We start from the raw sequence: 144,179 nt of genomic DNA on the forward strand, positions 1-144,179 counted from the left end.
CAAATCTTCAAAAATTCACATAAAATCCATTTTAAGTCCAAAATTAGTGAGACTTTTTTTGTTGGATTCATAATTTTGTCTAGAATTTTATAGGTATGATAACTCAAGTTGTGCATGGAGATTTTTTGCCTTTGTCTAGGGATCTTTGCCATGTGTGCATTTTTTGTATGTTTCACCATTTTTAACATGAAATACTCATACATTGTCCAAATTGAATGAAATTTCACATGCTAATTCTTGACTTATTGCTGGAGATTTTGGTATATCATTTGTGATTTTTGGACCTCTGGATTGGTAGATATGATTTAATTAATTTGAGTGTGACAATTTGTGTCACACTAGGTTAGGTCAATTTCATGGATTTATTTGACATGCCTAGGCTTTTCCAATTGATCTCAAATTTTGCATGCTGTGTCTTGTATATGTCTAGTTTCACCATGAATTTTTGCATGAATTGTTGATTCATTTTCCATTTAATTGAGATTTTTGATTGCTGTTTAGCATTTTTTGGTCTTTGCTTGACTACTTGACTTCCATGTCTCATGAAATGCTCATACTATATCATATGAATGTGAAATTTGATGGAGTGATTCATAACATGTTTAGGTGTAGTTTGGCTTTGGTCCCACTCATTTCTTAATTGTTTTCACTGTTTGGAATTTGATTGAAGTTGATGCTCATTTTGCTATCATGTGTTGACTTGTTTGCATTTGTTCTGACTTTTTGATTTTCATTGCCCTACTTCCCTTTGTCCAAATGGCATGAAAATTGACATGTAGCTCATTGAATGTGTCCTGTTTAGGCTGGAATTTTTGTGGAATTTGTTGAGCTGTTTAGGTATTTGTTTGAGTGAGATCATTCTGTTTGCTCATATATGATTCACATTTGCCTAGCTTGACTTAAATTGTGCATGAAATTAATTTGGTGTATGGTTTAGACATGAGACCAATGGGATTCTCTTTGTATGTGATTAATGTTGATGTTGATCATGTTGCACTTGCTGTTTTGACTTTTTTCCTTCTTTTTGACCCTAGGCTTGTCCTAGTGGTCTTGTATCTCATATTTGAATGTGATTTTCAGGTTAAGAGGCAAAATACCTTAAGGAGGTGGATTCACTTTTGATTGAGATGTCATTTGACATTGTACACTAACTTGTTTTGTTTTGTAGGATGTTTGGCTTTTGAGCTGCTTGCATTTTGGTGCATTGGATTGTGTTGTCTGTTTATAGTTAATTGTAAACCATTTGCTGTTTAGTTGTGTGATTAGTATACTGATGATATTTGATTGATTTCAGGTACATTAGTTGCTAATATTGCTTTGCTTTGCTTGATAAGCAATTTGCACTGAGGTATAACATTCTTGTCTCCATGTAGTCTGGAAGACCTGGCCTGTTACTTGGCCAGGCACCTGTCTGAAGTCCTCCTTAAGAGGCGATGTTTGTGATTATTTACTTTTGTGCCAAGCAGGTAAAGACCTCAATGAGGCAATTGGTGGATCAAAGAGATATGCAATCTATCTCCCACTATTCTGTTGAGTCGTCCCTCTGCTCACACCACTGTGTTGATGCATTGGGACACAAACCCAAGATCTTGTACAATGTACAGTTGTGTCAGAGTCTCGAGTGTAGAAGGGTTCCCACATTCTGGACCCACGCTCCTTTGTCTGAAGCTCTCCCTGACCAGGGATAAGAGCTGTGAAGTCTCATCTTCACTCACCTTTCATCAGCTTCACCTTGACCCTCAATGTCAAGGTTAAGAGCTAACCTTACCCCGATACAGAGGCTTGTTTGTTGAGGTTGATATGACCCCTCGACTAAAGCCTAGCCTTGATGTTTGAGCCCCTTGTTGGTGTGTTTATTTCATGCTGTATATGTTTGTGTGGTGTGATTGTATCCCCTAGGTTTGCTAGACTCCGCGTAGTCTCGTTTGCATGTCAATTAAGGTAGCACGGTTCCTTCATATAGGACTTCCTTTCTTGCTTGAGCTTTCCTAAAACACAAACAAACATTATCCCCTCTTAAGGATACGTCAACTCCTTCTACTACAGGTGAGTAAGTCTCCAAAGGTCGAGCATCCGGTAGATTGCGTAGTGACGTTGTCCACTTAAAAAACACAAACCAACAGGAATAGTTTAGCCGAACTACGGCAACTCTGATTCTCATGTCCAAATGAGATACGTAGGCACGAGATGCGATGTCTTGTCGAGTTTGACTAACAACTAACACTAATTCTTTTCTCTCGCCCTCGTTGCAATTGAGACCTTCCCTTTCTCTTGCCCTAGTTGCAATCGAGACCCTTCTTCTTCCTGTGTTGGTGTTAGGAGATGGATGTAAGCCCAGCGATTGGCGTTCCGTATCCAGTTGTGTTATTGTGTGCTTGGAAGCTGATGTAAGTCCATCGAGTGGCATTCGGGTTCTAGTGTGGGTTTGTTGGTTCGGATGCTGATGTAAGTCCAGTGATTGGCATTCAGGCTCCACGTTTTCCTTCTTGTGTGTGTTTTGGTTCGGATGCTGATGTAAGCCCAGTGATTGGCATTCAGGCTCCACGTTTGCCTTTGCCTGTGTTTGTTTGTGTGCGTGTTAGCCGAGCTACGGATGCTCTGATTCTCCTTCGTCTAGAGGAGATACGTATGCATAGGATGCGACATCCTAGCGAGCATGTGTCATTTCCCCAGTCCGAACTACTTAGACTCTGATGTCTATGCCTGATAGACGAAGTAGGCCCAGGATGCGATATCCTGCCGAGTCAGTTTCAGTCTGTTTTCTTGTGTCTCTTTCAGCCAGTGTGTGTGTGTGAGCAGTGTTTTAGCAACCATTTTCCTTCCTTTTGTGCGTGGATCCCGTCGAGTACGACGGATGCGTAGGGGTGCTAATACCTTCCCTTCGCATAACCGACTCCCGATCCCATTCTCTTTGGTCGCGAGACCATGTTCTTTCCAGGTTTACTCTGAGCGTTTCCTTTCCCTCTTTTGGGATAAATAACGCACGGTGGCGGCTCTGTTGTTCTTCGTTTCCCGCCGGTTTTTCGCGTAATGCGACACCTGTCAAAATGCCGATCATTCATCCTTCCCCGCACCTGATAACCAGCCCTCTGAGGCCTCTGCTGAAATGGTTGTCTCTGCTGTTGAGGTTGTTGCTGCAGTTGTTGCTGATTCTGATTCTCAGCAGGAATAGTTACTGCAGCAGTGTGCTGGAAGTAACGATCCCTACTGGGTCCTCGCTGTGCATACACCGCACTGGTATCACCCTCTTTCTTCCCCTGACCATTCCCAAAAGGCTTTTTCGACCCTGAAGAAGAAGCGTTACCCTGAATCTTCCCGAGCTTCAACCAGCTCTCAATTCTCTCTCCGACCACGACTATATCAGAAAAGTTGGTCACCGGACAACCAACCATCCTCTCAGCATATGCCCCCTGCAGGGTCCCCATGAAGAGATCAGACATCTCTCTGTCAACAAGTGGAGGTTGCACTCTGGCAGCCAGCTCCCTCCACCTTTGAGCGTATTCTTTAAACCCCTCATTATTCTTTTGAGACATACCCTGCAGCTGGGTACGACTCGGGGCCATATCAGCATTGAACTGATACTGTTTAAAGAATGCGTCCCCAAGATCTTGCCAATTCTTGATATCTGAGGACTTGAGCTTGGTGTACCATTCCAGTGAGCCTCCGGACAGGTTGTCCTGGAAGAAGTACATCCACAGCTTTTGGTCCATGGTGTATGCAGAAATCTTACGGACGAATGCCTGAAGATGAGTCTCAGGGCAGGAACTCCCATTGTACCTGTCAAACGCGGGCGCTTTGAATTTCTGTGGGATCACAATCCCCTCTACTAACCCCATATTTGACATGTTGACCACCCCAGGAGTGGCATAACTCTCCAAGGCCCTGATTTTCTCAGCCAGCAGCTGGATCTCTTTGTTCTGTGGTGGAGCACCATACTGACCAAGCGGTTCGTTGTGCATCGAGAGCTGATCGGCCTCTCTGTCTTCCTCTCTGTCGTCGTCAACCCCGAAGAAAGGCGGGAAAAGACTATCCTTCATATTCTGACCCGGTTGACCACCCGCAACACCGAAACCAGCGGCATTGTTCACTATACCCACTGTTGTCCTCTTACCGCCGTCGCGAGAACCACCCAGCCCCTGGTTGGAGACACCATCCAAGTTCACACCACTGTTTGCCGCTGAAGCCCGCTCGAGCTTCTCAACCTTATCAGCTAGAGCCTTCTGACCAACCGCAAAACCTTGCATGATGTTGATCAGCTCGGTCATCTTGTCTTTTAGCTCGAGGATATCAGTATTCGGGAGATCCATTAGTCTAGGAGTATTGCGTCGCGTAAAGTATCTGTGAGGGCGTGTTGAATGCAAAGGTACAGCTCTGCGAGCACGAGCAATGATTCCTGAAACAATCAAGCACGTTAGCAACAGATACCTGCAAAATAAAACACAAGTTATTATGATTATGCATGAATGCAGTGTTTATCCACATGAGGAACACTTTGTCTCTCGATCCTGGCTTCATCGAGACAGATAATAATAACCCGGCAGCAATATTCTGACACTCGTCATTTGATTTCATCATACAGATCAGAGATATATGATTTAGCAAAATATCCCCAACCATGTGTATGTGCTGTGTGAGTGCATACAGGAAAGCAAATAAAGCTTGAAGATCAATCACTGAATGAAAATAACCATCACATAGCAAAATGCACAATAAGTGCCATAGTCATACATCAAATCAGATACAAATCTCCAGAATCGGGAAAGAAATACAAGCAAATGAATTCCGTCAACAAGCCTGACGGTAATCCACACAAACAAGAAAGCTAGCCTGATGAGGGTCCCACAGAAGGCCCTATCTCATCAACCATCTTCGCGAACTCTGCGGCGAACCTGAGCTCGGTATTCTCCTGCTGTAATCTCCCCACCTCCTTCTGGTGAATCTTCATCTGCCTGAAGTAATGATCTCTCTCGGCAATGTAATGATCTCTCTCGGTGATGATCTTTGCTTTCTCCGCTTCCCACTCTGCAGCAAGGACTCTGGCTCTGGCATCTCTCTGATCTTTCACGAGGATTTGCCTCCTCTTCTCATCTTCGATGACCCTTGAGCTCTGGCTAGCTTCTCCTTCGTGATGTCGTGCTCCTTTGTGGATGACGCTAAGGCTTGACTGATCTTCCCATATTAGACGGTATCCATCTCAAAGCGCTTTGCCTCCAATGCATGTCGCTTGTCTTGATCTTCCATCTTCACTCTAATCTCCTGATTAGCCATCTGAACCCGAGTAACACTCATCTCCAATTCAGCTTTCTCTGCGAGCAACTGATCTCTGGCTCTCTTCATCTCGAGGAATTCTTCCATACTGACAGAAGAACGCGGACCCTCAATCATAGGACACCAAGGATCACCCCCCGAAAATGGTAGATGTGTGATCTCAATCCTCTTCCGAAGCCAATCATCAAACAGAGGAAAATACCGGCTATTGACCTTGCCATAAGGAACCTTACCCTTTCTCTGAATGTCACGCCACTCATCCAATACTTGCCTCAGCTTGGCCTGATTGCCCTCAATCGGGAAGTAAAAGGACTCCTGAATCTCCCGACTGAGAGGAGGACCCTCCACAGCAAACCCCATCTGTCTCCTGAGAAGCACCGGGTTGTAATTGACGCAACCCTGAACTCCCACAAGAGGCACATTGGGAAGACTCCCACAACTGCATATGAAATCCCGTCCAGCCATACCATTATGAGTCCAAGCTATGTCAGCAGCCCGCAAACCCATCAACCTGAAGGACCACTTGACAGCAGGATCAAGATGAGCAAAAGCACCTCGGGAAGGCAAATACCCCATAAACCACCTGAACAGCAACTGAGCACAACACCTGATCAAACCCCCACGTCGCTTCTCGTTCCTGTTATGAACCGAGTAATAGACGTCTCCGATCAGAGTAGGAATAGGGTTTCTCTGTATGAACAATCTGATAGCATTATGGTCAACAAAGCTCTTCTGATTAGGAAACAGAATAATCCCATAAATGCCTACAGCGATCAGGGCACAAACCGTCTTCCAGTTACCCGCAGCAGCATATTCCTTGGCTTTAGCTTCCAAGAAACTCAAATGAAAACCAGGTAACTTGCCCTTTTCCTTCAAACCCTCTTTGACCATCTCTGGACTCAAATAAAGAGCACGGGAAATCCCAAGGATGTCAGGCTCCACCCTAGTAACATGGAAAGGAATCTGATCACGGATCTGCATACCCATGATGCTAGCATAATCCTCCATCAGAGGTCCCAACAAATAATCTGGAAACACAAAACATCTCAGCCCCGGGTCATAGAACTGGAGAAGAGTATGAATGGCGCTCCTGTCACTGTCTGTGAGTCTGAAAACCATCTTCAGAATACCACCGTATGACTCTCTGAACAACCCCACATGGTCGGGTGTAATCAATGCTATCATATCTCTCAACACACCAATCTCTGGGTCGAAGAAACTGTAGGCAACATCATGCTTCAAACCGGTCCTCATATCTGAGCAGAAAGTCTCTCAACCAGGATCTCGATCAAAAATGTCCCTGCATATGGATAAACATGTGTTAGATGCAGGTAAATGCAATGTTAATGATGCTGATGAATGAATGCAATGCATTGCCATCCTCCAAGTCATCTGATCATCTGTTGCACTGAGTCATAACCCTGACTTCTGAACTGATCACAACCATCTGAAGGAATATGTAACCACAAATCCGACTCAAGGGAGTTCCGAAATAAATGGAACTGAAAGATACACCATCATCATCATCATCATCACCAAACAATCTCTGATTAGATAACCACAATCCTCTGAATCGGCCCGGGGAATCCTGAAATAAACGGATCCCCACTGATAAATACTCGGACAACACTCCGGCGTCTCAGCAATGAACCGCCATAAATCCGACTTATAAATAGGACTCTGATCAACGGAACCAATAGTCACCATCAAAGTCGCCATCTGAACATGCATCTGAAAGAAATCACCCTCCCCTCACAGGTAAATTCTAATCAGGTCACCCTAAGGCGGATAATAGTCTCGACAATCTGGCAGAGATACTCAATGGGTTTGCCCTTTCGGGTGTGCCATTGTAGCTCCCTTAAGATCGTCTAAACCAAAGATCCGGGAAATGATCGGTCACCAGAGTCAATAGTTCAAAAAGATAACCCGACCAAAGTGGAATACTCCACTCGGAAGGACTCTCTCAGATGAACCTCGTCTGGCTTGTGGTACATCACATTGCCAAGCACATGTTAACCTAACATGAAAGAGGCAACATGAGACCACACTAGTCCTAGGTGTATACTCGGGCCTGGGTTTTAGCCCCACTTAGAACACCCACCCCAAACAGAGGAACCACCTGCACAGAGGACGGCAACATGATAGTATGATGCATGCAAATATTTATGCAAATATGTACACAGTCAGAATAATAAATGCAATAAATAAAGCGGCAGAAGCAACCTAAACTATTCTAGAACGCTAGGAGAGACTCGCTTAGGGAAGATGGACCAGCGCAGGTCAACATCTATGACTATCCCCAGCAGAGTCGCCAGCTGTCGCATCCGCGAAAAACAACCGGCGGGCTGAAACAAAACAACACAGAGCCGCCACCGTGCGTTATTTATCCCAAAGGAGGGAAAGGAAACGCTCAGAGTAAACCTGGAAAAAGCATGGTCTCGCGACCAAAGAGAAAGGGTACGGGAGTCAGTTACGCAAGGGGAAGGTATTAGCACCCCTCACGTCCGTCGTACTCGACGGGATCCACGCTCTAAAAGAAAGAAAAGGTTGCTAAACAAACATCACACACACACCCTGAATACAACGCAGGTGGGGTAAAAGAGGAGAGGGCTCGCTAGGACATCGCGTCCTATGCCTACGTATCTCGTCTGGAACGAGAATCAGAGCTGCCGTAGTTCGGCTCACGCACGCCAAACAAGACACACACAAACACGGGCAAACTTGGAACTCGAATGCCAACCGCTGGACTTACATCGGCTTCCGAACCAAACAAACACAATCAGGATACGGACAGCCAATCGCTGGGCTTACATCCATATCCTGACACACAAGAGGGTTAACAAGCAAACACACTCAAAAAAGAAAAAAAGTGCCCGGAGAGACCTCGCACGGTCTCCTGCCTACGTACCTCATCTGGTATGAGGATCAGGGCGACGTAGTTCCCCTGAAAGGGAAAGAAATTCTAACCAGATACAAAGGGAGACACACTACCAGGGAGGTGTACTCGAGCCTAGTGTTATCATGCATCATTGCCCTATGTTATGGTTTCTATCCTGACTTGCACAAGCAAGCTAATCCTATCCAGGAAGAAGCAAGCAAGCAAGCATAAACAAAACAAAGCAAACATTCACATTTAGCACACACTATATCCAGTCAAGTGAGGCTCAAACAAAGGGTTAGACTGCCGAAGCAAGTCCTCTGTACAGGGGTAGTTTTAGCTCTTAACCCTGACATTGAGAGTCAGGGTGAAGCTGATGAAAGGTGAGTGAAGATTAGACTTCACAGCTCTTATCCCTGGCCAAGGAGAGCTTTAGACAAAGGAGCGTGGGTTCAGAAAGTGGGAACCCTTCTACGCTCAAGACTCTGACACAACTGTACACTGTACAAGATCTTGGGTTAATGTCCCAATGCATCAACACAGTGGTGTGAGCAGAGGGACGACTCAACAAAATAGTGGGAGATAGATTGCATATCTCTTTGATCCACCAATTGCCTTAATCAAGGTCTTTACCTGCTTGGGGACAAAAATAAACAATCACAATCATCGCCTCTTAAGGAGGACTTCAGACAGGTGCCTGGCCAAGTAACAGGCCAGGTCTTCCAGACTACATGGAGAATAGAGATTCTACCTCAATTGGTTAACCAACCAAGCAGCAGCAAGCAAGTTCAAAAAGAACTAGAGCAACTAAAAGTACCTGAAATCAATCTAGCACAATTAGTATTCAGCTCAAACAGTCAAACAGCAAAGTTAACAGTTAATACAATGTACAAACAATGCCATGTGCAAAGCACAATCAACTCAATTGAGCCAAGCATCCTACAAAACACACAAGTTAGTTTACAACAAGTAACCAAACTCAATTTAATCAACTTGCATTTTCCTCCTTAAACCATTTGCATCTCAAACCTGAAACACAATTCAAAAGTGAGAAACAAGACCACTAGGCCAAGCCTAGGGTCTAAAGGAGATGAAAAAATCAAAAGAGCAAGTGAAAATTATCCAAAATCACAATCAAACAATTTAGAAACCAATGCAATTGGTCCCATGCTCATATCATCCACCATTATCATTTCATGAACAAAATAGCACAACATATGCAATTTGCAACCTCAAAAGACCAAACAGAATGATCATCATCAAAAGCATACCAAAACATTCCAATAAATCCCACAAACATTCAAGTCTAAACAGAACATATCCAATGAATATCATATCAAATTTCAGCTCATTTGGATCAAGGGAAGTAGGGCAATGAAATTCAAAAAGTTCAGACAAGTTCAAACAAGCCAACACATGGTATCAAAACAAGCACCAACCTCCATCAATCATAAAACAGTGACAACACATGATAAATGAATGGGATCAAAATCACAATGACCTATAATGTGTCTAGAATCACTCCACCAAATTTCACATTCATCCAATCAAGCATGAGAATTTCACAAATCAAATGGTAACATGTGTCACAAAACATCCACAAATGACCAAGCAGGGGAGAAAATTCCAATCAATTAGGAAATGCAAGCAATAATTCCAGAAAAAATCACATGCATCCCAACATACCAATGCTCAAACATGCAAAAAATTAGCTCAATTCAATGTCCCTAGGCATGGCAAATAAAATCATGAAGTTCACAATGCTTGGTGTGACACAAATTGTCACACCTCTAATCAAAAATTCATATCTCCTCAACCAGGTATCCAAAAATTACAAACTACTCATCAAAATCACCATCAAAGAGTCCAGAATAAGCACAAAAAATCTCATGAATTTATTTGGAAGCATCATCATTTCATGAGTGATATGGCATGGCATGTACAAAATGAACACATTCAATCAAACCCTAAGCATTTTATTTTTCCACATGTGCACAAAAATCACAAAAATCATCATTAAAATCTACACATCATAAGGAGCATCATGCAAAAAATCTCACAAAATTTGGATTAAAAACGAATTAGTTATGGTTTTTCTAAGTTGTGGATGAAAAATGAAATGGAAATTGAAAAAAGAAAATGAAATAAAGCAAATAATATGCAATAATGGCATAAGCGTAATTTTCCCCAGCGAGAGCAAAACGACGTCGCCTTCATTAATGTGCTGGCACGCTGTGAGTGGCTGGAGGGAGCGGTAAACAGAATTCAAACCAGGCCAATGCAAAATCAAGATCAAACACACTTTGAAGCTTGTTCTTCATCAAGAACACAAGCAGATTTCCAGAAATTCGTGATGAACAATTTCTCACCAAATGCAACAAACTATATATCATTAGAACCGTCTCTCAACCTAGATCAAAGATATGGAAAGCATTTGTCCTAACTCTAAGCATAGCAACGGGATCGAGCGAAAGAAGATTCATATCCAAACATTCAAATCACGATATCTCTCTCTACACTCAACCAAATCAAAAACCACGAGCATCATGATAATCTACATTGGAAGATCTACACAAACCACATAACAATTCATGCAATTAAGAATTTCGAAGAATTACCTCTTGAAGATGGCAGAAATCGATTCTTGTGTTTCCTCGTGCAAAACTCCAAAACAGATGAAGATTGAGGCTATGGAAGTTGATTGAAGTGATTAGGTTAGCTCGAAACAGCACCAGTTGCAAGAATTAGCAAAACACCATGGTAGATCAAGCTTTCCAACAGTCCAATTATTCAATGCCTTGCCACGATTTTGATGAAAACAGTTGTACACAAGCTTTGGTAGGGTGTGAATCAAACACGAATCATCCAAATTGATGAAGAATTCATGGAGAATTGATGAAAAATTTATGAAGAAATTTGGAGAATTTTGAGAGAAATGGAGGGAAAAGCAGTTAGATCCTTGAAGAATGTGATGTCATTAGCATTTTCTGTTATGATTAACATTATATACCAAGCTTAATCCACTTTGCTAATCACAATTACCAAAAATCAAGTGAATTAGTGCTAATGAGTTTTTAAGTGCAATGGCCAAAAAGTCCTTTTGCATTTTAGGCCAATATGACAGCAAATGACAGTCCACACAACTTCTAAATGGTATTTGTGAAGTGTTAGAAAAGGCCTTGTGTGCAAAATCCTTGTATTTCACAAAGTCACTTATTTTCCCACCAATTTTCAAAGTGATCACTTGAAAAATGACTTTTTGCCATGCTTATTTTTGATGAATTTTGACCATGCATCCTGAAAGTACATGTGAAATGGGGTTTGCTCAAAGAAAGATCACCCAAATTGGCCATTCCATGTAAAAGTTATGCCACTTTGATTTTAGGCATTTTTGGAAAATGATTGGATCATAACTTGTCAACCATACATGGGAAATTCAAGTTCTTGGACTTTTTGGAAAGGTGAGAGCAAGATCTACAACTTTCATGTTGAACAAAATTTCATTTGAAGCATTTTTGTACATGTAATTTTGAAGTGAAAAACTTTCCATTTTTGGAAACTTTCATTACAAGTCACTTTCTATTTTTGGAAACTTTCCATCTGATTTTATTTTCTTCATTCTTGATGTTTGAAATGTTAAATGAAACTTGTTTAAACATGAATGAAGTGTATCCAACTCTCTCCCACCTCCAAATCCATCAGTTCAAGCACAGTTGACCACAGTTGACTTTTCTGATTGATAGATGAATTTGGCTATGCATTGATCAAGTTGAGCCTCAAACTCCTGATGAAATGGCTCAATGATGAAACCCTAGCTTCCATAAGCTCAATACAATCATGTGATGATCCCCATATCCATTGTAGACCCCATCTCCTTGCCATGCCCTGATTGGCCCAATACAGATGATTCAATTGATTAGGATTGATTAGGGTTGACCAATGGTCAAAACCCTAATCTCAAAGTATCTGATCAAGCATGATGAATCCCTTGGATGATAACAAGACCATGATGATGATGATGTATCATAGCAACCAAGATCAAGCTCAATCTCCTTGAAGAATATGAAACCCTAATTTGGACTACCACCCTCAGATGATTAATGATCCAGTCCAATGAAAACCCTCAGGCTTGAATCTCAACCTCTTATCTTCTGACCAAGACTTGGAGGATGATTTGCTCAATGTAGCCATATGATATGCAATATGCTAATGACTAATGACCTACAAATGCAATGCAAATATGTTAAGCTAGTCCCAAGAGAGAAGGGCAAATTTTGAGGTGTTACAATAGGCAGTAGTGACAACTTTACAGGGCCTCCTCCAAATGCCTCTGCCTCAACATCCTGAGCAGCCTCACCATTCGGAGGTGGCACTGTCTCAGCAACATCAATAGTAGTAGGTGGCACTGGCGCAAAAGCATTAGCAATATTAGCAGTAGGAGGTGCCTCAGGTACCACCGATGAATCAGGTACCTCTAGTGCCTGAATAGGTGAAACCTGGCGTCTGCGTGGGGATGAAGGAAGTGATGCGTTTGTAGGTGAAACCTGTCTCCTACAGGAAGAATAAGATGGAGAAGCATGAGGATAAGCATGACCGTCATTAGTAGATGCCTCAGCATGGCCAGAGGGAATAGGAGCCCTCGAAACCCGACTTTTCTTCCGTTGTACTAATGCATGCTAAGCAACCCTCACGTGCCTCATTGTGTCGTGTCTATCAGCCATAATGCCTTAAAGATAAAGTAAACTAGACAATTACTGCAAGCAAGCAAGCAAGCAACATTACAAGCAAGAAAGTAAAAAAAACATTGAGAAAATTCCAGAGATTCATCTCCGATTACTGGGAAATTAAACGTTGAAAAATTCCGGAGATGCATCTCCGAAATTTTCTGCAACACAGACTGCATTAATGGCGCCAATGTACACATGCGATCACAAAAAATAAAATAATGTTTTGATCATATTTTTCAATGAACAAGCGTGTTTTACATTATGTCTAAATTATCATACATGCAATTTCTACTCATTTCTAACCTTAATAGTCAATTTCTACTCATTTACACAAAAACTCAAAAACTTTTCAAAACATCAAAAAACTTACAAGAAACTTTGCTTCAATGTTGGATGATGTTTCTGATGTTGATTGAAGTTTCCTTGAGTTTTGTTTTATGATTTTGGACTTGTTGTTGAGAAAACATTTGAGAGAGTTTTGAGTGGTTTTGAGAAATTTTAGAAATGAGAAAGGAGAAGGGTTCTGGCGCGATTTAAGCTTCAAAATATTCTGGTGAGGCATCTCCAAAATATGTTTGAAGATGCATCTCCAAAATATTTTAACGATAACCGAGACTTGGGTGCGTCCGGAGATGTATCTTCGAAATCTGGAGGCATTTAAGTATTTTTGTGTGGTGTCTAAGAAACATACATGGTGCATTAAAAAATTCTCTTACTTAATAATAAAATAAGAGAACATATTATGGCACCCTAGATGTTTCTAATGCACCACATGACTTTCCATAAATGCCCATTGATTATGGAGATGCATTTTTGGACACACTCAACAAAGACCATTCTGAGTTACGCCTTTTTTTGGTTTACTTTATTCCGGAGATGAATCTCTGGAATGATTCCGTAGTTACATCTTCGGAACCGCACCTTATTATCTTGTTTCGGAGATGCATCTCCGAAACTTGTCCTGAATCAGTTTCAAAACATAACACTAGAACATAATCTATTTTTTCATTGACAAAAATACAAATGTTGTCATGGGGGAGATAAAAAATGCATAAAGACAAAATATGAATAAAAAGTGAATGTATAGCACTTCATTTATATTGAGATACAATTACATATAATTATTTGTTCAATTACAAGAAATTAAAATGAATCGAAGCATATCTCGTCGGCTAAATCTACAGGTGGTACTCCCTTAGAATTTTGTGCATTTGATTCATTTATAATGTTATTCAATCTCTTGAACTCTTGCATTCTTTCATAAAATGATCTGACCAAGTCTTGACTTTTGTGACTGAATGAGCCGTTCACTTCGGTGATGTAACTGGTATAGGACATCCTAGTTTCAAGTAAACTTGAACAAAATGAATTGATTTTGAAAGCCACCTAATACACATGATATGATCGTTTAGATTTTAAGGTGGGGCGGTGCGCAATGGGAAAAAGGTTTCCGAAAAACCGTAGCGTGTCAGGTCAACACACACTCTATCATACACCCATGCTATTAGGTGACCCATTTCAGGGAAGCACAACCATTTTGCCTCTGGTGCCGGACCGCTCAAGCAAGGAAATAGAGACTCATAAACCGCATCAAATTTTTCTTTCTTTCTGTACAACTGTGTGCATGATTCTTTATGCGCCTTCAACTCTTGGATAAGTTGATGCCAGACAAGTGTATGACTATCTTCCCCTTTACCGAGTAAAGCTGAAACGGATCGGTAATCATAATTACCTTCCCCTATAATATTGATGATCTGATCGATATATTTGTGCATAAAAAACAGTATCTCGTTGATGAATGAAATCTTCGGTGGAAGCGGCGTCAGAGGTGGTTTGCTAATGTGAGCGCCTTTGACAACACTGTTTTGAGATTTTGGAGTCCGTGAGTCGGGAAAAAAATTGTAAACATGTTCAAAATATGAAGGAGACCGTATAGTCGATTTTTCATCCGGTGTAGGCTACATTTTCTTTGGAGCACATTTTGTTTTTATGGGTTGAGAGGGCAGTTTCATGTCGGTGGTTTTCAGATAGGCAATCTTCCTCAAATGATCTTTGATGTGGAGTTTCATGTTGTCACCGACTTTCAAATATCTCTCTTGTATTACTTCCCTTTCGGTCAAAATAGAGATATTTTATTTACCGTTATCCATGCATCCATCATCATCAAACCTAAGTCTTTTCCAATGAATGCAAACCTCGTCCATTCTTATTAGGTCACCAAGTTTCACCTTTTTAGAAATAACATAAGCACATGGAAGACCATATTTTTTCACGATTATGCATGCACACTTTGCACTATCGGAACCTACATTATCAGCTCGTTTAGCCTCGTGAAAAATATAGTTCAAACCCGCCCGAGAAATGTTACCAACCAATTGAGAATATAGAGTGTTGTCTTTAAATATGTGTTCCAAAACTGTGATGCTCCGACCAAATGTTGGTTGTATCTCATTATGCTGGTTTTGAATCATGTGTTTCACGGAGTCCTGGTCTCTACACAAATCCCTCTTACTATTTCTCAACCAATTTTTCAAAGTAGCATGGGTAAACTTAACTCTGTTAGTTGTTATGTTTCCAAGGTGTCTAACATCATCAGACCAAGCACAAACTATCTTCTCCTTCACCTGGTCAAGAATTGTGCTCTCAACATATTTCAACAAATCTGGATACTTTTCACACACTTTCCTGAAATGAATAATGGAATCGACATATAGTTCTTTTATGGAAGAATTTATTATACGATTCCACAAATCTATTATTTTTTCCACAACTACACCCGCCTTCACCATTTTTCCATCTCCGGGCTCTATCTGTTTCGTCCCTACCATAGGTTTAACCCGACTTCTCACATTCTTTGTTATGTGATACCTACAAAGTAATGCATAAGAAGAAGAAAATACCTTTGCAATCGGATTCATCAATGTGGTATCATGGTCGGTAACAATCGCTTTAGGCATCTCACATTATACATTCAACAGTGTCCAACACACCTCTAGTGCCCAAGTAAAGATGTCCTTTTTTTCACACTCAAGAAATGCAAAACCAACATAATAAGTCTTCTCAGTTGAGGTTACATCAGCCATCAAGTATCAGCACCGTAGGAAACATATTGAACAACTTTATGGAATCAGGATGAGTCCAAAAAATATCTCTAACAGTAACTTCATCATCACACGTTCGGTACCTAGACAAGTAACTGTTATCGTCCAACAGTTTCAAGAGTTGTTGTATCTGAGTTATATCCTTCATAAACGCCTTGTTAGTGAGGTACCGAATATTATACACTTGCTTGATATTTGATATATTTTTGGGTCGTTTTCGTTTCAATGTCGCAAGTATATTTTTCGGTTGAACAAGATTCAAGGTCATGTTAGTAACACATTCCCTCTCTTCCGGCTTGAGCCGACAAACACTAGGATGGCCAACTAATTTTAAATAGCAATCATGGTTATGCAAACCACATATCACATTAAATCTCCAATTTTTGTTTGCCAACATGTAACCACGAACCTTAAACGAACAATCAAATTTTCTTGTACTGGTGTCATCTCTAGTAACACATTCCCTCTCTTCCGGCTTGAGCCGACAGACACTAGGATGGCCACCTAATTTTAAATAGCAATCATGGTTATGCAAACCACATATCACATTAAATCTCCAATTTTTGTTTGCCAACATGTAACCACGAACCTTAAACGAACAATCAAATTTTCTTGTACTGGTGTCATCTCTTTTAAAATTCCGGAGATGAGTTCTATATTTCACGCTTCTTTCGCAAATCATTGTCACAAAGGTGCATCTTCTATCCGAACCATTATCGGACCTTCCGACAACCACACCAAATCCAAGTTTAGAGGCCTCCATACGAATCTATTGAAGCATTTGACCATGAGATTTAAACTCTTGCTTGTTTTTAAATTCGTTGCCAACATCTACCACCTTCACAATAACACCTTGAATATTCAGAGAGACAACCACACCTTGGACATTCGGAGAAATAATTTGTTTTGAGAAAATATCGAGGTACACCATATCTAATGAAATCAATTAAAACCAAAATAGAACATAAGTGTTACTACTGCTGCAAAATGACTTCAAAAATGAACACAGATAAATTCCGTAAATGCATTTCTGGACAAGTTCATATATGTTCTGGAGATACATTTTTGGACACGACGTAACTTTTTTCAGTAAAAATGGAAGATTAATGTAAGCAATGTAAAGGGAAAAGAAGAATTTTTACCTGAAATTCTATCTTCTTTTGCTCCCTATGATGCGATGAACCAAAAGGATGGAGATTTGAAGTGAAAAATGGATTGAGAATGAAGGGTTTTTCAGGTGAAGGGTTTGGTTGAAAACCAACTATGTCAACAATCACTACAACAAACAAGACCTTAGACAGCGCTTTTTTTAGCCTTAGACAGCGCTTTAAAGCGCCGTCTAAACCTCCGCTGCTAAAGGTTTAGACAACGCTTTTTTAAATCTTAAAAGCGCTGTCTAAGCCCCCCCCCCCCTTAGACAGCGCTTTGGCCAAAAGCGCTTTCTAAGACCCTCCTATTTTAATTTTTTTAGGTATACCTTAGACAGCGCTTTTCAAAAAGCGCTGTCTAAGCCCCCCCTTAGACAGCGCTTTTCAAAAAGCGCTGTCTAAGCCCCCCCTTAGATAGCGCTTTTGCCTAAAGCGCTTTCTAATCCCCCCCTTAGACAGCGCTTTTTACAAAAGCGCTGTCTAAGGTATACATATATGCCATTTTATATATGCCATTTTGGCCTTTTTTCTACCAATTTTTGGCCTTTTATCACATTTTATATATGCCATTTTGGCCTTTTTTCTACCAATTTTTGGCTAACAAATATATATATATACCAATTCAAACCAATTTTTTTTATATTAAATTCAAGATCAAGCAATTAAGATCCAAAGTAGAAATAGTTTTAAGTAAACCACATAGAACATTTCAAGTTTCTAGCCACTGCATCTGTCAACAGACATTTTCAGTAGTTGTGATGAAGTTAACTGACCTCATTGTAACACATGTAATTCAATACAGAACAATTAAGATTATATATTAAAAGTTTTAGATCAAACATCAAACACTGCAACTGTTTTATTTTCAAAATACATAGAAACTTTTAGCATAGAACTAGAAAGCTAGACATGACAATGTTGTTAAGCAGAAAGACCAGCTTCTTCGAGCAGCTGTTTCACCTTAGTGATGTAATCACTCATTGCTTCATCCTTGGATTTTCCTGCAAAATAAATAAATATAATTTTGACTGTTGCATTGAAACTATAGATTGACGATGTCTTAGTGTCGTGTTTGTGTCGGTATTTCATAGCACAAAAGCACCATAACAAAATATTCACACTTAAAACCGAAACTTATAACTTTTTCTACCTTCAACAGCCTTCCATGCATCCCATTTAGCTCTGTCTTTCTGGCTGAAAATCCCAGGACGAGCTGTAAATCATACACAAAATCATGAACAATCATAATCCATAAGCCTTATTGCCTAGGGCATTTCTGTATTAGCCTACTTGAGTTTATCTACCGACATAAACATTAGCGAAACTGTTTAGAAGATCTTATAGAAATAGCTTATGACATGTCCATAAGTTGTTTTCAACTTATAACGGTTTGTTCGGCCTTAAGCTTGTGCCGGCCCTAACCCTCCACTCGTTATTGCAGGAAGGTGACAGTGAGGATTCAAAAGTGGAAATATCGATTTGAAAATGACTTCTTAAATAAAAGAAAACTCACCGGTGGTAACAGGTCCAAGAGTGGCTTGCTTGTACAATCCATAAAGGATAAGCAAGTTTTCATTTGATGGACTCTCTTTTAGAGTCTTGACTTTCGCAGCATGCTCCTCAAAATCCTCCTGCATCACATTAACCAAGTGTGTAATGCTTGAAGTAATCATTTACTTATACTTATAAGCATAATATCAAGCACATGCAGAATTTTGATACTATTTCTATGAAAATGAAAAACATCACATGTTATGTTCATGTTCAGTACAGAGATCAGATTTAACATTCCTGCATAAAATTCAGCAAACAGTTTGAATCACATCATTTGAATAACAGGGTTTTTTCATACTGATAGCATTGAACAATTCCCAGTAATCGATTGCTAATAAAGAACTCCCCCAATTATAGTAAAAAGCAAACAAACCAGACCAGCAGGACTAGCATGCTTATCCCAAATCGTCACATTAATAGCCACCGTGAGAAACTTATTCACAACCCCAGTAACCGTAAAAGCAGTAGCCGAAACCGCTTTTCTCGCAGCAAATCCAAAGAAACTGAAAAGCAAACCAAACACACAAGACAAAGAAACCGCAAGAAACGCATTCATCTCAAACAAACTCCCGGTACTCGAATTAATCGCATTCGAAACCTCAAAATTCTCTCCAGTTAGAAACCAAAAGAAAGGAGCAATCATTAAAGACAAGACAATACTTTAATGATTCCTTGAGAAATACTAGGGGGACAAACTCTTTCTACTCAATTGAAGAGTATAGTTCCTATACTCTAAAAGTTTGGAAGTTCATAAAAAAAACTCAAAGCCAACAATACTTCATAACAATGGAGATTTCTTTCTTTAACAATGAATTATATCTCTTTTAAGAAAATATCATAATTATTTAAACTTGTTATATACCATAATCATCTAATGTAACTCAACCAAATGGAAGCAACAAAAGAGAATATCCAAATGAGTGCGACTTATCAAGTGAATATTTTGCATCCTTACACATTAATGATTCACTATCACATGAAAAAATTAGGTGAGTAACATTGAAGCCCTACTCAATCTGCTCATAGTATCTACAACTACTCTGGCTTGGTCCCCCTAGTCCTAGTTAGTTAGTTGTATATAGTTTTAATAAAAAAAATGGTAAATATTGCGCAGTTCAATAAAAAAACATGATAATATACCTTAGACTCTTCTCCAGGCGCTTGAAACCAACATTAACAACTCTGCCCTTAAACTGATAGATGCAAACCACAGCTATGTCATGTAGCATTTGAACAATCCCCAAGGCTGATGTAGAATCCAAACTAATAGAAGAGAAGGATTGATTATGATCTCATTGCCAATACAAACTCTTTCCTCTCTCCACCAGACACTCCTTGACACATGTTCTCATACAATTAAGAATACAAACATATTTGTCAGTATATTAAACTCTATTATGTTGTTTTCGAGCATGACATTGATTATGACTAATTGAGACTCTAGTGGAAGCATGAATGTACCTCTCCAAGCCTAGCTCATAGATACCATATGTGAACAAGCTGCATATGTCAATGTTTCTTTTACAGTTAGGTGAGGAAACATAACATCATTCTTCACTTGTCAGTATATTAACATTCAGAAGCAGTGTTGCATAGAAAATCGTCAAAAGAAACCTACCTGCTTTTTAAGAACTTGGAATATGGTTGATCATTGTAAGTAACAGATCCGCCAATTATTGGTCGAAAGAAACCTACCTGCTTTGCATATGAGAGTTCATTTTTACCGGATACGGTTGAATTTTGCAAACGGTTCACTATATGCCTTTGGCGCAGCTTTTCCTGCTGTTGCTGGGTTTCCAAAGACATTCCAAAACCTGAGAGTCTCATCTGCGGCTGCAGATGCCACAGTACACCCATCCGGGCTCTGTGTCATGTACAGCACTCTCGAGGTGTGACCGTTGAGTTCTGCCATCTTCACCATTGAAGGATACTTCCAAAGGGTGAGCTGGTTTTTAGTGAACCCATGTGAGCTAAGAAGCTCGCGCTCATTCTTGTTCCAGAGCAGAGAACAAACTTGTGATCCTGTATCGAAAGAATTCAGTCTCGCACCTGTGTGTGTTCCACAGTTTAATGCAATGATCACCCCCACCTCCACCAGATGCCAATAGGTTACCCTGAAAAGGACACCAAGCTAGTGCCTTCACAGCAGCTGTGTGTTCCTCAAACCTATGAAGCCAATTAGTAGGTGAATTTGAGGAAACCACAGACCTATCCCATATGTGAACAACATTATCGTTTCCACCACTCGCCAATTGATGTCCTGAGGATGACCACTTGAGCCCACAAACTTCCTGGTTGTGTCCTCTGTACGTTTCAACAATGTGAGATCTCACTCTAACATCATTGTTTACTATTTTACCATCCATTCCTCCTGTTGTCAGAATGTGACTGTTCCAAGCCAGTGAACCCACTCTTGTTCTATGTCCACCCTTTAGTGTCCTTAGCTACAGCAACCAAAATGAAACCATACAAATATGAGACTTGAGAACAATTTTAAGTTTAAAACAATACAAAGAATGGTTTAAATAAAACAGGACAAATTCTGTTCAGAACCAAAAACATATTTTGCCCTAAGAAATTTGCATCTAGTATGATGAATAAACAACAATAAAAGCATCATAAGAACAATGCCTAATGATTTATATGATAACTACCTGTTCAGAACCAAAAACATATTTTGCCTTAAGCAATTTGCATCTATAGTGTGATGAATAAACAACAATAACAGCACCATAAGAACAAGGCCTAATGAGTTATATGATAATTACCTGTTCAGAACCAAAAGCATATTTTGCCCTAAGCAATTTGCATCTATAGTATGATGAATAAACAACACAAAGAGCACCATAAGAACAAGGCCTAATGATTTATAAGATATTTACCTGTTTAGAAGCACTGGTATCCCATATCTGGACATGAGAATTGTTCAAACCAATGGCTAAATGGCGACCATCTTGGGCCCAGTTAACACTTGTGACAGGACCATATTCCTCATCCACAGTGACAAGTTCTGAAGTGGAACTATCTGAAGCATTCCAAAGATAAACTGTATTTTCAAGGGCAATACTAAGGACATTATCGCTACCCCAATCTAGTAAATTCAAGTAAAAATCATCCAAGATATCAGGGGCATCCAAGGTCCTCTCAGAAGTCTGCAAAAACATTTTTACAAACACATTACAGACATGCCAAAATTGAAAAATGGAAAGACTTAAACAAATTTGATTATTGAATATAGAAAACGCAAGACTTTGAAACAACTAACCTGAGGAATACATCGTTTGGGTTTGGATAATTTGGATTGAGGAGGAGGCGAAAGAATTTCCCTAGGTACGAGTTCAACCGGTGTCGGAGGCTTATTCTTGAAAGCCAATATTCGAGTTCCGTCATTGATGTTAACGGCTTCTGCGAGTTTTTTCTGGTATGGTGTAATCACCTCTGGATTTTCTTTTCCCTTTGTACCCTCTGTCAGCATGTAATGAGCATAACCAAAATCCATTGTTGATCTATTTGGAATAAACCTATCCAACTGTTACAAAAAATAAACCCTAAATTGAGAAATTCCGAATCGATAAAATCAAATCAAACTAAAATTAAATTTTAAAAAATCATTATAAATCAATAAAAAGAGTAAAAGTGAGAGAAATCGCTTACATTATCCTGATCCTGCGAAGAATTTTTCTGATGAAGGAAGCGTTCTTGGAAAGGGACACGGGAATCGGTCTTTGAAAAAGGCCTCCACCATCCTGAATCCATTATCAAAGAAACCTGCAAGAAGAAAGAGAGATTCAGAGAAGTGAGAGAAAAGAATGGAAAATAAACGAAGAAATGATGATAATAATGAAAAGAATGGAAAATAAACGAAGAATGTAAAAGTCTTTTAATTTTTTTTTTAATTGAAAGACTTTAAACAGCGCTTTCTCAAAAGCGCTGACTAAGGTCTATATTTAAAAGCGCTTTCATTATTTTTTTAGAACATTTTCCGTGTTTTATTTTTATCTTAACCTTAGACAGCGCTTTCTTTTAAAAGCGTTGTCTAAGATGCGCTGTTAAAAAACCTTTTTGGCGTAGTGAATGGTTGTGTAATCATGCAGCTGGTTCTTTTATCACATATTTCCGGAGATGCATCTCCGGAAATATCTGACATGCAAAGGTGATGTAAATTTCAAAATGTCGTCCATAATTTCGGAGATACATCTCTGGAATATCTACTGAACTGTTAAATAATTAAGATCTTTCTTAAAATGTTCCAGAGATGCATCTTCGGAATAAATATTATCCAACCTATAGGGCACCTCTCATAATGACCTACTTGAGTGTGCAAGAGATGCGTCCGGAGATGCATCTTCGGAAACAGGGGGGCATTTGTGGAAATTTACGTGGTGCAGTAGAAAGATCTAGGGCGTTTTAAAAATTCTCTAAAATAATAAAAACATTTAACTTGACATCCCCCAATTAAACCTGACACCCCCATACTTTCATATTGTCAAAATTGTCCCTGGTGAAAACTTGAATCAAATTTACGTTTAAAATTTCCCGTAGGCAAAATGAAATTTCCAGTACATTTAATTTTTGTACGTACAAAATGAATTTTCACAACCTGAAATTTCAAAAATTTTGATAAAAAACCAAATGTGTATAACTATCGAAAATTCTAAAATTTCCGATAAACCAAAAGGGATTTTATACCGGAAAATTTCCGATAAAATACTAAGCCGTAATACCGAAAATTTTGGAATTTCCAGTACAAAATCCCGGAAATTTTAGAATTTAGGATAAAAAAAACTTGTTGTTTTTGAAATTTCCGATAGTTGATTCAAAATTTCCATTATCTCCCCAAATTTTTTAAAATTTGCTTCAATACCGTAAATTTCGGAAATTGATGAAGTAATTGTGCAAAGATAATGTCTTTCATAAGCCCAATAGATTTCTTAAAACTGAAAACTCAACAGCAGCAACGGTTAACTTTTCAACCAAGCCAACCAGTCCATCCTTGGAAGAGATTATTTTCATGTTCTACACACAAAGTTACTGAGAACGAATTCAAGCAAATCAAACATGCCTAGAAAACACCGTTCATCATCATCTGAATCTGCTTCGTATTATCCCGCCACGGTTTCCAAACCCAAATATCCAAATAGAATTCCAAAACAAAATGCATTGGAAGAAGAAGACGACGATGACAATAGTAATTATAGTGATGCAGACGCTGTTGATTTTGAATACAACAATGAATCTAAGGAAGAAGATGATCACCAACAGTTTGAATATGAAATAGAAAAATATGAAGAAGACAATGATGATGATGATGGCGATGATGCCGTTTCTGAATCTAATCCACTGCTTGGTGATCCATCCTTTTTGAAAGAAGCTCACAGTAGTGATGTTATAGAAAGCCCTTCAAATTCTTCTTCTAATATCCTTATTCCACCACAAACCATGAATGCATCTTCATACATAAAAGTCGCTCCTTTGCCCATTTTTCGTGGCACTCTAAACGAATCCCCAATAACCCATTTGAGTCGTTTCAACAAAGTATGCAGAGCAAACAACACATCCTCCATTGAAAAGCAAAAGAGTATCTTCCCCATCACACTTGAAGAAGAATCCGCATTATGGTACGACCTCAACATCTAGCCTTACTACATTTCTCTTTCATGGGAGGAAATCAAGTTGTCGTTTTTGCAAGCATATTACGAAATTGAACCCGTTGAGGAGTTAACGTCGGAGCTTATGAGAATTCATCAAGGTGAGAAGGAACGTGTTGGATTCTACTTTCTGCGACTTCAATGGATTTTGGAGCGGTGGCCAGAACATGGGTTAGAAGATGATGTTATCAAAGGGGTATTTGTGAATGGATTGAAGGAAGAGTTCCGTGATTGGGTTCTCATGCAAAAACGGAATTCTTTGAATGATGCATTGAGATTTGCCTTTGATTTTAGGCATGTGAGAAGGATCAGGGGAAAGAAGGAAATGGTTTTTACTTGTGGGTTTTGTGAGGGGCCGCATGAAGAGAGTAGTTGTGTGGTTAGGGAAAGGATGAGAGAATTATGGAGACAGAGTGGGAAGAAAGAGGGCAGTGATAAGGCTGCTAAGGATCTTTTGAGGTAGTTTTCTATGGGAGAAAGTAGTGGTATGGGGAAGATTGAAATGAATGAGGGTGAAAAGTCTTTGGTGGTGGGGAGAATGAAAAAAAGTATTTATGGTTAAATGATGGTATTTCAATAGGTTTGTTAATGTACAACAATCTTTACATTATATGGTGTAAATGGATTCTGATTTGGATTGTTGTTCAGTTCATTATCTCCCTTTCTATTGTTTTTGTTTCTTGTTGATTGGCCACAGCTCCTAGCAGGAGAATGAAAATAAACTTCATTTCTACCATATTGTATGGCCTATTACATCCCTAAGTTTTACCTCTTGCCGGTGGAGAATTTTGTTCAGGAGTATTCTTTTATATATTTCTTCTTCTAAGGAACATTGATGCAGCTTCATATGGAGACTGCTATTTTGAAGATCAGTTCTTGGATTACCAATTATGTTGCCTAAATTAGGAAAATACACATTATTACTACTTCAGTCCAACAGGGTGAACCTGTTATTGAATCATTTGTGGCAGTAATGCATTATGTGCAAGCAAAGTCGGCCATAAGAGGCTATCTTTTATTAGCAAGTACAACAAACAGAAAAATCAGAACAATCCTTATATTTATCATCTTAGTGAAAGGATTCACAGTAAAATCACTAGGCATTTAATTCTAATAAGGTAAATCCTGGGGAATAATATCCTGATTCTCTAACTCACCAAACATGTATAGTACTGATATACTATGAAGCATTAGATTCACTCTCTCTTTACATCTTCATAATCCAATTCTAACATTGGTTAAAAGAGACTATAACTATAAGAGAGAAAAACAAAAGAATGATAGTCATTTTTTCAGCATGAAGCGAGGGAAGCAGAATCCACAATTGAAGTGGAAGAGTGAAGAGCATGAATATCGCTCCTCTTTCGCCTTGGCATCATTTTCATAACTTCTGGCCTACGTTTTAAAGTTTCAGGGATAATACCACCGGTTTCATCTCTTATAGTCTGGTGATTGTAGCTTTGCGACCGCGAGTGATTCACAACTCCAAGATTCTGATCAGAGGAAGCAGGACACAGTCTCTGATCATTGCAGCGGCCGAATTTCTGGATAGAGGTGACACAACACTCTTGCCAGTTGAGATCAGCGAGATCTGCAATTGCCTCCTCCACAGTCAAATCAGCAAACGCAGAAACACTCTCTGAGAGCGTCGATCGCGGTAGATCAAGCAGATCTAGCGTGTCCACAGCATCCATCAACACTTTCTGCAAATTAGATCCAAAGCAGATTTTGCAAATTTCTAAAAAGGAAACTATTCATGGAAGATTCACATAGCAACAGCAACATTGTTCAACTATATAGAGATGCAAAACTAAGTAGTACAGATATGCTAAACAGAGAGAATTCATACCTTTGGAGCATGGTGAATTTTCTTGAAGCCGTGAATACGGATGACCTGATGCAGTTGTAAGAAGTAAAAGAGATGAAGAATATGAGTATTGAAAATTAGGTTTGAATTGGTGTGAATAGAAGAACTGGAACCTGATTGAGTTGATTCATGGTGAGATCAATGGCGTGACGAGAGTGAAGGAGATGAATGTAATCGTCAAGGCAGAGCTTATCGTTCTTGAGTGGTCGTTTCTTTGAGGAGATTGTGTGTGCTGCTACCATTTCCGTTCCAGTTGGTAATTCTTCTGCTGCCATTGTTGCAATCTCAATTCAAACTCAAAATGTATGGAGGGAACCGCCTTTTATACTCAGCGCGCTATTTCACAAGTTTGTTACCGGTGCGTTTATTTTGGAATAAGAAACTGTGCTAAATTTTAATTAAGTACACATTTCTTATAAAGAGTAAATATGAAACTTTGATAATATTCTATTTTGATGTCAAGGAGATCTTCCCTCACACTTACTCTTATCATATACTTTTATGCTTAATATTAACATTTATAGTACTAAATTAAATAATATAATTGCTTTCATTAGGTTAGTTAATAGACTATAATAGTTTTAACCTATTATAACATGATTTCCATTTTATTTTATTTTATTTATTAAAAATATTTTATGCATAATCTTTTTTCTCTTCATAATATAGGCATTTTTTAGTAGAAAATAATAATATTTGAAACTGACATAAATGTGAGCATTTCTTAAACTAAAATTTGAATGTTGATATGTGTCTTAAAAATCTAAACATATTATACTATATCAACTCATGTTTCTCTAATAACAACATCTATGATAAATCTAAAGCTAATAAGTATATAAATATTTGAATTTTCTCTTTTTATCAAAATAAATAAATATGTTAAGTTGGATATATTATTTATCAAACTAAAATAAATTTGCCTGCAAATACATTTCACTTAATGTGTATCAATCAAGAGAATTAAATACATGAAAAGTATAATTTATAAAAAGTTATTTTCTAATTATATGGGAAGAAAAATACTTGTGAGAGTCTTTCAACATATTATAAAATTTAAATATATAAAAGAAAACCGTTGGCAATATTGAGAACTTGAGATAAAAACAAGGTTAATAGTATTTTTCCCTTGCTATATAGGCGATTTTCGGTTTTTTTCTCTGAATATTTTTTAACCAACCTTGCTAATTGAAGATTCTGTTTGTTTAAGCCTTTTTGTGAGAAGATCCACCCAAGGTTTTTAGGTGGCGCTTGGTGGCAAATATGTTTTTGTTTTCTAATTTTTTTAGTGACACATGGAACTAAAAATGCCACGTATGTAATCCAATCACATATAGAACATCAAAAAACACAAATGGTTCTCACCCTTTTCGACCTCCATTTTGCCCTAAAAAAGTAACTCCATTGAAGATAAGGCTTGGTGTGTGTTAGAGAAGATGAGTCGTTGCGAAATATGGATAGGAAGCAGTCTACATTGGTTTAAGGTAAGTTCATTCCATCATATTTTATCGTTTTTGCTTCGTTCATTCAACCACGCCAACGAGTATGATGCATGTTTTTCTGTAACATAGGATGTTCAGTGTTTTACAAGGGTGGGATTCAAACCACTGTGTATGAACAAAATATTAAAAAATTGGATGTTTCTGAGATGTTGAAAGTGGTTCATGACTGGGGTTACGAAATAATCAAGTTTAGGGTATGGGTAAAACTTGAAGGTGTAGATTATTCATTTTTCGAAATTAACAAGGATGACTATGCTGATGAAGTTGTTTGCTATGCAGTTGGAAACAATATTGAAAGGCATTTATATGTTGAGCATAATGTGAAGGACATTAGCATCAAGGTTGTTGAGCCTCGTAACATTGATCTGGCCGAAGGGATTGATGTAGAATCTGAAGTAGAAGAAAATGATGATGTTGCAAGGAAGGTTGGGCTTGATGATAGTGATGATGAGAGAACTATTGCATTGGATAATGGATTTGAAGTCATTGAGGTTGATAGGCCAAAAGAAGGTGCTTCCAGAATTGAAAATAATGGCAAGTCATATAGATTTAGGATGTGTGCCTCTAAGTTTCATATTAAGAAATCAACCCCAAAGAAGAAGTTGAAATTTATTGCACCACCATGGTTAGGCAAAGATCACAAAACCAAGGATTCTCAAAGAATGGCTGATGGAGATTTACCAGTATGAGAGTGATGAATTGGTTAGCTCTGACCCAAATGCTTATGAAGATGAAAAATGTCAAGATACGAAAATTTTAGGAAGGAGCAGTTAGGTAAGGATTGTGAGTTTAAGTTGGCATGGAATTTAATTCCCTAATTGATTTCAAGGATGCATGATATAGTGTTCAGTATCAAATGGAAGGGAAATTACATTTGTCAATAATGAAAGTAATAGGGTAAGGGTAGAATGCAAGGGAAAATGTGAATTTTGGCTCTTTTCTCTAAAGTAGGTGACAGTCTAACTTTTCAAATAAAAACTTAGGTGAGCACTCACACTTGTGCTAGGGTTTTGAACAACAGAACTACAAAGTCCAAGTGGGTTGCAAAGGTTGTGGTTAATTAGATGCAAACTTGTGAAAATGTTAGAATTGTTGACATAATTTAAGACATGAGGAATACTTGCTCAATTGGGATTACACCAAGTAGAGCATGGAAGGCCAAGGAAATTGCAAAGGTAATTGTTGAAGGAGATGCATCTAGACGATATGAATTGATTTAGAGGTATGCATCTGAGATGAAAAAAGTGTGTGTTGGGAATACTACGAAGATTAATGTAGATAGACCCAATCCTTCAATTCAACCAAGATTTGGATCCTTCAACTTTTGCTTTGATGGATGAAAATGAGGTTTCAACAATGGATGTAGACCATTTATAGGTGTTGATTGTTGTCACTTGAAGACAACTTATGGTGGACAATTGTTAATAGTTGCGGGAAGGGACCCAAATGACCAATATTTTCCATTGGCATTTGGGGTAGTTGAAATAGAAACCAAAGAAAGTTGGAGATGGTTTTTACAACTGTTAATGAAGGTGAAGGTGGTTCAAGATTGAGTAGAGTTGGTGTGACATACAAGTGCACCAAATGTGATAAGATGGGTCATACCTCAAGAAAGTGCAAGGAAACAGTTCATAATCCAGAAGCTTTGAAAAGAAATGTACCAATTCACTTGGTTATGTTGTTAGTGTATATTATGTACTTAGATCAATTGATTTGTTATGTTACACTGTAGAGAAAGACTCCTAGACACTATGCAAAGAAAGAAAAAAGTGATCCTGCAACCGAGACATAACCTGCAGATGGTGCTCCTGCTCCTACAACTGACACCCAACCTGCAGATGGTGATCCTACAACTGACAACCAACCTGCAGATGATGATCATGCAACTGAGAGACAACCTAATGTTGATGTTGATGACATATTTTACAATGAATTTGGTACTCAACCTGCAACTGAGACACAACCTTCTACAACTTCTAAACCTGTTGGAAATACCTAACCTACTACAACTTTTAAATCTGCTGAAAAGGCTAAACCTAATGCAAAGTCTCTACATGTGAAGAAAAATCGTAAAAAGAAGGTTAACTCTCCTCTATACATGAGAATAAGTGACATGTTGAGAACATTGAAGACCAACGCAATTAAAGGTCTAGGAGCATCCAATAATGAACCATTCATGATCCCTGAGGATTAGGAGGGCACATTGACACAAGAACCAACTGTGGTGGCACCAGACCCTAGGCCAGGGACATGTTTCAAGGCATTGAGATCATGGAATGATATTTCTAGGAGATTTTCACAATGATATGTCCATGTCAATTCCATATTGTGTGTTTTTTCGTAATGTTTGACAGTTCTATTGTATGGTTTAACTTTCATTTTGGCAGTTGCACCATGTGTGATTTTTTGTAATGTTTGACAGTTCCATTACAGGATTTATGTTTCATTTTGACATTTGCATATTGTATGCCTTTTGGTAATGTTTGTAATGACATTTTCACATTAAAGGGATTATTCTAATGACTTGTTTTCCCATTATAACTGTTGCATATTACTTTATGTCTCAAATAACAGTCTCATTCATTCATTAAACCAAACATTACAATTACGAGGAAATTGAAATGCTCTCATACCAAAGTTACACTGCAATTGATACATTATATACCTAATGAACAATTACATCATATTGAAGACAATAACAAACAACATCCATGAAATAATCATGGCAACAATCAACCAATAACTTTTTTCCTTTCATTTTGTAACATCTTCTTTATTTTTTTCAAGTTTTCTTGTGCATTAATCTTTTTCATACTCCTTCCCAAATTCATTTCCAAACTCCTTGCCAAACTCTCTCATATAACTAAACATATATTCATAGTGGTTGCAATCAACCTCTAAAATTTTGTCAACTTCCTTATTTCCAAATTTCCAATCCATTTGATCAAGTTCATCATCCTATATAAACATATCATAACGTATATTAGCTTACAATTACAAACAAATGATAACTTCGGATTTGGGGAATAATGACTTTTGTTTAATAGACTGTAACATACAATTTCAATTTTTTTCCCTTTTTCCAATTCATGCATCTCCAAAACTTGCTCTTAGGATTTTCCGTCGTATTCGATACCCAAACCTTCATGAATACTATACGACAACATCTTGGTATTTGACTTCCATTCGAAGTACAAATTGAGGAATTTCACCTACCTATCGTTTGGAAACCCTAATTCAACTTCTTCATGTTTCATGGGTAGCTTATTGACAAATGAAGGAAATGGATTGTTGTGGTTGAAGAAGAATATGCATTTCATATGGATGGAAGAAAAAGGTGTTATCGTGAAGAACGAATGGAAGAAGAAGAATGAGTGGAAGATGATGATGATTGTGAACCAATTAAATAAATCAAAATTGGATATTTTTTCTGACGAGGCATTATTAAGTCCATGTGTCAATGAAAAAAATTGAAAATAAAAATATATTGGCCACCAAGCTTGTCACATAAGATCCTTTAGTGGATCTTTTCACTAAAAGGTTTAAACAAACAAAATATTCAATTGGTAAGGTTGGTTTCACACAAAAAAAATACACGGGGGAAAATCAGAAGTCACCTATATGGCAGGGGAAATGCTAATAACCCTAAAAAGTAATGGTATAAAAGAAACAATGTGATATTATTCTACTATAAACATTGATATTGCTCCTCAAGTTGGACTATGGGTGGAATATAAATCCAACTTGGACAATATAGTAAAAAAGGCTGGAAAATGCCAGGGCTTGGTAAAAACATTAACTAGTTGAGAGATGCTTGGTACAAGGAGTAAGTGGATGAGCTTAGATTGAAGCTTCTCGCAAATAACGTGACAATCCATCTTATTGTGTTTACTTCTCTCATGGAAAGTGGGATTATGGGCCAAGTAAATGGCAAATCTGCTGTCACAATGAACAGAAGCTGGAACATGAAAATCAATTATAAAATCTTTGAACAAATATTATAACCATTAAATTTCACAAGTCAAAGAAGCCAAGACCATGTATTCATTGGAAGATCTTGAGACATTATTTTACTTCTTTGATTTCCAAGAGATCGGTGAAGAGCCAAGAAGCATACAAAAGCATGTGATAGACTTTCTTGTTTCAAAGCATCATGCCCAGTCTGAATCAGCAAAGCCAGACAATTTCAGTGAACTAGAAGAAGGGAAGAAGATACCTTTTGTAGGGGAAGATTTGAGGTACTTTAGAATGCGTGTGATAGCTTCATAATGATGAATAAGTGGTTTTGATACAAACTAACCCAGGTACTACACTGAGAAGGAAATATCATGCCTAGTATTTGTCAAATAGAGAAGCCTCTAAATGAGTCTTATATAAGAGGAAGGATCTCCCAAACGTAATCCTTCACTGCCAGACAAATTTGGTAGTAGGATTAAAAGGAATGTAGAAGGCTTAGTAGCCAAGAAACTCGTGTCTTCCAACAATTCAAAAGTATTTTTTTTATTAACAAAAATACCACTATCAGATCTAGCAATCTATAGACCTAAAAAGTATCTCAGTTTGCCTAGGTCTTTAATTCTAAATTTCAGGTCCAAATACTTTTTAACATATTGGATTTTATGAGAATAACTTCCAGCTAATACTATTTCGTCAACAGTAAAACGATCATTAGTGGATTTTATGTAGAGAGATTGATCATATTGAGTATGCATGTATCCTAAAGATATTAAGGAAGCATAGAGTTTATGTTACCATTATCGACTAGCTTGTTTCAAGCCATATATTGATGAGATACTCAGGGGGTAGACATGTAAACCTCCTCAGTTAAATCCTCATGAAGAAATGCTTTGTTGACATCCAATTGTTCAAGATGTCAACCCTTAACAAAGACTAAAGCCAATAAAACTCTAATTGTAGGGATTTTAGCAACCGGAAAAAAAGTATCAAAATAATACACTCTTTCCATTTGTCATTTTGGAACTAGTTGAGATTTATACCACTCAATTGAAGAAATGCTTCTTTATTATTGTTTTATTGCTTTTGTGTTATCAACTTGCTACTTCATGTTATTAGATTTAATTATTAGATTTAATTCATATTTAAGTTTGTTAGATATTAGATTTAAATATTAGATTTGATTCATATTTAAGTTTGTTAGATATTAGATTTAAATATTAGATTTGATTCATATTTAAGTTTGTTAGAGGCTTATAAATAGGGTGTCAATCATTGTAACTTTTAATCCTTTTTGTAGCCATCATTCTCTGAATAAGAATATTTCCATTCATCATATATTCTACATTTGCACCAACAATTGGTATCTAGAGCTCCGGTTCAGATTCATTGGGAAACACGGGAAACACGAGTGAACGTGAGGTCTTGTGTGTTTGATTTTGATTCTTAGATTCGTGTTGAATCTTGAACAAAATCTGATCAGAATTTTAATTCTGTGGGTTGGGAAACACTGTGTGAGAAATCTGAGTGTATTGTGCAAGGTAGAAAGATGAACGGAAACGGCAACATGAACACCAAACTTCCAGTATTTGACGGTAAAAACTGGAATCGTTGGATGATCCAAATGCGTGTACTGTTCGGTGCTCAAGATGTTCTAGATCTTGTCACTGATGGTTATGTTCCGGTAGCAGCAGATGCGACGGATGAACAGAAAAACGCACAGAAGGAAGTAAGGAAGAAGGATCAGAAAGCATTGTTCTTCATTCATCAATGTGTTGATGTAAATGTGTTTGAGAAGATTGCAGATTCAACGACAGCAAAGGCTGCGTGGGACACACTGGTTAGATGTTATGGTGGTGACGCATCAGTAAAGAAGGTGAAGCTTCAGTCCTTGAGAAAGCAATATGAGAATCTCAACATGAAGAATAATGAGAAAGTTTCTGAATACATCTCCAGAGTGATTCTGATCACTAATGAGATGAAAGCGTGTGGAGAAACTCTTTCTGAAGAAACAATCATGGAGAAGGTATTGAGATCCCTTACCTCTCAATTTGATTACATTGTGGTAGCAATAGAACATTCCAAAGATCTGAGCACCATGAGAATTGAAGAGCTGCAGAGCAGTCTAGAAGCGCAAGAGTTGCGTTTAACTGAGAGAACTTCTGAAAGGGAAGTAGAGCAGCAGGCTCTGAAAGCAACTTCTGATAGGAGGTATCAGAAGCAGTCAGAAGCCAGGAGAAGATCTGATGGTGGTCAGAAGTCAGAAAGCTCAACCTCTGATAGACAAAAGAATGTTCAGAAGGGAAAAGAGAAGTATGACAAGAAGAAAATCCAATGTTACTGCTGTAAGAAGTTTGGTCACTTTGCTAGAGACTGTTGGTCAAACAAGGAGAGAAAATCAGAAGAAGCAAATATAGCCAGAAGTTCTGATGACGAATCTGTGCTATTGATGGCCTCTGAATCTGATAATATGGATCTGATAGACTGGTGGTATATGGACACTGGCTGCTCAAATCATCTTACTGGAAACAAGAAATGGCTGGTTGACTTTGACTCTGAAAAGAGGACAAAGATCAGATGTGCTGATGACAAATATCTTAATGCAGAAGGTATGGGAAATGTCAGAGTGACTCTGAACAATGGGAAAACAGCATTGATTCAGAACGTGTGGTATGTACCTGGCATCAGAAGCAATCTGATGAGTGTGGGACAATTAATTGAGAAAGGTTTTTCAGTTACCATGAAGGACAATCTTCTGAAGCTGTATGACTGCAATCAGAAGTTGATTATGGAGTCAGAACAGGGAAGGAATAGAACATTCAAGGTGAATGTCAGAACTGCAGACTCAGAATGTCTTAGTGCAACAAGTGCTGAGAAGGAGAGTGAGCTGTGGCACAGAAGATTTGGTCATTTGAATTTCAGAAGCTTAAAACATCTGAATTCAAAGAAGTTGGTACATGGAATTCCTGCAATTAAGAAGCCTGAAAAGTCATGCAAAGTTTGTATGGAAGGAAAACAACCACGATTGCCATTTGCGTCAGAAACTGCTCCAAGAGCAAAACATGCCTTGGGAGTTGTACATTCTGATGTGTGTGGTCCATTTCCAGTAGCATCGATGGGAGGGAATAAATACTTTGTGTTATTTGTTGATGAATTCACAAGAATGACATGGGTATCCCTTATTAAGTTCAAACACGAGGTGTTTGATGAATTCAAGAAGTTCAGAATGAAGGCTGAGAATCAGAGTGGTCAGAAGTTGAAGATTCTTAGAACTGACGGTGGAGGTGAGTATAACTCCAAAGAGTTCCAGAAGTTCTGTGAGGAGAATGGAATTGAGCATGAGGTTACTGCTCCCTATACCCCTCAACACAATGGTCTTGCTGAAAGAAGAAACCGCACTTTGCTTGATATGGTGAGAAGCATGCTAAAGGAGAAGAAGCTTCCTCAGAAGCTCTGGGGAGAAGCTGTTGCCACTGCAACGTATGTACTCAACCGATGTCCTACGAAGAAGTTGAAGGAAATAGTTCCAATACAGAAGTGGACTGGAGATAAGCAAAGTGTTAGTCATCTGAAGGTGTTTGGTTCTGTTTGCTATAAACATGTTCCAGAAGCCAGAAGACAGAAGCTGGATGATAGAAGCAAAGTGATGATTCTGATAGGGTACCACATTACAGGTGCATACAAGCTCTATTGTCCAGAAACCAATAAAATTGAATTCAGCAGAGATGTGATTGTGAAGGAATCAGAAGTTTGGAATTGGGAAAAGTCTCAATCTGATTCTGATGTTAGAACTTCTGAAGAAAGGTCAGAGTTCAGAATTTCTGAGGTTGGAGTAAACTCTGACGTTGATTCTGACTCTGATAGTGATCCAGACTCTGATGTTCCAGACTCTGATGTTTCAGACTCTGATGATCCAGACTCTGATGACCCAGACTCTGATGGTAATCCAGATTCTAGTGGCAATTCAGACTTTGGAAATATGCCAGAACCTGAAGATGGTCAAAGCTCTGGAGGAAGTCAACCATCTGAAGGTAGAAACTCTGAAGTTGAAGACTCTGAACAAGTTCAGAGACCACAAAGAATCAGAAACATCCCCAGAAGATATGCAGAATTTGACATGCTGAAAGACACTGAAGTAGACTCTGAAGGAGAAGTTATTCAGTGTGCCATGTTAGTAGACTCTGAACCCATAAGTACAGAAGAGGCTCTTAAGCAGAAGCTCTGGCTGAAGGCCATGAAAAAAGAACTTGATGCTATAGAGAGAAACAAGACTGGAAGTTCTGAACAAGAGATAGCCAAGTTCAAGAAAGTTCTGATGAATGAATTCGAAATGACTGATCTAGGCAAAATGACATACTTTCTAGGGATGGAGTTCAGATACTCTGAGAAAGGTATTATTTTGCATCAGCTCAAGTATGAATTAGAACTTCTGAAGAGATTTGATCTGAAGAATTGTAAGATTGCTGTTACTGCATGCCAAGCTGTGTGGATTCTGAATCTATTGCAGGATCTGAAGATTAAAGTAAACAAACCTCTGAAGCTGATGATTGACAACAAGTCTGCAAACAATCTTGCCAGAAACCCAGTGTTGCATGGGAGAAGCAAGCACATTGAGACCAAGTATCATTTTCTGAGACATCAAGTTCAGAGGGGAGTGTTAGAAGTTGTACACTGCAGCACTCAGAAGCAGTCGGCAGATGTTCTGACGAAAGCTATCAAGACTGATCAATTTCTCAGATTAAGGGATGGAATTGGTGTTACAAGTTTTGATGGAATATGAATTAAGGGATGGTATTAGATTTAATTATTAGATTTAATTCATATTTAAGTTTGTTAGATATTAGATTTAAATATTAGATTTGATTCATATTTAAGTTTGTTAGATATTAGATTTAAATATTAGATTTGATTCATATTTAAGTTTGTTAGAGGCTTATAAATAGGGTGTCAATCATTGTAACTTTTAATCCTTTTTGTAGCCATCATTCTCTGAATAAGAATATTTCCATTCATCATATATTCTACCTTTGCACCAACACATGTACTATCTGATTTTATTTTTTACAATGGCCAATCTTTGCCTATATATTTTTCTTTAAATTTTCCTGCCGAATTAAATTATAATATTTATTTTTCTTAAATTAGTCATCTAATAAAAGATTATTTTACTAACTAACATAAATTCAAGAAATATGAATAGTTATAAACCACATTAACATTTTTTAGAATTTATTTATCAACGCTTTGTCTATATTAATATTTATTTCTCTTCAAACTAATAATATTAAATACAATTAGATTTTCCTATCAAATATTATTAGATATTTGTAAGTTATTATTATATTAAATCTTTTAACAATTAACAAATCATATTCGAAGGTTTATTTTATGACTCAAGATATTTAAAAATGAGAATGTAAAATATTATAATTTTATTACAATGTAAGTTTTTATATTTTTAATTAAAAAAATTATGAAATTGTTTTCAAAATAAAGTTTATCATTTGAAGAAAAAAACATTATCATACAAAACAAGATAATGTTTGAGTGAAACTAAAAAAAAATACTTAATGGTTCATAAAAATATAATCTTTGACAATTAACTCTAAATCAATAGAATCAAACATACTTAGATTCAGATGGATATAATCATATAGATTATCAAATTTTGTAAAAAAATATTTAAATAAAACTTATAGAATGCGATGCAATTAATACAAGCATTCCAAAATCTTTTTTCAATATCTCTCCCATCAATTAGTTAAATAAAATTTATAGAATGCAATGCAAAAACAAGCACTCTATGCAAAAACAAGTTAATGATGGTAATATAATGTGATCATAAAATATAACATGTAATGCAAATGTAAGCATAATCACTAAATATTGCAATATTTCAACCTTAATAACAACATAAATGTTTTAAACACATTTAAATTTGAATTCCAACATCCTTTAAGGTATATACCTAATATATTTTCAAGAAACCCCACCACAACATCATTTATTGTTTTAAACGTTTGCATAAATTATAATTCATCCACACTAGAATATATTAAATACTAAAGTATATTAAATATTAGAAAATTATAAGATTATAATTTTGTAGTAAATTATCAATTTGAAATACATAAAAAGAGGTCAATTTCTAAATACTTGTAATTATAATGCAATCGATCTAATATCTTGATAAACAATCAATCACGATGTTATGAATTGTGCTTCCAATATCCACTCTCCGTAAAGCCATTCATGATGAACCCTAATTCGATCTCGAGGGTAGCAAATCGTTTCAAAGGTAGTGTTGAAGTACACCTGATAGTAATAACAATTTTCGAAAAAAAATCTCTCACTAGTGATTTCACCTAACCACCAACCATCGTTATCAAAAACATCCACTCTTTGGTTGAGATGAAATTCATGTGGATGGCGAACACGTGGTGGTAATGGACGGAGTTCTCTTGAATAAATCATCTCTGTGAGAGGTCCAGACTCATCATCTAACAAGAGATTCTTGTAACGAATCACATATTTTCCATTTTGAAGACACGAAATAATTGTGGCATTATAGTATGAACCCAAAAACCCTTCTTCTCTACTGCATACTTCCACTTTGTCTCCGACATTGTAGTTGATTCTTCTCATGGGTGGACGCATGATTGAACTAAAATAAGAGTCTAAATGAGAGAGAAGAGAGATATGTAAGTAGTTTTTGTGTGTATGAAACAATACATAATATGTTTTTATATAGTTGAGGAATTAAGTGTTTGTGTTTAGATTTAGATTTAGATTTTTTTTTAAAGATAATTGTAATTATTAGTGTGATTAGGTGGTTGAGATTTTATTTTCAGTAATTAATTGTATAAAATAGATTTATACCATTTATTGCATTTGAATTAAGATTTTTAATAGTTTGATTTTATTCATTCAAGAGATTGACGAATTTAATTTTTGACTATCCGTTGTTTTTTTAATTTATATTAAAAAATAATAGTACTTTTTATATGATGTGTTTTAGTATATGTAGATATAACTTTTTGACCACCTTCAAATGTGCTACAACTTTTTTGACTATCCAATTTTAATAACTTTCTTTGACTTTCTTTTTATATAACATGAATAGCTATTTCCTATAAGATATGTATAAATTGAAAATAATGTTTTTTTTAATATATAAATAAAATACTTATTAGATTTTTTTTTAATTTTATGATTTAATAAACAATTATTCTACATTGCACAAAATTAAATTGATAGATGAGAAGATGATCAGGTTTGGAGAGCATCTTGGTAGCTTTGCCATTCACTTTAGGCATTCAGATGCTTTTTTTTTTTATTGAGATTGTTAAGAGAAGAGGCTATTATAAGCTTTGAATTGAGTGTGATAGTAAAAATGTTTTGTTTGCTTTTTCTAAATTCAGCATAATTTCTTGGAGGATTAGAAACATATGACTTCTTTGCTCTATAGGTTTTATGATTTTGCATGTTTTTAAAGGTGCTTGTAACAAAAAAATTAATAATTAAAATACAGTGGCATACTATAATCTTATTTGTGAAAAATTTAACTTTCTCCGATGTTTTCATGCTCAGAATTTTAGAAATGAAAAAGAAAAATTAATATCTATAACTATATATAAAGGAGATACAAGTTTTTGGAGTGATCTATTTTTATTCCAAAATTACCCTTTATCTTTTTTATAAATAACTTGAGTGATTAGTATCTTTTGTTGGTTATCAATTGATAAACTAACTTCCATCTCTCAAAAAAAAATTATAACTTCCATTAACAATTGAATGATGACACAAATTAAAAATCCTCTTCTATTTTTTTTAATTTCATCTCTTTTTCAATCAGCATACTATTTTTTTTTTGAACTTTTTTAATTCTATTATATTTTTATCTTACTTTTGATTTTCTATTATAACTTTCTAATATGCAATATTTTTTACTTCCAATATAATTTATTTTAATAACCTCTCACCATATTTTTAAAATTGGCAATAGTTTCTTTTAATAACGGTAATGATAGTTTTTTTCACAACTTAAACACCTCATTGTTGCAAGATATGATCATATATATTTGTTTTTAAAAAAAGATTTTTTTTAAAACTTCACATAAAAAATTTAAAATAATTGAATAGTACAAACATAAAGATAAGTTTATTTCACTTTTCTCCATTATCACAAAAATATAAGTTTATATTGGATATGATTTTCTTTTCATAATTACACTTTAAATTGATTTATTTATTCATTCTACTTACAAAATTGTTACCTCACTGTTATATAATCTATAATCTATACCTATATATAAAGGGAATACTTGATTTTGGAGTGACCTAATTTTGATCCAAAAATACCCTTTAATTTCTTTTTAAATAAATAACACATTAAAAAAATTGTGTATTTGATAACTTACAACAATTACAAAATTAAATGGTTAATAACTTTCTTATCTTTCAATTTAAAATAATTTTCACTTTCTTTTACCTACAAAATACCTATATATAAAGGGAATACATGATTTTGGAGTGACCTAATTTTGATCCAAAATTACCCTTTAATTTCTTTTTAAATAAATAACACATTAAAAAAATTGTGTACTTGATAATTTACGTTACAAAATTAAGTGGTTAGTAACTTCCATATCTTTCAATTTAAAATAATTCTCACTTTCTTTTACTTACAAATTAATTATTTCTTTTTCTCTCTCCCTTTTAGTTAATTTCTAAATATTTTTCTTTCACTACAATTTTGATTTATATTGCTTCATATATGAATATCAACGAAAACTATAAACCTTTAATTTTTAGACTGATCTATTTTTATTTCAATCATACACTTTATAAATATTGTAATTACATTTGAAAAAATCATCTATTCTATAACAACATATAATGGGGATTGCAAATTTTAGTCTGACCTATTTTATTTCCTATTTTATCCTTCAAATATTCTAATTTATTCAAAAATGTTTCATTGTAGCTGCATTGCCACGTTATAACATGGTTTTTAGACAGATACATCTCGGACATGCTATAAAGATGAAAATTAATTACCATCCATGAAACTACATTAGCACGAGTAAAGGGATGCATCTTTTGTGCTTTCGAAAATACTAATGCAGAAGAAAAAGAGAATCTTTTCCCAATATGCTCTGTTGATAATTTTTTCACATTCTAATCACCTATTCACTTACTGATATTCAATACTTTCCGGTTTAAGGTAAATAATAATGCATTTAATTTTGTTCATTCTTATTTCACTTTTCCAATTTTGTAATATAGTTTGATTATTTTTTCTTAATTTTAATTTTAAGAAGAACATGTTGGAGAAGAGTTATACATTTTGTATTTTTCATCACTTTTTATTATTATACCAATTTACCTATTATATTATTTAAGTTTTCTACCACGTCTGTTTCAATTCTTTTTATTAATTATGTATGTTTAAATCGTGGTTGCAACAAGCAAAGATCGTGTGTGAGATGGAAGAGAGATTTTAGGAATTATGATGAAAAAAATATTTTAAGTTTGGGTTTCTTTTCATTTGTGAGGTTTAAAATAGTTTAGTCTCATATTATTTCTTCAATAACATTGCTTTTCGTTGTGGTTTGTAAATATTCAATTTTGGTTTGGTATCCACTTTATCTTGAAAATAATGTGCTTGCCATAAGGTTCAATGTAAATACTTTCATTTTTCATTTTAAATTGATATGAAGTTTTCCATCATATAAAGGTTTTTGTGTTTGTAATGGTTGTTTTGATGATATTTTGTGGATACTCTACAGTAAAATTGATAATTATTTTTATATACCGTAACTGCAGTCTACGCAAATGAAATGAGTTGCTTGAAACAAAACATAATCATTAGTATCCCTCCTAGCAATCAAAATCTAGAACATGTTAAGGTTCTGAAGGAAAAAAATAAAAAATGTTATGTTTTTGTTAGCAGTTATTACATGTTAGATAGGGAATTCACTATATTTCCCTATAACTTAATATACTTACTTTGAAGTCTGATAGTTTGTTTTCTTAAACATTCACTATTAAGGTAAACTCTTGCCTATAAAGAATATCAAAACTTCTTAAATTATGTATTTCATTATTGCTGCATGTTCATACTTTAAAAAATAAAATTTGCTTTGTGTTTGTTTAAATCGTTCAATTCACTTCTTATCATAAAAATGCAGGGATCAATAAAAATAAAACAATTGTGTAGTACTCTAATTGTTCTTTTTTCAAACTTAAGAAGTGACAATGTAAAAAGTTGAGAAGTAATTACATATTATTAATGGAAAGAAATACATGGCGAGGACATAAGGAGGCGGAAGAAAAAAATAGCATAATAAAAATGATGTTGCAGTTTAAGGAGTGAGAGAGAAGAGAGTATCAGGAATTCATAAATGATTTATTGTGATAAACCTATTTCACAAATTATTCTATTTAATATTTTATAAATCATGGTAATCATCATCTTATAATACTATGTGAGTTTTAAGCATTGTACGAAATATATGATAAATATCATAAATTGTTGAGACCGAGAGAGTGTCAAAATAGAATGCAAGATAAATATATCACGTTTGATACTTATAATTTAATTTCAAAAATACGCCAAAATTTATAAATAAAAAAAGTGTTTTATAGTTTTTGGCGCGTGCGCTTTAAGGTGATATTTCTTTCAAGTCTAGAAATTAAATCATATTCTCGAAAATACATGGGTGAAAAAAATTATTCACATATTTGTTAGAAAATTGAAAAAAAAATTACAAAATTCCATAAAATAAAAGAACTTGCATAACTTTCACAATTCCCATTGTTTTACTCCTATGAGAATAAAGTGGGAATGTTGATTCCCATGAAATTTCATATAATTTTTTTGAGAAAAATATATTATTATTCATTTTCTAAAGATTATATCAAACTATATGCTAAATTCATTTTTAAAAAAGTACGGAAATTAAATCTTTACTTTTTATAGGTAATTTATTCATGAGATTTTTTTATGAATCCTGGAAACAAACACTCCCTAAAAAAAGCGGATGGACGGACATGAGAGTTCATGTCAAAAAGGTTTATTATATAAATTATTTAAATTAAAATTAAAATTATTAAGTTAAAACACAATACTAGCTTGATTATCATGGTGGAGAGAGAAAGAGTAAAGGGAATACTGATATAACATGATATTTATTCATAGGGGATTTTGGTAAACAATACCTGAGTGGTTTTTCCATAAAAGAAAGATGAATATTGATGATTATTACTGTTGCATTCTGACTTTGTTGTTGAAGAGAAGTTTAATTGTTTCCATGTGTATGTACTGTGCATTACATCCTCATACCAAAAACGTTAAAGAACACAAATTCAAAAACATTAAAGAAGAATTTAAGTTTATACATTGAGTTATTTATTGATTTGTTTGAAAAAAACGGTTAAATAAAGTCACGTCACACGGTAATTTTCTCAATTCAAACAAAATTTAATGTGCAAATATTATATATTATAAATAAAATTTAATATGAATCTGAATAAATATGATATTTTTTATCATATAAGTAATTTATATTAAAATCAAACTTATAAAAAAAGACGTTGTTAATATTTTCACACGTTAGCGTAATAAAAAAAAAACAGACAAACGGGCACGGAGTGCCCGTTTGAACGCTAGTTTAAATAAAGTGTTTAGTAGTCATCATTAGTTTTGGTTAGCACCGATAGATAACTCCGATAAAATTGATTTAAATTTTGATTTATTTTAAAATAAAATAATATTAAAAAATGGCATAATATTGAATAATGTTATTTTATTAAAATATAAATATATATTTAACTGAATTCAAAGGTACGATAGTGTTCACCTAATTAAAAAACTTTTTGGAAAACAATTTTCAAAATATTACAATAATTAAGTTTTAAATTTATAAATTTCTTAAAAGTACAAAAGAAAAAATTGTTTTTAAAAACGGAAGGTTATCTCAGATTTTGTCCAAATTCAAAGGTGGTAGGACTAAGGGTGCAGATTGCTCTTGGATAAATCCATAAATTCAATCTAAAAATCAAATTCAAAGTGACATATGAGTGACATATAGCGGGTTGTCCGCCTATTTATTTTTTTTATTTTTTATTTTTTAATAAATTAATAGATTTTTTTATTTATTTTTAAAAAAAATTATAAAATATATTTTAAACAAATTTTATTTTAAAAAATATTATATATATTCACAAATAAATATATAAAATAAAATCATCAAGAATTGGAATTACTAGAATTATCTAAAATGACAATTAAAAGTCTAAAATCATTCAAAAATTTCAACTAAAATAGAATCATCAATAAGAATTCATAAACTATAATTCAATTATTAATCTTTAACCAACTAAAATAAATATTTTTGAGTTTTTGATAACTAATATTAACCATTAAGCAATCAGACTAAATATTTTTAAGAAAAAAAAACATAATAAGTATTAAGTATAAAATTAAAGTTTACCGATTCAAATTACATAACATTTTTTTAAAACTGAAAAGTAGACTGTTTTTCAAAGTTGACTATTTTTTAAATAGTTTTTTTCAACGGGTGGCGGGTCAACCCATCCCGTTATATCTTCAGCTTGCGAATTTTTTCGCTTTGGCGGGGCTGACTGAACAGATATGCGGGTCCAAAGTCTCAACCCAACCCGTCATTTTTTTGTCCGTGTGCGGGCAGACCCTGTGGGTCAAGACCTGTTTTGCCACCCATAATCTCAACTAAGTGGTGAAAAAGTATTTTATGGAAATCTAAAAACACCTCATAGATTTTGGAAATGTGTTTTTGTTGATATTTGTAAATATAGTATTAAGAATATGTGTATATCGAATAGTCTCACATCGACTATATCATGTAATTAGTTATAATCTCTCTCTATATAATAAAGTCTCCGTAGTGCTTTTCAAGACACACGGTTTATTCAAATGTCTCTTGTATTTCAACATGGTATCTAGAGCCTGCTAAGAGGCAATTCTTTCTTCGCCGTGCTTTACCCGGTTGACCCACTGTCTTCCGGTGATTTTTTTTTTGTAAACCATGTCATCACTCCGGTTTGCCTCTCACTTTTCAAAATTCTCCGGTAACCTTCCAGCAAAAGCGCCTCTTCCGATCCAGCCGCTCCCCATTTTTCATCGGCAAAAACCTCCGCACGTGACAGCACCTCCGACGGTCGATCCTGACAATTTTCCCACCGCTCCATTCTCCATAGGGCAATTGTTTCAGATCCGATACTTATGGCTACTCCTCATAACTTTACGCCAAACTACGATGATTTCCTCAGGTGGTATCAGAATTATCAGAACTTAGATTCTACTGCTTCGGTAGCACACACTGGTAATTCATCTGCTTGTTTCTCTCAATCATCTTCTCTTGGATCTTGGGTCCTTGATTCTGGTGCGTCTGATCATGTTACCGGTAATAAAAATCTTTTTTCTTCCCTCTCTGCATCCGGTTTCTTACCTACTATAACTTCTGTCAATGGTTCTTAAACCCGATCTGAAGGGATTGGTTATGTTCAAATTCTACCTTCTCTCTCTGTTACTTCTGTCCTCTGTGTACCTAATTGTCCATTTAATTTACTTTCAATCAGTCGTTTAACTCGTTCTCTTGATTGTAGTGTCACCTTCACTAACAATAATGTTACCCTGCAGGATCGGAGTTCGGGACAGACGATTGGTGTCGGATGTGAGTCTCAAGGCCTTTATTACCTCTCAGTGTCATCTCAGACATGCTCAGCCAAAGATTCTCCACTCACTATCCATGCTCAGTTAGGTCATCCCAATCTTTCCAAACTACATAAGTTGGTGCCAAATTTATCAAAGGTATCTAATTTACATTGTGAGTCGTGTCAGCTAGGGAAACACACTCGTGGTCAGTTTCCCAATCGAGTCGATAAACGAGCTTCGTCCCCTTTTGCTTTAGTTCACACCGATGTTTGGGGTCCCTCGCGTACTGTCTCTACTCTTGAGTCTAGGTATTTTGTCACCTTTATTGATGATTTTTCACGTTGCACGTGGTTATTTTTAATGAAGAATAGGTCTGAATTATTTTCTATTTTTGAACAATTCTATCAAGAAATAAGAACTCAATTCGGTGTGTCTATCCGTACCTTAAGAAGTGACAATGCCCGTGAATATTTATCCCAACAATTTCAGAATTTTATGTCACGCAATGGTATTCTCCATCAAACATATTGCCCTCACCACCTCAACAAAACGGGGTAGCCGAACGCAAAAATCGGCATCTTGTAGAAACCACTCGGACCCTACTTCTCCATGGTAATGTTCCACTTCGGTTTTGGGGGGTGCTGTGCTAACGGCGTGTTACCTTATAAATCGCATGCCCTCATCTGTCCTTAACAATAAAATCCCTCATTCAATCCTTTTTCCCAATTCCTCACTTCATCCAATTCCTCCTCGAGTCTTCGGGTCCACATGTTTTGTACACAATCTCTCTCCTGGTCTTGATAAACTCTTAGCTCGATCACTAAAGTGTGTCTTTCTTGGTTATCATTGATCCAAAAAAGGTTATCATTGTTATTCACATACTTTACAACGATACCTAGTATCGGCCGATGTTACCTTCTTCGAGTCGGTTCCATATTTCGAGTCCAGTCACGTAACTCCAGAACCCATTCAAGAAAGTACTCCCACACCTTTTCCGGCAGTTATTAATGTCCCGCCTACCATTATCCCCCATCAGTCTAGGGCTTCTGACCCACCCATTTCTCGACCACTTCAAACATATCAGCGTCGTCACCCAACGCCTGTCGTCCCTGTCCCTGAAGTCGTACCTGTCCCTGAAGTCATACTTGTCCCTGAGGTCATTGAAAACTCTCCTCCGACGCCTCTGTCATCATCGGATCTGATCCTGCAACCTGAGTCCGATCTTCCGATTGCCCTTCGAAAAGGTATACGTCAAACACGAAATCCTTCTCCATATTATATTGATTTATGTTATCATCGTCTTTCCCCTTTTCAGTATACTTGTTTGTCTTCTTTGTCTTCTGTTTCTATTCCTAAAACTCCAGGTGAAGCATTATCTCACCCTGAGTGGAGGCAAGCGATGATTGATGAAATGTGTGCTCTTCAAAGCAGTGGTACCTGGGAACTGGTTCCTCTACCCCATGGGAAATCTTTAGTAGGTTGTCGTTGGCTTTATACAGTGAATGTTGGTCCAGATGGTAAGATTGATCGATTTAAAGCTCGTTTGGTAGCCAAAGGATACACTCAGATTTTTGGATTGGATTATAGTGATAACTTCTCGCCTGTAGCCAAGATGGCATCTGTTAGACTTCTTCTAGCCATTGCAGCCATTCGACATTGGCCTCTTCATCAACTTGACATCAAAAATGCTTTTTTACATGGTGATCTTGAAGAGGAAGTATATATGGAGCAACCACCTGGATTTGTTGCTCAGGGGGAGTCATCGAATATGGTGTGTAGGTTACACAAGTCTCTTTATGGTCTTAAGCAATCTCCGAGAGCTTGGTTCGGCAGATTCAGCACTGTAGTACAACAGTTTGGTATGATCCGTAGTGAAGCTGATCATTATGTTTTTATCGTGACTCAGCCCAAGGGTGTATTTATCTTATTGTGTATGTAGATGATATTGTCATAACTGGTAGTGATTAGCAGGGTATATTTCAGTTAAAACAACATCTCTCGAATCAATTTCAGACAAAAGATCTTGGTAAACTTCGCTATTTCTTGGGTATTGAGGTAGATCAATCTAAAGATGGTTTGGTGATATCTCAGCGGAAATATGCTATGGATATTTTGGAAGAAACAAGTTTGTTGAATGCTAAACCAGCTGATACTCCTATGGATCCAAGTGTCAAACTACTACCCAATCAGGGGGAGCCTTTATCTGACTCAGGAAGGTATATAAGATTGGTTGGAAAGTTGAATTATCTCACCGTCACTCGTCCAGACATTTCTTTTGCAGTTAGTGTCGTAAGTCAGTTCTTAAACTCCCCTTGTCAGGAACACATGGATGCTGTTATCCGGATTCTGAGATACATCAAATGTGCTCCAGGAAAAGGTCTAGTGTATGAAAATAAAGGACATACTCATATAGTTGGATACTCCGATGCTGATTGGGCAGGGTCACCCATTGATAGACGATCCACCTCTGGGTATTGTGTACTTGTTGGAGGAAACCTTATATCCTAGAAAAGTAAGAAACAAAACGTAGTTGCAAGATCACGCGCCGAGGCAGGGTATAGGGCCATGGCAATGGCAACATGTGAACTTATTTGGTTAAAACAGCTGCTCAAGGAACTTCAAATTGAAGAAGCAAGACCAATGACACTTATTTGTGATAATCAAGCCGCATTGCACATTACTTCAAATCCAGTCTTTCATGAGAGGACAAAACATATTGAGATAGACTGTCACTTTATCAGAGAGAAAATTGAATCAGGTGACATCGTCACAAACTTTGTCAACTATAATGATCAATTGGCAGACGTGTTTACAAAATCTCTACGAAGTCCCAGAACTAATTATATATGTAACAAGCTTGGTGCATTTGACTTATATGCTCAAGCTTGAGGGGGAGTGTTGATATTTGTAAATATAGTATTAAGAATATGTGTATATCGAATAGTCCCACATCGACTATATCATGTAATTAGTTATAATCTCTCTATATATAATAAAGTCTCCGTAGTGCTTTTTAAGACACACGGTTTATTCAAATGTCTCTTAGTCTCTTGTATTTCAACAGTTTTCAAACGCATCCTGATCACACCAAAACACGTCCTAACCGAGTCTCGTCCCATTTTCCCCCAACATTTAATTCAGAAATGTATCTTCAGACCCATTTCATCATTGTTTTCCTAATTTAACAACTTAATGACAAATTCGAACATACACATTCAAATTTGTGAAGCGTGAATTTGAAAATATGTCACATTTGCATGCCAGCTACAATTTTGGAAATGCATTTCCGATTTTGTCAAACGAGATTTTTAATAAAACAGGACCTTGCATGCTTTTCTTCTTCATGATCAAACATCTATTTTCTTATAAAACCCTTAGAAAAACCCTTTCATCCTCAAACAAATTTTGCACTCCAAAACTTCATTATTTTGCTTCATCACATCAAAAGGAGAAAAAGAAGTTGGAATTTAAGGTAAGGTCATGTATTACATTCCTCATTGCTCATATTAATCTGGTTTTTGAGCTGAAAAAGTTGCATTGCTTCCAGAAATGAATTTCTCGATTCTAGGTGAGTTAATACGGAAGTGCATTTTCGGAATAGTTCAGAGTTCATTTCATACGGTTTATTTTATTATTTTCTATTATTGTTTGCCTTAGATATGATGCGCCCTAATGTTATCCACAAACCTATACTTATTGTGTCTACATATGCCAAACGTGTTGATGCCAATGAGGTATATGTTGGCAACCAATTCATAAATGGATAAGAGTTTGAGGTTCGTGGTCATATGCTCCAATTGATTCGCACAAAGGTGTCGCATCCGCGAAAAACAACCGGCGGGCTGAAACAAAAACAACACAAAGCCGCCACTGCGCGTTATTTATCCCATGATAGGGAAAGAAACGCTCAGAGAAACCTGGAAAAAGCATGGTGTCGCATTACGCGAAAAACCGGCGGGAAAACAAGAACAACAGAGCCGCCACCGTGCGTTATTTATCCCAAAAGAGGGAAAGGAAACGCTCGAAGTAAACCTGGAAAAAGCATGGTCTCGCGACCAAAGAGAATGGGATCGGGAGTCGGTTATGCGAAGGGAAGGTATTAGCACCCCTACGCATCCGTCGTACTCGACGGGATCCACGCACAATGGGAAGGGAAATGGTTGCTAAAACACTGCTCAAACACACACACACTGGCTGAAAGAGACACAAGAAAACAGACTGAAACTGACTCGGCAGGGTATCGCATCCTGGGCCTACTTAGTCTATCACGCATAGACATCAGAGTCAAAGTAGTTCGGACTAGGGGGCAACATGCTCGCTAGGGTGTCGCACCCTATGCATACGTATCTTCTCGGACGAGAGAAGAATCAGAGCATTTGTAGCTCAGCTAACACGCACATAAACAAACACAGGCGAGGGCAAACATGGAGCCTGAATGCCAATCATTGGGCTTACATCAGCATCCGAACCAAAACGCACTCAAGAAGGTAAACATGGAGCCCGACTGCCAATCACTGGACTTACGTTGGCATCCGAACCAAACACACACACACTGGAACCCGAATGCCACTCGATGGACTTACATCAGCTTCCAAGCACACAACAAGACACAGGATGTGGAATGCCAATCGCTGGGCTTACATCCATCTCCTGACACCAACACAAGAAGAAGAAGGGTCTCGATTGCAACTAGGGCTAGAGAAAGGGAAGGTCTCAATCGCAACGAGGGCGAGAGAAAAGAATTAGTGTTAGTTGTTAGTCAAACTCGACAAGACATCGCATCTCGTGCCTACGTATCTCACCTGAACATGAGAATCAGAGTTGCCGTAGTTCGGCTAAACTATTCCTGTTGGTTCGTGTTTTTTAAGTGGACAACGTCACTACGCAATCTACCGGATGCTCGACCTTTGGAGACTTACTCACCTGTAGTAGAAGGAGTTGACGTATCCTTAAGAGGGGATAGTGTTTGTTTGTGTTTTAGGAAAGCTCAAGCAAAAAAGGAAGTCCTATACGAAGGAACCGTGCTACCTTAATTGACATGCAAACGAGACTACGCGGAGTCTAGCAAACCTAGGGGATACAATCACACCACACAAACATATACAGCATGAAATAAACACACCAACAAGGGGCTCAAACATCAAGGCTAGGCTTTAGTCGAGGGGTCATATCAACCTCGACAAACAAGCCTCTGTATCGGGGTAAGGTTAGCTCTTAACCTTGCCATTGAGGGGCTAAGGTGAAGCAGATGAAAGGTGAGTGAAGATAAGACTTCACAGCTCTTATCCCTGGCCTGGGAGAGCTTAAGATAAGAATGTGTGGGTTCAGAAAGTGGGAACCCTTCTACACATTTAAAACTGACTCAATTGTACAATTGTACAAGATCTTGGGTTTGTATCTGCAATGCATCAACACAGTGGTGTGAGCAAAGCAGATGACACACAGAATAGCAGGGGATAGATTGCATATCCATTGGGTTCTGCCAATTGCCTCTTCACTTAGGAGGTCTTTGACTCTATACAAGGACAAATGTAAACAGTCACAAACATTGCCTCTTAAGGAGGACTTCAGACAGTTGCCTGGCCAAATAACAGGCCAGGTCTTCCAGACTACATGAAGATAAGAAATTATACCTCAATGCAAATTGCTATTAAGCAAAGCAAAGCAAAGTTCTTAAAGAACTATAAGCAACTAAAGGTACCTGAAATCAGTCAAACACAATTAGTATACCAGTCAAGGTTAAAACAGAAAGAGATAGAGAGCAACAGTCTCCACAATCAATTTAACTGTGCAATGCACAAGGCTCAAGCATGTGAGCCAAGCAACCTACAAAACAAACAAGTTAGTCATGATAAACAAACAAGCATCAATCAATTTGTATTGATCTCCCTAAGGCAATTGCATCTTAACCTGAAAAAATGAACTCAAACGTGAGCAACAGGACCACTAGGACAAGCCTAGGGTCAAAAGGGGATGAGAAAGTCAAAACAGAAAGTGGCAAGTGTCCAAAATCAAATTCAAACAATCAAGAAACAAACCCCATTGGTTTCACATTCATATCAATCATCATCATCATTTCATGAACAAATTAGGTCAAGACATGGCATTTAGAAGCTCATAGAAGTCAACAGCAAGACTTAGCTCAAAAGCAATCTTAAACATTTCCAAAAATCACCAAATAAATCATGGTCAATTACAACCCACAGCATGGTAAGCATGTTAAATTTCAACTCATTTGGACAAGTAGAAGGTAGTCAATGAAAATCAGAAAGGCAAGGCAATTTTGAACATGCTCAAAGAAGTCAACCAAACATGCATCAACTTGCAAAAATCATAAATCAGGGATGGCATATGAGAAATGAATGGGACTAAAACCATGGCAAAGCTTAGGATGTCTAGTAATCACATGTAAAATTTCATGTCCATCTAATAAAGTATGAGCATTTCACAAAACAAATGGGCACATGTGTCACAAAAGGTCAACATATGATCAAATAGGGGACAAAATCTCAATCAAAATGGAAAATGCCATAATCAAATCCACAAAAAATTATATGTAAGCTAGACATCCAAGAGTAGGTTCATGCAAAAATTCAGATCAGTTGGAGGTCAAGAAGCATGGTATCAAAAATCATGAAGTTGCACATCAATGGTGTGACACAAATTGTCACACCCTACTTCAAAAATTCATAACTCACAAAACAGATAGGATAAATTCACAAACTCTACATCAAAATCACCATGAATGTGTCTAGTTTATGCACAAAAAATTTCAAAGCCATTGGATAAAGCATCATCATTTCACAAATGTTTTGGCAAAGTGTACAAAAAATAAGCACATATCACAAACCCTAACACAATTTAAAAAACCATTCATCCAAAAAATCTGGAAAAATCATGATTAAAAACTAGAGATTGGGATGAACATTTGGCAAAAAATCTCATTAATTTTGGATCACAAATGATGGGCTTATGGATTTTGTAAGTTTGGTGTGCAAAGTGAAATAAATATGAAACCAAAAATGAAATAATTGATTTAAAGGAAATAATGGCAGAATTGTAAATAATGGAACAGTGCCCGGGCCCAAAACGCAGTCGTCCCACTAATCCTAGGTGGCAGTGGGACCGAGTCAAACATGCCTCATTCAATGGTTCCGCTTGCGTGGCAAAGGAAAAGACCAACGCATGAAGTGTTTTATGAAAAACACATGCAGGTCGCGGGTAAAGGGCAACAGTGGATTGAAACAAGGGTTTTTTCACAGAAAATTCCCAGCCATGCCCGTGTTCATCACTGTGACTTTCAGCAGGATCAAAATTTCACCAAAATCGACAACCATTATATAAAAATGTTCATCTAAACACGCACATCCATAATCCAACATTCATATTCACTAAATCAAGCTAACAACCAAGAACCAAGCAAAAACATATTTGAGTGTGAAACTTTAAATCCATGTATTTCTCTCAATATGCAACCATTTTCAATGAATCAAAGCTCATTGTAACCAGCATAACAAGGTCTATCTAAAGCACATCATGATTTTGGAAATAGAGAGAGTCGAAATCTTACTAAATCTGCAAGGCAGTGGCGATTCAGGTGTTCTTAGCTCATGGATGCTCGAAACAGATGTGCAAGAAGGCTCCAGGAGGTGAATGGATGAAGAGTTTTGGCTCAGCAACCCTTGAAACGACCTCAAACCAAATATGCCATGGGAGTGTGCTTGGTGAAACAGAACTCGAAAATGCTGTTACAGCTATGGAATAAAGCTTGCAATGTGCTCAAAATGGTGATGAGTGATGAGGCAAATGACCAAGAACCTTGCTCCTTTGAGTTTTTGGTAGAAAAATGCAAAATGAATCAAATGGTGAAATGAGAGAAAGTGAGTTTTTTGTATGATACTGGTGGCTGCTAGGGTTTCTTTCAGAGAGAAAATGATGTATATATACTCTGTTTAATGGTACTAATCAAGGTTAATGAAAAAGTGGAATTGGAGTTGGTAAAAAGTGTCCTTTTGCTAATTTCACTCAAGTGGCATGGTGCTTGAGTTGTAGCTGCGAAAATGGGCCTTGAACATGTCCAAAATATGATTTCTAGTCATTCTCAATTGGCCAAAATGATTAAAAATGGTTATTTTAAAAAGTCAAATTTCAACCTCACTTGAAATTAATTCATGTAAGTTCAAAAATGCCATTTTGATCTATGATGTTTTGGTGAATGATGGTTGCATATTTGGAAAGAGGGGATCAAATGTGACTTGTTGCAAAAAACCCCACCCAATTTGGCCAAATGGTTTGAGAGATATGGCCTTTTGAAGTTCAAAAATTTCTGAAAATGATTCGATCATAACTTGCCAACCATACATGGGAATTGAGTGTTCTTGGACTTTTTGGAAATGGGAGAACAAGATCTTCAACTTTCATGTTAGGCAAAAATTCATTTGAAGCTTGTATCATGATGTAAGTTTGAGGATCAAGACTTTCCATTTTTGGCAAATTCCAATTACAAGTCAACTTTCTATTTTTGGAAATTTCTTGTCTGGCTTCAAATTCTTCCATGATGATGTTTGACATGATACATGAGGCCTATTTGGACATGAATGAGCTCTCTCAAACCAAATCCAACCATCAAAACCATAAAAACAGACACAGTTGACCAAGTTTGACTTTTTAGGGTTTCTGACTGACTGTGCATTGACTGATGACTTCTGAACATCCAACCCTTGACCAAAACACCTCAAATGGATCCCCAAGTCATGTGAACCTGTTGGACCAACCCTAGGGCCTTGTTTCAATGAAGATTGCACTTGCTTGCTTGACTGACTGATCTCTTGACCAGTTTGACCTAATTCTTCTGACTGGCTTGCACTTGAGGCAAAGGGACAATGCAATGTTATGCAGTGGACCATGTTATGTTATGACCTAATATGAGAATGTATGTACAAGAAGTAGGTGCAAATTTGAGGTGCTACAGCTGCCCCTATTCAATCACCTGGGAACCCGAACGGATGATAGCAACGGCTGTCAGACTTCCAGGGTAAACAGGGATTGAATACCAAGAACCGTAGAAATTTGCACTCTGCCGGATATGATACAAGAAGAACCACGTCATTTACCGATGACGCCTGCAATTGACAACTTCAGAAAGGCGAAACCATTTACCGATGGTTAGAAACTGGTAACTTGATATTTACCGATATCAACTTCAGCAAGACCATTTACCGATGGCTGCTGGGAAACAACTTCTGATGTAAAAGGAAGCAAAACCATTTACCGATGGTGGTTTCAAAGAAACTTGATATTTACCGATATCAACTTCAGCGAGACCATTTACCGATGGCTGCTGCAACTGGGAATTCGATATTTACCGATATCGAAGAAAACTGGGCCATTTACCGATGGCGTCTCCACTTGAGGAGGAACAAAATCTTTGTGGTGTAATTAGACAAGACGTTTACCGACGACTTCTGGGGATCTTGATTTTATCAACAAGGAAACAAAGCATGACCAAACATTTACCGATGACTGGGATGAGACTCGACGTTTACCGACATCGAAAGATGATGTTTACCGACATCCAAAAACGACCAGACATTTACCGATGACTGGGGAACACTTCACTAAGGGAAAAAACAAATATTTGCAACTGGAAACCAGATAGGACATTTACCGATGACTCTACTGGGGATCTCTAGCTGGGGATTATCAGACATTTACCGATGACTGCAGAAAAGACTCGATGTTTACCGACATCGAAAGATGATGTTTACCGACATCAAAAAATGACCAGACATTTACCGATGACTGGGGAGAAAACCCGATGTTTACAGACACCGAAACAATGGTGTTTACCGACACCAAAAATGATGACCAGACATTTACCGATGACTGGGGAGAATACCCGATGTTTACAGACACCGAAACAATGGTGTTTACCGACACCAAACAAAGAAACACACGTGGGTGCTGGCATGACACTTACCGGTATCACAAGAACGTCATCTTAGATATGTCAAGGCAAGGTTGACCACTTGCTGGGGATCTCACTGGGGAGAAACAAACTTTCCGTCCTCAGACGGGTGAGGAAATAAACCTCTCTGGGGAATATCAATCCTGAGTGCTGTTAAGAGCAACTGTAGCAGACTTGCTGTGCTGATGTTGAATGAAATGATCCGCCTCTGCCGGGGATACGGTCTGGTGAGGTTAACACATGAATGCATATGTTTGAATTTTTCTATGGCGTAATGCTCCATATTGAATGGGAATGCTACGCAGTTTGAGGATGCAATGATCACTAAAATGCAAAAATGCAAAAATGATGAAAAACTCCGGCTGGGGAACCAAAACTGATCGGGTACTCCAACTCTGCGGGGAGACTCTGCAGGGAGAGCAACGACTTCTCACCCATGTTGGAGAATAGCACTGCTGCTGGGGGGAAGGTAAACTCCGCTGGGGATATCCTTCAGTCCACAGATAGGATAAATGTTGGAGATAAATTTCAATGAACCTGCCTCACTCGGGGAGGAAATCGGCAAATACAGGCCTGCTGGGGATAGGCAATCCTTGGATCTGCTGGGGAATAGAAGGCACTATCCACAGACGTCTCCGCAGGGGAACATAGCTCTGATAGCTTCCAAACTTGCTTGGGGAAAATATCTGCTGGGGAAACGTCCTCACAGACGCCAACCTGAAAAACAGCACAACAAAATGCCCAGGGGATACATGGACAAGATACGCTCAAGTGTCCTCAACATTCAAAATGATTTTCAAATGTTTTATCTTTTTGCACGCTATTGTTTAGCCTTCATGTTTTTATATGCAATGCTTATCAAAAATTCGGACATTTTTGCAAACAAAACAGTAAAAATAAAAACAAAAGAGCCATTTATCTGAATAACGACTTTTATTGATTGAAAATGTGCCTGAAGAGGCAAATACATTGGGAAGCAATTCCTAGAAAGAGGTAATTGCGCACAAAAGGAAAAATCTATCATAATGGCAATGTGAACACGGCATCCACTATTTCCCAATTCTGTTATAACTCACAGATCATCAGTTTTCCTCCCAACTCCTCGCTTTCTGAGAAGAATGACTGGACGGATCACATCTTTCGAGATGGCAGACGACAAAGCTTGATGAAGTACAGACAACTCAGACTGTAGTCTTCGCTTTAATCCCTCTTTTGGCTGGATCGCCCTTTCGGGTTTTCAATCCACCGGGATACCCATTTTTGCCTAAGCCGCCCTTGCGGGTTTTCGACTTACCGGGTGTACAAATTCTTTTCATTTTATCCCTAATTTTTGCCCGAACCTTTCCTTTCTGTTTTTTGGTTCGCCGGGATGCCCATTTTTTGCCTGGACTCTTTTATTCTTTTTGTCCAGCGGGTCACTTTATGCGAAGTATTTTTTGACTACATCTGAGTTAACAGGAGACGGAAAGTCTTCACCATCCATAGTTGTAAGCATCAAGGATCCACCGGAGAATACCTTTTTCACAACATATGGACCTTCATAATTAGGAGTCCACTTGCCCCTGTTATCTGTACCGGGAGGGAGGATCCTCTTCAAAACTAGATCACCGATCTGATAGCTTCGAGGACGCACTTTCTGATCAAAGGCTCGCTTCATCCTTCGCTGATACAACTGTCCATGGCATACAGCTGCTAGCCGTCTCTCTTCGATAAGGCTCAACTCGTTAAACCTTGTTCGAATCCACTCGGCTTCGTCCAGCTTGACATCCAATAAAACTCTCAGAGAAGGAATCTCCACTTCAACAGGTAGGACAGCTTCCATACCATACACAAGGGAGTAAGGGGTTGCCCCGGTCGACGTACGTACTGAGGTACGGTACCCATGCAAAGCGAAAGGCAACATCTCATGCCAATCCTTGTACGTAACGACCATCTTCTGCATAATCTTCTTGATATTCTTGTTCGCCGCTTCTACAGCACCATTCATCTTCGGTCTGTAAGGAGAAGAATTGTGATGTTCAATCTTGAAATCTTTACACAGCTCTTTCATCATTTTGTTATTGAGATTCGAACCATTGTCAGTGATGATTCTCTCCGGAACTCCATAACGACAGATGATTTCTTTCTTGATGAACCGGGTAACCACTTGTTTGGTAACGTTAGCATAGGAAGCTGCTTCCACCCATTTGGTGAAATAGTCAATCGCAACCAAGATGAAGCGATGTCCATTCGAAGCAGTGGGCTCAATCTTCCCAATCATATCAATGCCCCACATGGCAAACGGCCAAGGCGAATTCATGACATTCAGAGGGCTTGGTGGTACATGCACCTTATCAGCATAAATTTGACACTTATGGCACTTCCGAGCATACTTGAAACAATCGGATTCCATAGTCATCCAGTAATAACCCGCTCTCAACAATTTCTTAGCCATTGCATGTCCGCCGGCATGAGTGCCGAAGGAACCTTCATGAACTTCCTGCATTAACATGTCTGCCTCGGGTCTGTCCACGCATCTGAGCAAGACCATGTCAAAGTTTCTCTTATACAGCACATCATCCTGATTCAAATAGAAGCTTCCAGCTAGCCTTCTCAAGGTTTTCTTGTCATTCTTCGACGCACCTCCAGGATACTCCTGAGTCTTGAGGAAGTTCTTGATGTCATAATACCACGGCTTCTCATCAATCACAACAGACTCGGCTGCAAACACATACGCAGGCCTCTCGAGTCGATTCACCGCAACATGTGGCACATGATTCCACCAATGAACTTTGATCATAGAAGACAAAGTAGCCAAGGCATCAGCCATTTGATTCTCATCCCAGGGGACATGGTACAACTTCACCTTCTTGAAGAACGTCAGTATTCTTCTGGTGTAATCTCTATACGGAATCAAATGCGGCTGATTCGTATTCCAATCTCCATTGACTTGATTGACCACTAGAGCTGAATCTCCATAAATGTCAAGCGTTTTGATCCTCAGATCAATGGCTTCTTCTATCCCCATGATACAAGCCTCATACTCAGCTTCGTTGTTGGTGACGTCAAACGTCAATCTGGAAGAAAAAGGTATATGAGCACCTTTAGGATTGATCAGCACCGCACCCACACCGTTACCGTTCATATTCACAGCCCCATCAAACATCAGTGTCCATTTGTCATCCGGATCCGGTCCTTCCTCGACAAGAGGCTCTTCGCAATCTTTCATCTTAAGATACATGATGTCTTCATCAGGGAATTCAAACATCATAGGCTGATAATCTTCAATCGGTTGCTCGGCGAGGTAGTCTGACAGAATACTACCTTTGATGGCCTTTTGTGACGTGTACTGAATATCATATTCTGTTAGAATCATCTGCCAACGAGCAACGCGTCCGGTGAGAGCCGGTTTCTCAAAGATGTACTTCACTGGATCCATCTTAGAAATCAATAAGGTAGTATGGTTCAACATATACTGCCTCAGTCGGCGAGCAGCCCAGGCCAAAGCACAGCAAGTTTTCTCGAGCAGTGAATATCTTGTTTCACAGTCGGTAAACTTTTTGCTAAGGTAGTATATGGCATGCTCTTTTCGACCAGACTCGTCATGCTGTCCCAATACACACCCCATCGAGTTCTCAGTCACTGACAGGTACATTATCAGAGGTCTCCCTGGAACTGGAGGTATAAGGATTGGAGGTTTCTGTAAATACTCTTTAATCTTGTCAAAAGCTTTCTGACAATCATCATTCCACTTGATCGCCTGATTCTTTCTAAGCAGTTTGAAAATTGGTTCGCACGTGGCTGTTAGATGAGATATGAACCTTGCAATGTAGTTCAATCTCCCTAAAAACCCACGGACCTGCTTTTCCGTTTTGGTTCAGGCATCTCTTGAATAGCTTTGACTTTCGCTGGATCAACCTCAATCCCTTTCTCACTGACAATGAAGCCTAAAAGCTTCCCTGATCTCACCCCAAACGTACACTTGTTCGGATTCAACCTCAGCTTGAACTTTCTCAACCGGTCAAACAGCTTCTGCAAATTAACCAGGTGCTCCTCTTCTGTCTGCGACTTCGCAATCATATCATCTACGTACACTTCAATTTCTTTGTGCATCATGTCATGAAAGAGAGTCGTCATTGCCCTCTGATAGGTAGCACCAGCATTCTTTAGCCCAAATGGCATCACCTTATAGCAGAACGTGCCCCAAGGTGTAATGAATGTCGTCTTTTCCATGTCCTCTGGCGCCATCTTGATCTGATTATATCCAGAGAAACCATCCATGAAAGAGAATACCGAGGATTGAGCCGTATTATCAACCAATACATCAATGTGAGGTAATGGGAAATCATCTTTCGGACTCGCTCTATTCAAATCCCGGTAATCGACACACATTCTGACTTTGCCATCCTTCTTCGGCACAGGAACGATGTTGGCCACCCATGGGGGATAACTTGTAACAGCCAAAAAACCCGCATCCCACTGCTTCTGAACCTCTTCCTTGATCTTAGTTGCCATATCAGGACTCGTTCTACGAAGCTTCTGTTTGACCGAAGGACATCCTTCTCTAAGAGGTAATCATTGCACCACAATGTCTGTATCCAACCCAGGCATATCTTGATATGACCAGGCGAATATCTCCACATATGCTCTCAGCATCTCAATCAGCCTCCTCTTGACAGAGTCCTCTAAAGCAGCCCCAATCTTGATTTCTCTTTTGGCGTCCTCAGTACCCAAATTAACAACCTCCAACTCCTCCTGATGAGGTTGGATGACCCTTTCCTCCTGCTTCAGCAATCTGACCAATTCTGCAGGAAGTTCACAGTCTTCCTCACTCTCCTCTTCAGCTTGGTAGATGGGATTGTCGAAATCATACTGAGCCATAACAGAACTGTTCATAGTGAATGCCATAAGATCGCTTCTGCATGTTTAATGCTTTGTTTTAGAAAAAGAGTTCAATAAAGTCACAAAAAACAAAAACATTGCCATTTTTATTGTTTTTGAAAAAAGATGAAAACAAAAAATAGAAAGACAGGGATCACAAAGTTTGATTGCAAAAATGTCCTTCATTAATGATAATCATTAAAACATGATGAGGCCCTACAATGAATCACTACGCCTTGGGCAGATCGTAGGATTTTCATGCAAAATGAAAAAACAACAGAAAATTACTCTGTCAGAAGAGTAACTTGAACCACTTCTTCAGCCGTCCAGTTGTTGATAGACCCCCCTGGTGCACACGGGCGAACCCAGTTGTCCAAATCACAATCACTGTCACAGTCTTCACTACCGGTTGCAGAGACGTCGCCATGATTCATCAGCCCAGCGCTGGTAAAGGTACTCGGACCCGCTTGACCATTCTGCTCTGCTTGGAGAGGCTCGTAACCAACGCCAAATTTGTCTTCTTTGACAGGCAAATCCACCATCTTGCCCCAGCCTTCAGCTTTGCCAGAATCAACAACCTCCTTAGCCTGCTTGTAAGAAGTAATTGAAGCACCTGGCTTCCTCTGCTCAGCGTACGCCACTTTCTCAAGAGCCACAGTCTCAAACGCCTGGCATAAGGTTTCGTGGATCTCGCCATCCACCTCAACATATTTGAACGAGGATAGATGACTCACCAGAATCTCTTCTTCACCGCACACGGTCACAATCTGACCGTTCCAGACATACTTGAGCTTTTGATGGAGAGTCGACGAGACTGCCCCTGCTGCATGAATCCATGGACGCCCCAATAAACAACTATAGGCGGGCTGGATGTCCATAACATAGAAGATGATATCGAATACCTCAGGACCTATCTTCACAGGCAAGGTAACTTCCCCACACACAGAACGTTTGGAGCCGTCGAAAGCACGAACGATCAGGTCACTGGGAGTAAGCACAAACCCTTCCACATCAATCTTCTTCAGAATCTGCTTAGGCAGCACATTCAGCGACGACCCGGTGTCTACCAATACGTGAGACAACACTGCCCCCTTGCACTCCATGGTGATGTGCAAGGCTTTGTTATGGTTTCGTCCTTCAGGCGTTAAGTCCAGGTTGGTGAATCCTACACCATGCCTGGTGCTCACATTGGCCATCACACCCTCCAGTTGATTGACAGAAATCTCCTGAGGCACGTAAGCCAGATTTAACATCTTCAGCAAGGCATTACGGTGTGCCTCAGAGCACAACAACAGTGAAAGTATAGAAATCTTGGACGGAGTTTGATTCAACTGATCTACAATCTTGTAGTCACTCTTCTTGATTATCTTCATAAACTCCTCCACGTCTTTCTCAAATGACCCCTCAGGCGCTTCCTTCCGGACAGGCTCTTCCTCAACCACAGCTTGCTTACCCTTTGCTTTGGCGAGAGCCTCAACATTATTGTCCCTCAAAGGCTGCGGTGCGAACAGACGACGGCTTCTGGTAAAACCTCCTGGACCCCCTACATTATCCACAGCCGGACCAACAGTTGCAGGAACTCTATTCGGTAAACCAATTGTCACTGGAGCTTGATTCGCTGGTCTCGTCTGACTTTCAGCCCTTCTGTTACTACGGTAAGCATTATCATACTTCCACGGCACGGCTCTACTATTCTCAACAGCCCTTCTCCCAGACGCAACGATAGTAGTTGGAGCACTGATGGTTACAGGCACGGAAATGGTAACTGGGGCACCATTTGTTGCCGGTGCATTAACGACCCTTTGTCCACGTCCTTCAGTTGGTTTAAAGTAAATGGTGATAGTTGACACTGTCCCACGATCTTTTACAGCCCTACTGAATTGCAAACAACCCTCATCCATCATACCCTGGATACCGGCCCTCAACTGGTCGCAACCATTCTCAGATTCTGCACAGCCCAAACAATCCTCATCACAGCCCGAGTAGACACCCCCATTCAGCAGACGGCCCTTCACAACTAACAGAGAAGTCTGAACATCATCAACATTAACAACCAGATTTTCAGCTTCTTTCCCCTCAATATTGTTCACTCTATGCCCACCATGCTGAGGCATAGGGTTGTTTACGACGTTAGGCACTGGAGCGAAGTTGATCGCCTTGGCATCGATCAAATCTTGGACCTTGTGCTGGAGAGCCCGACACTTCTCAGTATGATGCCCTGGTGCCCCAGAGTGAAAGTCACAACGGACGTCGGCGTCGTACCCAGGAGGCAATACTGTAGGCGGAGCCATTGTACGCAACTCAACTAACCCCAACCTGAGTAGTTCGGGCAGCAGTTCGGCGTACGACATGGGTAGCGAATCAAAACGTCGATCAGGCATCCTTTGTCTGGGCTGATACGGACGTTGCTGTTGTTGTTGTTGCGGTTGTTGAACTCTTTGTTGTTGTTGTTGACGAGGTTGGGGTGCCGGAATGGTTACTGCAGCAGCTTGACGGTATTCACTTCTGTTCTGATCTCTGCGGTGTTGAACAGCATTAGTTTCACCCTCTCTTCGACGAGGTGCCCCAGCAAACGGCTTCTTAGAAGAAGAGGAACCAGCATCTTGGATCTTCCCAGTTTTAATCAAGCTCTCAGTCCTCTCTCCACAAATGACAACATCAGAAAAACTACCGAATGGGCAGCTCCCCATACGGTCCATAAACACACCTTGAAGAGTACCGATAAACATATTTGTCAACTCCCTCTCCAGCATAGGAGGTTGAACTCTAGCATCCAGTTCACGCCACCTCTGGGCGTACTCCTTGAAGCTCTCTCCGGATTTCTGACATAGACTCTGCAGCTGAGTCCGGCTAGGCGCCATGTCCATGTTATGTTTATATTGCCTCAAGAAGGCCTCACCCAGATCCCTCCAGCATCGGATCGAATCTCTCTTTAATTCCATGTACTAGTCCAAAGAAGCCCCAGATAGACTATCTTGGAAAAAATACATCCACATCTTTTCATCATCGGTATACGCAGAGATTTTTCGATAATAAGCCTGCACATGGGTGCGAGGGCAAGAAGTACCGTTGTATTTATCGAAGGACGGTGCTTTGAACTTGTAAGGGATTCTCAAACCTTCCACCAACCCCATATTGGTAACATCAAAACCGAGAAAATTCTGACATTCCATAGCTCTAATTTTCTCAACAAGGGCATCAACTTTACGATCCCTCTCATCAACCCTTCCCAGAACGTCTTCATCTTCACTGAGCAGAGTAAACATATCCTCTTGTCTGTCAATAATCGGAGCAGGATTACGGGCCGGGGCACGGACTGCTCTGGCATTAGCGGCATCTGGAGCAATAGGTTGACCGTTGATTCGAATACCCCCCAACTCATCACCTACAGCATAGTTGTTGATGGGTACAGCAGCAGCAACATTGTTGTCATTGACCGGGCCTCCCTCTGGCGGAGCATGGTTGACCGGTGGAATTGCAGCTTCTTGTCTCTGAACCAGGGCTCGAAGTTCTTCTTGACCTTGTGCAACCCCTTGCATCATATTTATAAACTGGGCCATGTTAGCCTTCATCTCAGCCAACTCAGCTTGAACTTGATCCATACCTCTCTGTTGATTCAGTCTTGTTGAGTAGCGGTGCGGATGTTGATCAGCTATCCTGCCTGAACAGGAACCAAGAGTGAGAAGTCACGACCAAGAACACCTGTTATGCAAAATGATATGAGTATGGTGCTAATGATGCGTATGATGCACATGATATGTTCATTCCTCAGGCATTCAAAGAGCCTGAGTCATCCTCAAAAGATGGCAACCTGCAGCAAGAACAACATAGAAGCACAGAAACAACATACACAAGAGTGATGAGTACAAGGTGAAACCAACAACCTCATCTATATGAGTAACAGGATCATACAACAAAGTCGACAAAGAAAATCCAAACAATCGGAGTACAACAATGAATCCCATCCAACAAGCCTGGAGGTGATTCTCAACATACATATCAAAGATACAAGCTAAGACAAACGGCCTCCCGGAATGAGAGTCTTCAAGTACTGACACTGGTCTATCAACAGGTCACATTCTGAACATTCTGGCAAAAGAGTGATCTTCTCCTTCAGTTGTCGTCTAAGCTCTACCACTTCTCCTCCAAGGTGGTTCTCTGATGTCTGTCTCAAGTCTACTTCTTTCTTCAACTGGATGTCTTTATCTCTGAGTTGCTTCTCCAAGTCTCTGATCTTCTTCTGATAGCTGGCCTCAACTCTCTGCAGCCTCAAGCACTCCCGGTGTTCTGCATCTAACATGCTCTCCACCTCCTCGTAGGATCTCTTCTTGCTTCTCAGTCTGCTAGCATCTTCTCCTCGCACTCCTCTGAGTTGATGAGCCAAATTCAACCTATCAGCTTTGGCTTTGTACAACTCCATCTGGGTATCCTGCTCCTTCTCTCTCAAACGGCGATTCTCCATCAGGGCTTGCTTGTAGTGCTCCGTAGGCACACTCTCAGCAAGGATCAAAGGTGGTTGCTCCTGCAACGGCTCCATCCTATCGTAGGGTAACAACAAAATTCCTACTCTCTCCTTGACCCAATCAGTGTAATCGGGCATAGCAACGGCAAACTTCTTCCCTAAGACAGATCCATCCTTCATACCAATAGACTTCCAAGCTCTTCCTATCTGCTCCAATCTATCCGGGTCACTCTGCTTCTCAAAATACACACTTTCTGCTACCTCAGCCTCAAGTGGTCTTCCCTTCATCACAAACCCCAACTGGCGGAGAGAAAGAACCGGGTTGTAATTGATGCAACCCCTAGTCCCTATGAGTGGCACATTACGGAATCCTCCACATCTCATAACGACGTTACGCACATCCATCCGGTAAGATTGCCATCTGATATCATAGGAAGTAAGAGACATAACCCTCTGAGTCCACATATGCGTGCTCTGAGCATCCACAAAAGGTCCACTGACTGGCAGGAGAGACAAGAACCATCTGAGCAAAAGCGGGAGACAACACCTGATAGCCCCACCCTTACCATGCCTACTGTGAACAGCATAGTAAGTGTCAGCTAACAGAGTAGGAACTGGATTTCCTCCAATGAAAATACTGACTGCAGCATAGTCAACAAAATTGGGCATACTCGGAAACAGGACGATCCCATAGATCATGGCGGCCAACTGAGCATGAAAGGCTTCCCAATTTCCCTTCTCTGCTTCTTCTCTAGCTACCCTCAACAAAAACTTCAAAGGCAATCCTACAACATCCCCACTGGACTTCCAACTATCGCTGACTTCCTTGATACCCAAATGGAGAGCTCTGGCAACAACTCCGAAATCAACCTCCTTGGGCACATCCAAGAAAGGAACCTGATACCGGACCGGGACACTCAGCAGAATGGAGTACTCCTCAAGAGTAGGCGCCAACTGATAATCTTGAAAGGTGAAACAATGAAGCTCTGGGTCGTAGAACTGTAGAAGAGTCTGCAACGGCACCGGATCGACTACCATCTTCAACAGTGTCAGAATATCTCCATACTGGTCAACAAACCCCTTCTGGTTACCACTGGTCATAAGGTTACTCAACTCAATCAGAGACGTCAAAGGTTCACGGTGAAAGCTGTAGGAACAAGTCTTCCGCTTCAACCCTGGGACTGTTGCCATCTCTATCAGTGAACAAGCTCTGGAATGTACCTGAGAAATGATATGCATGCAGGGATTAGTTTTTTTTCTTTTCTTTTTCCCCTTTTTTTTTTTATTGCGTATTTTTTTGAAAATAAACATGCTATGATGCAAATGATGCAGACACGACTGGTTGGCTGTGTCTCTCAGAACACAGGATCAAAGCTTCGGCTTGAACTCGGAACCACAAATTCATCTGAAACCCAAAGTCATCTGAGACCCCAAACTTCTGGACCAATAGTCACCAACAGGATCACAAGTCACCAACAAGTCACCAACTGTACCTGTAATAATGATCATTCCCTCCCCACTCACGGGTGTCATCTAGGCCAGGGTAAGGTCGAGAGAAACGCAACCTAAATAACCTTTCGCAGAACATCATCATATACACACCCGAAGTATGTAACGATAATATCCCACCAGGGTCTGAACTGCTCGTGATATCAAATGTTCCGCTAAGTGGCGCAATACCACCCGCTTCCCATGAATCACTCTATTCCTAAGTATCCTAGATTTCACTCATGGCCTGGGTATTGGGCCTTTTACCTCATGTAACTCCCACCCCAACAGAGAGAAACAGACAACCAGCCAGATGAATAATGAATGTGAATGAATGCAAACATAAGTGCAAACATGAATGCAAACAATAAATAAATGAATGCAATAAATAACAGCAAAAGCAACCAAACCCTATCCTAGAGAGCGCTAGGAGAGACTCGCTTAGGGAAGATGGACCAGCATAGGTCAACTTCTCTTATATCCCCAGCAGAGTCGCCAGCTGTCGCATTACGCGAAAAACCGGCGGGAAAACAAGAACAACAGAGCCGCCACCGTGCGTTATTTATCCCAAAAGAGGGAAAGGAAACGCTCGAAGTAAACCTGGAAAAAGCATGGTCTCGCGACCAAAGAGAATGGGATCGGGAGTCGGTTATGCGAAGGGAAGGTATTAGCACCCCTACGCATCCGTCGTACTCGACGGGATCCACGCACAATAGGAAGGGAAATGGTTGCTAAAACACTGCTCAAACACACACACACACTGGTTGAAAGAGACACAAGAAAACAGACTGAAACTGACTCGGCAGGGTATCGCATCCTGGGCCTACTTAGTCTATCACGCATAGACATCAGAGTCAAAGTAGTTCGGACTAGGGGGCAACATGCTCGCTAGGGTGTCGCACCCTATGCATACGTATCTTCTCGGACGAGAGAAGAATCAGAGCATTCGTAGCTCAGGTAACACGCACACAAACAAACACAGGCGAGGGCAAACATGGAGCCTGAATGCCAACCACTGGGCTTACATCAGCATCCGAACCAAAACGCACTCAAGAAGGCAAACATGGAGCCCGACTGCCAATCACTGGACTTACGTCGGCATCCGAACCAAACACACGCACACTGGAACCCGAATGCCACTCGATGGACTTACATCAGCTTCCAAGCACACAACAAGACACAGGATGTGGAATGCCAATCGCTGGGCTTACATCCATCTCCTGACACCAACACAAGAAGAAGAAGGGTCTCGATTGCAACTAGGGCAAGAGAAAGGGAAGGTCTCAATCGCAACGAGGGCGAGAGAAAAGAATTAGTGTTAGTTGTTAGTCAAACTCGACAAGACATCGCATCTCGTGCCTACGTATCTCACCTGAACATGAGAATCAGAGTTGCCGTAGTTCGGCTAAACTATTCCTGTTGGTTCGTGTTTTTTAAGTGGACAACGTCACTACGCAATCTACCGGATGCTCGACCTTTGGAGACTTACTCACCTGTAGTAGAAGGAGTTGACGTATCCTTAAGAGGGGATAGTGTTTGTTTGTGTTTTAGGAAAGCTCAAGCAAAAAAGGAAGTCCTATACGAAGGAACCGTGCTACCTTAATTGACATGCAAACGAGACTACGCGGAGTCTAGCAAACCTAGGGGATACAATCACACCACACAAACATATACAGCATGAAATAAACACACCAACAAGGGGCTCAAACATCAAGGCTAGGCTTTAGTCGAGGGGTCATATCAACCTCGACAAACAAGCCTCTGTATCGGGGTAAGGTTAGCTCTTAACCTTGCCATTGAGAGGCTAAGGTGAAGTAGATGAAAGGTGAGTGAAGATAAGACTTCACAGCTCTTATCCCTGGCCTGGGAGAGCTTAAGACAAGAATGTGTGGGTTCAGAAAGTGGGAACCCTTCTACACATTTAAAACTGACTCAATTGTACAATTGTACAAGATCTTGGGTTTGTATCTGCAATGCATCAACACAGTGGTGTGAGCAAAGCAGATGACACACAGAATAGCAGGGGATAGATTGCATATCCCTTGGGTTCTGCCAATTGCCTCTTCACTTAGGAGGTCTTTGACTCTATACAAGGACAAATGTAAACAGTCACAAACATTGCCTCTTAAGGAGGACTTCAGACAGTTGCCTGGCCAAATAACAGGCCAGGTCTTCCAGACTACATGAAGATAAGAAATTATACCTCAATGCAAATTGCTATTAAGCAAAGCAAAGCAAAGTTCTTAAAGAACTATAAGCAACTAAAGGTACCTGAAATCAGTCAAACACAATTAGTATACCAGTCAAGGTTAAAACAGAAAGAGATAGAGAGCAACAGTCTCCACAATCAATTTAACTGTGCAATGCACAAGGCTCAAGCATGTGAGCCAAGCAACCTACAAAACAAACAAGTTAGTCATGATAAACAAACAAGCATCAATCAATTTGTATTGATCTCCCTAAGGCAATTGCATCTTAACCTGAAAAAATGAACTCAAACGTGAGCAACAGGACCACTAGGACAAGCCTAGGGTCAAAAGGGGATGAGAAAGTCAAAACAGAAAGTGGCAAGTGTCCAAAATCAAATTCAAACAATCAAGAAACAAACCCCATTGGTTTCACATTCATATCAATCATCATCATCATTTCATGAACAAATTAGGTCAAGACATGGCATTTAGAAGCTCATAGAAGTCAACAGCAAGACTTAGCTCAAAAGCAATCTTAAACATTTCCAAAAATCACCAAATAAATCATGGTCAATTACAACCCACAGCATGGTAAGCATGTTAAATTTCAACTCATTTGGACAAGTAGAAGGTAGTCAATGAAAATCAGAAAGGCAAGGCAATTTTGAACATGCTCAAAGAAGTCAACCAAACATGCATCAACTTGCAAAAATCATAAATCAGGGATGGAATATGAGAAATGAATGGGACTAAAACCATGGCAAAGCTTAGGATGTCTAGTAATCACATGTAAAATTTCATGTCCATCTAATAAATTATGAGCATTTCACAAAACAAATGGGCACATGTGTCACAAAAGGTCAACATATGATCAAACAGGGGACAAAATCTTAATCAAAATGGAAAATGCCATAATCAAATCCACAAAAAATCATATGTAAGCTAGACATCCAAGAGTAGGTTCATGCAAAAATTCAGATCAGTTGGAGGTCAAGAAGCATGGTATCAAAAATCATGAAGTTGCACATCAATGGTGTGACACAAATTGTCACACCCTACTTCAAAAATTCATAACTCACAAACCAGATAGGATAAATTCACAAACTCTACATCAAAATCACCATGAATGTGTCTAGTTTATGCACAAAAAATTTCAAAGCCATTGGATAAAGCATCATCATTTCACAAATGTTTTGGCAAAGTGTACAAAAAATGAGCACATATCACAAACCCTAACACAATTTAAAAACCATTCATCCAAAAAATCTGGAAAAATCATGATTAAAAACTAGAGATTGGGATGAACATTTGGAAAAAAATCTCATTAATTTTGGATCACAAATGATGGACTTATGGATTTTGTAAGTTTGGTGTGCAAAGTGAAATAAATATGAAACCAAAAATGAAATAATTGATTTAAAGGAAATAATGGCAGAATTGTAAATAATGGAACAGTGCCCGGGCCCAAAACGCAGTCGTCCCACTAATCCTAGGTGGCAGTGGGACCGAGTCAAACATGCCTCATCCAATGGTTCCGCTTGCGTGGCAAAGGAAAAGACCAATGCATGAAGTGTTTTATGAAAAACACATGCAGGTCGCGGGTAAAGGGCAACAGTGGATTGAAACAAGGGTTTTTTCACAGAAAATTCCCAGCCATGCCCGTGTTCATCACTGTGACTTTCAGCAGGATCAAAATTTCACCAAAATCGACAACCATTATATAAAAATGTTCATCTAAACACGCACATCCATAATCCAACATTCATATTCACTAAATCAAGCTAACAACCAAGAACCAAGCAAAAACATATTTGAGTGTGAAACTTTAAATCCATGTATTTCTCTCAATATGCAACCATTTTCAATGAATCAAAGCTCATTGTAACCAGCATAACAAGGTCTATCTAAAGCACATCATGATTTTGGAAATAGAGAGAGTCGAAATCTTACTAAATCTGCAAGGCAGTGGCGATTCAGGTGTTCTTAGCTCATGGATGCTCGAAACAGATGTGCAAGAAGGCTCCAGGAGGTGAATGGATGAAGAGTTTTGGCTCAGCAACCCTTGAAACGACCTCAAACCAAATCTGCCATGGGAGTGTGCTTGGTGAAACAGAACTCGAAAATGCTGTTACAGCTATGGAATAAAGCTTGCAATGTGCTCAAAATGGTGATGAGTGATGAGGCAAATGACCAAGAACCTTGCTCCTTTGAGTTTTTGGTAGAAAAATGCAAAATGAATCAAATGGTGAAATGAGAGAAAGTGAGTTTTTTGTATGATACTGGTGGCTGCTAGGGTTTCTTTCAGAGAGAAAATGATGTATATATACTCTGTTTAATGGTACTAATCAAGGTTAATGAAAAAGTGGAATTGGAGTTGGTAAAAAGTGTCCTTTTGCTAATTTCACTCAAGTGGCATGGTGCATGAGCTGTAGCTGCGAAAATGGGCCTTGAACATGTCCAAAATATGATTTCTAGTCATTCTCAATTGGCCAAAATGATTAAAAATGGTTATTTTAAAAAGTCAAATTTCAACCTCACTTGAAATTAATTCATGTAAGTTCAAAAATGCCATTTTGATCTATGATGTTTTGGTGAATGATGATTGCATATTTGGAAAGAGGGGATCAAATATGACTTGTTGCAAAAAACCCCACCCAATTTGGCCAAATGGTTTGAGAGATATGGCCTTTTGAAGTTCAAAAATTTCTGAAAATGATTCGATCATAACTTGCCAACCATACATGGGAATTGAGTGTTCTTGGACTTTTTGGAAATGGGAGAACAAGATCTTCAACTTTCATGTTAGGCAAAAATTCATTTGAAGCTTGTATCATGATGTAAGTTTGAGGATCAAGACTTTCCATTTTTGGCAAATTCCAATTACAAGTCAACTTTCTATTTTTGGAAATTTCTTGTCTGGCTTCAAATTCTTCCATGATGATGTTTGACATGATACATGAGGCCTATTTGGACATGAATGAGCTCTCTCAAACCAAATCCAACCATCAAAACCATAAAAACAGACACAGTTGACCAAGTTTGACTTTTTAGGGTTTTTGACTGACTGTGCATTGATTGATGACTTCTGAACATCCAACCCTTGACCAAAACACCTCAAATGGATCCCCAAGTCATGTGAACCTGTTGGACCAACCCTAGGGCCTTATTTCAATGAAGATTGCACTTGCTTGCTTGACTGACTGATCTCCTGACCAGTTTGACCTAATTCTTCTGACTGGCTTGCACTTGAGGCAAAGGGACAATGCAATGTTATGCAGTGGACCATGTTATGTTATGACCTAATATGAGAATGTATGTACAAGAAGTAGGTGCAAATTTGAGGTGCTACACATGGTCTCGCGACCAAAGAGAAAGGGTAAGGGAGTCGGTTACGCAAGGGGAAGGTATTAGCACCCCTCACGTCCGTCGTACTCGACGGGATCCACGCTCTAAGAAAAGAAAAGGTTGCTAAAACACCACACACACACACGCACCGAGGACAACACAGGTGGGGTTAAGAGGAAGGGAGCTCGATAGGACGTCGCATCCTATGCCTACGTATCTCGTCTGGAACGAGAATCAGAGCTGCCGTAGTTCGGCTCACGCACGCCAAACAAACAAACACAAACACAGGCAAACATGGAGCCTGAATGCCAACCACTGGACTTACATCAGCATCCGAACCAAAACACACACAAGAAGGCAAACGTGGAGCCCGAAAGCCAATCACTGGACTTACATCGGCATCCGAACCAAACACACAATCAGGATACGGACAGCCAATCGCTGGGCTTACATCCATATCCTGACACACAAGAAGATTAACAAGCAAACGCACACAAAAAGAAAAAAAGTGCCCGGAGAGACCTCGCTCGGTCTCCTGCCTACATACCTCGTCTGGAACGAGGATCAGGGCGATGTAGTTCCCCTGAAAGGGAAAGAAATTCTAGCCAGAAACCAAGGGGAGACACACTACCAGGGAGCTGTACTCGAGCCTAGTGTTATCATGCATCATTGCCCTAAGTTATGGTTTCTACCTACTTGCACAACAGCAAGCTAATCCTATCCAGGAAGAAAGCAAGCAAGCAAGCATACAAGCAAACAGAGCAAACAAATATTCACAAAGCACACACTATATCCAGTCAGAAGTGGGCTCAAACAACGGGTTTGACTGCTGAAGCAAGTCATCTGTACAAGGTAGTGTTCGCTCTTAACCTTGCCATTGAGGGGCTAAGGTGAAGCAGATGAAAGGTGAGTGAAGAATAGACTTCACAGCTCTTATCTCTGACCAGAGAGAGCTTCAGACAAAGGGAGCGTGGGTCCAGAATGGAGGGACCCTTCTACGCTCAAGACTCTGACTCGATTGTGCAACAGCACAAGATCTTGGGTTTGTGTCCCAATGCATCAACACAGTGGTGTGAGCAGAGGGACGACTCAACAGAATAGCGGGGGATAGATTGCATATCCCTTGGATTCCGCCAATTGCCTCATAGAGGTCTTTACCTGCTTGGCACAAAAGTAAACAATCACAGACATCGCCTCTTAAGGAGGACTTCAGACAGTTGCCTGGCCAAGTAACAGGCCAGGTCTTCCAGACTACATGAAGTATAGAGATTCTACCTCAACTGGTTTAAAAACCAAGCAACAGCAAGCAAGTTCTTAAAGAACTGTAAGCGACTAAATGTACCTGAAATCAATCAAGTATCATCAGTACTCAGACAAACCAACAATAAACAGCAAAAGTCAATCTATACAGACAACACAAGTTAATGCATACAAGTGCAAGCCATGAGCTCAAGCTCAAGCATCAAACCTACAACACAAAATCAATGTTAGTTTACAACATCACACAAAACTCAATTTGCAACTTGCATTTATCTCCTTAACCTTTTGCATTTCAACCTGAAAGTCCAAACCAAATGTGAGAAACTAGACCACTAGGCCAAGCCTATGGTCCAAGGGGGGATAAAAAATCAAAACAGCAAGTGCAAACCAACCAAAATCATATTCAAACAAATTAAAAGCAAATGCAATTAGTCCCATGCTCATACCATTCACCATTATCATTTCATGCACAATTTAACATCAATCATGTAATTTGCAACTTCAAATGACCAAACAGAACTATCTCAATCAAATCCATATCAAAACAATTCAATTAATTCCACAAAAATTCACACCTAAACAGGACCCATTCAATGTATAGCATGTCAATTCTCAACTCAATTGGACAAAAGAAAGTAGGTCAATGAAAATCAAGAAGTCCAGACACATTTATACAAGCCAATTCAAGACATCCAAACAAGCATCCATTTCAATAAATCATAAAACAGTGACAACAATTAAGAAATGAGTGGGATAAAAACCATAATGTCCTATAATGTGTCTACAATGCTCACACCAAATTTCATCTTCATCCAATACCATATGAGAATTTCACAAGCAAAATGCCAACATGTGTCACACAATGTCACAAAATGAGCATACAGAGAAGAAAATTATCAATCAATTAGAAAACTCCATCAAAAATTCCAGCAAAAATCACATGTTATCTCGACATATCAATGATCATCCACACAAAATTTCAGCTCAAATCAACATCTCTAGGCCAGGCAAATAAAATCATGAAGTTGACCTAGCTAGGTGTGACACAAATTGTCACACCTTTAATCAAAAAAACATATCTAATCAACCAAGTATCCAAAAATCACAAACTCTACATGAAAATCACCATCAACATGTCCAGAATAAGCACAAAAATTTTCATCCATTTCTTTAAAGGTATGAGCATTTCATGATGGTTTTGGCAAAGCATACAAAAATGTGACATATTCAACAAACCCTAATCCAATTATTTTTCTACACATGCAAAAAATCCACAAAAATCACCATAAAATTCTACACATCATCATGAAAATAATGCAAAAAGTCTCACTCAATTTGGATGAAAAATGAGTGAGATATGAATTTTTGAAGATCATAAAACAAAATGAAATAATCAAAAGAAAAAGAAATGAAATAGTAATTAATTAAATGCAGAAATGGCAAACTTGTAATATTAAACCACTAATCCAAAACGACGTAGTTTCGGTTAGATTGCATGGCGCGCTCTGATTGGCCAGAGCTGGCGCCAAACACCATTTCAAACCAAAGCCAGGCGAATAGAAGATCAACGCGTGTTATCATCGTCTTCTTCACCAAAATTTTTTTCAGAAAATGCAGAAAATCAAGAACAACGAATCGCAACCAAAATCAACATGTTTATAACCATTAGAACCGTATGAACACAAGGATCATGAATATGTAACTCAAACTTCCTAATTCCTACTGTAGCGAAGGGATCGATCAATTAAAGTTAAGCACATCAAACTTCAAATCGCGATAACTCAACCTACAGTTAATCATTTCACAAACCACAACTTGCATGATGTTCTACGTTGAATGATCTTTCTAACGCATATCACAATTCGAGCAAAGGTGAGATTCGAAAAATACCTCGTAGGTGATGGCAGCAATGGATTTGTGCTTGTTTAGCTCCAATTATGCAAAACAGATGGAGTTGGAGGTTGAGGAAGTTGATTGGAACTCACACTTTAGCTCAGGATCGCTTCAATTGCAAGAAATCACAAAACTCCATGAATGAACATGCTTTGGACAGTCTTGATTCTTGATGGTTATGGCAATGGCTTGGCAAAACAGAACTTCACCTTCACATGTAGAGCACGAATCAAAAGGAATCGTGCAGTTTGATGAAGAATTCGTGAAGTTTGGATCCAAAATGCTTGATGAAGATTTTGAGAGAATTTGGAAAATGGAGGGAAAGTTGGTTAGAGATCTTGAGAAATGTGATTATCCTCTGCAATTCAGTTATGATTAGCACTTTATACTTCACCTTAATCATCCTCTTAATCACCAATTAGCAAAAAATGAATGGATTAGCATAATGTGAAATTTGAGTGAAAGCTCCAAAATGCCCTTGCCAAATATCACCATATGACAGCTCATGACAGTTGGAACAAGCTTCAATTTGCATTTGGAATGTGTTGCAAAAACCCTCATGCCAAAATTCCAATTATTTTGCAAGTTGGACCATTTTGCCCTTGGATTTAATTAGTACACTTGAAAATTGACCTTTTGCATTGACCATTTTTGATGAATTTTGATTATGCACCCTGAAAGTACATGTGAAATGGAGTTTGCTCATAAAAAGATCAACCATTTTGGCCATTCCATGTGAAAGTTATGCCACTTTGATTATAGGCATTTTTGGAAAATGAATGGACCATAACTTGTCAACCATACATGGGAATTTCAAGTTCTTGGACTTTTTGGAAAGGTGAGAACAAGATATACAACTTTCATGTTGAACAAATTTTCATTTGAAGCTTTTTTGGACATGTAATTTTGTGATGAAAAACTTTCCATTTTTGGAAACTTCCATTACAAGTCACTTTCTATTTTTGGCAATTTTTCTCCTGACTTTATTTTCTTCATTCTTGAGCTTTGACATGTCAAATGAAACTTATTCCAACATGAATGAAGTGTATCCAACTCTCTCCCACCTCCAAATCCATAAAATCAAGCACAGTTGACCACAGTTGACTTTTTCAGCTGATAGATGAATTTGGCAATTTACTGATCAATCTGAGCCCCAATCTTCTGATGAAATGGCTCAAGGATGAAACCCTAGCCTCCATAAGCTCAATATAATCATGAAATGATCCCCATATCCATTATAGACCCCATCTCCTTGCTATGCCCTGATTGGCCCAATGCAACTGATTAGGGTTGACCAGTGGTCAAAACCCTAATCTCAAAATAGCTGATCAATCTCTTGAACTTCTTGGATGATATCAAAACCTTGACAATGATGATGTATCACCTCAACCAAGATGTAGCTCAATCTCCTCGAGAACCACAAAACCCTAATTTGGACCTCCATCCTCAGATGGCTAATGATCAGTCAATAAAACCCTAGGCTTGCATCTCCACCTCTTATCTTCTGACCAAGACTTAGGAGGATAACTTGCACAATGTGACCACATGATATGCAACATGCAATGCCTAATGTCCTAAAATGATATGCAAATATGTTAAGCTAGTCCCAAGAGAGGAGGGCAAATTTTGAGGTGTTACAGCTGCCCCTATTCAATCCACTGTGAACCTGTCGATATGAATAGCCTCGGCTTTCAGATGATCAGGGTGAAGAGTGATTGAATACCAAGAACAGACGAACAATTTGCACTCTGATGGGCAATAATTAACAATGCCAACCAGAATCGGCAAAGAAACACAATCTTCTGAAAGAATCCGTCCGGAATGGAGAAAGTCGGCCTAATCACCGAAACAGCAACGTCGACCTGGACACCAAAATAAATGGTAACGCAGGGATAACCACGGCCTGAACACCACATATCCGCTGGGGATTATCATTCCTTTCTTTTTTATGTTTTTCTTGAACCCCGAAATTTCTGATGATCGCTCTTTTTTCATTTTCTTGAACCCCGAAATCTTCTTTTTCGCGAATGATCCCCGATCACTGCATTTGAACCCCGTTCTCCTGTTTGCCAAAATAATGAACCCCATTCTCCAGTTTGAACCCCAGTCGCCTGACGATTACTCGCGATCGCCATTGTGAACCCCATTCTCCAGAAAACACCTCGTGTCTCCTTTTCTCCATTTGAACCCCGCTCTCCAGAAAATGCCTCAACACTTCCCTTTCTCCGTTTGAACCCCGATCTCCAGTTTCTTGTGATAATTCCGCTGGCAACGTCGGAAATAACACCAAACACCACTCTGAGGGCGACATATCAGAGGGTACACCTTCAACCAGACACTTACCGATGACTGGGAGGAAACTCGACGTTTACTGGACATCGAACGATGATGTTTACAGGCACCAAAGAAAACTCGACCAGACACTTACTGATGACTGGGAGAAAACACGACGTTTACTGGACATCGAACAATGATGTTTACAGGCACCAACAATGATGTTGACAGGACATCAAACAATGATGTTGACAGGACATCAAACAATGATGTTGACAGGCATCAAACAAGGATGTTAACAGGACATCGAACAATGATGTTGACAGGACATCAAATAATGATGTTGACAGGCATCAAACAAGGATGTTGACAGGACATCGAACAATGATGTTGACAGGACATCGAACAATGATGTTGACAGGACATCAAACAATGATGTTGACAGGACATCAAACAATGATCGACCAGACATTAAACAATGACTGGGAAATAACTCGACGTTTACTGGACATCGAATGATGATGTTTACTGACACCAAAGAAAGCTCGACCAGACACTTACTAATGACTGGGAAATACTGCTGCTCCAAAATCCCGATGCTGAACTCCTCAGAGTAACACCTTCCAACTTCTGTCGAAACCAAACCCCAAGCGGTAACCACGGCTCGAGTCGCGCTGATCGCGTAACATTTCCATCTTCGTCTGACGGAAAAGTGTCCTCCAGTATTGCATTACTGGGGAATATTGCTGATCTGACATCATGATGCTAAACCCATCAGAGTAACATCTTCCTTCCAAATTCGGGCGAAACCATCTCTCAAACGGTATCCACGGCTTGAGACTAGCCTATGCTTGCAATGATGCATGACTTTTTCTGCGTAATGCTCCATAATTATGGAAATGCTACGCGATTTATTTTTTCTTTTATGCAATATGTTATGCTTATTCTACATGATGAATGCATAAAAAGTATCCCCCTCAAGGGACTCCTCTGGGGAGCACAAGGCACTCTGCCGAAAGGAATTCGACAATACTCCGATCACCACCCTGCTGGGGAATAGCACTGCTACTGGGAAAAGGTAACCCTTGCTGGGGAAGAACCTCCTTTGCACCCAATCCGCTCGGGAAACTGCTGGGGATAATAACCACCAACACTCTGTGGGGATACAACGGTCTTCGACTTGCTGGGGATATCAATCCCGACTCTGCTTGGAGAACCCTCACAGATACCTGTCGACTTCACCGGGGAAATGCTCACTGATAGCTCTGCTGGAGAAACAGCAACCTCCAGGCCTGGCGACTGGGGAAACATCGGTCTGACACCTGCTGGGGATAACCATCCTGACCCTGCTAGGGAAGCAAATGCCACTCCGCTGGGGACAACCCATGCAATCCATAGGTAGAATCAACTCAGCTGGGGATGCAAATATCAGTCTGATACGGATACTCATCCAATCCACTGGTAGGATGAACACTGCTGAAGATATATTTCATTGAAACCCGCTCCACTCGGGGAATAGCAACCTTCGGGCCTGGCTGCTGAGGAAACACCATTTTAAACCTGTCGGGGATAACCATCCTGCCTTAGCTAGGGGATCCACAGACCTTGGATCTGCTGGGGAGTTAGTCCTCACAACTCTGCTTGGGAACTCAGCTGGGGAAATGAGAAAAGTTGGTACAGAACACCCATCGACTCGTCGAACCACGGTATCCGCCTCCCAATCTCGTATCAGCTTTCCACTTTTGAGAACTCCCAGACTTGTCTGGACCTTTTCTGCTCCATCATCTTGTATTCCAAGTCTCGCCGCGCTCGACGGAGAGCGAACTCCTGGGGATCATACAGACTTTTCAATTTTCCGACTTTGAAGAGTCTTCTTGATTAATTCCAAAGGTCGTCGGGCGCCTCTCGTCGCTTCTTCTCGCTTGCCCCTGATTGGACCCTGCGGGGAATTTCTACAGACTTTCCAATCTTCCGATTTTGAAGAGTCTTCTTGATTATCATTCAAGGACCATCGTGCATTTCAACGTCTCTTCGTCATCCCTTCATATTCATTCATCCCTGATTGGACTCCATGGGGATTTGCTTTCCAACAAGATTCCACATCACAACCTGCAAGTGAGTGAAAACATCTAACAGTTCCTACAAAACAGATCGTTAGATAAAACCGTGCCCCAGGCGTGTCAAGATTTCAACACTTGGGTCACCCAACCTTCCGAATAAGATTTCAGCTTTCAATCTTATAAACATGCATTGGAAGGGACCTGTACGTCTTAAAATGCAAAATTCTTTATCAAAAATAATCGGATGTTTTTGCAATCAAAGCGGTTATGAAAAACAAAAACAAAATTATTTGACTGAATATGCATTTTATTGATTGAAAAGGTGTGGCTCAAAGTTGAGCAATACAAAGGAAGCAATTCCTGAAAAGAGGTAATTGCACAAAAGGAAAAATCTATCCTAATGGCAATGTGAAACCCGTGATCTCATCGAGTTCCAACTCGGTTACACCCCATATGTCCTCAGACTCTCCGTGCTTTCTGCCTTCTGACCAAGACAATTCCAACTGATCCCTACCGGGTATTATCCATGACGCCTTAACCAAAGCGCAAACGATCATGCTAGATGCAGTTGTTCGTTTCAATCCCTCTTTTGCCTGGACCGCCCTTTCGGGTTTTCAGTCCACCGGGATACCCTTTTTTTCCCAAGTCGCCTTTTCAGGTTCTCGACTTGCCGGGTGTACATTTTTCTTTTTATCCCTAATTTTTGCCCGAACCTTTTCTTTTCTGTTTTTTGGTTCGCCGGGATGCCCATTTTTGCCTGGACTATTTTATTCTTTTCGTCCAGCGGGTCTCTTTATACGAAGTATTTTTTAACTGCGTCCGCATTCACAGGGGATGGAAAATCCTCGCCATCCATGGTCGTTAGCAACAAGGCTCCGCCAGAGAAGACCTTCTTGACCACGAATGGACCTTCATAATTCGGTGTCCATTTGCCCCTTCGATCGTTTTGAGGAGGAAGGATCCTTTTCAGCACCATATCACCTACGTGATACACCCGAGGTCGCACCTTTTTGTCAAAAGCACGCTTCATCCGCTGCTGGTACAACTGCCCATGACAGATGGCTGCCAGCCTCTTTTCCTCAATTAGGCTCAGCTCTTCGTACCGGGTCCTTACCCATTCCGCCTCTTGCAATTTCGCGTCCCTCAGGACTCTCAAAGAGGGAATTTGGACCTCAACCGGTAGCACGGCTTCATTCCATACACCAACGAGAAAGGCGTTTGCCCCAGTAGATGTACTCACCAAGGTTCGATACCCAGGATACCAGCTTCATTCTTGCCGCATCGTCGGTGCATTCAAATGCTAGTCAGGCAGCACAAGGAATGTGGGAATCTCTTTGGCATAACCAAAGCAGCACCAACTCCTTCACACTAACCCCCATCAGACATCAGAATCCGTTCGGATTCAGGGTCAGGCCCCTCCTCCGGGATCGGTTACTCTTAATCTTTCGATTTGAGCACCTCGAGATGTCCTCATCAGGGAACTCAAACTTCATCGGTTGATAATCCTCCACGGGTTGCTGGCTCTTTCAGAAATCTACCTGATCAGATCCATCTTGAAATCCACAAAGTGGTATGAACCAGCATATACTGTCTCGGTCGACGAGCAGCCTATGCCAAAGTACATCAAGTTCCCCGAGCAGTGAATGTATTATTTCACAGTCGGTAAACTTTTTGCTAAGGTAAATCGCATGCTCTTTTCGACAAGACTCGTCATGCTGACCCAATACACCTCGTAGACCCCTCGAAGGCCGTCAAGTACCAGATTAACAATTTCTCCCTCCACATAAGGCATCAGAATCAGAGGTTCCTGCGACTTATTCTTTTATTCTTTCCATGCCCCTTGGCAATCATTATTTCACTTGACCGTTTGATCTTTTTTCTTGAATGGGTTCCCTCGTGGCTGTTAGACGAGATGTGAACCATGACATATAGTTCAATCTATCTAAGAAACCACGAACCTCTCTTTTTTGTTCTCGGTTCAGGCATTTTTTTTTTAGCAGGATCAACCTCGACTCCTCTCTGACAATAAACCCCAACAGCTTACCGGATCGCACTCTGATAGTGCCCTCACTTGAATTCAACCTCAGTTTGAATTGTCTCAACCGGTCAAACAACTTGCCCCGGTCTGCCAGATGCCCCTCTCCTGTTTGGGACTTTGCTATCATGTCATAGCATAGCATTCATTTTCATGATGAATCACATCATGGAACAAAGTCACCATGGCTCTCTGATACAGGCACTGGCGTTCTGCTTCTTTAGAGGACAATCTTCTCTCCATGGCAGCTTGTGCACAACGACATCGGTATCCGACCCTGGCATATCCTGACACGACCAGGTGAAGGTACGCACACGCTCCTTCAATAGGGCTACCATTCTGCTCTCGACTCGCCTCTGAAACGGCCCCAATTTTTTTCCTTCCTGACCTCGGCGGTACTTGGAATAACAACCTCAACCCGCTCCTTGTGCGGCTGAATCACCTTCTCCTCTTGTTTTGACAACCTGGCTAATTCCAGCAGATCACAATCTTCTTCACCTTCTTCTTCGGCATGATAGATCGGTTTGTCGAAGTCATATGAGGTGTAACCAAATTGTTATCAACGAGATCCGGAGAATTATTTGTTGAAGTTGGGACGAGACAGATCAAAAGGGGAAAAATGAAAATAAACATTGCCATTTTTATTTGTTTTTAAACTGCAAAAATAAATGAAAAACAGGGAACACCGCTTTTAATTGAAAAACATCCATTTATTAATGATGCAGAAATGTTGCAAAATGAAACATGAGGTGGCCCTTACAATGAACCAGTACATGTCGGGAAACACGTATGGCTTTCATGCAAATAAAATTGAGAAACAAGAAACATTACTCTTCCGGATGAGTGACAGTGCTGATCTTTTTAGCCTTCCAGCTTCCTGGTACGCACGATTCCAGCTCGCGGTCGCTGTCACTCTCTTCACCCACTGTATAGGCGTGATCTGAATCTAGCATTCCAGCACTGACAAAGGTGAACGACGGACGACGTCCTCTGTTCTGCTCAGACGAGTCTTGACCTGGATGATAACCAATCCCAAACATATCCGCCTTTACCACAATGCCTATGATCTGTCCCCAGCCTGGGATCCCTCCATTTCTCACCACTTCCACTGCCTGCTTGTAAGAAGAAATGGACGGCTTTTTCTCTTTCTCAACACCAACGACATTTTTCACCTTGATGGTTTCAACTGCCAGACTGGGTGCTTTACGTCTTGCATCGTCCATTTCTACTTCAATCATTCCTCGAATTGTTTCCCCAATCACAATACACCCCTTTGTGGCGACGGCCGCACAACAATTATCAACACGAGGGAAAGCTTCATTTTTCGTCGGGCGTTTTGGGACCACAGACATGGGCATTCTTAACTGATCCTTCTCAGTCACCTCTACCCCTTTCTTGTCCTTCGACATCATCTCCACTTTTACAGGACCATGCCTTGTCACGGGGTTAGCACTATCATCTGTCGTCGGTGCAAAATTGATTGCCTTAGAGTCCACCAAGTCCTGGACCACATGCTTAAAAGCTTTGCAATCCTCAACATGATGTCCGGGTGCCCCAGCATGGAACTCACACCTGACATTCTCATCGTAACTGGCAGGCCTCTGATCAGGTTTTAACGGAGCTAATGTCCTCAATTGTACCATTCCGAGATCTTTCAACTTCTTCAACAGAAGAGCATACGGTATGGGTGGCTTATCAAATTGACGATCAACCCCCTTTCCTCTTACTTGGTTCCCAGCTCTCTGTGCTCCCGGGTGAGGTGACGGATATCTCTGTGGTGCAGATTGATTACTAGTAGGGACTGTTACCGTATCAGCATATGGGTGATAACGATCCTTACCGCGTTCTCTTTTGGCCTGCACACCACCTGATTCAACTTCCTTCTCAAGATGACCATTGCCAGAGGGCTTCTTTGCTACTGAGCCAGAGGGATTTGTTACTTCGGATGACGGAGCCTTTTCCTGAGCTTTCTCCTTGATCATCCAGCCCTCAATCCTTTCCAATCTCTCGGCCATGGCTTTCTGCCCCAAGGCAAGCCCTTGCACAACACTGAACAAATCCCTCACCATCTCTTTCAGTTCGAGGATGTCGGCGTTGGGAGAATCCATCAGTTTGGATTTGTTGCCCCTAGCAGGATATCTGAGCAAACAAGCTATGTGCACCGGTTGACACCTACAAAACAGCAAATGGGTTAGTATGACTCACGCATGCACCATCTATCCATATGAGGAAGATTCCGTCCTTTGATTCTGGTTTCATCGAGACGGATAATATTTCACCAATAACATTCTGACATCCGGATGTCTCTCAACCAGATTCTCAATCCATAATACTCCCCATATGGCTAGATGTAGGTTCGATGCAGATGAATGCAAAATGAGAATGATGCTGATGTATGAATGCAATGCCTTGTCATCCTCCCAGCCGTCTGATCATCTGTTGCCCTGAGTCACAGCCCTGATTTCTGAACTGATCACAACCATCTGAGGGAACATGTACCCACAATTCCAACTCAAGGGATTCCGAAATAAACGGAAGACAGATACATCATCATCATCATCAGACCAACCCTGAGCAGATACCCATGACCATCTCTGAATCGGCCCGGGGAATCCTGAAATAAACGGATCCCCACTGATAAATATCGGCCCGGGGAATCCTGAAATAAACGGATCCCCACTGATAAATACCACGGACAGCATTTCGACGTCTCGGCAATAAATGACCATAAATCCGACTTATAAATATGACTCTGATCCACGGAACCAAAAGTCACCATCAAGGTCACCATCTGATCATGCATCTGAAAGAAACACCCTCCCCTCATAGGTAAATTCTAATCAGGTCATCCTAAGGCGGATAATAGTCTCGACAATCGGGCAAAGATACTCAATGGGTTTGCCCTTTCGGGTGTGCCATTGTAGCTCTCCTGAGATCGTCTAAACCAAAGATCCGGGAAATGATCGGTCACCAGAGTCAATAGCTCAAAAGAGGTGACTCAACCAAAGGGAAATATTCCACAATGGGGAGCTCTCCAAGGAACCTCGTCCGGCTTGTGGTATGTCACGTTGCAACAATATACTAATATAGCAAATGAGGAACGTGAGACCACACTAGTCCTAGGTGTACACTCGGGCCTGGGTTTTAGCCCCACTCAGAACACCCACCCCAAAACAGAGGAACCACCTGCACAGAGGACGGCAACATGATAGTATGATGCATGCAAATACTTATGCAAATATATATGCTGTTAGAATAATAAATGCAATAAATAAAGCAAAACAAGCAACCTAAACTATCCTAGAACGCTAGGAAGGACTCGCTTAGGGAAGATGGACCAGCACAGGTCAACATCCCATTCCCCAGCAGAGTCGCCAGCTGTCGCATCCGCGAAAAACAACCGGCGGGCTGAAACAAAAACAACACAGAGCCGCCACTGCGCGTTATTTATCCCAAGATAGGGAAAGGAAACGCTCAGAGAAACCTGGAAAAAGCATGGTCTCGCGACCAAAGAGAAAGGGTAAGGGAGTCGATTACGCAAGGGGAAGGTATTAGCACCCCTCACGTCCGTCGTACCCGACGGGATCCACGCTCTAAGAAAAGAAAAGGTTGCTAAAACACCACACACACACGCACCGAAGACAACACAGATGGGGTTAAGAGGAAGAGAGCTCGATAGGACGTCGCATCCTATGCCTACGTATCTCGTCTGGAACGAGAATCAGAGCTGCCGTAGTTCGGCTCACGCACGCCAAACAAGCAAACACAAACACAGGCAAACATGGAGCCTGAATGCCAATCACTGGACTTACATCAGCATCCGAACCAAAACACACGCAAGAAGGCAAACATGGAGCCCGACCGCCAATCACTGGACTTACGTCAGCATCCGAACCAAAACACACGCACACTGGAACCCGAATGCCACTCGATGGACTTACATCAGCTTCCAAGCACACAACAACCAAACAAGTTAATAGGGAGTCGGGAACTCGAGCCTATAACTGTCAAGCACACACACAAAAAGAAAAAAAAGTGCCCGGAGAGACCTCGCACGGTCTCCTGCCTACATACCTCGTCTGGAACGAGGATCAGGGCGATGTAGTTCCCCTGAAAGGGAAAGAAAATCTAGCCAGAAACCAAGGGAGACACACTACCAGGGAGCTGTACTCGAGCCTAGTGTTATCATGCATCATTGCCCTATGTTGTGGTTTCTACCTACTTGCACAACTGCAAGCTAATCCTATCCAGGAAAACAAGCATGCAAGCATCAACAGATCAAAACAAGCATTTCAAACAAATATTCACAAAGCACACACTATATCCAGTCAAGTGGGCTCAAACAATGGGTTTGACTGCCTAGGCAAGTCATCTGTACAGGGGTAGAATTCGCTCTTAACCTTGCCATTGAGAGGCTAAGGTGAAGCAGATGAAAGGTGAGTGAAGCTTAGACTTCACAGCTCTTATCCCTGGCCAGGGAGAGCTTCAGACAAAGGAGCGTGGGTCCAGAATGGAGGGACCCTTCTACGCTCAAGACTCTGACACAACTGTACAAAGTACAAGATCTTGGGTTTGTGTCCCAATGCATCAACACAGTGGTGTGAGCAGAGAGACGACTCAACAGAATAGCGGGGGATAGATTGCATATCCCTTGGGTTCCGCTAATTACCTCATAGAGGTCTTTACCTGCTTGGCACAAAAGTAAACAATCACAAACATCGCCTCTTAAGGAGGACTTCAGACAGTTGCCTGGCCAGGTAACAGGCCAGGTCTTCCAGACTACATGAAGTATAGAGATTCTACCTCAACTGGTTAAAAAACCAAGCAACAGCAAGCAAGTTCTTAAAGAACTGTAAGCGACTAAATGTACCTGAAATCAATCAAGTATCATCAGTACTCAGACAAACCAACAATAAACAGCAAAAGTCAATCTATACAAACAACACAAGTTAATGCACATAAATGCAAGCCATGAGCTCAAGCTCAAGCATCAAACCTACAACACGAAATCAATGTTAGTGGACAACATCAAACAAATTCAATTTAATCAACTTGCACTTTCTCCCTTAAGCCTTTTGCATTTCAACCTGAAAGTCCAAACCAAATGTGAGAAACTAGACCACTAGGCCAAGCCTAGGGTCCAAAAGGGATAAAAATCAAAACAGCAAGTGCAATTCAACCAAAATCACATTCAAACAAATTAGAAGCAAATGCAATTGGTCCCATGCTCATACCATTCACCATTATCATTTCATGCACAATTTAACATCAATCATGTAATTTGCAACTTCAAAAGTCCAAACAGAACTATCTCAATCAAATCCATATCAAAACAATTCAATTAATTCCACAAAAATTCACACCTAAATAGGACACATTCAATGTATAGCATGTCAATTTTCAGCTCAATTGGACAAAAGAAAGTAGGTCAATGAAAATCAAGAAGTCCAGACACATTTATACAAGCCAACTCAAGGCATTCAAACAAGCATCATCTTCAATAAATCATAAAACAGTGACAACATATTAGAAATGAATGGGATCAAAACCACAATGTCCTATAATGTGTCTACAATGCTCATACCAAATTTCATCTTCATCCAATACCATATGAGAATTTCACAAGCAAAATGCCAACATGTGTCACACAAGGTCACAAAATGAACCAACAGAGAAGAAAATTATCAATCAATTAAAAAATGCAACCAAAAATTCCAGCAAAATCACATGTAATCTTGACATATCAATGATCATTCATGCAAAAAATTGGAGCAATTCAACATTCCTAAGCCAGGCAAATAAAATCATGAAGTTGACCTAGCTTGGTGTGACACAAATTGTCACACCTCTAATCAAAAAATCATATCTCCATCACCAAGTATCCAAAAACCACAAACTCTACATGCAAATCACCATCAACATGTCCAGAATAAGCACAAAAATTTTCATTCATTTCTTTAAAGGTATGAGCATTTCATGAAGGTTTTGGCAAAACATACAAAAATGTGACACATTCCACAAACCCTAAGCCAATTATTTTTCCACACGTGCCAAAATTTCACAAAAATAACCATTAAATTCTACACATCATCATGAGCATGGCACAAAAAATTTCACAAAAATTGGATGAGAAATGAGCTCTCTATGATTTTTTGAAGTTCTTGTAATCAAAATGAAAATGAAAAGAAAAAGAAATAAGAAATAATATAATTAAATAAGCGCCAGTGGCATTTTTGCAATTTTAAAGCAGTACGCCAAAACGACGTAGTTTTGCTAGCGGCCAGGAAATGTTCCTATTGGCTGAAACTGGCGCTAAACAGCTTATTCAAATGGCCAAGCGATTTCGTGGATCAAACACACAATATTTTCCAGAAAAGTACAAGAACATCATCGTTCTTCATCATCCATCACCAGAAATCAAAATCCACGAATCTTAACTAAAATCAACAAATGAATAACCAAAAGAACCGCATGAACATGTAGATTCCAAATATGTAACTCATGTAACCTAATTCCTACCACAACTCACGGATCGATCAAAAAAAGAAGTGACATCAAACTTTCAAATCATGATAACTTTCTCTATAGTTCACCAAATCAAAAACCACGCACATCATGATGATCTACATTGAACGCACTTCAAAAAGCATATCTCAATTCAAAGAATAGTGAGATTCGAATTTTGGTACCTTGAATGAAGCAGCTGTTGAATTTGATGTTTCTTGATGTAATTCTTCAAAACAGATGCGTGCCAAGGTATAGGGAGGTGAATGGAGAAGTTATCTCAGCTCAAACACGATCCAGCGGCAAGAATTCTTGAATCACCATTGATAAGCATCACATGAACAGTCACGATCCAGCAAGATTTCAACCACAATTCCTCAAAATAGTTGAAGTTTATGCTTGTAGAAGATCAACCAAAGAAAAATCGTGCCAAATGATGAAGAATTGATGAAGTTTTGATGAATTTTGTTTGATGAAGTTCTTGATGAGTTTGGGAGAAAATGGAGGGAAAGTTAGTTAGGTTCTTGAGAATTGTGATTATGATTTGCAATTCAGTTATGATTAGACTTTTATACTCCAGCTTAATCACTCTCTTAATCACCAATTAGCAAAAATGAAATGGATTAGCATAATGTGAAATTTGAGTGAAAGCTCCAAAATGCCCTTGCCAAATATCACCATATGACAGCTCATGAAAGTTGGAACAAGCTTCAATTTGCATTTGGAATGTGTTGCAAAAACCCTCATGCCAAAATTCCAATTATTTTGCAAGTTGGACCATTTTGCCCTTGGATTTAATTAGTATACTTGAAAATTGACCTTTTGCATTGACCATTTTTGATGAATTTTGATTATGCACCATGAAAGTACATGTGAAATGGAGTTTGCTCATAAAAAGATCACTCATTTTGGACACTCCATGTGAAAGTTATGCCACCTTGATTATAGGCATTTTTGGAAAATGAATGGATCATAACTTGTCAACCATACATGGGAATTTCAAGTTCTTGGACTTTTTGAAAAGGTGAGACCAAGATCTACAACTTTCATGTTGAACAAATTTTCATTTGAAGCTTTTTTGGACATGTAATTTTGTGGTGAAAAACTTTCCATTTTTGGAAACTTCCATTACAAGTCACTTTCTATTTTTGGCAATTTTTGTCCTGACTTTATTTTCTTCATTCTTGAGCTTTGACATGTCAAATAACACTTGTTTCAACATGAATGAAGTGTATCCAACTCTCTCCCACCTCCAAATCCATAAAATCAAGCACAGTTGACCACAGTTGACTTTTTCAACTGATAGATGAATTTGGCAATGCACTGATCAAGCTGAGCCCCAATTCTCTGATGAAATGGCTCAAGGATGAAACCCTAGCCTCAATAAGCTCAATAAAACCACATGATGATCCCCATATCCATTGTGGACCCCATCTCCTTGCCATGCCCTGATTGGCCCAATGCAACTGATTAGGGTTGACCAGTGGTCAAAACCCTAATCTCAAGGTATCTTGATCAATCACTTGAACCTTCTGATGAAATCAAGACCATGATGATGATGATGTATCATTGCAACCAAGATGTAGACCAATCTCCTTGAGAACCATGAAACCCTAATTTGAACCACCCTCAGACAGTCAGTGATCCAGTCCACTGAAACCCTAGCTTGCATCTCCACCTCTTCATCTCTTGATCAAGACCTAGGAGGATGACTTGCACAATGTAACCACATTATATGCAATATGCAATGCCTAATGACCTAAAAATGTTATGCAATATGTTATGCTAGTCCCAAGAGAGGAGGGCAAATTTTGAGGTGTTACAAAAGGCATCCAAATTGGGGTTTGGTGTTGTAATCAGAAGACTCGATAATGGTTTTGATAGAAGACTTGCATTTGTGACACTGAGATGCGAAAGAAGAAGTGGAAAGTACATAACTCTTCTCCAGAAGTTCAAACAAGATGACACTGGTTCGAGAAAATGTGAGTGTCTCTTTAAGTTGTGTGGTTATCTTTTGGAAAATAATAAATGGAGATTTAATAAAATTTGTGGTTTACATAACCATGACATGCGTGACAAGTTATTCAGTCACCTCATTGCATGTTACCTTGTGCTTGGAGAGAAGGAAATCATTTTGGACATGACATTAAATATCGTGCAGTCTAAAAACATACTTATTGAAATGTAAAAGACCCAAAAATATATCAAATATCAAGCAAGTATACAATATTTGTGTCCTTAATAACAAGGCATTAAATGGGACTATAGCTGAAATTAAACAACTGCTGAAACTTCTGAATGATAATAATTATGTATCTAGGTACTGAACATGCAAGGATGGAGTAACCATTCAAGATATATTTTGGACTCATCCTGATTCCACAAAGTTGTTCAAAATGTTTCCCAATGTACACATCATTGATTCAACTTATAAGACCAACAAGTACAAGCTTCCATTATCGGAAATTATTGGTGTTACCTCTACCGAGAAGACTTATTATGTTGGGTTTGCATTTTTGGAGAGAAAAAAAAAAGAAAACGTTACTTGGCTTTATAAGTGTGTCAGACAATGTTGAAGGACAAAGAAAATACGCCAAAGTTTATTGTCTTTGATCGCGATGGTGCATTGATGAATTCTGCTGCAAAGGTATTTCCTACTTCATACGCATTACTTTATAGGTATCACATCATAAAGAATGTGAGAATTCGAGTTAAACCTGTGGTAGGGACCAAACAAATAAATGGTGAAGACTGAAAAATGGTCAAGGCTAGCGTGATAGTGGAAAGAATAATGGATGCATGAAATATTATAATAAATTATTCTATGAAAGAATTATATGTTGATGTTGTTATACTTTTTAGATGGTGTTGAGAAATATCTAGAATTGTTAAAATGTGTTGAAAGTATAATTTTGGACTAGGTGAAAGAGAAGATTGTTTGTGCTTGGACTGATCAGGTTAGGCACCATGGAAATATAAAAACTAACAGAGTTGAGTTTGCATATGCTACTGTGAAGAATTTGATGGGAAAATGAAAGGGTGATTTGTGTAGAGATTGAGACTCTATAAACCAAATGATCCAAAATCAACATAATAAGATACAAACGTCATTTGGTTGTAGCATCACACTGTTGGAACACAGATTAGAAAACAATTTCTATTCACAGTTCACCGATAACATATCTCGAGAAGGATTAAAATTTTATTTTTCACGAAACCAATTGAGTTGAGAGTGTAGGTTCTAATAGCTCAAAGTGTGGTTACACAGTTAGAAAATTGTATGGTCTCCCATATGATTGTCTAACTTCAAAGAAGGTGAAACATGATAGCCTATTAGGAATGGATGAGGTTTGTACTCACTAGAAAATGCCCAGGTTTGATGACGATGGTGTGATGAAGGACGATAAATCAAATATCTTTATCTTGACAGTATGGGAAGCGGTACAATAAAGATTTTTGAAAGATGATGACAAAATGAAACTCCGCATCAAAGAGAAAATGAGGAAGATTGCTTATCTAGAAACCACATATTTGAAACCACAGTCTCAATAATAAAAAGAAAAGGCGATCGTAAGAAGGTCAAACCAATATCGAGTGACAATTCAACAATGCGGTCACCTTCTTATTTTGAACATATTTGGAAACTTTTTTCGGATTCTCCAACTTCAATGTCTTTAAAAAGTGTTTTCAAAAGAGCTCGCAATAGCAAACCACCTCTTTCACCACCTTTACCAAAAATCCAATTCATCGACGAGATGCTACTTTTTATGCGTAAATACATAATGGATCATCAATGTTGAGGGTGACAGTAACTGTGGTTTTCCCACCAACAACTTATCAAAGAGTTGAAGGGCGATAAATAATCATACACATGACTATACAGAAAAAAAAAGAAAATTTTGATGCAATTCATGAATCTCTTATTCCTTGCATTATTGGACCAGCGTCGGAAGAAAAATAGACGCACTTCCTTGAAATGTGGGTTATTTTATAGCAATGCATATAATAAGGTGGTATTGATCTGACAAGATACAGCTTTTGGGAAACAATTTTCCATTGCACAATGTCCGACCTCAAAATCTAACTGATCATATTATGTGTATTTTATGGCTTTCAAAATCATGGCACTTTTTTCAAGTTTATTTGAAATTAGGATCTGTTATACCATTGACATCAGCGAAGTGGACAACTCATTCAACAAGGTAAGTTGAGACTTGGACGAATCATATTTTTGGAAAGGATGCAAGAATTCACCAAGTTGAGCAATATTGAAAGAGAATCAAATAAACAAAAGTCAAAGGCGGAACCACCAGTAAATATAGATTTATCCTGTTATACATGTTTTAATTCATTTTAGTTTTTATTCAACCTAAATTTATGTGGTTAGACATGTTTTGTACATAATTTTGCATGAATATTAATGATGTCAAATATAGACATTTTCATATGTTTCAATCTTTGTTTCAGTTTCCAAAATATTTCTCCATTTTCTATTCTAAAATAGGTTATGTTCCTCAAATTGGTTTTGTGTGAACAATTTCGGGTGCATCGGAAAATGCATTTCCGCATTAACCCTAAATATTTTAAGAAAAAGGAAAACAGGGCTTTATTTGCAATGCAATTTGAGATGCACCCTAATTTCACAAATTTTACACAATAAAATAGGGTGTGTTCAGAAGTACATCTCTGGAATATTCCCTGTGACAAGATTGAATTTCTAAGGTCTATATTCGGAAGTATAATTATGATTCTCTCATCACATATTTTTAACAAAATCACATTACACTAGAATGAGCATATATTGGTATGTCACATTTGTATACCTCAACGATGTGAATACTTCACTTGAATTTAGGATCATTGAGTACACCTCTCTTGTAGATCTGAAATCCATATTGGAAAATCTCCTAGAATAGTTAGACAATCAAAAAGTTGTCAAACTCGGGTATCATTCACCCTCGATTTACAAAGAAGGAAACATTAAGTTCAACAAGTTTAAGGATTGTGTGGAGTATATTTCACTGTTACAAAACAAAAGGTTCTATCGTGCTGGATGCAAAAATTATGAGATCCACCGAAGATAAATTTTGCAAAAAAGGGTTTTTATGCTTTTGTACCGAGCATTTAAAAACCCAGTATGAGGTTTTACCAGATTCTTGTCAAAAATATGGAAATCTCTTGAAGTTTTCCGAATTTTTGCAAAGATTTAGAAATCTCTTGAAGTTTTACTAGTTTTTTTTGCAAAGATTCGAAAACATTTTGCAATTTTACCGGATTTATTTTTAGGAAAAATCCGGATTTTTTTTAGAGTATTTCCATATTTTTAGTAAAAGTTCAGAAACATTTTGAAGTTTTACTGCATTTTTAGGGAAAATCTAGAATTTGAAAGATTCTAACATTGTTATTACCAGATATTTCAAAGAATCCGAGAAATTTTGTTGTATACCAGATTTTTTTGGAAAATTCGATATACCAGATTTTTTGCATAAACCTAAAAATCTGGTAGTTCAGTATGATTCAATTGTGCGGTCATGGTCTTGATGGTTCCCTACTAGATTTTACTTAGTTTTGCACCACTCACGTGGTATGTTTTACATAAATATTTACTTTTTAACTAGTCCAAATAGGTTTATGATATCTCTGATATTGATAGTTTATTTTGTATATGTTATAAATGTCATATATTTCCCTCTCGGGTTTACGTTTTGGCATGTGCACAGTTTGTTGTTAAATAACATGGTATTATTGTTGCTTTAAATAGACACAAAATGGTTGCAGTTAGTTTTGTTAACAACAATCATTGAGTTCAGGTGAAGTTGAAACTCAATTGGTCTTTGCCTCCCGTCAGAGACCGATGGAGACAGAATTATAGTGAAGTTGCAAGAGCATGAAAATGAGCATATGTGAGATGTATTAGGCACTAGGAAGAAGAAGATAGAAAGTCGACATGATTTGTTTTGTAATGATATTATAACACTTTTGAATTATATGTATATGTTTTATCTAGTATAGTTTATTAAAAATATTTTAAAATATAATGTTTTTTCAATAATTTCATTACTACTTACACGATTTTTCAAAAATTCTAGAAAATTTGGTGGGTACCAGAATTTTCAAAAAAATCTGGTAGGTTTTATATACCAGTTCTTTCCAAATATTCGGTAATTTTGTTCCGAATTTTTTAAATATCTGATATTTCTTCATCATTTTTCCCAAATTCCTTGAATTTTAACCGACAATTTGCAAAATGTTTGGTATTTCTGCATACTTTTGCAAAATATCTTATACACTTGCGAAAAATCTAAAAATTATTCATCCAAACGTAAAAAATTACGAAAAAGATTGATATTTGCATTAAAAATCTGGTATTCATCTAAACATTTCGAAAAACTAGAAATTTTTAGTAAGGGTAAAAGCGTAATCGCAACCCCATGTATGGGTGTCAGGTTAAAATTGGGGGTGGAAGGAAGAAATCTCCCCCTTTTGACTTAATAATAAAGCCCAACATAGTTCAATGAAGCCCAATAGATTCCTTAAAACTAAAAATCCAATAGCAACAACGGTTAACTTTTCAACCAAGCCAACTAGTGCATCCTTGGAAGAGATTATTTTCATGTTCCAGAGACAACGTTACTAATAACAAATTCAAGCAAATCAAACATGACTAGAAAACCACGTTCATCATTATCAGAATCTGCTTCATATTATCCCTTCATTGTTTCCGAACCCAAATATCCAAATAGAATTTGGAAAAAAAATGTATTGGAAGAAGAAGAAGACGATGACAATAGCAATTACAGTGATGTAGATGTTGTTGATTTTGAATACAATAGTAAACCTAAGGAAGAAGATGATCACCAACAGTTTAAGTATGAAACAGAAAAATATGAATAAAACAAAGAAGACAATGATGATGATGATGATGATGGTGATGTCGTTTTTGAATCTAATCCATTGCTTGGTGACCCATCTTTTTCGAAAGAAGCTCACAGTAGTGATGTTATAGAAAACCCTTAAAATTCTTCTTCTAATGTCCTTATTCCACCACAAATCGTGAATGCATCTTCATACATAAAAGTCACTCATTTACCCATTTTCCGTGGCGCTTTAAACGAATCCCCAATAACCCATTTGAGTCGTTTCAACAAAGTATGCAAAGCGAACAACAAATCCTCCATTGAAATGAAAAAGAGTATCTTCCCCGTCACACTTGAAGAAGAATTTGCGCTATGGTATGACCTCAACGTTAAGATTTACCACCTTTCCTTTTCATGGGAGGAAATCAAGTTATCATTTTTGCAAGCATATTACAATATTGAACTGGTTGAGGAGTTAAAGTCAGAGCTTATTGGGATTCATCAATGTGAGAAGGAACATGTTAGATCCTACTTGTCGCAACGCGAAAAACAACCGGCGGAAAAAGACAAACAAACAGAGCCTCCACCGTGTGTTATTTATCCCAAAGGAGGGAAAGGAAACGCTCGAAGTAAACCTGGAAAGGAAATGGTCTTACGACCGGAGATGCAAGGCACGGGAGTCGGTTACGCAAGGGGAAGGTATTAGCACCCCTCACGTCCGTCGTACTCGACGGGATCCACGCTCAGAAGAATAGAATAAGGTTGATAATAAACTGCTCAAAAAGAATGCACACACACTGGAATAACAAAATAGGCAAAAGAAGATGAAGGAAGGGGACTCGGCAGGATGTCGCATCCTGGGCCTATGTAGTTTGTCAGAAACAAACATCAGAGTTGACGTAGTTCGGGGAAACGGGAAACGGGCTCGCTAGGATATTGCATCCTATGCCTACGTATCTCATCTGGAATGAGAATCAGAGCTACCGTAGTTCGGCTAACGCACGCCGAAACAAAACACACCACAAAGACGCTGAGACGTCAAAAGAAACACACAAAAGGAAACGGAATGCCAATCAATGGGCTTACATCCAACTCCAGACAAACAAACCTGAACAGGAAACCAAATGCCAATCGCTGGACTTACATCAGACTCCAAACACACAACAAAAATAGGAAACCGAAGGTCAATCGCTGGGCTTACATCAGACTCCAAGCAAACAAACAACAACAGACGGGAAACCGAATGCCAATCGCTGGGCTTACATCAGACTCCACAAACAGACAACAACACAAAAGGGTTGAAAAAGAAAAAGGGTGAACACACAGACTAGAAGAGAGTCGGGAACTCGGACCTAATAGCTGTCAAGTAAAACACACGCAAAAAGAAAAAGGGTGCCCAGAGAGATCTCGCACGATCTCTTGCCTACGTACCTCATCTGGTATGAGGATCAGGGCGACGTAGTTCCCCTTAACAGGGGAGAAACTTTCTCCTAACTAGAGACCTGGGAATAACAAACTAAAAGGGAGACTGACTCGAGCCTAATAGTTGTCATGCAAACAATCCCTATATTGAGGTCTCTAACAAGAGTTTGACTCACACAGGCAGTGATTCAACTCAAGTCTATCTCTACGTACGTTTAACTTCCTCGAAAGTTGATCATACGACTCCTACAGAAAGGAGATGAGAAGCAAAAGCAGATAAACAAGCATAGGTGAACAGGTATCACACGCTATATGCAAACAAGTGGCTCATACAAGGCTGGGCTTTAGTCAAGGGGTCATATCAACCTCGATAAACAAGCCAACTAGAAAGGTGTCTAAGGCTCTTAACCACTGACATTGACCGTCAAGGTGAGCAGATGAAATGGGAGATGAGGGTTAGACCTCACAGCTCTTAACCCGGGCCTGGGTGAGCTTCAAATTAATGAAGGTGTGGGGGTCCAGAATGAGGGACCCTATTCCACATGACTGACTCTACATACAAGATTTTGGGTGTTTATTCAAAATGCATCAGCACGTAGTGCGAGCAAGATGAAAGACTCAACTGAATAGCAGGGGATGGATTGCACATCCCTTCTATCTGCCAATGCCTCTTCACTTAGGAGGTCTTTACATGTAACCATGCCTCATTGAGGTCTTTAGAACAAAATTAAACAATCAAGAACATGGCCTCTTAAGGAGGGCTTCAGACAGGTGCCTGCCAAAGATAGCAGGTCTTCCAGACTACATGGAGTTCAAGAGATTACCTAAGTGGTATGCCAACCACAAGCAAAGCAAAGCAACTCAAATAATGAGTTAAAGCGGCTAAAGTACCTGTAAGAAAATCAAACAAGTCAATATTCACATTCAGACAACCAAACAATCAACAACAGTCAGACAATCCCAATATGCACAACAAGTAAGCCATAGAAGGCAAACACTCAAGTGATTCACTACCAAAGGACCTACAAAATAAACAAAGGTTAGTAAACAAGGCAAATAGTAAAGCTCAAATGATGAGGCAACATCAACCATGTAAATGAATGCTTGATCCTGAAAGACAAAGCTCAAAGTGTGAGTTCAAACCCCTAGGGCAAAGCCTAGGGTCAAAAGTGAAGCAAAAAATCAAAACAGCAACCAATATTCAACATAAAGCTCATTTAAACAAGTGAGAACATGTCCTAAAAAGGACCAAATCAAAATCATTAAGCAAAGTCATGTAGTGAGCAAGAGAAGACAAAGGTAATTTCAAGGCACACAATTGGACATTAAGAATCAAAATTCCACATTAAAACAGAAATGAATCAAACAATTCTGGAAATTTTTATGTTCACACAACATGTTAAACAAAATCATCATGCCTAAAATTGTAAACAGAAGAGCTCAATTGACATGGATATGAAAATGAACAAGTTCAGCATCAAATTGTGTGACACACATTGTCACACCATACATCCATGTGCCTAAAACAGAAATGGAACATGCTAAAAATACCAAACAAAAGCTCAAACATCCTACAACATGTTGGGAATCAGCATACTAAATTTCAAATCAAATGGCCAATGTATGAGCATTTCACAATAGAATGAATGAAGCATGTCACATTTTGCATCATACTCAAATAACAATCCACAATTCAAATTCCAGCAATGATAAAATCATGAAATTCATATCAAAAAATAAAGGACATCAAGATGATCATATAGCAAAAAATTGGAGGTGATTTGGATGTGTTTTCAAATTGTTATGAATTTTCTAAGTTGACATGAAAATATATGAATTAATGAAGAAAATATATGTTAAATGGAGGGAAATGATAAATGGTTGGGTAATTTGAAAAAGTGCATGAGGCTGGGATCGAAGTGAGGAGGGAGGCGCATCAAAACGATGTCGTTTTTGCCAAGCGAATCATCAAATGAAAAAAGAAGAAAAACGTGCTCAGGGAGAATCGAAGTATGTGTGGCGCTGGCCAAAACAGCGCCGTTTTGGCGCTCAAACCCTAAGCTTCTACAGGCGGCGGCGTTACAGGACAGGCGGTGGTTTCCACCGTCTTCTTCATGAAGACGGTGGCTGCTACAGTACCTCCATGATTTTTTTTTCCAGAATTTGCAAAAAGTTATACCGTTGGAACCGTCTCGTTGTGTACATTAAGAATCTAACCTCCATTCATGCTAAAACTCAATAATCAAAGTGAATCGAACCAAAACATTTATGAACATCAAACTTTAAGTTCACATAACTTCTTCAAATCTCAACCAAATTTAATGAAATTTAGATCAGAATCACCAGCATGCAAAGCTCTACAATATCATGTCCATAAAATTAAGAATTAAGAGACTCGAAATTTCACCAACCTGGAATGGCAGTGATCAAAACAGTGTGTTCCAGGCCTCCAAACTGTGTAGATCTCCTCCTTTGCTCTTGTTATGAAGCTTGATGTAGAAATGGATGCTTGTCACGACCTAGATCTTGCTTAATTTGCACTTGCCATTGATGTATTCATATGCTTGACATGCTTCAAACCTTGCTCAATTTCCACAAAAACTGGATGAATCATGCTCCAAATGTCATGAGGATGATGGATCTATCAAGAAAATGTGTGGTTGTATGGAGAAAATTTGAATTCCAATGAGAGAGAAATTTGGAGGGAAAATGAGATCTAGATCTAGAATTTGTGATTATGAACAATTCTGTTATGATTTATCTTATATACCATGTGCTAATTACATTGTAATCACAATTAGACATGTACTAATCATAATTAAGGACATTGGGAGTGTTTTGCAAAAAATGAAAAATGAAGGTGCATGGCTAATTTTGGACGTGAACAGTAACATGCTAGCATCCAAATCCACTTAAAATCACCTAATGAACACAATGGGATTGGAATTAGGCTTGTAGCTTGCACCAATTTTAAATTCCCCAATTTCCCTCCAAAATGCACTTGAATTAACACATGATCATGTGATTAAATTTCATACAATGCAATGCTTGAATTGGAAAATATAGGTCAAGACAAGAAATTTGCAAAAAGAGTGGCTTCATTTGGAGTTTTGAGTCAAAAGTTATGCCACTTTTAAGTTCCATGCATACTTCACGATCATTTGGCCATATCTCCTCAACCATTCATCATAAATTCATGATCTTGGACTTTTTGGAAATGGGAGAGAAAGATCTACAACTTTCATGTTGGACAAAATTTCATTTGAATCTTCTTTGATGATGTAAAGTCAAGTTGAATTTGAATCAAAATCTTTCCATTTTTGGAAACTTGAAATTACAGGTCACTTTCCATTTTTGGAAACTTTTGATCTGACCTCAAATTCTTCAAGATATGTGTTTGTAATGACAAATGAACCTCTTTTGGACATGAATGAAGTGTCTCAAACCATCTTTCCACTTCCTAGCCCTCAGTTGACTTTTTGTTGACTTTTATGGACCCTAGATGACTTGGCAATGCACTGATGACTTTGAGCCTCTACCACCTGAGGAAATGGCTCAGAAATGAAACCCCTAGCTCTAATAATCTCTCCACATAACCATGTGATCTTCATCATCAACAAATACCTCATCTTCTTGTAAGACCCTGTCTGAAAGAATGCAATTGATTAGGGTTGACCAAAGGTCAAAACCCTAATCCCAAGGAAACTGAGCATGAATTCTGAAACCTTTGATAAGGACATAACCATGATGATGATGATGTACCCTTGCAATCAAGATAATGCTCAACCTTCTTGAAGGATCAGGAAACCCTAATTGAAACACAAACCCTCAGATGATTGGTGATCAATTTATGGAAACCCTCAGGCTTGAACCACACAACTTCTCCTTCTCTGAAAAGACTTTGGAGGATGACTTGTTTATTATATGATATGCAATATGCAAATGCCTAATGTCCTAACATATGAAATGCAATATGCAAATGCCTAATATCCTAACATATGAAATGCAATATGCTAAGCTAGTCCCAAGAAGAGGAGGGCAAATTTTGAGGTGTTACACTACTTTTTGAAACTTCAATGGATTTTGAAGCGGTGGGCGAAACATGGGTTAGAAAATGATGTTATCAAATGGGTATTTATGAATGGATTTAAGGAATAGTTTCGTGATGGGGTACTCGTACAAAAACCAAATTCTTTGAATGATTCATTTGAATTTGCCTTTGATTTTGAGCATGTGACAAGGATTAGGGGAAATAAGGAAATGATTTTTACTTGTGGGTTTTGTGAGGAGCCGCATGAAGAGAGTAGTTGTGGGGTTATGGAAAGGATGAGAGCATTATGGAGACATAGTGGGAAGAAAGAGGACACTGATAGGGTTGCTAAGGATCTTTTGAAATAGCTTTCTATGGGAGAAAGTACTGGTATGAGGAAGATCGAAATTAATGAGGTTGAAAGGTGTTTACTTGTAATTTCTTGTGTCGAAGCAGGTTACTCTACAGAAGCAAGGAAGTGTTGAACTTTGTAAATGTTGACATGTCAAAGCATGCTACTCGATAGAGATTTAGGCTTAGGTTTTTTTAAAAAAAAAATTAGTTTGTTTGTTAGAGATTGCTTGAGGAGTAAGAAATCTCAGTCTGTAAATAGGGAGGTGCCCTATTGTTGATTGTAACATAGTTATGTGAATAAAACTTCAGTTAGAAGTGCAAAGAGAAACTCTATAGAATTTCATCTTCTTCTTCCTTCTTCTCTCAATAAACCCTAATTTGTTTTATCCCCTGTAAGACCCTAATTTTGACCCTAAGATCCCTCATGGCATCATATCATTGCACTTTGCATCTTGCCTCAAGGATCATAGCATCTTGGCTCCTTAACCCTTGGGTTGGGACTTGTGAGTTGGTTTGAGACCACCAAGCATGCTTGAATTGTATATTATTGCTTTTATTATTTTGTTTACTAACCAAAATCACAAAAATATGTCACTAACTTGTTTTGTTTTGAAGCTTGAGCAATCATGTGATTCAAGGCTCCTAGAAGGCCCCTATGCTCATTGAAGTGGCCAGATGAAAGTGAAAGCAAGCATGACAATGGTTCACAAAGCTCTCAACCATCATATATTCCTCCCAAGTATCTCAATTTGTCAATTTGATCAGGATAAACCAAAGGGCTTGAGGATAGTTTCCCAAGGAAACCCTAATTCAGTTGTGCATTGACTGTGCCTTGCTCATGAAGCAACCTCAACCTATGATCAAATACAATCAAGGTAGGTTATTTCATTAATCATTTAATGCATATTTGAGCTTATGTTAGTGTCCTCAATCATCAATTCATTAAGATTTGAAGTTGGGACTTGAGAAGTTGATCAGTCAATTCATCTGACTATTTTGAAATCCACTGAGACCTAACTTTTGATGTGTTTGTCAAATGAAGATGACCCCAAGATAAACAATGTTCTTAATAACCATATGAACAACTTTAATGTTCATCAAAATTTTATTTGAAACTTGGAAGGTCATCATCCATTTCAAAACATTATAGGTCATTTTGACTGAAACCCTAATTTTGGATCAACTTCCCAAGGACCTAACTCCTTCATTTTTCATGATTTTGAGGTGGTACCAAATTCATTGGAAATTTTAAGATGTCTAATTCAAATTTTATGTTTGACAAAATTTCATAATCCTAAAAGAAACACATGTGATAATACAAAACATTATAGGTCACTTTGGACCAAAGTCATTGAAATGTGAAAAAGTCCAACTTCAAGTGCCCATAACTTTCTCATCAAAAATCCAAATGATGCAAAATTTAAGTCCAAATTGATTGTCTTGAAACTATATACAACTTTGATGTTTAAGGTTTTGTCATTTAGGGCTTGCATAGTTGAAACAGAAGGGCTTGAAGTTGGTCCATTTTGGCAAAATTCTCATAAACATGTTTTGCACCTTGAACTTCATGATCAATTTTCAATAATTTCCCAACTCCAAATGGATTTTTGTTCAACATAACATTTTTTCCTCATGTCAAGACCTTTCCAACCATTACCAACATGGATATGTTTCAATTTGGCAAATGGTATTTTCGAAGAGGAAAAGGTTTGTGTTCAATTATGCATAACATGATTAAATTGCTTGCACACCACATTGCCTTGCCATGTACACGTCCAAAATCATTTGTTTCATCATCAACATCCAAAACCAATTGAGTTTGGGCCTCCCATGCGCCTGTACAGGCCCATGCATGGAGGACCCAACTCCACATGCACATGAGTATTTCATTGCTTGCAGCATGCTTGGCTATAAATAGAAGCCCCATTCCTCTTCAAAAATCCAACCTCAAGGCGCCTGAATTGCTGCAGAAGTAAAATCCCAACCTCCATTAAAAGGAATTTTGCTTTTCTCTCTCAATTTTCAAGTTCAATTTTCAACTTCATTGGTTGATCATTGAGCTTCAATTCCTAGACCTTGCTTCCTTGCCATCCCAAGAACAAGCTGCATCAGAGAATTGGAGTAGATCAAGTGTTTGAAAGCTGCTCTTCAAAGGTTTTCCCTCAAACTGTTTTGGTTCAAAACTCCTTGGATATTGATTATTTCTTGTGTTTGTTGGTACCTCTGAAGTCCTCATGTGAGATGCAATTGATCTGTGCATTTAATTTCATGAATTGAACAAGTTCAATATGAACACCATAAATTTCCATCTCAGATTTTTCTTCATATAGTGATCTTGAGTGGAAACCAATGGCACAGGGGTGATGTACATCACCCCAGCTTTCTAAAGATATATAGATCGTGCATTTTGGTGAAGCTTTTAAAACCTGCAAATTCTGGCCGGACAGTGAGTCTCACCAGAGAAGACGGTGGTTTCCACCACCGTCCCCACGTGGACGAGTCCATAGCCATTGGATCTTGTTGCTCTGATCTAATCTGGACGCTTGAATATTATGACTTTCATTAATGCATCGTGTTTCTCTTTTGACTTTGGTCCACCATGCGCGCGCATCTCTCAACCATCTGATGCGCCACGTCAATTAATGAGACCTTGATTAGACGCTCCCTGTTTTTTCTAATTTCTGATTATTTCATTTTATTTTCTTTAATTCCATTTTATTTCAAAAATTCATAACTTCTTCATTTTTAATCCAAAAAATATGGGACCAATTGCAATATTTCCCTTTTAAATTCTAGTTTCTGAAAATGATTTTTAATATTTTTTTTGAGTCCATTTAATATTTTTTGTGAGTTTTCTCTTTTCTGGTTATTTTTAATTCATTTAAAATAGTTTCCAATATTCAAAAATGCCAAAAATATTTTCTTAACATCTTTGAATGGTGATGAATCCATGAAAAATATTATCATCAATTTCTTAATTGATTTGAGATTTATTTGAGATTTTAGTTCAATTATGTTATTTTTCTTCATTTTTAATTGTTTAAAATTAGTTTCTGTTTTCAAAAAATGATGAAATTTTTTGTCAAACCTTGTTTGACCATGTTGAACTTAGGATGATCCAATTGGACTTTTCTAAGTTGATTTGAATTGGATTTGAAGTTTGACCTTTATTTGTTTATTTTAATTCAAGTATTATTTTAATTCTAAAAAATACCAAAAATATTTTTATTGTTTCTTGACTTCTAAGCTTCATCTCACTTCTATTTACCATTGATTGATGTTGATTCCATTCATTTTTGGTCGATGTATTTTGCTTATGTTATTTGAACTCCATTTATGTACATTCCATTTCTTCTTCTTCTTCTTTTTTCTTTTTGATCAATGAGTTAAAGATTGGTGGTTGGCCTTGAAATATGAGGAGTTTAATCTTCTTTGATTCAAATCAAATTCATCTTGATTAAAGATCAAGTGAATTGCTTTGCATTAAGGATAGGTTGCTTCTTGGTCAAGCAAAAAACCTAAATCAATACAAGATCATTCTTCTTTTCTTTTGGCATGGCAAGTTGTAGGAGCTTGGCTTACTAGTCATGATCTCTAACTTGTGTTTGTTGCCTATAATTTTATTAACCGGCCTCAAATAGGTGTGACTACTACATTAGTCCACTTACGATTGCTTAACATAGCGCTAAATTGCCTTATGGCATACTAACACTAATTACTAATGACTAACTTTTAATTCAAGCATTTAATTCTTGCAATTTACTTTAATGCAATTTAATTTCTTGCTCATTATTTCATTTGCCTTTGCCCTTTGCTCACTTGAGCTCATGTTTATGTTAATGCAATTTGTCTTTTGCTCACTTGAGCACATTATTGTGTATATACTATTGTGCTTGTTTTATTTTGTTTGTGTGAACCTAATGCAAATGGAGAAAGGACTTAGATTTAGGACCTTACCTGTGCTAATGGAGTTTGAAGAGCAACTAGGCCTCATGCCTTTAGAGTGCTAAAATTGTCAAAGAGCAACTAGGCCTCATGCCTTTAGAATGCTTAATCTTGAAGATGACATTGAAAGGATCCTAATTCTAAACTCACTCTTGTCCATTCTTTCTATTGCATTGTGGAACTTTTTGATTTGTGTGTTCTTGTGTACTAGGGATCCCAAACTTGAGCCAATTAGAAGAACCATTGTCATGGATCGTTTAAGATAAGAGATACAAAAGCCAATTGGAAGATTCCTAGGAGCTTGATTGACATTTGCTTGATTGCTTGAGTTATTTGCCTATTGATTGCTAAATCCAAAGGAATGGAGCAACTTGGATCATCTTTATGATCTCAAGAGTGGAACTCCAATGTGGTTTTATTTCTCTTCCCTCATCCTTGCATGTTTAGGACCTAGCCATTCTCTTCTTCTCTCCACTCTAACCCAAGCCAAACTTTTGTGCAAACATTAACATTGTTTTCAAAATTAGAAACCTAGGCACTATGCCTTTGATTTTTTTTCAAACTCTTTTCATAACACTTATTTTGAATTGAATCCTAAGTCAACTTTGACCTTATTTTGTGAATACTTTTCATTTATAACTACAACTCACTCAATTGTTTTTGTTGTTCCAATGACCATGTGTGTTAAAACTTTTCATAAACATTAGCTATTAGGTTTGAGTTATCCTAGAGGTTGATATAATACTCACCTATATCCTTAGTGATGGACTATAAGTCTTCCATGCTTATTATAGGGTTAACCCCTCACTAGCATGTTGAAGCTCTCCTCACATGGTGGATTTGTGGTTTTTAGATTGAGTTTTCTCCCTTTGATAACAAAAGACCTTAAGGCTTTTGACCAATCAATTCACCAACTTCTTTTGAGATTTTTACCCCGAACTACGAGGTTTTGATCCTACTCTTTTTTAAGATGGTACACAGGCAATGGGTTCATCCATCCAAACACAAAATTGTAAATAACTTGTATATTCTTTTCTCATCTCCCCAATCATGTTTGCACAAATATTTTTTTTACAAATACCAACCTACCTTACAACATTTGTGAAAATGGCTCCCTTAGAGTACTAAGGATGTTTTGGGTGCTTAAAACCTTCCCATTGCATAACCAACCCCCTTACCCAGATCTCTGACATTTTTATTAGTTTGTGATTTGATAAAACTTCTCGGTTTTTGTTCGCTTTCTAACCTTTCCTTTGGATAAATAGAAGTGCGGTGGCAACTCGAATTGTATGATTTACTTTTGATTTAGTCAATAAATCTAAAGGTAACGAATACCCCGCTACATCCCCAAATTCAATTATTTTTTCTTCTTTCATTATCTATGTGCAGCGAAACCTTGCAACCAAAGTATGGTTGATTCACTCAGGTGAATAGTGAAGAACAAGAGGAGTAATTAATCAGAAAGATTGATTCTATTTATCAAGTTTTGGTTCAGAAATCATCAAGTTTTAGTGAAATCCTTGAGCGAGAATTGGAGAATTTCCAACATCTGGTATCTAGAGCACTGGCTGAGCGAGTTATGGAAAGCAAAACACGATGGTGTTGAATCATACAAATGGACATTTTCCGGTGAGTCTCCTAATTCTAAAGAATCAAAATTATGAGAATTGGTGTAAACAGATGAAGGTTGTTTTCTGTTGTCAAGATATTTGGGATCTTATGAAGGAGGGAGTAACACCACTCGAAGAAAATGCAACAAATGAAGAAAAGGATGCACACAAATAATTGAAGAAGAAAGATTATAAATCTCTCTTTATAATTCATCAATGTATTGATCCAGACAATTTCAAAAAGTTGAGTGATGTTGAATCAGCAAAAGAAGCATGGGAAATTCTGAAGAAATCGTTTGGAGGCGTTAAGAAGGTGAAAGATGTGAGGGTATAAACTCATAAAAAGAACATATGAATTGCTTTATATGAAAGAAAGTGAAAGCATAACTGATTTTTTCACTAGGGTTACGAAACTGGTGAATCAAATCAAGGTATGTGGAGTGGTGTTGACATCAAGATCGGTTGTTGCAAAGATCTTGAGGTCATTTGCTCCAAAGCTTGAACACATGGTAGTATCCATAAAAGAGTCGAAAATTTTTTAAACGTTGAAAAAGTAAGAGCTTCAAGGGACACTTGAATATCATGAACAAAGAATGACTGAAAGAGCTGCAAGCAAGTCGAAGAGTGATGTGGCTTTGCAGACGCAATCAACAAGAAAAAAGAAAGACAAAGGGAAGTGGTTTGACAATAAAGCTAGAGGAGGCTACAACAATTCAACTGGTAGAGGAAACCAACAAGAAGGAAATCTTTCGAGCTAGAGAAGACCCTCTTACCAAAGTAACCAAAGAGGACGTGTTGCTGGTCGAGGAAGAGGTGGTGGTCGAAAACCTGACAAAAGTCACATTCGGTGTTTCAATTGTCAGAAGAATGGTCACTACTCTAGTGATTGTCCTGAAAAACAAAAGAATCAAAAAAATGATGCAAAGTTTTCAAAGCATGAAGAAGAAGAGATGTTACTGATGGCCACAACAAGAGATGAAGAAATATTCTAGGACCAATGGTACTTTGAATAAGGATGCTCATCACACATGACTGGTAGAAAATATTAGGTTGTCAATATAAAACCCTCAATGAAGAACATGGTAAAATTTCCAAATGATAATACTCTAGTGGCTGAAGGTATTTGTGATGTTCTGATTATGAGGAAAGATGGGAAAAGACCAATAATTTCCAATGTATTGTACATACCAGACATGAAAAGTAATTTGCTTAGCATATGGCAATTGGTCGAAAAGAACTACAAAATGTCGATCAAAGACAAGATGATATGAGTTCTCGACTCAGGTGGAAGGTTAATCTTGAAGGCACCTATATCTCATAATAGAACCTTTAGGATTAAACTTAATGTGATTGAGCACAAGTGCCTTACAACTAAATCTAGCAGGGATGAATGGATATGGCACTATAGACTTAGCCATCTTAATATCAAAGACATCAAATATCTGAAAAGAAGAAATATGATTTCAGGGCTACCAAAAATAGACATTCCAAATGAAGTGAGTGAGGAATAGGTGCAGGCGAAGTAGCACAAGAACAAGTTCAGCAAGAATGTAGGAAGTAAGTCGAAGGCAATTCTTGAAACCATATACTTTGATGTATGTGATCCTATCTGAGTGGATTTAATTGGAGGTAATAGATACTTTATCACATCCATAGATGATTTCAGTCAAAAAATGTCGACTTACCTGATCAACAAGAAAATTGAAGTGATCGAGGTATTTGCCAAGTTTAAATCTACGGTTGAAAGACAAAGTGGTTGAAAGCTCAAGATTATAAGGACTAATGGTGGCAGAGAATATGTGTCGAAAGACTTCGACACATTATGTGAGAAAGAATGGATTATGCACGAGGTGGTGCCACCCTACACTTCACAACAGAATGGAACTGTAGAAAGAAAGAATAGAACCATCATTAATATGGTGAGAAGTATGTTGAATAGCAAGCATCTACCCAAGGAACTATGGGGAGAAGTTGTGTCGACTGCAACATACATCCTGAATGGATGTCCGACGAAAAGGCTAGAAGGAATCACGCCAGAAGAATGTTGGTCTGGTGTCAAGCCTAGCTTTAGTCATCTGAAAGTATTTGGATTTATAACACATAGACGTGTGCCTAATCAGTTAAGAAGAAAACTTGATGACGAGTCGAGTCAGATGATCTTAATAGGATATCATTCGATTGGAGGTTACAAGTTGTTCGACTCAGTGAACAAGCAAGTAGTGATAAGTAGGGATGTGATCATAGATGAGCCTAAGAAATGGGATTAGACTGAAAAATGTCAAGAAATATTCATTGAGAATCTTATGTGAAGAACCAGCAAGTGAATTTAAAATAGAAGTTCGACAAGAAGAAGTCAGAAGTCAAGCAAGCACAAGAAGACCTCAAAGGACAAGACACATGCCTGCAAGGTTGCAAGAATATGTGATTATATTATATGATATGGTCTATGATGAAGGTGAGTTGGTATAATATGCTTTCTATGCATATTTCAAATCGGTCAATGCAATTGAGTCATTGAAGGATTCAAAGTGGGTGAAAGCAATGCATAAGAAATTGAAGTCCATCGAAGTCAACAATACTTGACCACTTGTCGAATTGCCTCAAAGCAAAAAGGCAATCAATGTAAAATGAGTATACAAAGTGAAGTTGAATCCCAAAGAAGAAGTAACTCAACACAAGGAAATACTTGTGGAGAAAGGATTTCTTCAGAAAGAAGGAATCGACTTCGATGAAACAATTAGGTTGGTTGTTGGTCTAACAAACATGAGCAAATGGCACATATGTCAGATGGATGTGAATTGTACATTCCTGAATGATCCCTTAGATGAAGAAGTTTATGTTGCACAACTAGTTGGGTTTATGAAACATGACGAAGAAAGCAAGGTATACAGGCTGCATAAAACCTTGTATGCACTTTGTTGCACCCCAAAATTTGCCCTCTATTTTTAACTCTAACCAATTTTTTGTTTCACATTCATTTGCATCATCTTCATAGCATGACATTTTTTTCTGTCTTAATATTAGCCGGAATAATTTCTCGGAATTTACAAACAGACTCGTCAAATTAACTTTTTAACTGTGCCTAAAATTAGTCAACGAAAAAATGTCAAGTTTAAGTTTGCAAATGTCGGTAACATTAATCTGCGGTTCACGTGGTTTAATTGACATGCTAAAAATATTTTTACGACTATTTTTGGTCATATGTTGATCAGTCTGAGCGGTTTAAACGGTCATAATTTTTATTTCAAAATCCGACCAAACGCTGTATTTTTCCGAGTCATTTATTTCGCGCTGATTATTTTGACGTGTTCATTTTATTTTTTCGAGCATTTTGGTGCCCGACTTTTTTTTTTTTTTTTTTTGAGTCTATTTATTTTTATATTGGGTCTAGAATAAATAATTAGGTTAATTAGTTTTTATTTTAATTTTAACTATTTTAATTATTTAACTTTATTCAGTTTTTAATTTAATATTGGGTTTCAAAATAAACTTAGGCCCATTATCATTAACCTAATTTGTTCCTATATATATTTACTAGCATGACTGATAGAAGGAGGCCGAAAAACAGAACAAAAAAGAGAAACTGAGAGTGGCTGATCTATACTATCGTACACACAGTTTGGTAATAGTTTATATATGATATATACTTTATCTATTTTGTTGATATATTTGTTACTGTGTTTCAAATACATGTTCATATATGTAACTAGTGTGTTAAATATATATATATTTCTATTTTATGTTATAATTTGATTATGTTTTCGGATCGGATCGTGTCAATACGCCGTTTTCACATATACGTGTATGAGGCGTGACATTTGTGTTATCCGATCCAGTTGCGATGATCGCAATTTTGCGCTAGCAACGCCGTTGTTTTTTTTAATTCATTTTTTTTATATATACATATATTTAGATCTGCACATTTTTTTTTCATAACTAACTACCCTGATTTTTCCTAAACCCTGACAATTTCGCCACAAACTCTAAATTTCAAACCTAAAACTTTAACCGTGTTGTTTCCTCTAAACCATAAACATTTTCTTAAACCTTAACAAACCTTATTATTATTTCCTATTTTCGCTCATATTTATGTTATTCATACACTGTAACTGCTTCGCCCTTTTAATATTTTAAGTTTTAACTTGTAATATTTTCAGTTTTACTTTTCGCCATCTTTATTATGTAACTGCACCAAAGCGTTGTAATAATTAGGGTTATATTTTCTGCCATTTATTTTCTGCCATTTTATTTTTCTGCCATTTATTTTTCTGCCATTTAAATTCCTGCCATTGATCCTATATTAACTACGTGGTTTAGTAATGTAGGGCGTAAAAACCTACTAAATTAATTATTTAATATTTTTCTATAACCTTTATATTTTTTGTAAATAAATAATAAATACTAACTATTTTAATAACTTTTTTTTATTACTTACTTATAATAATAAATCCTTATATATTTTATAAATAAAATCTAATTGACCAATTTTCTAATTGAATAATAATAATAAACCTATTAATCTAATAATTTGATATTTTCTATAACCTTTATTTATTTTGTAAATAACAAACTTAATATTTTTCATATAACTCTTTTATTTTATAATTTGTACATTAATATATTTTAAATTCTTTTATTATTACTAATTTATTTTAAACTCATATTTTTCTAATAACTTCTAAAAAAATCTAACTTGTTTAACTTAAAATAATTTCTTTTAAAATTCTAACCTTTTTATTATCACTTTATTATTATTGTTATTTTATTATTGCTTTATTACCATTGTTTATTTATTATTTTATTATTATTTGCTTTTATCTATTCTATTTTTGCTTCATTATTTTCCTTATTTTAATTTTGTTTTATTTATAATATTAGGAACAAATGTATAGGTTGTAAATTTATTCTTTCTCGCCTGATTATTATGTATCTGTCCCATAGCCATGTAATAGTTTAGGAATTTATTTTTCTTGCTTTTTGTAAATATTTATTGTGTGGTTAGTAATTTAGGGAGTGCAAAAAAACTAACTGTAAATAATTGAACTTAGAAAATTAAATTCAAGACAAATATCTGAAAAATAACACCCACACACGTAAGTCGATCTTTGATCGCCATCTGTACTTCCTAGGGTATTCCTCTTGGTTGCCTTCTTTAAATGGTCAAGTCCCTCGAAAATAGGGGTGTCTTAAGCAAAGTCCCTTCAAACAGAAAAATCATCAAGTCCCTATAAACTTAAAAGATCAAGTCCCTACGAGGTTGCCTACGATATAATGATCTTGTCCCTTCGATAAATATGATGATAGTCCCTACGAGTTGCTAAAGACACCCCTTATGTTGCCTTCATTGACCATACGATGACCCTACACCCGTCCCTTAAACACATCCAAGGTAATGACTACCTATTCCTTAATAATAGGGACAGTCTTACCATTGAAAGAATATACGAGAACACGAAAGACTTAATCTAGGGTAGGTATCTCATAGTTACTTGCTCACACTTTTCAAAATTACTTTTACACCTCACAATTTCTAAACTAGGCTTTGTATACACCCATACGAGGGTCATTACAAAGTACTTAAAGAAATTTTTCTAATCACACACTACACTCTTGCTACCATTGAAAGAATATACGAGAACACGAAAGACTTAATCTATGGTAGGTATCTCATAGTTACTTGCTCACACTTTTCAAAATTACTTTTACACCTCACAATTTCTAAACTAGGCTTTGTATACACCCATACGAGGGCCATTACAAAGTACTTAAAGAAATTTTTCTAATCACACACTACACTCTTACAAACAAACAAAGTGAGCTAAGTAACTAAGAGCCCATGGATAACCATGGATATAAAGGGTGCTAATACCTTCCCTTTGTATAACCTACCCCCCGAACTCAAAATCTTTTTAAGGTCTTTCCTGTTCTTTTATGTCCTTTCCTTTTGGATAAAATAAAAGTCGGTGGCGACTCTTGCTATCCGCAACATTTAACTAAAGTCAGTTCTCCCACCGTGTTACACACTTAAGCAAGCTCCAAGAGCTTGGAATAAAAATATAGACAATTTCCTAAGGGAGAAAGAATTTGTGAAATTCACAACTGAAAATGGAGTATATGTAAGAAGAAGCAATAGTGAATTATTTATATTATGTCTCTATGTCGATGGCCTATTGGTAACGGGAAGTTGCAAGAAGGAGATAGAATATTTCAAACATGACTCAAATAAGGAGTTTGAAATATCAGACTTGGGATATATCTCATACTTCCTTGGTGTCGAATTCTACATGATTAGTAATGGCTTGATGATGCACCAAAGAAGATATATAGACGAAAAACTTAAGAGATTTGAGATGCAAGACTGCAACTGCACTTTGACTTCAGCTGAGCCCATATTGCAACTGTCGAAAGACATGGATGAGGATAATGTCAATCAAACACAATACATAAGACTTATTGGATCATTGAGATACCTTTGTCACACAAGACCTAATCTAGCATACATTGTAGGTATGTTGAGTAGATTCATGTGGAAGCCAAAGGTATCACACCTAGTAGCGACGAAGAAGATACTAAGGTATCTGAAAGGAACTCTCGACTATGGAATTTTGTTTCCTGCAGCTGATAAAGGAAAAAATGCAAGCTAGTGGGCTACACCGACTCAAGTTGGTGTAGTGTTGTTGAAGATAAAAAAATCATATCTACGTATGTGTTTATGCTAGGTGGTGCACCAGTTGTTTGGAGTTCAAGAAAAGAACCATTAGTAGAACTGTCATCGTGTCGTGTGAAGCAGAGTATATAGTTGCTTCTCTTTGTGCATGTCAAAGAATGTGGATAGGGAATTTAGTCGAAGAGATTACAGTGAAGAATCATGGAGTAATTACCATGAAGATCGATAACATATTTGCTATCAATCTGGCGAAGAATCCAATAGTTCATGGACAAAGCAAGCACATCGAAAAAAGGTTCTGTTATCTTCGAGAGCAAGTGGCAGATAGAAAGGTAAACTTGGAACACTGCAGAACTAAGAATTACATTGCAAACATCATGACGAAAGGAGTGCAGGTCGAAGTGTTCAATAAATTAATGTCTATGATTAATTTAGATAACTTAGACACAATGAATTAGGTGATGCGTTGATTTGTAATTCCTTGTGTTGAAGCAGATTGCTCAACAGAAGCAAGGAAGTGTCGAACTGTGTAAATGTCGAAATGTCGAAGCATGTTGCTCGACAGAGATTTTAACTTAGGTTTATTTGTTTTAAAAGTTAGATAGTTTGCTATAGATTGTTTGAGGAGCAAGCAATCTCAGTCTATAAATAGGGAGGTAACTTATTGTTGATTATAACACAGTTGTGTGAATAAAACTTCAGTTAGAAGTGCAAAGAGAAACTCTGCATAATTTGTTCTGCTTCTTCCTTCTTCTCTCGATAAAACCTACATATTTTCTTCCCCAAATTCAATTCTCTTTTCTTCTTTTATTATCTAGGTCCAGCGAAATCTTTCAACTAAAGTATGGTTGATTCACTCAAGTGAAAAGTGAAGAACAAGATGAGTAATCAATCAGAAAGATTGATTCTTGTTCATCAAGATTTGATTCGAAATTCATCAAGTTTTGGTGAAAATCTTGAGCAGGAATTGGAGAATTTGCAACAAAAAGGGCGGCGAGTCTTTGAAGTATTTTTCCCAACAATCCTTACACAACAAGGTGTACAAAGTTCTGATTTTTATTGTTATTCAGTTCCTTATCTCCCTTTGTATTGTTTTTATTTCTTGTTGATTTTCACCTCTTGTCGGTTGAAATATTTGTTAAAGACTATTCTAGTATATACTTCTTCTAAGGAACATTGATGCAACTACACTTGGAGACTGCTATTTTGATGCCACAAAATGTAAACTAAAAGGGAGAAGTTGATAATTCTGTTTTGAGTACATTTTTCTATGCTTAAATTAGGAAAATACACATTATTAATGAATCTTCCTCATAAGTGCCCAAATACTTCGATCCAACATGGTGAGCCTGTTATTGAATATTTGGCAGTAATGCATTATGTGCAACCAAAGTTGGCTTTAAGAAGCTATGTTTTACTAGCAACAATAGAAAGCAAGTAAAACAAATAGAAAAATCAGAACAATCCTTATTTATCATCTTAGTGAAAGGATTCAAAATAAAATTACTAGGCATTTAATTCAAATATGGTATATCCTACTAGAGAATAATATCATGATTCTCTAACTCACCTAACATGTATAATACTGATATACTATGAAGCATTAGATTCACTCTCTCTTTACATCTTCATAATCCAATTCTAACATTGGTTAAAAGAAACAACACAATATACTATAGTTGAAAGAGAGAAAAGCAAGAGAATGATAGTCATTTTTCAGCATGAAGCGAGCGAAGCAAAATCCACAATTGAAGTGGAAGAGTGAAGAGCATGAATATTGCTCCTCTTTCGTCTTGGCACCATTTTCATAACTTTTACCTACGCTTTAAAGTTTCAGGGATAATACAACTGATTTCATCTCATATAGTCTGGTGATTGTAGCTTTGTGACTGCGAGTGATTTACAACTCCAAGATTTTGATCAAAGGAAGCAGGAAACAATCTCTGATCATTGTAGCAGTCAAATTTCTGGATAGAGGTGACACAACACTCTTTCCAATTGAGATCGACGAGATCTGCAATTGCCACCTCCACAGTTAACTCAACAAACACAGAAACACTCTTGCTAGTTGAGATCAACGAGATCAATGAAGAATCATTAAAGAACTGACAAGTTCTTTCAGAGTCGTATTGTTCAGATCTTTGGACACCTTAAGAGCAGTCACCACAGACCTCTATTTCTTTGGTAAGCTTTTGATGATCTTTTTCACATGATTTACAGTAGTGTAGTCTTTGTTTAACACTTTTAAGCCAGCTACAAAGCGTTTGAAACCTTGAGAACATGTCCTGAATAGTTTCACCGTCTTTCATTTTCAAGGATTCATACTTTTGAATCAAGGCCAAAACCTTGATTTCATTTACTTGTTTGTTTCCTTCATGAGTCATTCTAAGAGAATCAAATATAGACTTTGCTCTTTATTTGTTATCTTTTCATACTAAGTGTATGAGATAACATCAACAAGATGGTTCTTGACTTGTGATGAATTTTATTGTCTTTCTTTTGTTGGTCATTTATCATGCTTCTTTTCATTTTAGCACCATTTGTATCTAGGGGATGTGTAGCCATCTTTGGCCATATCCCATAAGTTTGTATCATAACCAAAGAAGAAACTTTCGATTTTATCCTTCCAATAATTAAACTAATCTCCAACAAAGACTGGAGGTTTAATAAAGTAGTGATCTTTATCATTGTTAATAGTTTCTATATTGTGTTTCAAAAAATGGATCTTTTACTGACACGGTTAAATGTTTGATATACAATAATCAATAATAGATCCGGAGCTCTGATGTCAATTGAAAGTTCAAGAAATATAAAAAATGGGGGTTTGAATTGAGTTTTTATATTAAAAAAAATCGCTGTCCAATAACACAAACAACAAATATTCAACAAAGATAAAAGACACAATTATTTTTATCCTGATTTGCTGTTAACTGAGTCACGTCCAGTCCACCCGATAAAGTGATTTCGCCTTCTTAATAAGGACTTAATCCACTGATAAAAGAATTGATTACAAACTCAAAGAAAACATGTATAAGACTTCTTAAGAATCCTGACTATAACCTAGTATCTCAAAATATTTAACCAAAGGTTAATAATACAAGATTTGTGTTTATAAAGTGTTTTTAAAAATAAGCAGATACACAAATTAAAATCAAAGATATTATACTTAAGAAATATATTCAAGAAAATGTTCTAAGTGTATGAAGGTGATATAGTTTTTAGCATGAAACACTTTTCTTTTTCTTTCTCACATATGAGCGTTGTTCAATGCGGTAACATCTCCAAGCCTTCAATACCTCTTTATATAGATGAAGAATAGATCTGTTGGAGGGTGAAATTCGAATATCATCAATATCACAATTGTATGAGGTCACTTATTTCTACAACACTAAAGTGACGCTTGCAGCATAGAGTGAGTGAGGATGAAACGTGAGGAACGACGTTGGTATAATAGGACCGTCTTTTTTCCTGATCTTTAGGGTAGTGGAAAGAATATTTGCTTTTGTACTGATTATACTTTTGCCACATGTTTTTCTTTCAGTCATTGACTTTTAACCATTAACTTCTAGTTAGAGGCTTCGTATTAAAGTTGATGAAGCTTGAGTAGAGTTCAAAGCCTGTCTTCAGAATCTAGTGAAAATGAGACTTCAGAGTGTATGGATTTTAGAGTCCTTAGACTTCGGATGTTTGAATTTATCAGAGTCTTTATCAGAGTCATCCTGGATTGGGTAATCCAGATCATTAACTTTCATTTAAACACGTCTTTGATTCTTTCTTTAGTTCATAGTGTGTTTTCAGTTCAGAGTCTGGTCGTCTAGAGTTGACTTCTTCAAAATTAGTATCTATTTTCTATGATCGCACACTTAATAAAATAATTAGAGTACAAAATTCAAAGATAATTGCAAAATCAAACTTGTTCCAACAATATTGAGATTTGTCTTTGATTTTGAGCATGTGAGAAGGATTAGGGGAAAGAAGGAAATGGATTATACTTGCGGATTTTGTGAGGGGCCGCATGAAGAGACTAGTTGTAAGGTTAGGAAAAGGATGAGAGAATTATGGAGATAGAGTGGGAAGAAAGAGGCAAGTGATAAGGCTGCTAAGGATCTTTTGAGGTAGTTTTCTATGGAAGATTGAAATGATTGAGGGTGAAAAGGGCGGTGAATCTTTGGTGGTGGGGTGAATGAAAAAAGACCTGAGCCAATACACAAAACAGATGTGTTGGAAGAAAGCCCTTTCAAGGAAGAAGAGCCTTGAATCTAGGATTTCTTGTTATCACCAATAAATTTGAAAATAGTCTTCTACTTAATTAGTGGGGAAGTTTGTACCAAAAGACAAAATCAGCGGGGAAGTTGTTAAGGAAAATTCTTTTATATATTTCTTCATCTAAGGAACATTGGTGCAACTTCATACAGAGGCTGCTTTTTTGAAGATCGGTTTTTGGATAACTCTTACATATAGGATTTTGAATTTGAATCTTTACCAATTATGTTGCCACAGCATGTAAACTAAAAGGGAGAAGCTGATATTTCTGTTTTGAGCACCTCATAGTATAAATACACTTCTATACTTAAATTAGGAAAATACACATTATTATCGAATCTTCCATAAGTGGCTAAATGCTTGAGTCCAACATGGTGAACCTGTTATTAAATCTTTTGGCAGAAATGCATTATTTGCAGATGAGGCTATGCCTTACTAGCAAGAACAAGAACAAAAAGCAATTACAACAAACAGAAAAATCAGAACAATCCTTATTTATCATCTTAGTGAAAGAATTCAAAGTAAAATCACTAGGCATTTTATTCAAGTATGGTAAATCCTGGAGAATAATATCCTGATTATCTATCTCGCCAAACATGTATAATACTGCTATACTATGAAGCATTAAATCCACTATCTCTTTACATCTTCCTAATCCAATTCTAACATTGGTTAAAAGAAACTATAACTATAAGAGAGAAAAACAACAGAATGATAGTCATTTTTTCAGCATGAAGCGAGGGAAGCAGAATCCACAATTGAAGTGGAAGAGTGAAGAGCATGAATATCACTCCTCTTTCGCCTTGGCATCATTTTCATAACTTCTGGCCTACGTTTTAAAGTTTCAGGGATAATACCACCGGTTTCATCTCTTATAGTCTGGTGATTGTAGCTTATACCAAGATTCTGATCAGAGGAAGCAGGACACAGTCTGTGATCATCGCAGCGGCCGAATTTCTGGATAGAGGTGACACAACACTCTTGCCAGTTGAGATCAGCGAGATCTGCAATTGCCTCCTCCACAGTCAAATCAGCAAACGCAGAAACACTCTCGGAGAGCGTCGATCGTGGCAGATCAAGCAGATCTAGCGTGTCCACAGCATCCATCAACACTTTCTGCAAATTAGATCCAAAGCAGATTTTGCAAATTTCTAAAAAGGAAACTATTCATGGAAGATTCACATAGCAACAGCAACAACGTTCAGCTATATAGAGATGTTAAACTAAGTAGTACATATATCCTAAACAGAGAGAATTCATACCTTTGGAGCATGGTGAATTTTCTTGAAGCCGTGAATACGGATGACCTGATGCAGTTGTAAGAAGTAAAAGAGATGAAGAATATGAGTATTGAAAATTAGGTTTGAATTGGTGTAAATAGAAGGAATGGAACCTGATTGAGTTGATTCATGGTGAGATCAATGGCGTGACGAGAGTGAAGGAGATGAATGTAATCGTCAAGGCAAAGCTTATCGTTCTTGAGTGGTCGTTTCTTTGAGGAGATTGTGTGTGTTGCTACCATTTCCGTTCCACTTGGTAATTCTTCTGCCATTGTTGCAATCTCAATTCAAACTGAAAATGTATGGAGGGAACCGCGTTTTATACTCAGCGCGCTATTTCACAAGTTTGTTACCGGTGCGTTTGTCGTTTATCTCCTCCTCCTCACATGACTAATATTTTATTTTATTTGGTTGTAGCTGTGAAATTTTTTATTTATTTTTGGAATAAGGAACTGTGTAATTATGAATGCGAGAAAAATACCAACTCCCTCACATATGAATTTTTTATAAAGTTTTATTTTGATGTCAAGGAGATCTTCGGTCACATTTAAACTCATTGTACATTAAGTATTAAACAAGGATTTGTGGATAAAAAGCTATGGTGGGATTTTATCCAATCAAGGGTATATTATTGGAATTTCACATGCTTTATTAAAGAGGAAAAAAAAAGTATTTACACTATAAATATGGAAGTTGTATAGAAACATTTTCATAATCCTTCTCCACCGAGTGTTTTATCCAATGAAGATGTTGAATTGTAATTCCTTATGTCGAAGCAGGTGGTTCCATAGAGGATTTTGATTTAGATTTATTTTAGTAGTGTTAACTATTTTGGACTTTTATAGTTTTGGATTTTAGCTTAGAGAGTAAGTTAACCTAAATCTATAAATAGATAGAGTAACCCCTATTCTTGAAAGAAGAGAAAACTCATAACATCGTATTCACTGAATTTTGCAGTTGCAGAGTGAATAAATAAGTTTTTGACGGATTGTGCGTAGAGAGAAAACTCTACAGAAAATATTCTTCTTCTCCAACGTTCTTTTCTTTATTTCTCAATCGTTCTTTTCTTTTCATTGTCATTGTATGGTTGATAACAATCGTGTTCATCAAGATTGATAGAAATTCTCCATAGGTTGTGGTGGATTTCCAACATCTGGTATCTAAAGTTCCGGTTTAAGCGATTCGTGGGAAGAAAATTACGATGTCAATGAATCATCCAAACAGACATTTTCCAACGAATCTTCTAATTCTCAAGAACAACAATTATGAGAATTGGTGCAAGCAGATAAAGGTTGTGTTCTTTTATCAAGATCTTTGAGATCTTGTGAAGGAATGAGTCACAACGCTTGCAGAAAACGCGACAGATCAAGAAAGTGTTGCACATAAAGAATTAAAGAAGAAAGATTATAAAGTTCTCTTTATAATCTATCAATGTGTTGATCTAGATAACTTTGAAAAGGTTAGTGATATAGAGTCAGCGAAAGAAGCATGGGAAATTCTGGAGAAGTCATTTGGAGGCTCGGAGAAGGTGAAAGAGGTGAGGTTACAAACTCACAAAAGGACGTGTGAATTGCTTCAGATGGAAGACAATAAAAGCATAACTAATTTCTTCACTAAAGTTACGAAACTAGTGAATCAAATCAAGATACGTGGAGAAGTGTTGACATCAAGATCTGTTGTTGGAAAGATCTTGAGGTCGTTGGCTCCAAAGTTCAACCATGTGGTAGTAGCCATAAAACAGTCGAAAGATTTGTCAAAACTGACAAAGGAAGAGCTTCAAGGGACGCTTGAATCTCATGAACAAAGAATGGTTGAAAGAGCTACAGGAAATTCGAAGAGTGATATGGTCTTGCAGGGGCAATCATCAAAAGAAAGGAAAGGCAAATGAAGTTGGAATGGCAACAAAGGTAGAGGAGGATACAACAATTTGACTGGTCGAAATCAGCAAGAAGGAAACTGGTCAAATTAGAGAAAACCTTGGAACCAAGGCAACCAAAGAGGTTGTGCTGAAGGTAGAGGAAAATATGGTGGTCGAAAGCCAGACAAGAGTCACATCCAGTGTTACAATTGTCAAAGACATGGCCACTATTCTAGTGATTGTCTAGAAAAGCAGAAGAATCAAGAAACTTATGCAAAGCTGGAGAAACATGAAGAAGAAGAGATGTTGTTGATGGTTACAATGAGAGGTGAAGAGAGATTCATGGATCAGTGGTACTTGGACTCAGGATGCTCATCACACATGTCTGGAAGGAAAGATTGGTTTGTCAACATAAAGCTCTCAATGAAGAACATGGTGAAATTTGCAAATGATAATACTCTAGCAGCTGAAGGTATTGGTGATGTGCTGATTATGAGGAAAGATGGCAAGATGTCAGTATATTCAAATGTGTTATACATACCAGACATGAAGATCAGTTAGTCGAAAAGAACTACAAGGTGTCGATCAAAGACAAGATGGTGAGAGTTCTTGACTCAAACGGAAGGTTGATCTTGAAGGCTCTAATGTCTCAGAATAAAACCTTCAAGATTGAGCTTAATGTGATGAAGTGTAAATGCCTTGCAACAACAATCAGCAAAGATGAATGAATATGGCATTTTAGACTTGGTCATCTAAATTTCAAAGACATTAGAGATTTAAAGAGAAGAAATATGGTTTCAGGATTACCAGAAATCAACATTCCAAATGAAGTGTGAGAAGAATGTGTGCAGGTGAAGCAGTACAAGAACAACTTCAATAAGGATGCAGGAAGCAGGTCGAAGGAAATTCTTGAAGTCATATACTATGATGTATGTGGTCCTGTCTAGGTGGGTTCGATTGGAGGTAACAAATACTTTGTTACATTCATAGATGATTTCAGTCGAAAGTTGTTGGCTTACCTAATCAATAAAAAAAGTGAAGTGATCGAGGTATTTGCCAAGTTTAAATTTATGGTCGAAAGACAAACTGGTCGAAAGCTCAAGATTCTGAATACTGATAGTGGTGGAGAATATGTGTCGAAAGACTTCGATGCATTATGTGTGAAAGAAGGGATTGTGCATGAGGTGGTGCCACCCTACACTCCACAGCTGAATGGAGTCGCAGAAGAAAGAATAGATTCATCATGAGTATGGTGGGAAGTATGTTGAAAGACAAGCATCTACCCAAAGAATTACGGGGAAAAGTTGTGTCGACTGCAACATATATCTTGAACAGATGTCCGATGAAGAAGCTAGAAGGAATAACGCCAGAAGAATATTGGTCTGGCGTCAAGCTTATCTTAAGTCATCTAAAGGTGTTTGGAGTTATAGCACATAAACATGTTCCAGATTAGTTGAGAAGAAAACTTGATGACAAGTTGAGTCAGATGATCCTGATAGGATATCATTTGACTGGAGGATACAAGTTGTTCAACCTAGTGAATAAGCAAGTGGTGGTCACCAGGGACATGATCATATATGAGCTTAAGGAATGAGATTGGACTGAGAATGTTAAGTAGGATTTATTGAGAATTTTATGTGAAGAGCCAGCTAGTGACGTCGAAAGATAAGTTCAACAAGAAGTCATAGGTGAAGTAGGCCCAAGCAGACCTCAAAGAACAAGACACATGCATGCAAGGTTGCAAGAATGTGTGATTACAACATACGATATGGTCAATGAATAAGGTGAGTTGGTGCATTATGCTTTATACGCATATATCGAACCAGCCAACGTAGTTGAGGCATTGACAGATTCTAAGTGGGTGAAAGCAATGAAAGTAGAACTGAAGTCAATCAAAGTCAACAACACTTGGTCACTTATCGAATTTCCTTAAGACAAAAAGGCAATCAATGCAAAGTGGGTATACAAGGTGAAGTTGAATCCCAAAGGAGAAGTGACTCGACACAAGGCGAGACTTGTGGCGAAAGGATTTCTTCAGAAAGAAGGAATCGACTTTGATGAAGTTTTTGCACATGTTGCTAGTTTCGAAACAATCATTTTGGTTGTTGGTCTAGCAAACATGAGCAACTGGCAGATGTGTCAGATGGATGTGAAATGTGCATTACTGAATGGCCACTTAGAAGAAGAAGTTTATATTGCACAACTAGTTGGGTTTGTGAAACAAGGCGAAGAAAGAAATGTGTACAGGATGCATAAATCCATGTACAGACTTAAACAAGCTCCAAGAGGTTGGAAAAAGAAGATAGATGGATTTCTAAGGAAGAAGGAATTTGTGAAGTACACAACTGAACATGGAGTATATGTAAGAAGAAGCAAGAGTGAATTGCTTATACTATGTCTTTATGTCGATGACTTGTTGATAATATGTAGTTGCAAGAAGGAGATCGAAGACTTCAAAGGTGATATCAACAAGGAATTCGAAATGTCAGATTTGGGTGACATTTCATATTTCCTTAGCATCTAATTCTACAAGAGTGATAGAGGTTTGATGATGCATCAAAGAAGGTATGCGGGAGAAATACTCAAGAGATTTGAGATGCAAGATTGCAACCCAACTTCGACTCCAGCTGAGCCCAGATTACAACTGTCAAAAGATTAAAATGAATATGATGTCGACCCAAACCAATATAGAAGGCTTATTGGGTCACTTCGATACCTTTGTCACACAAGGCCTGACTTAGCATACAGTGTAGGTATGGTGAGTAGATTCATGTAGAAGCCAAAGGTATCACATCTAGCAGCGACAAAGAGGATACTAAGGTATCTAAAAGGAACTCTCGATTATGGCGTTTTATTTCCTGTAGCTGATGGAGGAAAAAAATGCAAACTAGTGGAATACACCGACTCAAGTTGGTGTAGTGATGCTGAGGATCGAAAATCCACAATTGGCTATGTGTTTATGCTAGGTGGTGCATAATGTCAAGAAAGGAGCCAGTAGTGGCATTATCGTCGTGCGAAGCAGAATACATAGATGGTTCTCTCTGTGCATGTCAAGAAACATGGATGGTGAATCTGGTCGAAGAGATAACAACGAAGAGTCATGAGGCAATTACTATGAAGATTGACAACATATCGACTATCAATCTGGCGAAGAATCTGATAGCACGTGGTCGAAGCAAGCACATCGAAATGAGGTTTCATTATCTTCGAGAGCAAGTAGAAGATGGGAAGATGAATTTGGAACACTGCAGAACTGAGAATCAAATTGCAGGCATCATGATGAAGGGAGTGCAAGTCGAAGTGCTCAGAAGACTAAGAGCTATGATGAATGTAGATAACTTAGACACAATGAATTAGGTGGTGTGTAGAGAGTAAGTTAGGCCTATTTTAGTAGTGTTAACTTTTTTGAGCTTTTATAGTTTTGGGCTTTGGCTTAGAGAGTAAGTTAACATAAATCTATAAATAGAGGGAGTAACCCATATTCGTGAAAGAAGAGAAAACTCATAACATTGTATTTATAGAATTTTGCAGTTGCAAAGTGAATAAAGAAGTTTTCCACAGGTTGTGGGCAGAGAGAAAAATCTGCAGAAAATATTCTTCTTCTCCAACATTCTTTTCTTTTTTACTCAATCGTTCTTTTCTTTTCATTATCATTGTGTGGTTCATAACAATCTTGTTCATCAAGATTGATAGAAATTCTTCATAGGTTGTGGTGGATTTTCAACAAAAGGGTATATTATTGGAATTTCACGTGCTTTATTGAAGATATAAAAAGGGTATTTACACTTTATAAATATGGAAGTTATGTAGAGAAATTTTCATAATCCTTCTCCACCTCTTCTTCACTAAGAAGAAAGAAAATGAGAGATAGGGTGATTACAAGTTCATCTTGTTTGTGATCATATTCATTAATTTTTTATTATCATCAAGGAACTGTTATGAGTGTAGTATCGCGTAACAATCGTATCAAATCTTACACTTGAACGACTTTCTCACTACATCCTAAGAATAGGCCAAGATGGGCTTGGTAAACTAAGGTCCTTGGCTTCTAAGGTCTATATTGGAAAAAGTAATGTCTAACCACAACTTACTTGTGTGACATTATTGATCCCAACATGACCTCCACCAAGTGAATGGGCTTGCAAGTCAACTTGCTAAGGAATAACCCCACACAAGTCGACAAGACTATGCCATTCTCCTATCCTAAGTGCACTCGAGTTCGGGTATAGAACTCATCTCACAAAAATCACCAAGCATACAAGGAATTAATATTCAAGCAATTCAATCATTACATACAATACAGTAATCCCAAATTGCACAAAAATATGTCACAAAACAAAAAAAAAATACAATACAATACAACAAATATGAAAAGTAGGCAAAACCCACTAGGATATTTTCCCCAGCAGAGTCGCCACTTTCTGTAGCGGGGTATTCGTTACCATTAGAGATATCGACTAAATCCAAGGTAAATCATACAAGTCGAGTCGCCACCGCACTTCTATTTATCCAAAGGAATGGTTAGAAAGCGAACAAAAACCTAAAAGTTTTATTGAATCAAAAACTAGTAAAAATATCAGAGATCTGGGTAAGGGGGTTGGTTATGCAATGGGAAGGTATTAGGCACCCAAAGCATCCTAGGTACTCCTAGGGAGCCCTTTTCACATTTGTTGCAAAGGTTGTTGTTTTGTGAAAAATTTATTTGTGCAAACATGAGTGAAGGGATGAGAAAAACGTGTATGTTTATCTAATGTACTACTTACTAAAAGAAGGGTCAAAAGAAAATGACTCGCATGGATGTCGCATCCACTACATACGTATCTCATCTGAATCTGAGAATCAGAGTCTTTGTAGCTCGGCTACCTATGGGTTAAAGATGAGTGTGCTCGCTAAGACATCGCGTCTTATGCCTACGTATCTCATCTGGGATGAAAATCAGAGCAAAACGTAGTTCGACTAACTACAGGTTAAGGGTTGTGTTTTGGGTGAACGGCGTTACTACGCAATCTACCGGATGCTCGACCTTTGGAGACTTACTCACCTGTAGTAGAAGAAGATAACGTGTTCTTAGGAGAAGAAAAATCAATGAGTTTGGGGTGTTTAGGGATGCTCGTGCAAAAAGGCAGTCCTAGATGAAGGAACCGCGCTACCTTAAATGACATGCCACGAGAGGCTATACGAAACCTAAGAAATCGGTAACATGCGGGAAAAGTAAAGGGATCGAGAGATCTACCGTACGGATAAAGATCCGAAGTAACAGCAATTAAAGAGATAAGAAACCCAGAGATCTCTCAAGCTAGCACCATCAAAGAAAGTGAGTCAGTACAGGTAATCGGAATAAACCTCCAGTTGGTATCCCACAAATAAAGTGGAACACCAGGCCATCTCTGCAAGAGTCATGTGAGCCCTCACAAAAAACTCAACAAACAGGTTAGAGAAACAAGACAGGGTAATCAAGAGTTGCCCCCAAATCAAAATGTAACCACATGAATCATGCCATTAAAATTCACAAAAAGCTCACAAAAAGCAACCAAGGGTAGGAGGCCTAAACCTCTTGTCAAACACATGCCTCAAAAGGGTATCAAATTCACCCATAATACCTCATACATTCAAAGCATTCAAATTAAAAGCATAAAGTAATGGGAATAAGGCAAACCTGACTGGAGAGATCGAATGAAATTGAATTGCCCGGTTGGGTTTGCAAAGCAATCTGAGGGTTTATATGAGAGGAAATTGGTTCTTTGCAGATGAGTTCCCTTCAGTCTCTGGAGGTTGCTCTGAACTCTGTTAGCTCTTCTCTCACTATCTTTTTCCCTGCCAGGGTAATGGGAATAGAATTTCTCTTTTGTTTCACTGAAACTCTGAATTTATAACCATTTTTTTGTGGACCTGTGGGCTCAAATGAGACAGGCCCAAGTCCAAAAAAATTCTGTTATATTTTATTTATTTATTTATTTATTTCCTTTTGTTTTCGTTTTTTTGTTTTTTTTTGTTTTTTTTAACACGTGGGCTTCGCCTAGCGAGCATGACAGTTCAAGAAATTCCTCTAAGCGTAGGTGATTCTGGTGGCTTTTCTTGGGACTCGCTAGGCGATCCATTCTGCTCGCCTAGCGAGCATGACAGCTCATGAACAAACTTTTGCTCCTTCAAGATTAACGTTTTGACTGACGAATAGACCCCATTTGAACCTGTTGGAAGTATCTCAAGCCATTCCCTCGTGTTGACTGATCATCTAAATAGAACCCACAAAGTGTCTTGGATGATACTCAAGCTTCAAACAAAAGATGTTAGTGACACATTTTTGTGCTTTTAGTTAGTAAACAAAAGTAAGAGAAATAATGATGTATAATTCAAGCATGCTTGGTGATCTCAAACCAATCACAAGGAGTCCCACCCAAAGGCAAAGGGAACCAAGATGATAAAGATCCTTGAGGCAATGCAAATGCAATGTTATGATGCCATGAGGGATCTTAGGGTCAAAATTGGGGTCTTACAGATGCCCCTATTTAAGGTCATTCTAATCGGAGAAGTGAAGGTTAAAATCTTCGTCTCGACGGAGTAGAATGGGCTTAAATAATAACAGTCTTCCTCCTCACAGAGGGTCTTCTTGGTTTCTCATGGGAGGTCACAACATGTGCCTCTCCATCTTTCTTCTTTGCAAACGCCCCATAACGTTTGGCAGAAGAGCCTTCTTCTCTGGTTAACCGTCCTTCACGGACCCCTTCTTCTAGACGCATCCCCATATTCACCATCTCGGTGAAGTCAGAAGGAGCGCTAGCAATCATCCGCTCATAATAAAAAGAACTTAAAGTCTTCAAAAAGATCTTAGTCATCTCTTTCTCTTCTAGCGGAGGCACGATCTGTGCTGCCACCTCTCGCCACCTCTGGGCGTACTCCTTAACTGTTTCTTTATCCTTCTGGGACATGGCTCTCAATTGATCTCTATCGGGAGCCATATCCACGTTGTACTTGTACTGCTTGACGAAGGCTTCGCCGAGATCATTGAAGGATCGGATGTTCGCGCTGTCTAAACCCATGTACCAACGCAAAGCGGCACCGGACAGACTGTCCTGAAAGTAGTGGATGAGTATTTGGTCATTATCGGTTTGAGTCGACATCTTCCTGGCATACATGACCAGGTGGCTGAGAGGACAAGTATTTCCTTTGTACTTTTCAAAGTCGGGGACTTTGAACTTCACCAGAATCTTTACGTTGGGAACCAAGCAGAGTTCGACGACAGACTTGCCGAAAAGATCCTTCCCTCTGAGAGTTTTCAATTCCTTGCGAAGCTCAAGAAATTGATCGTTCATAGCATCCATCTTCTCATAAACATCTGGACCCTCAGACGGCTCAGAATGATAGATGGTGTCGTCTACCCTGGGCAAAGTATGCATGATAGGAGGAGGAACGGCAAGGACCGGGCTAGATGCCGACAGAGAAGCAAAGGTGGGAACAGGACCTTCAGGCATGAAATTGGGAGGCATCCCCCACGGGAACCCGGTTGGCATGGTTGTTGGAACAAAGTGTGCACTGGCAGCGGGCACAGCAGAGGAGACAATCTCGGAGATAACTGTCTGTCATACCCCAAAATTTGCCCATTGGTGTTACAAAGCATTTTCCAAGACCCTCTGACTTGTTCCGCAAGGCACTGATGCCAAACGGACAAAAGCCCAGCTCACTACAGGCCCAATCCACAGGCGGTCCAAAGTAGCTTGCTCGCTAGGCGAGCAGCTCCTTCGCCTAGCGAGTATCTCAGCATGCCACTCGCCCAGCGAAGCGTCAGGTCCAGAAAAAGCCCAAACCTAATTTGCTCGCTAGGCGAGTAATTCCTTCGCCTAGCGAAGCTTGCGAAAGTTGGAAATTTTGGACCTCATTTCAAGCCCATTAGGTCACCATTGCCACTACTATAAATACATGCTCTTCTGCCACGAAAAAGACAACCCGGAGGCGGACGAAAAACGGAGAACCAACACGGAAAAGCGGAGAAAGACGGACGGAAACCCTAGCACGGGAACTTTGACGGCCACGTATCCGCACCGGAGTTACCACTGCCCAACGCAACCCGACACCAGCAAGGATCCGTCAATTCAGCATCATCCCTAGGTTGCTAACAGGTTTGTGTATCATTACCGTTTTATGTCTTCATTCCATAAGCTCTAAATGCATAACACCGCATGATATATTGAATTTTTGGATACGAGTTCATACTTTGCATGCGAGCTTAAATGTGTCTGAACATCATGAATATTGGACCCTGTTATTGCTGTAATTGAATGTGATAAGATATGTAATATGCTGGAGTCATGCTGTTCTGAAATTCCAAACCCGTGGTCGCTCGCTAGCTCATCGCTAGGCGAGTCTGCAGCGAGCCTTCGCTGAGCCTTCGCTAGGCGAGACAGCAGCGAACGGGACAGTGGCTGCTTTGTCCCTTTGCTGTTCCATTTTATGTGTATTTCATTATTGTTGCATCATTTGGCCTGAACTCTAACTGTTATTTTATGGCATTTTATGGTATTAATTAAATCATATTTTATCCTTATGCTCTAACCCGTGCGTTGAATGATGTAAAAGCTTCCATATCCCCAATGAAGTGGCCGGCTAGGTACCCTTACGTGCGAGAGACTTTCGTGGAGATGGAGTCCAAATTACTTCACTTTAATGTGAAGATTCATATTGATTACCAATTAATTTTAATGTGTCGATTTTTAATGTATTGATTGATTTTAATGTGTTGGTTTTAATTGGTTTTAATGTGGAAATTCACCATAATTACCTAATGAACTTAAAACATGGACTTTAAATTAATGATATCGGACCTCTCTCTATTACCCCACGATTACAATATTACGGTCATGTCCCTCGAATATGGGGATATCCTTAGCAAAGACCCTTCGGTAAAATCATCATAGTCCCTCGGATGTTGCCTTCAAAAATACGATTTTGTCCCTCGATGACCCTTCGGTGTAGCCTACGGTTAAATGATGATAGTCCCTTCGAATGCTAAGGTATCCTCACAACTGTTGCCTTCAATGACCTATCGATGACCCTACGATGACCCTTATACATCCCCAGGATAAACTACTTGCTTCTCAATAGTAAGGACAGTTTTACCCTCATAAGGATGGGAAATGCCCAGAAAGACCTCGGACAGGTATAACCTTAATTGCTCATTCATAACCAAAAAATATACTTTTCACCTCACACCTTTCAAACATCTTTTCGGAAAATCACCACTTAGCATACATCCGCACTAGGATCATTGCTGAGTTATATTTTTCTAAACTATTTTCTAAATTAAAACGAGATAACCACTTTGTATACATTCATGCAAGAATCATTACAAAGTTAAATTCTCATTTTGCAAAACATTTTTCACACCTTTCTCAACCACCTTTTTCACACTAGAAAACATAAATGATTGAGCAATTAAGAGCCCATGGATAACCATGGATACAAAGGGTGCTAATACCTTCCCTTTGTATAAAGTACCTCCCGAACCTAAGAATTTAAAATTAAGGTCTTTCCTGTTCTTTTCCACCTTTCCTTATGGGATAAAAGAAAAGTCGGTGGCGACTCTTGCTAACCGCGACATTGCGATTACAAATCCAATAAAAGTCAGTTCACCGTATGACAGAACTGGCGACTCTGCTGGGGACTCACTAAAGAGAGGTCCACCTTAAAAAATCAAAAATCATTTATGTTTTAATTTGTTCTTTCGTTTTAAGGGATTGTCTGAGTGAAAGATCCTACACCCGGATCTAGTGCACCTTAGGTAAGTAGCAATAGATCATCGCGACTATCCGGCGTATACTGGAATGGTCAAAATGATGGCTACGGTTAATGTGACACTTTGGTTGTCCTGATGTTCCTCATGTTACTTGAGGAAAAATTTGGCTTCCGCGTGGTGTCATCAGAGCATTAACCAGACCTTTAGAACCCTAATTGACTCATCCTAGCCATTAGAAAGTAGTGAGATAACTGGCTTCGGTTCCGACTGAGGTTGGTTGATACTCGATACTACACTCTTTGAGATTGGACTTTAGGGAAGCTCCGGTCAACCGCTTGGTGTTGCACTGAAGTGGACTTAAAGAAAGGTCGATGATTTGAGATCCTTCTAGAACCCGGTTACTATTCTAGGACAGGTTGAACCAACCAAACTTCAGTGGGGAGGGTACTTACCTATGGAACTCATGCAAGCCTTAAAACCTAGGAATGATTGTTGTGTGACATGTATGTGCTTGCATAACAGCATAACAGCATAACATCATAACATCATAACATCATAACATCATGGCATTATCATACTAACCATTTCAAGGACTTAGGAATTTAGCTTTGCTCTTTGAACAGGTTATGGCTTCCAGGAAGACTATCCGGATCAATCTTGTAGCAATCTCTCCTCAACTCAAGGATTTGGTGTCAGAACTTCCCGATCAGGCTCAGTTCATCAAGAAACATGGTTATCTCCTCAATTTGGTTACCACTGGTTTCAAAGAAGATATGATGAGAGTTCTATTCCAGTTCTTCGATCCTAAACATCACTGCTTCACCTTCCCAGATTATCAGCTGGTACCCACATTAGAAGAATTCTCCCAGCTACTGGGGATACCTATCCTGGATCAAATACCCTTCAGTGGTTTAGAAAAGATGCCAAAGTCTGAAGAAGTTGCCGCAGCTTTACACATGACAAAGTCTGACATTGAGACCAATTGGGTAACAAGGAGTGGAACAAAAGGTTTACTTGCCAAATTTCTGACAAGTAATGCCCGAGAATTCTTAAAAGTTATGAATGTCCGTGCTTTTGAAGATGTTCTAGCATTGCTAATCTATGGTTTGGTGCTATTCCCTAATCCAGACCAATTCATAGATGTGAATGCTATTAAGATATTCCTCACTCATAACCCTGTGCCTACCTTGCTTGGAGATGTCTTGCATTCCCTTCACACTCGTACTATGAAGAAGCAAGGGACTCTCATGTGTTGCGTACCTTTATTGTCTAGGTGGTTTATTTCGCACCTTCCTCAATCAGTTTTAAAGAATGATCAAAATCTGAAGTGGTCTCAAAGGATAATGGCACTCTCCCATTCGGACATCCGTTGGTGTTCTAACCCCAGAGAAAATGTTATCATCATCGACCGTTGTGGAGAATTCCCTAATGTACCACTCATGGGGATAAGAGGAGGTATTACTTATAATCCTGCCTTAGCCCTACGTCAGTTTGGGCATGCCCGAAGAGATGGTCCACATAAAATGATTATCCAAGGCATAGTGTTTGACTATGACAATGACTCTCAAGATCTCCGCCAAAGGTTTGTACGAGCTTGGGGCGTGGTGAAAAGAAGCAATTTAGGCAAGAAAAATTCTATTCCTATGGAGCCTTATCTCAGATGGGTACGCGCCAGAGCTCGCGAACTTGTCATGCCATACCTCGCGGTTGGACCATTGACTGTTGAATCAGAGGTCGAAGGAGTTATTTCCCAGATCATTTCTTACCCAGATATGCCTACTGATGCTGAGGAATTGAAAAGATCCTGGACCCAGTTGAGAGAGGAGAGAGATACTTTCGAAGCTCAGTCCAATGCAGAAAGGAAGAAAGTATTAGAGCTCACCAGTCAGCTTAATGAGGAACGAAGACTCAATGCATATCTTCGCCCGAAAAGAAGTCGCCCCTGGGAGACTTGAGCTTTGTATTTTTACTATTATTCCTTTTGTAATGAACATTGGAAAAAAAGTAGCAATAAAACATTTCCCTCTTGTTGGGGATTTGTGCAGAGTTAAATTCCAAAAGTCCTTGAAAACATTTCATGCATTGCATCGCATAACATAACATTGCATAACAGGTGTTCGGAAAGACCATATTCTCACGGTCTGCCTCTTAAACAGAAAAATGGATCTCGAACAGACTGTCAAAGATCTCCAGACTCAAAATGCTCAGTTCAAGGAGATGATGTTAAGCTTATCCAAGGGACAGGAGGAGCTGAAGGCTCTTTTGGTTGAAAAGAAGAAGGACAAGAAAACTGTGAGCTTCATTAACCCGGGCAGAAGGCGTAAAGGACAGGCTACGGGAATCAAATTTGGAATCCCGAATGGCCCAGAAGAGGGAAAGGAAAATGATTCAGAGGAGGAGAATGTCGATTTCTCTAACCCTGAGGATGTTGATGAAGAGTATGAAAATGAACAGTACTCTCCAAGGGATGATAAATACAAACTGCTGGAAGAACGCATGCTAGCCATGGAGGGTCAGCAGACACCTGGTCTGGATTTCGAAAGTTTGGGTCTGGTCTCCGATGTGACCATTCCTCGCAAATTCAAAATCCCCACTTTCAATAAGTACGATGGTGCGTCTTGTCCTCAGATGCATCTAAGGGCTTATGTGAGAAAGATTCAGCCGCATACCACTGATAAGAAACTATGGATCCATTTCTTCCAAGAAAGTCTGTCTGGCACTCAATTGGAATGGTATTATCAGCTCGAGAGTTCTGACATCCGCACCTGGACTGATTTAGCAACAGCTTTCTATAAGCAGTACCAGTACAATTCAGAATTAGCACCTACTCGGCTACAGTTGCAGAATATGGCCATGGGATCTAAAGAAAGCTTCAAAGAGTATGCTCAGAAATGGAGAGATTTGGCCGGCAGGGTCAAACCCCCTATGACTGACCGAGAATTAGTAGACCTGTTCATGGGTACCCTGACTGGCCCATTCTACAGCCACCTACTGGGGAGTTCTTCATCAGGTTTCACTGAACTTATATTGACAGGTGAACGGGTGGAGAGCGGCATTCGAAGTGGAAAGTTACCGGCAGCTACTTCTACAAGCAGTAAGAAGTCCTATCATGGGAAGAATGAATCGAACGCTGTGTATGGTCAAAAGAATCATAATAAGAAAAATGGTGACCATGCCATCGGAGCAGTGACGATCGCAGCCCCGCCAGTTCAAAACTTTCAGCAAAGACAAGACAGACCAAGAAGGCAGTTTACCAAGCTCAATATGACTTTAGCACAAGCACTGCAAAGTATGCTGAAGGTAAACCTAATCACTCTCAGAGGTCCTCCTGCAAATGTCAACACTGCTTCGCCTCGTTATAATCCCAATGCCAGGTGTGCATATCACTCCGATAGCCCCGGGCACGATACAAACGATTGTTGGCTGTTGAAGAATAAGATTCAGGACATGATCGATGCTGGGGAAATTGAGTTCGAGCCTCCGGAGACTCCTAATGTCATCAATGCACCTATGCCTAATCATGACAAGGCTGTTAATGCTCTCGATGACGATTCTCTCATCACTACTGTAGCGGACTTAACATCTCCTCTCCCGATCATAAAGCGGAATTTATTGCAAGTTGGTTTATTTCCAGGTTGTACTGAAGATTGCAATCTCTGCACACTTTGGCCCGAGGACTGTTTGAAATTGAAAAAGGGCATTCAACGGCTGATGGACGACCGTACAATTCTCTTTGAAAGGGTTTCTAAAACGGAAAACCCTATTGAAGAAATATCTGTGATTGCAAGGTCCAAAGTTCCAGTAAAGATTACCGCTCCCAGGGTACCTGTGAAGATCATTGCTGAGCCTAGAGCAGCTCCCCTGATCATTACTGCACCTGGCCCAATACCGTACTCCTCAAGCAAGGCCATTCCGTGGAATTATGGAGGCGAGGTGTACATCCATGGCGTAAAGCAAGTTGGTGATTCTGCTAATCCTAAAGACATCGTGGGGACTAGTAAAATTACTCGAAGCGGAAGGATCTTCTCTCCAGAGATCTCACCCCCAGCTCCTGAGACTCGAGGAAAGGAACCAGTCAATCCTTCCCAGTCAGAGACACCGGTCGAAGCTACTACTGAAGACGTTGCCAAACGAGAAATGGAAGAAGTGTTGAAAATCATCCGCAAGAGTGATTTTGATGTGGTAGAGCAGTTGGGGCACACTCCTTCCAAAATCTCGATGTTGTCCTTGTTGTTGTCTTCTGAATCTCATGCCAATGCCTTGATAAAATTCCTGAAGACTGCCCATGTACCTCAGGAGACCTCCGTTGATCAGTTCGAAAACTATGTTGCTAATCTGACTGTCGACGGTGGCCTAGGTTTTTCCAATGCTGACCTGACACCAGCGGGAAAGAACCATAATAAGGCTCTGCATATCTCTATTGAGTGTAAAGGAATCACCCTGTCTCATGTGTTGATCGATAATGGCTCTTCTTTGAATGTGTTACCGAAAGCCGTGCTCGAGAAACTTGACTGCAAGAGCATTGAGCTGAAGCCTAGTGACATTGTGGTGCGGGCTTACGATGGTGCAAAGAGTGTTGTCCACGGTGAAGTTGTTCTCCCTATCAAGATAGGACCTCAAGTCTTCAACACTACTTTTTATGTAATGAACATTCGCCCCGCCTACTCCTGCTTACTGGGACGCCCTTGGATTCATGAGGCAGGCGCTGTAGCTTCGTCTCTCCATCAAAAGCTGAGGTATCCAATAGAGGGTAAGATCGCCACTGTGTGTGGGGAAGAAGAATACATTGTCAGTAGTGTGCATACCTTCAGATACGTTGAAATGGATGGTGAATTCTGCGAGACTCCGACTCAGTCATTTGAAGTGGTTTCTCCGCCCGATCCTGTCCTTAAGCCAACTCCCTGTGTGCCCAAGATTATTCGTGCTCCTCCTGCTATGATTTCTCTGAAAGATGCTCAAGCTGTAGTGGAAGATGGTGGCTGTACTGGCTGGGGTCAACTGATCAACGTACCGTACAAGTCTGACAAAGCTGGTCTGGGATTCAACTCTGAAAAGATGGTCAAAGATCAAATCAATGTTGTAGAAGATGCTGACAGTGATTGCGACCTGGATAGCTGGATCTACCCAACAATTGGCAACGGACTCAATAATTGGAAGGCTGAAGACATCATCCCGATCTCCTTTAGTCAGGAGTAATTGTTATTGTCTATTTAGCATTGCAGATTTTAATTGAACTTCGTAAAGCATTGTGTCTATACCCGGGGCACAATAGCTAATTTGTTAAGGGTTTTGTCATTTCATAAGCATATTTTCATATTCAATAAATCAATGGACATTTCGCATTCAAATATTGCGCTCTTTATTTTTCCTGTCGTCTTTCAAACAAGCTATGCATTCTTACACACACTCACGTAACAAATTGCAGATCCGTACTCACTCTGGATCCTATTGATAATAATTCCGCTACTGTTCATTATGACTTTGAAAATCCAATCTACCAAGCCGAAGATGGAAGTGAGGAAGATTGTGAAGTCCCTGGAGAGCTTGCCAGACTATTACTGCAAGAGGAAAGGACTATACAGCCGCATGAAGAATCCCTCGAAATTGTAAATCTGGGTACTGAGGTAGACAGAAAAGAAGTCAAAATAGGAGCAGGATTGGAAAGCAGTGTCAAGGAAAGATTGATTCGGATGTTACATGACTATGTAGAGGTTTTCGCTTGGTCTTATGAAGACATGCCTGGGTTGGATACTGATATAGTGGTGCATCGGCTGCCTACGAAGGAAGATTGCCGTCCTGTCAAGCAAAAGGTTCGCCGCATGCGTCCTGAAATGTCTGAGAAAATCAAAGCCGAGGTTATGAAGCAATTCAATGCCGGTTTCCTAGCTGTTACTTCTTATCCTCAATGGGTTGCTAATGTGGTGCCTGTGCCAAAGAAGGATGGTAAGGTGCGAATGTGCGTAGATTACCGAGACCTGAATAAAGCAAGTCCCAAAGACGACTTTCCACTCCCACACATTGATGTTCTGGTAGATAACACCGCTCAACACAAAGTATTCTCATTCATGGATGGATTCTCGGGTTATAACCAGATTAAGATGGCACCTGAGGACATGGAGAAAACTACGTTTGTGACGCAATGGGGCACCTTCTGTTACAAAGTAATGCCATTCGGTCTAAAGAACGCCGGGGCAACATACCAGCGTGCTATGGTGGTTTTGTTCCATGATATGATTCATCATGAGATAGAAGTATATGTGGATGACATGATAGCCAGATCTCATACTGAAGAAGAGCATCTCGATCATTTATACAAACTGTTCGAGAGGTTGAAGAAGTACAAGTTGAGATTGAATCCGAACAAATGCACTTTTGGAGTAAGATCCGGTAAACTCTTGGGCTTCATTGTCAGTGGTAAAGGAATTGAGGTTGACCCGGCTAAAGTGAGAGCTATTCAGGAAATGCCAGTTCCCCGTACGGAGAAAGAAGTCAGAGGTTTCTTGGGACGCTTGAACTACATTGCTCGATTTATCTCCCACTTGACCGCTACCTGCAAACCCATCTTCAAATTACTGAGGAAAAATCAAGAGATGATGTGGAATGACGAATGCCAAGAAGCTTTTGACAAAATCAAGAAATATCTCCAGGAACCTCCAATTCTGATACCACCAGTCGAAGAAAGACCTCTAATCATGTATTTGACCGTGTTAGAAAGTTCAATGGGGTGTGTATTGGGGCAACATGACGAGTCTGGTCGAAAAGAGCATGCCATATACTACCTGAGCAAAAAGTTTACCGACTGTGAAACAAGATACTCACTGCTCGAGAGAACTTGCTGTGCTTTGGCCTGGGCTGCTCGCCGACTAAGACAGTATATGTTGAATCAGACCACTTTGTTGATTTCTAGGATGGATCCCATCAAATACATGTTCGAGAAGCCTGCCCTCTCCGGAAGAATAGCGAGATGGCAGATGATCTTAACAGAGTATGATATCCAATGTACTACCCAGAAAGCAATCAAAGGAAGCGTGCTGGCTGATCATTTGGCTCATCAAGCGGTGGATGATTACCAATCTATGAATTTTGAGTTCCCAGATGAGGATGTCATGTTTGTTACGGATAATGAAAAACCTAAACCAGATGAAGGACCCGAATGGGGATCCCGATGGACTATGGTCTTTGATGGATCTTCTAATGCATTAGGCCATGGTGTTGGGGTTGTACTCATTTCTCCCGGAGGTTACCATACACCTCTCACTGCTAGACTATGTTTTCATTGCACCAATAATATGGCTGAGTATGAAGCATGTATTTTTGGACTCAAGGCTGCTATAGACTGGCGAATCAAGCTTTTGAGTGTGTACGGAGATTCGGCCTTGGTAATCAGTCAGATCAAAGGGGAATGGGATACTAAACATCCAAATCTCATCCCTTATCGAGAGCAGGTGATGACATTGATCCCATACTTTGAAGAGATAACATTTGAACATATCCCACGAGAAGAGAATCAGTTGGCAGACGCATTAGCTACCATGTCGTCTATGCTCAGAGTCAGATGGGACGGTGAAGCTCCCATGATTACCATTGGGCGGTTAGATGAACCAGCGTACTGTTATGGACTTAACACTGAGAAGGTACAGGAGAAACCTTGGTTCCACGACATAAGAAGATATTTGGAAGTTCAGGAATACCCTGAAGGGGCATCCATCAAGGACAGAAAATTCCTGAGGAAGTTCTCCGCTAAATTCTTTCTGAGTAACGGAGTATTATACAAACGTAATCATGATTCGACTCTGCTTCGCTGTGTGGATAAAAAGGAAGCAGAAAGGATTATGGAAGACATGCATGACGGTATTTTTGGGACTCATCCTAATGGACATACAATGGCCAAGAAGATTCTGAGATCAGGGTATTATTGGTCTACCATGGAAGCTGATTGCCATCATCACTCCAGAACCTGTCACAAGTGCCAGATTTATGCGGACAAAGTACATGCGCCTCCTGCTCCATTGAACGTGTTGACAGCTCCTTGGCCCTTTGCAATGTGGGGCATCGATGTGATCGGAGAGATTAAACCTACGGCTTCAAATGGACATCGCTTCATTCTCGTCGCTATTGATTACTTCACGAAGTGGGTAGAGGCAGCCTCCTTCGCTTCTGTCACCAAGAATGTGGTGGCACGGTTCATCAAAAATAGTCTTATTTGTCGGTATGGCATCCCTGAAAGAATTATCACGGACAATGGTACTAATTTGAATAACAAGATGATTACGGAACTCTGCACGCAGTTCAAAATAAAGCATCATAATTCTTCTCCGTACCGGCCAAAGATGAATGGCGCCGTAGAAGCTGCTAATAAGAACATCAAGAAGATCATACAAAAGATGACGGTAACATACAAAGACTGGCATGAGATGTTACCATTTGCTCTTCATGGTTATCGTACCTCCGTGCGAACTTCGACAGGGGCAACTCCTTTCTCTTTAGTCTACGGAATGGAAGCCGTTTTACCGGTGGAAGTCCAGATTCCCTCTCTAAGAATCATGAAAGAGGCGGGCTTAGACGAAGATGAATGGATTCAGACTCGACTCGATCAAATAAACTTGATGGACGAGAAGAGACTTGCGGCTGTTTGTCACGGGCAGATATATCAGAAGCGCATGACCCAAGCATTCAACAAAAGAGTCAAGAGACAGGTATATCAGGTAGGCGACTTGGTGATCAAGCGTATCATTCTACCACAAGGTGACCCCAGAGGCAAGTGGACTCCCACATACGAAGGGCCATTTGTGGTTAAGAGGGTATTCTCGGGTGGAGCCATGATACTTGCTGCAATGGATGGCGAAGATTTCCCGCATCCTGTGAACGCGGACATAGTTAAAAAATACTGCGCATAAAAGAGACCCGCTAGGTCGACGTACCTAGGCAAAAGTAAGGGCATCCCGGCGAACCAAAAGGGTTCGGGCAAAAATTAGGGATAAATATATAAAGACGTATACCCGGCAAGTCGAAAACCTGAAAAGGCGGCTTGGGCAAAAAAGGGTGTCCCGGTGGACTGAAAACCTGAAAAGGCGGTCCAGGCAAAAATTAGGGATTAAAGCGTATGACTATGTCCCGTTCTCTGCCCCTTCAACCCAGTTCCAGGGACTGAACAAGCCAATCACTTCTATCTGACAGCAGGGGATGAGATACTTAAAGACATAATGACAATAGTGGAATCAAAATCAATAGGACTTTTTCTGCATAGCTTTCTCTTTTTCTTGACAATTTCCTCTTACTAGGATTTCCGTCTCCTTGTACATAAATTGCCTGTTTATAGGCCCTCTTTCAAAATCAATACAATTTCATTGCCAAAAAGATGCTTTTGTTTTTACCTTTTCTGTTTTGTTTGCGTAAACGTCCATTGATTTAACTTGAATTGACTTATGCACTTGAATATGACCCATGTTTACAAAATTGCGTGCCTAAAATAGCAATAGCAATTACTACACGACTTCAGGATCGAGGAGAAGGTCTAACCACGCTTCCCAAGGAGTCAGTTGCTAATCCGATTCCCCGGCAACGCCAGTTATTCCCCAGAAGAGGTCGGCAACACCAGACAGACAAGTCATCTCTTCCATCCCCAGCCAGGCCCGTTGGACAGAACCCAAATCCCCAGCTAAGGAAGGGCCATCAACACCAATGCCTCTGACCAGCAGACTGAGATCTATCTCCCCAGTAGTGTCCCCTGGAAGAATGCTTCAGACGCCTAGTGCATTCATTACATCATTTCATACTACATACCTGCATACAACGCCCACATTTATTTCATTCCGCATCATACACTTTACATCATTTCATATACAGGCATATACATGCATACCAGGTTCGCAGGCATATAACATCTCATGCATCATGACATTGCATGAGGCTAATGTTGTTTTTCAGGTTAATTATCCTCTTGATACAATCAACACAAAGGTCCATCCAGACGGACATCTGTATCAATTACATTCAGGATTCAACTACACCTTTCAGATATACTCCATGTCAACATTCATTCTGACATCCTCCCAACGATGGCATCTATAAGCCCATCCCAGATATTCATTGCAAATACAGCGTACACAAATATTATCAGATACAGCCTAATTATGGTTTAATGTACGACCAAGTTAAACCTTCATCTTCTCAGGTGCTACCTTCGGACAGGTACATTCCTGAATGGTAGTCTAGTATACGGCTACTCCCTTGCTCAGGTGCTACCTTCGGACAGGTACATTCCTGAATGGTAGTCTAGTATACGGCTACTCCCTTTCTCAGGTGCTACCTTCGGACAGGTACATTCCTGAATGGTAGTCTAGTATACGGCTACTCCCTTGCTCAGGTGCTACCTTCGGACAGGTACATTCCTGAATGGTAGTCTAGTATACGGCTACTCCCTTGCTCAGGTGCTACCTTCGGACAGGTACATTCCTGAATGGTAGTCTAGTATACGGCTACTCCCTTGCTCAGGTGCTACCTTCGGACAGGTACATTCCTGAATGGTAGTCTAGTATACGGCTACTCCCTTGCTCAGGTGCTACCTTCGGACAGGTACATTCCTGAATGGTAGTCTAGTATACGGCTACTCCCTTTCTCAGGTGCTACCTTCGGACAGGTACATTCCTGAATGTAGTCTAGTATACGGCTACTCCCTTTCTCAGGTGCTACCTTCGGACAGGTACATTCCTGAATGGTAGTCTAGTATATGGCTACTCCCTTTCTCAGGTGCTACCTTCGGACAGGTACATTCCTGAATGTAGTCTAGTATACGGCTACTCCCTTTCTCAGGTGCTACCTTCGGACAGGTACATTCCTGAATGGTAGTCTAGTATACGGCTACTCCCTTTCTCAGGTGCTACCTTCGGACAGGTACATTCCTGAATGGTAGTCTAGTATACGGCTACTCCCTTTCTCAGGTGCTACCTTCGGACAGGTACATTCCTGAATGGTAGTCTAGTATACGGCTACTCCCTTTCTCAGGTGCTACCTTCGGACAGGTACATTCCTGAATGTAGTCTAGTATACGGCTACTCCCTTTCTCAGGTGCTACCTTCGGACAGGTACATTCCTGAATGGTAGTCTAGTATACGGCTACTCCCTTTCTCAGGTGCTACCTTCGGACAGGTACATTCCTGAATGGTAGTCTAGTATACGGCTACTCCCTTTCTCAGGTGCTACCTTCGGACAGGTACATTCCTGAATGGTAGTCTAGTATACGGCTACTCCCTTTCTCAGGTGCTACCTTCGGACAGGTACATTCCTGAATGTAGTCTAGTATACGGCTACTCCCTTTCTCAGGTGCTACCTTCGGACAGGTACATTCCTGAATGGTAGTCTAGTATACGGCTACTCCCTTTCTCAGGTGCTACCTTCGGACAGGTACATTCCTGAATGGCAGTCTAGTATATGGCTACTCCCTTTCTCAGGTGCTACCTTCGGACAGGTACATTCCTGAATGGTAGTCTAGTATATGGCTACTCCCTTTCTCAGGTGCTACCTTCGGACAGGTACATTCCTGAATGGTAGTCTAGTATATGGCTACTCCCTTTCTCAGGTGCTACCTTCGGACAGGTACATTCCTGAATGATAGTCTGGTATATGGCTACTCCCTTACTCAGGTGATACCTTCGGACAGGTACATTTCTGAATGGTGGTCTGGTACACGACTACTCCCTTTTCAGCAGATTCAGCCTAACGTACGGTCCATTCTGCAACTCAGATACGATCTAGCATACGATCCATTTTGATCTTTCATCCCCAGCAAAGTCATCCGCCTAATGAACAGCTCACTTTGGTATTCAGACGCGGTCTAACATACGACCCATGCTGATCCCATATCCCCAGCAGCATATAGCATACTCTGACTCCCCAGCGAAGTCGACAGCATAATGGGTGGCTCACCATACGGTCTAGCGTATGACCCGGTATGACATCCATATCTTCAGACATCGTCTAACGTACGACGCAATCTGGAAATCTCCTCAGCAAGTTTCTTGGATGGCATCTCTAAGCCCATCTCCGGCAAGACCGAAAGACAAGCGCAAATTTTCGGGGCATTCTAGTGTTCAATAATCTTTCACCTCCAGACCACGAACGGCACGTGCCATTCTACTCTCTCGGTTCGAGAATATTGAACAGGGGCAGCTGTCATACCCCAAAATTTGCCCATTGGTGTTACAAAGCATTTTCCAAGACCCTCTGACTTGTTCCGCAAGGCACTGATGCCAAACGGACAAAAGCCCAGCTCACTACAGGCCCAATCCACAGGCGGTCCAAAGTAGCTTGCTCGCTAGGCGAGCAGCTCCTTCGCCTAGCGAGTATCTCAGCATGCCACTCGCCCAGCGAAGCGTCAGGTCCAGAAAAAGCCCAAACCTAATTTGCTCGCTAGGCGAGTAATTCCTTCGCCTAGCGAAGCTTGCGAAAGTTGGAAATTTTGGACCTCATTTCAAGCCCATTAGGTCACCATTGCCACTACTATAAATACATGCTCTTCTGCCACGAAAAAGACAACCCGGAGGCGGACGAAAAACGGAGAACCAACACGGAAAAGCGGAGAAAGACGGACGGAAACCCTAGCACGGGAACTTTGACGGCCACGTATCCGCACCGGAGTTACCACTGCCCAACGCAACCCGACACCAGCAAGGATCCGTCAATTCAGCATCATCCCTAGGTTGCTAACAGGTTTGTGTATCATTACCGTTTTATGTCTTCATTCCATAAGCTCTAAATGCATAACACCGCATGATATATTGAATTTTTGGATACGAGTTCATACTTTGCATGCGAGCTTAAATGTGTCTGAACATCATGAATATTGGACCCTGTTATTGCTGTAATTGAATGTGATAAGATATGTAATATGCTGGAGTCATGCTGTTCTGAAATTCCAAACCCGTGGTCGCTCGCTAGCTCATCGCTAGGCGAGTCTGCAGCGAGCCTTCGCTGAGCCTTCGCTAGGCGAGACAGCAGCGAACGGGACAGTGGCTGCTTTGTCCCTTTGCTGTTCCATTTTATGTGTATTTCATTATTGTTGCATCATTTGGCCTGAACTCTAACTGTTATTTTATGGCATTTTATGGTATTAATTAAATCATATTTTATCCTTATGCTCTAACCCGTGCGTTGAATGATGTAAAAGCTTCCATATCCCCAATGAAGTGGCCGGCTAGGTACCCTTACGTGCGAGAGACTTTCGTGGAGATGGAGTCCAAATTACTTCACTTTAATGTGAAGATTCATATTGATTACCAATTAATTTTAATGTGTCGATTTTTAATGTATTGATTGATTTTAATGTGTTGGTTTTAATTGGTTTTAATGTGGAAATTCACCATAATTACCTAATGAACTTAAAACATGGACTTTAAATTAATGATATCGGACCTCTCTCTATTACCCCACGATTACAATATTACGGTCATGTCCCTCGAATATGGGGATATCCTTAGCAAAGACCCTTCGGTAAAATCATCATAGTCCCTCGGATGTTGCCTTCAAAAATACGATTTTGTCCCTCGATGACCCTTCGGTGTAGCCTACGGTTAAATGATGATAGTCCCTTCGAATGCTAAGGTATCCTCACAACTGTTGCCTTCAATGACCTATCGATGACCCTACGATGACCCTTATACATCCCCAGGATAAACTACTTGCTTCTCAATAGTAAGGACAGTTTTACCCTCATAAGGATGGGAAATGCCCAGAAAGACCTCGGACAGGTATAACCTTAATTGCTCATTCATAACCAAAAAATATACTTTTCACCTCACACCTTTCAAACATCTTTTCGGAAAATCACCACTTAGCATACATCCGCACTAGGATCATTGCTGAGTTATATTTTTCTAAACTATTTTCTAAATTAAAACGAGATAACCACTTTGTATACATTCATGCAAGAATCATTACAAAGTTAAATTCTCATTTTACAAAACATTTTTCACACCTTTCTCAACCACCTTTTTCACACTAGAAAACATAAATGATTGAGCAATTAAGAGCCCATGGATAACCATGGATACAAAGGGTGCTAATACCTTCCCTTTGTATAAAGTACCTCCCGAACCTAAGAATTTAAAATTAAGGTCTTTCCTGTTCTTTTCCACCTTTCCTTATGGGATAAAAGAAAAGTCGGTGGCGACTCTTGCTAACCGCGACATTGCGATTACAAATCCAATAAAAGTCAGTTCACCGTATGACACTGTCCTCTGGGGAGGAGTTGAAGGTGTCGGAGAAGACTGGCTCTGGGCAGCCATGAGTGACTCCATTAGGGCAGTCAATCTGGCCACTTCCTCTTTCAGCTCGCGGTTCTCTTGCTCTAAGTGATCCATCAGTCTTGAAATGTTGGCTCTAGTGTAGTACCGGTGAGTCAGCTTGTCTTCAAAATAAATGAAGGACACAGAGTTAGACCACAGGGCAAGGGACCGGAAACAAAACCTGCTTATGCATATGATGCA

The 144,179-nt window shown here is 38.9% G+C and overlaps 3 protein-coding genes and 1 pseudogene across 4 annotated transcripts; all 4 read right to left on the reverse strand.

Moving 5' to 3' along the window:
• Positions 1 to 17,914: 17,914 nt before the first annotated feature.
• LOC127103240 (acyl-CoA-binding domain-containing protein 1) lies at positions 17,915 to 18,795 on the reverse strand. Its single transcript, XM_051040506.1, has 3 exons — positions 18,636 to 18,795; positions 18,273 to 18,335; positions 17,915 to 18,123 (listed from the first exon to the last, which is right to left on the reverse strand). Exons 1-3 carry the CDS (start codon positions 18,793 to 18,795, stop codon positions 18,044 to 18,046), a joined length of 303 nt encoding a protein of 100 aa, XP_050896463.1. The 3' UTR covers positions 17,915 to 18,043.
• LOC127106119 (cell division cycle 20.2, cofactor of APC complex-like) lies at positions 18,307 to 22,492 on the reverse strand (annotated as a pseudogene).
• A 2,875-nt stretch (positions 22,493 to 25,367) lies between these two features.
• On the reverse strand, positions 25,368 to 118,627 carry LOC127106117 (uncharacterized). 2 transcript variants are annotated; one of them, XM_051043410.1, is made up of 4 exons: positions 118,225 to 118,627; positions 118,094 to 118,138; positions 117,799 to 117,947; positions 25,368 to 25,878 (listed from the first exon to the last, which is right to left on the reverse strand). In XM_051043410.1, the coding sequence occupies exons 1-4, from the start codon at positions 118,381 to 118,383 to the stop codon at positions 25,617 to 25,619; spliced, it is 615 nt and encodes a 204-aa protein (XP_050899367.1). In that variant the 5' UTR covers positions 118,384 to 118,627; the 3' UTR covers positions 25,368 to 25,616. The 2 variants fall into 2 exon arrangements, with proteins under 2 accessions (XP_050899367.1, XP_050899366.1); XM_051043409.1 differs by lacking the exons at positions 117,799 to 117,947; positions 118,094 to 118,138; positions 118,225 to 118,627 and adding exons at positions 26,174 to 26,218; positions 26,305 to 26,681 and having other exon boundaries at positions 25,368 to 26,027.
• Positions 37,794 to 38,330, reverse strand: LOC127106118 (protein AGENET DOMAIN (AGD)-CONTAINING P1-like). Its single transcript, XM_051043411.1, has one exon. It carries the CDS (start codon positions 38,302 to 38,304, stop codon positions 37,849 to 37,851), a length of 456 nt encoding a protein of 151 aa, XP_050899368.1. The 5' UTR covers positions 38,305 to 38,330; the 3' UTR covers positions 37,794 to 37,848.
• Positions 118,628 to 144,179: the final 25,552 nt, after the last annotated feature.

The sequence above is a fragment of the Lathyrus oleraceus genome, chromosome 7, assembly GCF_024323335.1.
Source record: "Lathyrus oleraceus cultivar Zhongwan6 chromosome 7, CAAS_Psat_ZW6_1.0, whole genome shotgun sequence".
In the NCBI taxonomy this organism is placed as follows: Eukaryota; Viridiplantae; Streptophyta; class Magnoliopsida; order Fabales; family Fabaceae; genus Lathyrus; species Lathyrus oleraceus.

Excerpts from the sequence above, each read along its gene's own strand:
- LOC127103240 (XM_051040506.1), bottom strand. The coding sequence starts at position 18,795 with ATGATTACTTCAAGCATTACACACTTGGTTAATGTGATGCAGGAGGAT. Across the intron at positions 18,336-18,635 it reads TCTTGGACCTGTTACCACCG|CTCGTCCTGGGATTTTCAGC; the intron begins GTGAGTTTTCTT and ends TATGATTTACAG. Across the intron at positions 18,124-18,272 it reads TGCATGGAAGGCTGTTGAAG|GAAAATCCAAGGATGAAGCA; the intron begins GTAGAAAAAGTT and ends TTTATTTTGCAG.
- LOC127106117 (XM_051043409.1), bottom strand. The coding sequence starts at position 26,466 with ATGGCAGCAGAAGAATTACCAACTGGAACGGAAATGGTAGCAGCACAC. Across the intron at positions 26,219-26,304 it reads CCATGAATCAACTCAATCAG|GTCATCCGTATTCACGGCTT; the intron begins GTTCCAGTTCTT and ends CAACTGCATCAG. Across the intron at positions 26,028-26,173 it reads AAATTCACCATGCTCCAAAG|AAAGTGTTGATGGATGCTGT; the intron begins GTATGAATTCTC and ends TCTAATTTGCAG.
- LOC127106118 (XM_051043411.1), bottom strand. The coding sequence starts at position 38,304 with ATGCGTCCACCCATGAGAAGAATCAACTACAATGTCGGAGACAAAGTG.